Consider the following 144,179-nt stretch of genomic DNA (forward strand, 5'->3'; position numbering starts at 1 on the left):
GTGTTTACATCGTGTGTGTAAGAGGCGGTATACTTTCAATATTTAATGCAAGAACTTAGAGGACAAACTGCCATGTGTGACATGACATTGTACTGTTATTCACGGTCACTGTGAGAGAATTACCTATTTCAACTGACGAGTGACTTTTCTCCCCCAATGACCTTACAGCTAGAATAGATATGTGCAAGGAATCCACCTGATTTTCATTTGCATCAACACCATGCCCATCAGCAAGGAGAAAGGGAGTCAGGAAAATACATGCTGGTGGTGACAGTTCAACACCCTTTCTATAACTCTTAAGGCAATAGGCAGGCAATGAAGATAAGACAATGAGCGTGATGACATCAAGAAACTAGGCATGATAATCACCTTGAACATGATAATCACCTTGAACAGGTTTAGCAAAACAAAACTTGACCCCAGACGACTAATTGATTATTTCCTTAGTAAGTAAAGGGCTTGGGACACTCAAATGGAGTGGAACACAGAAACCAGATTAATTTACTAAACATAAGTGGGGTTAAACAGTAAATATGTGGTATTTTGGAAATGCACGACTCAAAAATGTCAGCAGTCAGCAATCATGTAGTTCATTACAGGTTTACTTTCTATGCCTCATGAAATGACTTCCTGGTGAATTTATAAATATTCTTAGTTATTGTTCACACCTTTCGTCTCATTTCCTCAAATTGCACATTCAAGCGTTTCTTTTAATGTGCCCGCAGAGTGAATATTCCACTATGAGGTCCATTCAATTATCTGCTCTTAGAGTTTCAGCACATTTTAATAATGGCTGATGGCTATAAATTACAGTTCATTTACCATTATCCAAGGAGCAGTAAGAAACATTAGGGGATAATGACTTGGAGAAGGTCATCTTCAGAGCTTAGCTACATAAACAGAGCAAATTAGTTAAATATACTGAACAAAAATATAAATGCAATATGTTAAGTGTTGGTCTCATGTTTCATTAGCTGAAATAAAAGATCCCAGACATTTTCCATATGCACAAAAAGCTTATTTCTCTCAAATTTTGTGCACACATTTCTTTTCATCCCTGTTAGAGAACATTTGTCCTTTGCCAAGACAATCCATCCACCTGACAGGTGCGGCATATCAAGAAGCCGATTAAACAGCATGATCATTACACAGGTGCACCTTATGCTGGGCGACAATAAAAGGTCACTCTAAAAGTGACGTGTAACCACGCCAGCCCAGGACCTTCACAAACGGCTTCTTCACCTGCTGGAACGTCGGTGACCAGCCACCCAGACAACTGATGAAACAGGAGTATTTCTGTCTGTAATTAAGCCTTTTTGTGGGGGAAAAACTCATTTGGTTTGGCTGGGACTGTCTCCCAAGTGGGTGGACCTATGCCCTCCCAGGCCCACCCATGGCTGTGCCCCTGCATTCATGTGAAATCCATAGATTAGGGCCTAATGAATTTATTTCAATTGACTGATTTCCTTGTATGAACTGTAACTCAGTAACATTTTTGAAATTGTTTCATGTTTTGTCTATATTTTTGTTCAGCATACATTTGAAGTGGAGACAGCAATCGCACGCTCTGTTTTTTTTATTTTAAAAAACCCATCAACTGGGACTGTTGCTGTCTCTATGGTGGAGCACTGGCATGCTTAATTATTTCTTAGCTCAACATCCTTATGGAAATGTATCAAATAATGAACAATGACCTAAACACTTCAATTGATTTGTTTTAATAATGGTCAAATGAGTCCTTCATTTACATTAAGTACACATTGACTACAAAATGTTTAAAGAAACAAGGGAGTTTAAATGAAAAATAAAGAAATCACAAACACAGAAAACTCACTAAGGAACTTTTGCATATTTGAGGATGGACTGATCTACTGCTCAGTCAAAGTTGACAACATACAAAATTACAAGTTTAGTGTTAAAGTAAGGGAAACACTTTCAACTAAAGTGACATTACCGTACCCTTGGAATTAGTTCTCTGAGGCGGTTTCCTGGACACAGATAAAGCTTAGTCCTAGAATAAAAAACATGCACAATGAAGACTCTCCATTAAAATAGTTTTTTAGTACAGGACTAGGCTTAATCTACGTCTGGGGAAACTGTCCCCAAATGTCCCCTCTCTGACTGCTCCCTCCCCAAGAAGCCATCACACAAAGTAAACTTGAACAAGTCTTCCTTTTGCTTTGACAGTTTTGTTTGTACAGCTCTGTGTACTAATGCAGACAGCATCAGTACAAACAGAGCACCAAGCATTAATCAATCACTTTAAAACAATTATTTAAATTGTGTTGATGCAGAAAGGACAGTCTTTCACCCAAGAAAAGGAGATAAATAGATACTGATTTGAAAACACAGTAAAGGGCAGATCAATAATGTCCCCTGATAATAATCTTTTGAAGCATTGGTCTATAAATTAAGATTAACGAGATAAATTGTGTAGTCTTAAAGGATTATGAACTGCAAACTCTGAGCATGTCCCCAAAACATACATGCATACAGAGGGGATGTGTGTTACACAGAAGTGTTATCAAAACAGTCAGTTAGTTGCTAGTGTAAACTAATGAGGTGTATACTGTGCTAATAGAGGAAGGATGCACTGTTTTAATATACAGGCTCAGGAAGTCTTTATTGAGCGCTTCACTCTAGTCATGGACAGCCATCTTGGAAGCTCCACAACAGGAGTCCAATATGGAGACACAGATGTCATTGTTGTTTACAGTGATGTTGAAGGCTTGGGACAGAATTGCTCTCTTCAGATGCATGCTGCAGACTAGAGGCTAATGGTCTCTCAGTTCTTCTGGACCAGATCAGCAATACACCAGGGGGCAATGAGTCTCATTCTTTTCCAGTGGTCAGTAAGTTGAGGGCCTTCTGCAGATTTTGCACCGCCGTGCCCACGTCTTCATACTGCAGGGAGCTGCCAGCGTACTTGCAGTACTTCTGAGCCCTGGTGTAGTCCTCTGGCGTGAGGCGCACGTCACCTGCCGAGACAGAGAATTAGGTGTTCCTTTGAGACGAGTAATTATTGAAAATGAAAGATACATTCTATGTGATCACTTATTTAAGAGAGATTGTGTGTTTGAGTAACACACGCCACCCGTTACTCTCTCACTGACGCACCATATTAGGTCATCAACTGTGAGTTAACACCAGCCTGACACAGCTCTCTGATTTATCCTTTAACTCAAAACATATTCCAAATCCAACCTCCCTATTCAATATCACCAGAATTTGAGACGCTGGCCATACGTCCCATGACTATTTTTCAATAGAAGACGCTATTTAGAACTCTTAAAGAACCATGTCGGTCAAGACCAGAGTATGTGAGCGGAGAGTGCCCAATTTGACTGGAGTGCGGAGCACGTTTCCCAAAGGCTGGAGTGTCGGCCTTCTCGCCCGCTCCAATTTAACTCCAGTACTGCTCCAGTAGCGCTCACTTCACCAGCTTAGGGCATTTCTAGCCCAGCATGCATTTGTAGGATACTTGTGTGCTGCTATAGCCCCTTGCTTTAGCTACTGTCAGGAGTTCGCAAAATATTTTCAGAAAGAAACTTAAAATACACAGGTGCAAAATCAAGGTGACTTACAAAGATGAGGAGGACCAAGAGCATGAGAGGGAGTGCGGTGATGTAGTGTCCACAACTAAAGAGTCATTGTGGAATCTTAAAAGACACGTATCCTGAAAGGATGATGGTGTAGTACGTGCACATTACATAAATTAACGAGGTGGGTAGCTAGCTAAGTGAGTCATTGTAGCAAAGTATTTATAAACATACAAATCAGATCTCTTAAAAGGTTTTGTTCATTTTCGTTCTATCATTGATTTTGGCCCAATAGGCCTGACATAATACCTATTTTAAGGAGCTTTCTGTTTTGATAAGGTTATTTTGCCTAAAAACCTTTAGGCCTACCTATAGAAAAGTAAAAATATAAATCCGCATCCCTGCCCAGCCTGGCAAGAGTGGCCCGAAGGGTGTTTAGCATCCCCAGTGGCTCTGCAAGCGTGGAGAGGGTATTTTCTGCTGCTGATCTGCTCTCCGGGCACCATCGCATGAGTCTGAAGCCACAGACTCTGGTCAAACAGGTGTTTCTAAAAGTGAATCCAAAGGCATTAGATGCTATGAGCCTAGTAAGGCTAAGTACACTACTGGTCAAAAGTTTTAGAACACCTACTCATTGAAGGGTTTTTCTTTATTTTTACAATTTTCTACATTGTTGAATAATAGTGAAGACATCAAAAGTATGAAATAACACATAAGGAATCATGAAGTAACCAAAAAAGCATTAAACAAATCTAAATATATTTTATATTTGAGATTTTTCAAATAGCTACCCTTTGACTTGATGACAGCTTTGTACACGCTTGGCATTCTCTTAACCAGCTTCATGAGGTAGTCACCTGGAATGCATTTCAATAAACAAGAGTGCCTTCTTAAAAGTGAATTTGTGGAATTTCTTTCCTTCTTAATGAATTTGTGACGGGGGGGGGGGTATACAGAAGATATCCCTATTTGGTAAAAGACCAAGTCCATATTATGCCAAGAACAGCTCCTTCATGTCCTTTTTAGTGTTTTGATACTGTTTAATATGACATGTAGCATATCAAATCAATGTTTATTTGTCACGTGCGCCGAATACAACAAGTGTAGACCTTCAGAGAGGCTCGGAGAAGAAGTCGCTAACAGTGAAATACTTACTTACAGGCTCTAACCAAGTGCAAAAAAGGTATTAGGTGAACAATAGGTAGGTAAAGAAATAACAACAACAATAAAAGGACAGTGAAAATAACAGTAGCGAGGCTATAAAAGTAACGAGGCTACATACAGACACCGGTTAATTCGGGCTGATTGAGGTAGTATGTACATGTAGATTTGGTTAAAGTGACTATGCATATATGATGAACAGAGTAGCAGTAGCGTAAAAGAGGGGTTGACGGGTGGTGGGTGGCGGGACACAATGCAGATAGCCCGGTTAGCCAATGTGCGAGGAGCACTGGTTGGTCAGGGCCAATTGAGGTAGTATGTACATGAATGTATAGTTAAAGTGAGAGAAAAAAAACGTTGAGAAGCGTTTTTGTCCTAGACTTGGCACTCGGGTACCACTTGCCATGCGGTAGTAGAGAGAACATTCTATGACTGGGGTGGCTGGGGCCTTTGACAATTTTTAGGGCCTTCCTCCTCACCTGGTGTAGAGGTCCTGGATGGCAGGCAGCTTAGCCCCAGCGAATTACTGGGCCGTACGCACTACCCTCCGTAGTGCCTTGCGGTCGGAGCCAGAGCAATTGCCGTACCAGGCAGGGATGCCAAATCATTTCAGTTTCCTGAGGGGGAATAGGCTTTGTCGTGCACTCTTCACAACTGTCTGGTGTGTTTGGACCATTCTAGTTTGTTGGTGACGTGGACACCAAGGAACTTGAAGCTCTCAACCTGCTCCAATACACCTCCGTCGATGAGAATGGGGGCATGCTCGGTCCTCCATTTCCTGTAGTCCACAATCATCTCCTTAGTCTTGGTTACGTTGAGGGATAGGTTGTTATTCTGGCACCACCCGGCCAGGTCTCTGACCTCCTCCCTATAGGCTGTCTCGTCATTGTCGATGATCAGGCCTACCACTGTTGTGTCATCTGCAAACTTAACGATGGTGTTGGAGTTGTGCCTGGCCATGCAGTCATGGGTGAACAGGGAGTACAGCAGGGGACTGAGAACTCACCCCTGGGGGGCTCTAGTGTTAAGGATCAGCGTGGCAGATGTGTTGCTACCTACCCTCACCACCTGGGGGCGGCCCTGGGGGTGTTTAGTCCCAGGATCCTTAGCTTAGTGATGAGCTTTGAGAGTACTATGGTGTTGAAGGCTGAGCTGTAGTCAATGAATAGCATTCTAACATAGGTGTTCCTTTTGTCCAGGTGGGAAAGGTCAGTGTGTAGTGCAATAGAGATTGCATCATCTGTGGATCTGTTTGGGCGGTATGCAAATTGGAGTGGGTCTAGGGTTTCTGGGATAATGGTGTTGATGTGAGCCATTTCCAGCCTTTCAAAGCACTTCATGGCTACATACGTGAGTGCTACAGGTCTGTCGTCACTTAGGCAGGTTGCCTTCGTGTTCTTGGGCACAGGGACTATGGTGGTCTGCTTGAAACATGTTAGTATTACAGACTCAATCAGGGACATGTTGAAAATGTCAGTGAAGACACCTGCCAGTTGGTCAGCACATTCCCGGAGCACACATCTTGGTAATCCATCTGGACCCGCAGTCTTGTGAATGTTGACCTGTTTAAAGGTCTTACTCACGTCGGCTACGGAGAGCGTGATCGTCCAGAACAGCTGATGCTCTCATGCATGCCTCAGTGTTGCTTGCCTCGAAGTGAGCATAGAAGTGATTTAGCTCGTCTGGTAGGCTCGTGTCACTGGGCAGCTCGCGGCTGTGCTTTCCTTTGTAGTCCGTAATAGTTTGCAAGCCCTGCCACATAACATGAGCGTCGGAGCCGGTGTAGTATGATTCAATCTTAGCCCTGTATTGACGCTTTGCCTGTTTGATGGTTCGTCGCAGGGCATAGCAGGATTTCTTATAAGCTTCCGGGTTAGAGTCCCACACCTTGAAAGCGACTGCTCTACCCTTTAGCTCAGTGCGAATGTGCCTGTAATCCATGGCTTCTGGTTGGGGTATGTACGTACAGTCACTGTGGGGACGACGTCCTCGATGCACTTATTGATAAAGCCAGTGACTGATGTGGTGTACTCCTCAATGCCATCGGAAGAATCCAGGAACATGTTCCAGTCTGTGATAGCAAAACAGTCCTGTAGTTTAGCATCTGCTTCCCCGGACCACTTTTTTTATAGACCGAGTCACTGGTGGTTCCTGCTTTAATTTTTGCTTGTAAGCAGGAATCAGTAGGATAGAGTTGGTCAGATTTATCAAATGGAGGGAGAGCTTTGTACCCATCTCTGTGTGTGTAGTACATTTGAAATGATGCGCGATTCTTACAGTAACCTTTTCATGTTGTTTATTAAAATACTTTTAATTCAAATCACATGGTTTGGTTTCAATACTTCAAAATCAAATGGTTGGTCCAGATAGTCACCAAAACAGAAGGATCTTAGTTAAATGGTGATTTTAATGAATGTAGCGGCATTTTTTTTCTTCCTGTGAGCGAGGAAGATTTTTTAGTGGAGCTGCTGGAAAGAACATGTAGCACAGCTCCGTGAGCGATGAGCTCAACTCCGTTCACATTCTCTGGTCTAAACACATACGCAAAGCCTTTATAATATCCTCCAAATTCAAAAAGGTTTAAAAAACATTTGTGGTAAAATGAACTTAACAAAAATTGAATGGTGTAATTCAAAATGAATGTTTTTTGTGTACAGTTGAAGTCGGAAGTTAGGTTGGAGTCAATAAAACTCGTTTTTCAAACACTCAACAAATTTATTGATAACAAACTATAGTTTTGGCAAGTCGGTTAGGACATCTACTTTGTCCATGACAAGTAATTTTTCCAACAATTGTTTACAGACAGATTATTTCACTGTATCACAATTCCAGTGGGTCAGAAGTTTACATGCACTAAGTTGACTGTGCCTTTAAACAGCTTGGAAAATTCCAGAAAATGATGTCATGGCTTTAGAGGCTTCTGATAGGTTAATTGACATCATTTGAGTCAATTGGAGGTGTACCTGTGGATGTATTTCAAGGCCTACCTTCAAACTCAGAGCCTTTTTGCTTGACATCATGGAAAAATCAAAAGAAATCAGCCAAGACCTCAGAAAAAAATGGTAGACCTCAACAAGTCTGGTTCATCCTTGGGAGCAATTTTCAAACCCCTGAAGGTACCACGTTCATCTGTACAAACAATAGTACAAACACCATGGGACCACGCAGCCGTCACACCGCTCAGGAAGGAGACTTCTGTCTCCTAGAGATGAACATATTTTGGTGCGAAAAGTGCAAATCAATCCCAGAACAACAGCAAATTACCTTGTGAAGATGCTGGAGGAAACAGGTACAAAAGTATCTATATCAACAGTAAAACGAGTCCTATACCGACATAACCTGAAAGGCTGCTCAGCAAGGAAGAAGCCACTGCTCCAAAACCGCCATAAAAAAGCCAGACTACGGTTTGCAACTGCACATGGGGACAAAGATCGTACTTTTTGGAGAAATGTCCTCTGGTCTGATGAAACAAAAATAAAACTGTTTGTCCATAATGACCATCATTATATTTGGAGGAAAAGGAAAAGGAGGGAAACTTGCAAGCCGAAGAACATCATCCCAACCGTGAAGAACTGGGGTGGCAGCATCATGTTGTGGGGGTGCTTTGCTGCAGGAGGGACTGGTGCACCTCACAAAATAGATCACATCATGAGAAAGGAAAATTATGTGGATACAGTGGGGCAAAAAAGTATTTAGTCAGCCACCAATTGTGCAAGTTCAGGAAGATAAAGCTTGGTCGCAAATGGGTCTTCCAAATGTACAATGACCCCAAGCATAATTCCAAAGTTGTGGCAAAATGGCGTAAGGACAACACAGTCAAGGTATTGGAGTGGCCATCACAAAGCCCTGACCTCAATCCTATAGAAAATGTGTGGGCAGAACTGAAAAAGCACGTGCGAGCAAGGAGGCCTACAAACCTGACTCAGTTACACCAGCTCTGTCAGGAGGAATGGGCCAAAATTCATCCAACTTATTGTGGGAAACTTGTGGAAGGCTACCTGAAACGTTTGACCCAAGTTAAACAATTTACAGGCAATGCTACCAAATACTAATTGAGTGCATGTAAACTTCTGACCCACTGGGAATGTGATGAAAGAAATAAAAGCTGAAATAAATCATTCCTCTACTATTATTCTGACATTTCACATTCTTAAAATAAAGTGGTGATTCTAACTGACCTAAAACAGGGAATTTTTACTGGGATTAAATGTCAGAAATTGTGAAAAACAGAGTTTAAATGTATTTGGCTAAGGTGTATGTAAACTTCCGACTTCAACTGTATATTCAAATGAATGTTAATGCCCATTTATTAGTGTGGACATTGAACAAAAACATGAGGTTTTGCAGCTGTTTAAAAATAGAGGATAACAAAATCTGTACGAAAATAATTTAACATGATTCATGATAGTCGCTTACCTTTTCACTCCTCAACCACAGTGATTGATACACTGAAATATGGTCATGGACAAAATTTCCAGAATCTAGCATTGTCTACCAGTGACTGCCCCATTTTTTAAAAAGGAGACATTACAGGAAGAATGTACTCATGCATTAGTAGCATGGCAAGCAATGTATTTGTGGCTTGCCACAAGAAGCTCCTATTTACCACCAGCCATTTAAATTATAGGGTAAGACTGAGGTTGATAGATTCTGAACACTTGCATTAAATCATGGCAGATGCTGGTGGGCATTTTGTTCATTTTATAACCTTTGACCTTCAGAATATACCACCACGAAAACGCGGGTTCCATCTGAGAAAAGATTTGCACAGCTCTGAGGGGTGGTTACTGTACTTAATATTTGGGGGCAGAATAAATAGTCTGGTCAAAGACTGTACTCTCAACGTCGCCTCACGCTGTCTCAAATAGAGAAAGAGAATGTCAAAATACAGTACTTAGAAAGTCTTATTTGAGAAGCATCCAGGTTCAGATAATGCGTACTGACGCCGCATGGTCTGGGAACCTCAAAGCGCGTGCATCTCAAATGGTATGTGCGGGCACAACCTGTAGACATTTGTTGGTCTCGTGTATCGCGTGAGTCAGTAGCTTATACCAGGGTGTCAGTGTGCTACGTACATACCAGGCAGCGCACTAAATCTGGTTCAGGGCGTTAGCTAACCACTGTTGCCTGTGCAGCTAAGTATTACGTGCTAGCTAGCTAGTACACACTAGTTTCTAAATCTAAATGTAATTTCACCACCCGTGCTGTTGGTCGAGATAACGCATCTTCCTATCTGGCACTATTCGAGAATTTGGTCTCATCTCGTATGTCTAACAGCGTCTGTGGCGTGAGAAGGTATCTGCTGGAGCCAGACCCTATACTCTTATTTTGCTTGGCTTTGAAAGGTTAGAGTCCTAGCTTAGAACTTGAATCTACAGAAACTCTAACTCACCACTTAAATAGGATTAGATCCATCCAGATTATGGGTGATCTGCTTTTTGTAAATTATATTATACTGGACACTTTTTTTCTATACACTTCAAGTAGAGAAAATGTTTCATTTGCCTCAGTGTTTTTGGTAATGTTCCCCCATACATACGTCCTACAACACTATTAAACTGGACTTTGCTGAGTAAGCCATGTAATTATCACCTCTCATGCCAACCCAATGCTGTGTATTCTGCTCTCTATTCATTACGATTTATTAAAGCCGCATTGCTATGACACTGCAATTGTTCATGTAGTCATTTTCTTTTCATCAGCCACAGACTGATTATTTGGGTTTGTCTGTGGTCATATTTTTCCCACCAGTGCTGGAAACCGAGAGGCCACAGTCTGTTTTCCATAAACAGTTTTATGAGGAGACCTGCCAGTCTCCCTCTCCTTTCCTCACCCCCACTTCGTCTCCTCACAGCCAAGAGGGGAACCATCTCATCCCGGCCACTTCAGATGAGCTGCAGGGGCTTCATGTTGTAAAAACTCAGCAGTCAGGGTTTTCCACAGAGGTCTGTGGGACAGCAGGTGTGGCATGATGGTTTTGGGGTGTGGGTGTGGTGAGCCCCAGGGTGCTTGGGGAAGGGAAGGGGGTACTATGCCGTCCCTGTCCTTACCTTCCTTAGTGGCACTCAGCAGTGAGGGGTCGACCGCCGGAATGCTTCGGGGAACAGGCACTGGTTTAATGGGCTCTCCTGTAAACAACACAGGGTAACAGGGCAGAGTTATTCTAGTCCACCTCTCTCTAGTCCACCCAGATCCTCTTGAGTCCAGGAAAAACCATACAGGGTACTTTCAACTTCTGCTACGCCACAACCAAGAAATGTGTTGGCTAACGCTGTGATATGACTTTATGATGTATAAAGAAGAGAAGTGGTTTGAACGCTGTTAGAGAGCTGCTCAGGCCTCATTACATTCAAATTCCAAAAGAGTTTATGACTCGAGCCAAATGGACGATTTACTGATAAACTATAATGAAAACAAGGTCAGATTTGATGTAATCTGGAGCAATGTAAATTTTGCACCTCAATTTATAGACCCCCCAAAAACCTGCATTGAGAGGTTCCAGATACATAGGTACAAAAAAACAAGGGAGGCCACAGGGGAAATCTGTGCAGCTATTTTCATGTGTTTGTTTTGCAGGTCCTGGAGTCTGCAGTCTGGAGTCTGATTCAATTAGCACCATAGAAACTCAGGGGTCACTGGGTGGAGATGGGTCACTGAGGCTCTGATAGAATGCTTTCCCCCTGAGGCCCAGGGCCTGCCTGTGTCATCTGTGATTAGCCTACTGGCTCCCAGGCACAGAGGACACAGCCAGGCCCTGGGCATCCAGGGAAAAGCAACCTATCTGAGCCTCAGAGTGGACCCTGCTCTCACTGACCCCCTGCCCTCACCCCTGGCTTTGCTTTGGCTTTGATCTTTAAAAGGTGGAGAGAGAGAGGGCAGACAGACAGACCTCTGGTACCACAGCCTGTCAAGCCTGAGTCAATAAGGAATACATCTTGACTGTCCATATTACATCAACAACTACTTTAATGAGCCTGTGACATATTAATAATAACCACTAGAGAATGAATAAACAAACATATCTAGGTGGTCATTATCTGGTAGGGCTGTTATAAATGACAGTGTTGGCTGCTTTGTGTGAGGTAACTGTTTTCTGGGTGATATGTGACAACACCCAAGTCAGCCACAAAGAAAGCAGTCATTAGGGTTCATATACACAATACTGTCCCTCCGCTCACAAAGAGCTGCAAAGGAAAAATGTTTAGGCCCTTTTTCTATGCTTGTCGACCATGCCAAAATATACAAAAACAGGTATAATGGCAAAGTTTATCCCACGGGCTTGAGCTAAGCTGTACTCAAGTTATGCCAGTGGATACAATGTCTTAACTTCAACTCAAGAACACTAGTCTATTATACATCAGGTTTGTGAAAACTTTCCCAATGGTCAGATGAAGAATTAGTCAAATTAAGCTGTTGGTTGCTGATCAGGATTGTAATGACATAGCACGACTGCAGAGAGGAATTGATCAAGAGTCCATATGGGTCCTATAGATTCTGATGGTATTGCATCATTTCCTGAGGCTCTGCTGAGTGATAGGGTGGTGTGTAGAGGTCCCATACTCTACCTGCAGGTGTGTTAGCTGGACAGTGGGCTCCAGGAGGGATGTGGATGTTGTTGTAGTTGGTGGGGGGGTCGGGGGGACCCCCCATGGACCCCGGACCCTGAGGGTAGGGGGGACCCCCCATGGACCCTGGCCCCTGGTCTGGATCCCCAAAGCCGGGCTGGGAATGGGGTGGAGACTGGGGCTGAGCAGGTTGGGAGGACTGGTACGACGGTCCCCCTCCACCCTCAGCACCATACTCCTCATCTTGGGAAACAGGAAGACAAAAAGTGTAGTTTGTAGTCCCTCAGACTTTTGTCAGGGAACTCATATTGTAGATTTACCCTAACATTTTTTCAAGATGACAATACACCGACCCCATACCACGTCAGACATCTGATGAGGCAGAACTTATGCAAGACTGAGTGTTAGCTACATGAGGTATACATCTATAAATCTTTGCAATAAAATCTATTTTCCGCAGATGAACATGCTGGTAGACTACCCACTGAGTTACATCATTGCCGTGCTGTGGCAACAATATCAGAGGCTGACTCAATATGGCTAGGAACTATAACAATGCAAGCTAGGTCATCAGAGTTCCTGCCCATCTTCTGAAAACATCTGAAGCCCAACCTCTTCAAAGAGTATCTTAAATAATCCAAGAGCAAAAAAATAAATAAAATGCAAGAATTGTGAACTAAGCACTCGCACTTTACTTTCCACCCCCCCTTACTAGCTCAGACTTTGCTGATTGCAACTTTATTAAGGAAACATTTACTTACTATGACTGTGATTTGTGGATGTTCAACCTATCTTAAGATGAATGCACTAAGTGTAAATCACTCTGGATAAGAGTATCTGGTAAATGACACAAATGCAAATGTCTAAGTACGTGTTACAATTCTGTCAGGCTCGAAACACTTTTTGTCAAAGCCCATCAGACTGCTACACTTTATCTTAGTAATTCCCTTCCAAACATCACCCACATTATCTTTCAATCATGTGGATGTTACTTCTAATGCTTCAACTCGCAATATGCCTTAATCTAAAATCGGTTTAGTTTAGTTCATTTTTCATTGAGGAGTCAGACCGTCAGTTTAAACTTAAAGCATACAATGTACAGCACCAGGTCCCAGACCGTGCAGCACCAGGTCCCAGACCGTGCAGCACCAGGTCCCAGACCGTGCAGCACCAGGTCCCAGACCGTGCAGCACCAGGTCCCAGACCGTGCAGCACCAGGTCCCAGACCGTGCAGCACCAGGTCCCAGACCGTGCAGCACCAGGTCCCAGACCGTGCAGCACCAAGTCCCAGACCAGCCATCCTCTCCTCATGCAACATGAGGAATGAGTCACCAAGGAGCCACTCTTTTCATTCATGCAACCACTGATGCAAAGGAATGTTACAGGAAACCCTACAGCTATGGAAGTGGATCTGAGCTTCCAACACACTGCGACAGCTTCTTGGCACGGATTGGCTGAGATGAATTAAATGGCCACTTCGGGGCAACGTGCCGAGTGCCGACATACTGCTCAAATGGAACGATGTACATTAGCCTAAGTTTTGTTATGCAAAGATGAAGCCTAAGATTAAAATACAAGTACTTGATTAGTGATGTATAGCAGACTAAACATATTTTACTTTAAAAGTCTATTCAGACAAAAACATGATTTGAATAAGTGTTGTGTGTACTGAATTTAAATCAGCTTGAATTGGAAAAAGTGATCTACTCTGTCTTTGAGCTACGATATGCACCATATGTTTATATAGCACAGTGAGCCAATTCCCAGAAGAAAAAGCTTAAATCCAGTACTGAAGAAAAAAAAAAGAAAGAAGGAAATTCCATTTAAAATGGGTAAGGCACCTATTCTTTAGACTCATTAAAAGTAATATGTTCAAAACATATTTTGGAGTGACCACATTTAATTTAAAGAAAATATTATATTACATCCATACACTATATATACACAAAAGTATGTGGACACCCCTTCAAATTTGTGGATTTGTCTATTTCAGCCACACCCATTGCTGAAAGGTGTATAAAATCGAGGCACACAGCATTGGCAGCAGAACGGCCTTACTGAAGAGCTCAGTGACTTTCAACATGACACTGTCATAGGATGCCACCTTTCAAACAAGTCAGTGTCATATTTCTGCCCTGCTAGAGCTGCCCCATTCAACTGTAAGTGTTGTTACTGTGAAGTGGAAACGTATATGAGCAAGAACGGCTCATACGCAAAGTGGTAGACCACCCAAGCTCACAGAACGGAACCGACTGTAACACTACCGTGTTCCAAACTGCCTATGGAAGCAACGTCAGCACAATAACTGTTCGTCTGGAGTTTCATGAAATCGGTAACCATGGCTGAGCAGCCACACACAAGCCTAGGATAACCATGCGCAATGCCAAGCGTCAGCTGGAGTGGTGCAAAGCTCTCCACCATTGGACTCAGTGGAGCAGTGGAAACACTTTCTCTGGAGGGATGAATCACGCTTCACATTTGTGTCAGTCCAACGGACGAATCTGGGTTTGGTGGATGCCAGGAGAACGCTACCTGCCCCAATGCATAGTGCCAACTGTAAAGTTTGGTGGAGGAGGAATAATGGTACTGGGCTATTTTTCATGGTTTGGGCTAGGCCCCTTAGTTCCTGTAATCTTAACGCTACAGCTTTCAACAATATTCTAGACGATTCTGTGCTTTGTGGCAACTGTTTGGGGAAGTCCCTTTCCTGTTTCAGCATGACAAAGCTCCCATGCACAAAGCGAGGTCCATACAGAAATGGTTTGTCGAGATCAGTGTGGAAGAACTTGACTGGCCTGCAGACAGCCCTGACCTCTACCCCATCAAACACCTTTGGGATGATTTAGAACACCGACAGCGAGCAGGCCTAATCGCCCTACATCAGTGCCTGACTTCACTAATGCTCATGGCTGAATGGAAGCAAGTCCCTGCAGCAATGCTCCAAAAAATAGTGGAATGCTTTCCCAGAAGAGATGAGGGCATTATAGCAGCAAAGGGGGGTCCAACTCCATATTAACGCCCATGATTTTGGAATGAGATGTTCGACTAGCAGTCCACATACATACATACTTACTTATGGTCATGTAGTGTATTTTCAGAGATTAAAAATCAAACATTCTATGTGCTATATTGGACACCACTTAGGACATACTGTAGGAAGTGTGAGATGAATAAAAAACAGACGATAACACATTTTCATATAAAGTTGCAGCAAAACATATCGGCAAGCTGGCACTTTTCTTGAAATTTGAACAACTTTTGTTCCCCACACCTTGTTATTGGATTTTCAACATTGCAGAACCAATTTCATTTAAAAAGGTAGAACAATGTACATGGGAAAAATTATTGGCACCCTGGAGCTAGAATGTGGTTGCACAGCTTTTGGCCAAGATAACTGCCAAAAAATGTTTATTGTAGCCATCAATGAGCTTGCTGCACCCTTCTACTGGCAATTTGTCCCACTCTTTAGAAACAGACTGCTCTAATTCTTCAATGTTTGAGGGGTGCCCTCCACCAACTGCTAATCTCAGCTCTCGTCATAGATATTGGATGTGATTCAGGTCTGGACTCTTCGCTGGACACTGCAGAACAGTCCAGCGTTTCTTCTTGAACTATTCCAGGGTGCTTTTTACGGGTGTTTGGGTTTGGGGTCCTTCTGGAAGATCCACTACCTTCTACACAGACACAGTTTTTGGACACTGGATTGAACATTGCACTCCAAAAGACCTTGATAATCAGCTGATTTCATGATGTCCTAACATAGAAAGGGGTGGTCTTAGTGATTTGGATGCCCCATGCAAGGGATTTACAATAGGTGTAGAGCCTAACTGGCATAGAGTTGAAGTCGGAAGTTTACATACACCTTAGCCAAATACATTTAAACTCAGTTTTTCACAATTCCTGACATTTAATCCTAGTAAAAATTCCCTGTCTTAGGTCAGTTAGGATCACAACTTTATTTTAAGAATGTGAAATGTCAGAATAATAGTAGAGAGGAGGATTTATTTCAGCTTTTATTTCTTTCATCGCATTCCCAGTGGGTCAGAAGTTTACATGCACTCAATTAGTATTTGGTAGCATTGCCTGTAAATTGTTTAACATGGGTCAATCGTTTTGGGTAGCCTTCCTCAAGCTTCCCACAATAAGTTGGGTAAATCTTGGCCCATTCCTCCTGACAGGACTGGTGTAACTGAGTCTGTTTGTAGGCCTCCTTGCTCACACACGCTTTTTCCGTTCTGCCAACAAATTATCTATAGGATTGAGGTCAGGGCTTTGTGATTGCCACTCCAATACCATGACTTTGCTGTCCTTAAGCCATTTTTCCACAACGTTGGAAGTATGCTTGGGGTCATTGTCCATTTGGAAGACCCATTTGCGACCAAGCTTTAACTTCCTGACTGATGTCTTGAGATGTTGCTTCAATATATACACAATTTTTTCCCTCATGAAGCCATCTATTTTGTGAAGTGCACCTGTCCCTCCTGCAGCAAAGCACCCACACAACATGATGCTGCCACCCCAGTGCTTCACGTTTGGGATGGTGTTCTACGGCTTGCAAGTCTCCCCCTTTTACCTCCAAACATAACAATGGTCATTATGGCTAAACAGTTCTATTTTTGTTTCATCAGACCAGAGGACATTTCTCCAAAAAGTACGATCTTTGTCCCCATGACCAGTTGCAAACCTTAGTCTGGCTTTTTAATGGCGGTTTTGGAGCAGTGGCTTCTTCCTTGCTGAGCGGCCTTCCAGGTTATGTCAATATAGGACTCGTTTTACTGTGGATATAGATACTTTATACCCGTTTGCACCAGCATCTTCACAAGGTCATTTGCTGTTGTTCTGGGATTGATTTGCACTTTTCGCACCAAAGTACATTTATCTCTAGGAGACAGAACTCGTCTCCTTCCTGAGCGGTATGACGGCTGTGTGGTCCCATGGTGTTTATACTGGTGTACTATTGTTTGTACAGATGAACATGGTACCTTCAGGCATTTGGAAATTGCTCCCAAGGATGAACTAGACTTGTGGAGATAGACAATTTTTTTCTGAGGTCTTGACTGATTTCTTTTGATTTTCCCATGATGTCTAGCAAAGATGCGCTGAGTTACTTAGTTAAAGTTAGTTAAAATTACTTGTGTGTCATGCACAAGGTAGATGTCCTAACCGACTTGCCAAAACTATAGTTTGTTAACAAGAAATTTGTGGAGTGGTTGAAAAACAAGTATTAATGACCAACATAAGTGTATGTAAACTTCCGACTTCAACTGTACATACGCAGTACACAAGTTTCAAGTTTGGGAAAGATCATTTTCACCTTTATAATAAAAGCATTACATTCATAATCGCATTTGTGGTCACTTTTGAGAGTGGTGTTTTTCAGCAAATGGAACATTCACGCGTATAGCCTACTGCCGTGTTCGCACTGCTGCACTTACAATGTGAAGAAATAGCCTAATGGTTTATCAACATTTTCAGCCAAACATTAACATCTGTTCAGTCAGGCTCACTGCTTAAAACAGATTTTTTTATGCTAGTGGTTGTACTAATGTGGGATCTATCACATCCCACAACTGTCCCAGACTATGTTTGGAATATTTATTTCTCGCACAGAATAGGTCAACTGTTGTACTATGGGGGATAGTAGATTGACAGAGGCTAGTGCTTTTGCTGTTCGTTAGGCCAACTCATCTTGAAGGCTGACGAAAAGTAAATGTGGACAGTTATTCCAATATCTTCAATATGCGCCTCGGAAAAGGACACGCGCAGTTGTGTCCCAGATGTGTCGGTCTTCACTTGTTGCCTGTGAGAAAGACCCGATCACGTGATGGAGTGCTATGCGAGAGGTGCTTTGGCACGCAGCTGGGAGAAGGTGATTATAATTATTATATTCAGCCCAAGGGCACAACGGCCACTCGCTGCAAAGGGAATGGATTTTTTTAGGGGGCATTACGGCCACACAAAGTGTATGCAGCCCATAAATTCAAGGCATTATCAAGTGCTTGTCAATTTGTGAATGAGAGACTGATGAAGTGTGTTCAGCCTGCACAAAAAAACAAATCAGAGTGTATGACTTTCACGAGACTTTAAAAAACTCGTCATTAGAGTCGCATTCTTCATACTATAAAATAATGCCACGGAATTCTAAGCAAAGAAAAGTGCAAGGGTGCCAATTTATTTTTCCACCCACAACTATATGCATCTGTGTCAGTCTTAAAACCAGTTTCTCTGCCAATATGTGTTTTTCTAGCCTATTGTCCCATTTACCCCCAGACTCTAAGTTAAATAATATGGGTGGGATAACTCAAATAAATCGTCTTGGCTTATGTCAGTATGTCTGCATTTGTCATGATTCGAAAAGGCAAGTCTATAGGGAGAACCAGAGTATTGAGGGATAATATGAAGGAGTACGCAAGGGCCCAGATGGGGAGGGGAGGGCTGGTCCCAGAACAGGTCTCTGAGATAGCTCTCCCTATGGAGCTGTGAAACAGGAACTGGATCGTTTCCCTGCAGACACTCTCCCCTAACTCCCCCTGCTTTGCTCCAGTCTGTCACAGGCCAGCCAGCCAGCCCTGCACAGCACAGCCGCCCCCTGCCTGGCCTGCACAGCCTCACACACTAAGCAGCTTTGTATCCTGCTTACTTACAGGGCGGGAACTTCATTGCCCTGAGATAAAACCATAAAATGTCTCCCCCCCCCCCCCCCTCTCTTTGGATCAGAGGAAACTCCCACGATTAGAGCCACGTGAGAGACAGACAGTAAAGATAAAGCCACAGTTAGTCTCACATTATGTCTGAATTGGTTAAAGGAGGCAGAGAGACTGGATCAGTGGTTGAGCGTTTTCGCTTATGGTCCACTTAATCTCGATTTGTGCCAATAACAGATGGGAGTGATGGGCATTTTAAATGGGTGTGAATAGGCTCGGAATGTTGTTTCACATTTGAGTTGCCTGCTGCCATGTGCATAGGACAGACAGTCTCCAAGTTTGAAAAGAAATGCACTGCTGACTATCTAAATTCAGTTCTGAAATCACAGACCATTGATCCACTGCACTGAAACTCTCCTAATATCCAAAGGACTCTCATAAATTATACATTTACGAACCCAATTATAAGATTCAAACAAAGTAGCCTCGAAACATATGTGCTGATTCTTAGAGCTGAGCTGATGACAGTCCTCTGCTTGGCCAAAAGTCACTCTCAAAAATGGCATTGGGGACTCCAGAGGTACTGAGTATTCTGAAAGAGCCATCCAATGATGGACTAGAAAAGAAACTTCAATACATTATTGATACCTTTGCCTATGACAGCGTGAGAATGTTGAATGTTGAGTATTTGCAGCTTTTGAAGTTAAATTGGAGAGAAACTCTCCCGAAATGTCACCCCTTTCCAGGCTTTGCCCTTAACACCTTTGTTATTTGAGATGTGACCATATTTCTTATGAAATGTTAATGAATCCGTCTGTACTAGTTTCCATCTTTTGGTGGCATGGCTACAAAACAAACGTGCCTTCTCCGACTAGACTGGTGGGCAACATGGCATGAAGCTTGCACTTGTTTGTTCTACCCAGATGGAAGCATGGCGCGCTCTCTCTTCCATCGGAACATGTCAGTACCAGGGTTCAGCACCATGGTTGAAGCTCTGGGAAAATATGCTCATCAACAAAGTTGCTTCCTATTGGCTTTCCATCAATTCAACAAGAGTGTTTTCCTCCATCCCTTTCCCATTGCTAATCATCTCCTCCTCGGAAGTGGAAAGTTAAGGAAATATGTATCAGAGACAACAGTTACTGTGGCCTCTAAACAAAGCAAGATTTATTCCCACATGTTTCATTAGGATACCTAGTCAGTTGTATAACTGAATGCCTTCAACTGAAATGTGTCTTCCGCATTTAACCACTTTAAAACAGGTCAAATAAAAGGTGTTAACATAAGAAAATATTATTACTGGTTGTAAGAGTACAAGCAATTAAATGAAGAAAAAAATGCTTCTCAAAACAACCTAATTGAATACAAAAACTCTGAAAGTCTATCCCATATAAAAATACAGTAAAACCAAATCAACCAACTCAAGACTCAAAATCAAAGTCGAAATTACAAAATGACCACCTAAATTACAGTCACTGTTTATCATTGAAACACATCCAATTTTCTTTTCCATTTTCACCCCGCAGCATGTTTTCATATTTTCATTTGACGAGTAGCAGCGGGCCACCCTCTTCCTGAGGTGTTTGGCAGACGTGAAAAACAGGAAGATGCAGTGATAAGATTATGATGCGTGTGGACTGAGTTAGACGCAATACGAGAGAGAGGAGAGAGTATAATATCAGCTTTCTCTTGGCAATGTTACACCTCAGTGGGAATAACCCTGCATGATGTCACCACTTACAGAGGGAGGCCCAGATTCACAACAGGCGGGAGGGGAGGGACGTTGCTCTTCCCTAACAAAAGAGATGAACTACACCAGAAAGTAGGCTATGACTGACAACATGGCTAATAGGCTTTAACTTTGGTGTAAACTAAAGGAGTGTGTTTTGAATTAGTTTTGTTGTATTAATGCTATTTTTGGCCATCAAGGAAAACGCTATGTCTGGCGCAAACCCAACACCTCTCATCACCCCGAGAGGACCATCCCCACAGCAAAGCATGGTGGTGTCAGCATCATGCTGTGGGGATGTTTTTCCCATCAGCAGGGACTGGGAAACTGGTCAGAGTTGAAGGAATGATGGATGCTGCAGGGAAATTCTTGAGGGAAACCTGTTTCAGTCTTCCTGGGATTTGAGACTGGGACGGAGGTTCACCTTTCAGCAGGACAATGACCCTAAGCATACTGCTAAAGCAATACTCGAGTGGTTTAAGGGTAAAGATGTAAATGTCTTGGAATGGCCTAGTCAAAGCCCAGAACGCAATCCAATTCAGAATCTGTGGTATGACTTAAAGATTGGTGTACAGCAACGGAACCCATCCAACTTGAAGGAGCTGGAGCAGTTATGCTTTGAAGAATGGAAAAAATCCCAGAGAGTAGATGTGCCAAGCTTATAGAGACATACCCCAAGAGACTTGCCACTGTAATTGCCCTGGGGGGGGGGGGGGGGGTGAATAGTTATGCATGCTCAAGTTCAGTTTTTTTGTCTTATTTCTTGTTTGTTTCACAATAAGAAATATTTTGTATCTTCAAAGTGGTAGGCATGTTGTGTAAATCAAATGATACAACCCGCCCAAAAAATCTATTTTAATTCCAGGAAGTAAGTCAACAAAACAGGAAAAATGCCAGGGGGAGGTGAACACTTTTGCAAGCCACTATAAGGCGCACAATGACGGCTAACCTTTACTAACTGAAGTACCACGTCACCCAGACGGAGGAAAGCGGGTCTAAAGGCTCCTGAAGGAAAGGCCAGGAGAAGAGGTATTTTCTTAACGGGAGACACTGTTTGTTTGGGTGGCAGTGCTGATATAATATCAGTCCTTACCATACGTTTCCTCCTCATAGCCATCAGGGCCAGCCTGTGGGGTTTCACCACTCTTCAGACAGTTGTGGATATAAGTGGCCTTCCATCTCGCATACTTCCTGTGCTGGATGTTCTGAAAAAGGGAAAGGAACAAGGGAGACAGGGAGGAGAGGGAGTAAATAAAACACAGACATATTCAAGATAAGAGATGTGGAATTAAAAGCAATTAGTTAAACAATGGAGACTGGATGAAAGGCTTAAGGTAGGACTATATTTATTTTCCTTAGGCTTACGGTAAAGGGATGGAAGGGGAGTGGGTGAAGCAATAACTGTGGTCTAACACCCATGTCACCAAATTCATTAGAAGTTCTATGCACCTAATTTAAAAGTTCTCCGCCTGTTAATCTTATCTGTTGATTAATTAAATGGAAATTCATTGAGGAGCTTCCTTTGGAGAAAACAAAACTTCAATGTCCTAAACTACACATTCACTTCAGCCACAAGGGTTCTTCCAAACCAGTACATCCAGGTGGTTTCTTTCAAAATGACTTAGCAAAATTAATACAATGAATACATTTCTTTCTGAAGCAACTAACACACACAATCATAATTCTAATCTAAATTATCCCTGGAGATAACAGCATGCTAGCCCTGAGGGGAAGTTTAGGACTGATGGTAGCTATGATTAGAGCTCACACTTAATAGTCTCAACATACTCCCTCAATCACCATTTTCTAAAAGTTTGGGTCCTCCACTCTCTAGTGATGAAATGTCCTTTTTTTCTGTAAGAAATCCAATCTCCCACAATGCATCGTGACGTGCTTTGTATAAAAAAAGTATATACAGCAATCAGCGAGCAGGGAACTGTGAGACTCCATTGTCTGGGTTAGTGTTACAGAGAAAAAAAACTGAGTTGTAAAGCAGCCTCTCCAATGAGCTATCTGCAGCAGGAAAATGCCTGGCCCTTAGGGAGAGACAAGCCACTCAATGAAACATTGTCTGTTGTCTGCCACAGGCCACTTCCCTCAGTAGAAAAGCCATCTGTAGCCATGGAGAGAGAAGCTTTAATAAGCCCACAGTTGCAGCTGCTGAGATGGGGTCTATGGGTGTTTCTCAAAATGCATACTGCCGTGCTCCGAGCACGCAAATTGGAGCACGGGAGGGTCAGAATCCAAATCAAAGTATACAAAACAGAGCACGGGAGGGCACTTCACAAATGCATACTCCGTTTGTACATATTTTGAAGCATGCATCGATGCAAGTTGCTTTGTGTGTGTGTGTGTGTGTGTGTGTGTCTTGTTTCGTCTCTATTGCCATTGTTGTCCTGGCTGGAAGACAGTTGGAGCTAACTGGCTAGCCATGAAGAATTGGTAGGTACACACGAAAAAGGTACATCTACCTTGCATAACATTAGTTTTAGGTAATTTTTGCCTGTTTAACTAGCTGGATAGCTAGATTATTAAAATTCACAAATCTAGCTGATATTTATGAAGTAAAGCGTTTGCGTTGTGTATATCTTGTTTCGTCCATTGTTGCCATTGTGCTGGCTGAAAGAGGTTCCTGTGAATGAGGGGGCTTGAGGTAATACAGACACAGTAGGGGGAGTGCTAGTGCTTCTCAAATGTATTGTTGTGTGCATTCTCCACACTCTCGTCCTCAGAAGGACGTAGTCAAAAGAACGTGGTCGGAGAATGCACTCGGATCATGAGAGTGTGGAGCACTGTAGTATGCATTCTGAGAAACACCCTGTCTAGTAATGTCTAGTTGTCTACAGTTCTAGACTGGAGAGGCTCTATATGTTACAAGCTGTTTCCAGGAACACACTGTTTTCCAGTCAGTAATCTCACGACTGGAATGAGTAGATCAAATAGAAATTCCTCATATTTTCTCTTCTCTTGGATTTTCTATGTCTTTGAGAGCAGCCGTAGACTGATGGACGGATGGAATTGTGGCTAGTCAGTTCATATTACTTCACACATATTAATTGATATGCTGAAATAAAAAGGTAGATGTAGTTACAGTAGTTTCTAGGCCCTATACAGTAGGATAAGTGTATTCAATATAGTATGCGCTGCAGGTAGCCTAGTGATTAGGAACGTTGGGCCAGTAACTGAAAGCTCACAGGTTTGAATCCCAGGTGAAAAACATGTCAAAAATGCTTTTTTTGTGTGTGTTTTTTTTTTTTTTTTTTTTTTTTAACTTACCTCCTCCGATAACTCGCCGAAAACTGACAGGACATCTAACAAAAGGCTAGATGTATAGAAGGACTTAATCATATTCCTACAAAGAGAGACAAAAAAAAAAGTTAATTAAGGCATACTGAAGTCATTAGACCCAAGTGTTTTAAACCTGCCAACTGTGACAAATGTCTTCTACAAGAACGGATAAGGCTGCGTCACAGAACATGGATAATTCTATAATTATCAAATACACTATATATACACAAAAGTATGTGGACACCCCTTCAAATCAGTGGATTCAGTTTTTTTCAGTCATACCGGTTGCTGACAGGTGTATAAAATCAAGCATATAGTCATGCAATCTCCATGGACAATACAAATAAATAAATAAATATTATTATTATTAAGACAAACGTTGGCAGTAGAATGGCCTTACTGAAGTGACTTTCAACGTGGCATCGTCATAGGATGCCACCTTTTCTTCAAATTTCTCCCCTGCTAGAGCTGCCCCGGTCAACTGTAAGTGCTGTTATTGTAAAGTGGAAACGTCTAGGTGCAACAACGGTTCAGCTGAGAAGTTGCAGGCCACACAAGCTCACAGAATGGGACCACAGAGTGCTGAAGCACGTAAAAATCATCCGTCCTCGGCTGCAACACTCACTAGTGAGTTCCAAACTGCCTATGGAAGCAACGTCGGCACAAGAACTGTTCGTCGGGAGCTTCATGAAATGGGTTTCCATGGCCGAGCAGCCACACACAAGCCTAAGATCACCATGTGCAATGCCAAGCATCGGCTGGAGTGGTGTAAAGCTCGCCGCCATTGGTGGAAATGCGTTCTCTGGAGTGATGAATCACTTCACCATCAGGCAGTCCGACGGATGAATCTGGGTTTGGTGGATGCCAGGAGGACGCTACACCTGCCTGAATGCACAGTACCAACTGTAAAGGTTGGTGGAGGAATAATGGTCTGGGGCTGTTTTTCATGGTTCGGGCTAGGCCCCTTAGTTCCAGTGAAGGGAAATCTTAATGCTACAGCCTTCTAGACGATTCTGTGCTTCCATCTTTGTGGCAACAGTTTGGGGAAGGCCTTTGGCTGTTTCAACATGACAATGCCCCTGTGTACAAAGCAAGATCCATACAGAAATGGTTTGTCGAGATCGGTGTAGAAGAACTTGACTGGCCTGCACAGAGCCCTAACCTCAACCCCATCGAACACCTTTGGGATGAATTGGAACGTGGACTGCGAGCCAGGTGACTTTTGCCAATGTAGTGTATGTGGATTTGTCTCTTATGAATTTGAATGATAATTGGATCCAAGGAACCAAACAGGTCTGTAAATATCAAACTATGACACTAAAAGAGAGGACTGTGGGTCTGGAGTCAGAGTTCAGAGGCGATACCACTTATGGGAATTCAGTGTAGATCACAGGACAGGAAGAAAAATGTCATAAAATCCCACAGCTGGTTCCAGGAAGCATAAAACACAAGGCCGTAAAAACACAGAAACATAGGGGCTTGCTTTCTGGGGGCTTCCAGCGCAGAGGTGTGCCATGTCAATGTAAGGCTTGTCGTGGAGCAGAGCAGAGTGGAAAGTCGACCAATGTATTGAAAAGCTGAAGGAAGTTTCCTATTCAGGATTAGTTCCCATAAACATTCAACTCTGCACCTCCACACATGACAGAACGTAACATTTATAGCTTGTTTATGTAGATCAAATTTCTTGTAAATCAAAGCTTTTTTTGTGCCGAAGTGGAATATTAATATAGCCTACTTCTCGTTATCCCGACTTGAAGACAAGCGTGTTTTATTTGTATTTTCACATTTCTTCAAATGTGGTTGTATGTATTTGTCTACATACCACTGCTGGCACCAGTTTTACCAGACAAACAGAAATGATGTCATCAATACATACTATAGGTATACTATATAACTCTCTCTAGATTGGCCTCAAGTACATTCCTTGTTCAAATATCAATTATTAAACACTGGGTATATTTAATGTTTTCAATCTCCTAAGAAAAATAATTTTGTGAGCCAGAAACCATACGGCGACCTTTCCTCAACACACAGTGCAGAGCAGGCACTCCCTCTCCGTCTGCGGCCAGCATTAATCAAAGGCTGACCACACTTCATCCATTCCTATTTAATGGTCTGCAAAAAACTAGTACTGCAGAGCACCGTGGAAACCATCCTGATGTCTGGGTTGATCACAGTAAATCCTTCCACACCGCTTCACCTGAACCTGAGGTTAACTATGATGGTGTTCACTGGGAGGCGATTCATGGCGGACCGCTACTTCAGCAGACCTTACTGAAGGTTGAGCAATATTTTTGTGGGTTTGTAGCACGTCTCACTGTCGTGTTGTGGAAACAAGATGGTAAGACGAAGAGGAAAACAAAATGCATCTTGAATAACAATACATGGCTGGAAGTAAGACAACTAGCCTACGTTGACAAAAAGAGATCTAGGCCTATTACTGAAAGATTTGGAAGTCCAACTCCGCCCACTTCTCACTTGTACACATCTGATGAACGTCATTGGCATTTGGATTCTCGTGACGCAGGGGGTGGGTCGCGGGGAAGGGGAGGCAAATGTGAAAACAAAGGGATGAAACAGCATGAAGGTTCATTTACAGCACATTCTAGCCTGCATTCTCAACACAACAGTGTGTGCTTTCATGGCTTTTATCTGGCTGGCTCTGCAGAGGTCAGCATATTGGACAGAAATTGGGCCTGCCTCAGGCTATTTACATGCATTATGTCAAATGCTCTGGACAGAGAGCCTCACAAGACCTCAGTGAATGACTTCCACACTTCCAGCTATGATATATTTTATCTGACCCTACTTTCATGCACTATCTTTTTTTAAATTGAAGGATAAATCTTTCACTGGAACGGATGGATTTAAAGCCTCCTGATCAATTTAGAAGTTGAAACCACATTAGATTTGTCAACACTTTGGCACTAACTCGATTTAAGCTTTTGAAAATACAAAGACCATAACCTGCCAACAACATAATAGCTGGATAAAAGTCCAATGCTTATATGATTACCCCTTTATACTCAATGGAATCCCCAAAATATCAACGTTTTACTTGTTGGGAGAAGAATATGAATCATCAGAACTGTTGACTTGACTTCCACTCATCAGTTGGGTAGCGAGTTCAATGGGGCTTCAATGAAACATTGCTCATTGCTTAGAAACAAATTAGCGGATTAGTGAAAACCTGCCATCTTAAAATATAGGCGAAAACATTTTTTATCCCAATTGCTACATTGCACAAGATGAATGGGCACACAGACATATGAAAAATGGATGAAGCCTTTAACTACTAGCTGCAAAACGCAAATGTTATTTCTCTCCCATTTTCAGGACTGTGTCTGGCGCTGTATCTGGAGCCTGGAATCAGCACACAGGAGACAGCATCCTGTCCCTGCCTACAGTACTGGAGACCCTGGCTGGCCTGGCCTGACCTGGCACCCACAGTTCCTGGAAAACTCTGCTCTACTGTCCAGCCTGCTCCTGATGTCAGAGCCCACGACACACTCATTATGGCAGCCAGACCTGTAACACTACACCTGCATGGCCAATAGGAATCATCTTACCCCTGTGGCAATCTATTCACACAGACAGGGCTTTGTTGCTAATTTTAGACTCTGGAAGGGACCCTTCATGTGCAAAAGCAACAGTGTGATTATTTTGTGTCAAGGTTCAGTGAAAATAAATGGTAATCATGAGGGCTTACGTATTGGAATCAGAAAATTGGAAACAGTCCACTGCCATGCTGAGATTCAAGAGGCAAGCAGCTGTCTGCAGCTACAGTACAGTAAGACTTCTTCCCATGCTAAGCAGGTAGTAAGACAGTGAGTGAAGAAGTAGCCTTACTTGTGGAATCGTCCAGATCGATCCTCGTTGTCAGCGTAGAGGAACATTTTTAAGGCATAGTTTTCAATGTGGGCATTGCCGACAACTTCCTGGGAGATTGAGTCATTGTCAGTCAGCTCCTTCTTCATCTGAAAAACACACAACAGCATCAAATCACACAAAAGTAAATTATGTTCTGCAGGTAGGCACATTCAACCTGAAAAACCACAGGCTGTAAGTGGTAAACATTTTACAAAGGGCAATCAATGAATACAGAGTAGTTTCAAAATGTACATTCACTTTGACTTTTCAGCTTATCAATCTTTCATCTGACACAATGTTCCTCCTAGGTTCCTGAACAGCACAGACGTAGTCTATACATAGTGTAGTGTGTACTGTACTGTGCATGAAACGTGTGAGGCGAGGCTTTCCATGGCGTAAATAATTAATTCCTGGGATGCAGCAGAGCGCAGACACTGAATTCACTTCAATAGAGTCTAATATGGTGGAGTGGAGTGTCTCTGGAGATGCACCCACAGATCGTTACATGGACAATAACCAAGGGTGGATTTTACCGCTTTCATTTCAACAGTGCTGGACAATAAATATTGTGCTGAGCAGCACTCACCAAAAGGATATTTAACCAGAAACATCAAAGCCAGTTGCAAAGAACTGGCAGTTTACTTTATCACACCGCTCTTACATGGCAATTAATCATCTATGACAATACCAGTAACACAGACACTAGAAAACTCACTTTCACAATTTTTATTTGTATAACTGTGACTTGTTTGCTTTGTCAAAACTTCATTGTCTGTGTATGGTCAACCACTGCATGCAGCTGACAAATTAAATTATTGCTGTGCCCATATTGTGTCTTAATGGTTTGTTGTGGCCAGCGGCCAAAAATGCAGCCGCAAAGCCCACTCACTGTCACAGAGCCCACTCACTGTCACAGAGCCCACTCACTGTCACAGAGCCAACCTCTCTCTGAGATGTTACAGTCTGCTAGAGAGGCTTCCTTGTAAAATCAGTAAAGCAAATAATACTGGTTACATTTCAACAGGTGCCCTCTGCTCTCCTGAATGGACGTACTGTTCATGCTTTAATGAAATCTCAACCTATGCTAATTCATTTTTTTAAACAAGGTAACACACAGCACAGTACTTGTGTTAGCGAAGGACTTTAAAAACATAACTTAGAAGTGTGCCGACTTTCTAGAAAGTCGAGCCAGCCGTTTCTAATTGAATCAAAGGATTCAGCTTGGATCACAAAACACCACTAAAACTACTCTGGGGTTCTCTAGAAGTCCCTGTTGTACTAGAACAGCTTAGCAAAACACAATAGTCATGTTCAATACGTCAGGACAATATTACCATGAAAGGCTGCATCTTCTTTGATGGTTTGGCTGTCATTGCAAAACAGAATGAGTGAGAAATGTGTTTCTTACCCTTGGGGTAAAGCAGCCCTAACAGACGAGAACTAGGTCTACTGACACTCATCAGGTCTGTATAGGCACTGTAGGACAACAAAAACAAGCAGCTAGTGCATTGAAGTGACTGACAGTGCAATGTTAAAGACGGCCAAAGCGGCAATCAGGAAAAGAAAAACAACTGGCGTTTCCATGAAACAGAGGCCCATCAGTGTATAGCCTAAATACAGACCATCTCTTCCACCACACCTTCGCTCCCCAAGCCCCCCCCCCCCCCCCCGAACGCTAATTTAACGATGGAGAAAACGAGCCAAGTGTGCTGGACAATATGCTGAGGGCCCGGCTGTGAGCAAGCTTTAGTTCATCTTCAATACCAGAACAAAAAAGACAGATTGGCTTAATTATCCATCCTCTGCACAAAATAATAATAATTGGTTGTTTGTTTCCCTAAAAATGTGTAGCTTTAGTGGATGTTAAACTGTCATGAGGTGAAATGATAAAGAACCACATGGTGCGATGTAAGATTTGTTTCTTCAAATCAAACTTTATTTGCAACATGCGCCGAATACAACAAGTGTAGACTTTACCGTGAAATGCTTACTTACAAGCCCTTAACCAACAGTGCAGTTCAAGAAGAAGAAAATATTTACCAAGTAGACTAAAATAAAAAAATAACAATAACGAGGCTATATACAGAGGGCACCGGTACCGAGTTAGTGTGCAGGGGTACAGGCTAGTTGAGGTCATCTGTAAATGTAGGTGGGGGTGAAGTGACTATGCACAGGTAACAAACAAACCGTGAGTAGCAGCAGTGTACAAGAGGGGGAGTGTCAACGTAAATTGTCCGGTGGCGATTTGTATTAATTGTTCAGCAGTCTAATGGCTTGGGGGTAGAAGCTGTTGAGGAGCCTTTTGGTCCTAGACTTTCTCTGCTATCGCTTGCAGTGCAGTAGCAGAGAAAACAGTCTATAAAGTTATAGACTGTTTTCTCTGCTACTGCAGAGAAACTGGAGTCTGTGACAATTTAATGGGCTTTCCTCTGACACCGCCTATTATATAGGTCCTGGATGGCAGGAAGCTTGGCTCCAGTGATGTACTGGCTGTACGGACTACCCTCTGTAGCACCTAACGGTCAGATGCCGAGCAGTTGCCATACCAGGCAGTGATGCGAACCGGTCAGGATGCTCTCGATGGTGCAGCTGTAGAAAGTTGAGGATCTGGGGACCCATGCCAAATTTTTTCAGTCTCCTGAGGGGGAAAAGGTTTTGTCGTGCCCTCTTCACGACTGTCTTGGTATGTTTGGCCCAAGATAGTTCGTTGGTGATGTGGACACCAAGGAGCTTGAAACTCTCAACCTGCTCCACTACAGCCCCGTCGATGTTAATAGGGGCCTGTTCGGCCCGCCTTGTCCTGTAGTCCACGATCAGCTCCTTTGTCTTGCTCACATTGAGGGAGAAGTTGTTGTCCTGGCACCACAAGCCTATCACTGTTGTGTCATCAGCAAACTTAATGATGGTGTTGGAGTCGTGTTTGGCTACGCAGTCGTGGGTGAACAGGGAATACAGGAGGGGACTAAGTACACACCTCTGAGCGACCGCAGTGTTAAGGATCAGCGTGGCAGACGTGTTGTTGCCTACTCTTACCACCTGGGGGCAGCCCATCAGGAAGTCCAGGATCCAGTTGCAAAGGGAGGTGTTTAGTCCCAGAGTCCTTAGCTTAGTGATGAGCTTCGTGGGCAGTATGGTGTTGAATGCTGAGCTGTAGTCGATGAACAGCATTCTCACATAGGTGTTCCTTTTGTCCAGATGAGACAGGGCGGTGTGGAGTGCAATTGAGACTGCGTCATCTGTGGATGTTTTGGGGCAGTATGCGAATTAGAGGGTTTCCAGGAGGGTTTCCAGGAGAATGCTGTTGATGTGAGCCATGACCAGCCTTTCAAAGCACTTCATGGCTACCGACGTGAGTGACATGGTGCGGTAATAATTTAGGCAGGTTACCTTCGCTTCCCTGGGCCCAGGGACTATGGTGGTCTGCTTGAAACATGTAGGTATTACAGACTGTGTCAGGGAGAGGTTGAAAATATCAGTGAAGACTCTTGACAGTTGGTCCGCGCATGCTTTGCGTACACGTCCTGGTAATCTGTCTGGCCCAGCAGGCTTTGTGAATGTTGACCTGTTTAAAGGTTTTGTTCACATCGGCTACCGAGAGAGTTATCACACAGTCATCCAGAACAGCTGGTGCTCTTGTGCATGGCAGCTCGCGTCTGGGTTTCCCTTTGTAGTTCGAAATAGTTTGCAAGCCCTGCCACATTCGACAAGCGTCAGAGTCGGTGTAGTAGGATTCAATCTTAATCCTGTATTGACGCTTTGCTTGTTTGATGGTTCGTCTGAGGGCATAGCGGGATTTCTTATAAGCGTCCGGATTTGTCTCCCGCTCCTTGAAAGCGGCAGCTCTAGCTCGATGCGGATGTTGCCTGTAATTTATGGCTTCTGGTTGGGATATGTACGTACAGTCACTGTGGGGACGACGTCGTCGATGCACTTATTGATGAAGCCGATGACTGAGGTGATGTATTCCTCAATGCCATTAGATGAATCCCTGAACATATTCCAGTCTGTGCTAGCAAAACAGTCCTGTAGTGTAGCATCCGCGTTATCTGCTCACCTCCGCATTGAGCGAGTCACTGGTACTTCCTGCTTTAGTTTTTGCTTGTAAGCAGGAATCAGGAGGATAGAATTGTGGTCAGATTTGCCAAATGGAGGGTGGGGTAGAGCTTTTAATGCATCTCTGTGTGTGGAGTAAAGGTGGTCTAGGATCCCCCCCCCCTGGTTGCACATGTGACATGCTGGTAAAAATTTGGTAAAACTGATTTAAGTTTGCCTGCATTAAAGTCCCCGGCCACTAAGAGCGCTGCTTCTGGGTGAGCATTTTCTTCTTTGTTTATGGCCTTATAGAGAGTTGGTTGAGAGCGGACTTAGTGACAGCTTCGCTTTGTGATGGTAAATAGACAGCTACGAATAATACAGATGAGAACTCTCTTGGTAGACAGTGTGGTCTACAGCTTACCATAAGGTACTCTACCTCAGGCGAGCAATACCTTGAGACTTCTTTAATATTAGACATCGTGCACCAGCTGTTATTGACAAAAAGACACACACCCCCACCCCGTGTCTTACCAGAGGTAGCTTCTCTGTTCTGCCGGTGCATGGAAAATCCTGCTAGCTCTATATTGTCCGTTTCTTCGCTCAGCCACGTCTCAGTGAAACATAAGATGTTACAGTTTTTAAATGTCCCGTTGGTAGGATAATCTTAATAGTAGGTAATCAAATGTTATTTTCCAATGATTGCACGTTAGCAAGAAGAACGGATGGCAATGGGAGTTTACTCGCTCGCCTACAGATTCTCAGAAGGATCCCCGATCTGCTTCCCCTTTTCCGGTGTCTTTTCACGCAAAAGGCGTGGATCTGTGCCTGTTCCAGTGAAAGCAGGATATCCTTCTCGTCGGACTCGTTAAAGGAAAAAGTTTCTTACAGTCCACAATGAGTAATCGCTTTTCTGATGTCCAGAAGTTCTTTTCGGTCATACGAGACGGTAGCAGCAACATTATGTACACAATCATTTAAAAAATAAGTTACACAAAACAAAACAAAAAATTGCACAATTGGTTGGGAGAATGTAAATCTTCAGCCATGTTCTTCGGCACCATCTTCAATTTCATACTGTGCTTTCTCTTCTGGAATGGAATGAAAGTCTCATTAATGTTCCCATGATTAGGGAGGAAAAATAAAACAATGATTTCACATTAACTTCCAGAAATATCATACAAGGCGCAAGACATAAAACAAAAGAAGTTTAACAATCTGTCCCGAGTCCACATTGACATAATCTGTGACAGGTCAAAGCTGTATTTCATAGAAGTTTCTTCACCACCTTCTTCAAGCCCTTTAAAACTGGATGCACCCACCAGGTATGGGCTCTCGCTGGCTGAGACACTAGCTCTATAAAAATCCCTGAGTAAACAGCATCCAGAGGTTGTTTCCCGCTCCTCTTTCAGAGGAAGACCATACACCCAGTCTTTTGAACTCTTGATGAGAATACAGTGCTCTTACATTTTCTCAAAGGAAACAATTAACAGATAGGATAGTTAAGAAATTACAATTTTTTCATAATATGATATAACCGTTCTCTTTCACATAAGAATGTATTGGTTATTAAAGTTGCTTCTTTTCCATGACATCTAACAAACATTCCTTACCGAAGGATGTGCAAATGTGACGTATCAAGAGTTGGCTACAGTGTGAGAGAGAACACCCATGTTGCATTAAAACCTTAAGAAAATCTCAAGGACAATACAGCGCATTTTTAAAGAATTCAGACCCCTTGACTTTTTCCACGTTACAGTCTTATTCTAAAATGTATTAAATAACAAATGTCTCATTAATCTACACACATTACCCCATAATGACAAAGCAAAAACAGGTTCAGATTTGTTTGCAAATGTATTAAAAATAAAAACAGAAATACCTCATTTTCATAAGTATTCAGATCCTTTGCTATGAGACTCGAAATTGAGCTCAGGTGCATCCTGTTTCCGTTAATCATACTTGAAATGTTTCTACAACTTGATTGGACATGATTTGGAAAGGTACACACTAGTCTATATAAAGGTCCCACAGTTGACAGTGCATGTCAGGGCAAAAACTAAGCCATGAGGTCGAAGGAATTGTCCGTAGAGCTCCGAGACAGAATTGTGTCGAGGCACAGATCTGGGGAAGGGTACCCAAAGATTTCTGCAGCATTGAAGGTCCCCAAGAACACAGTGGCCTCCATCATTCTTAAGTGGAAGAAGTTTGGAACCACCAAAACTCATCCTAGAGCTGGCTGCTAGGCCAAACTTAGCAATCAGGGGAGAAGGGTCTTGGTCAGGGAGGTGACCAAAAACTCGATGGTCACTCTGACAGAGCTCCAGAGTTCCTCTGTGGAGATGGGAGAACCTTCCAGAAGGAGAACCATCTCTTTACGGTAGAGTGGCCAGACGGAAGCCACTCCTCAGTAAAAGGCACATGACAGCCGCTTGGAGTTTGCCAAAAGGCACCTGAAGGACTCTCATACCATGAGAAACAAGACTCTCTGATCTGTTGAATGCCAAGTGTCAGGTCTGGAGGAAACCTGGCACCATCCTTACAGTGAAGCATTGTGGTGGCAGGATCATGCTGTGGGGATGTTTTTCAGCTGCAGGGACTGGGAGACTAGCCAGGATGATGACAAGATGAACGAAACAAAGTAGAAAGATCCTTGATGAAAACCTGCTCCAGAGCGCTCAGAAACTCAGACTGGGGGCGAAGGTTCACCTTCCAACAGGACAACAAACCTAAGCACACAGCCAAGAAAATGCAGGAGTGGCTTCTGGACAAGTCTCTGAATGTTCTTGAGAGGCCCAGCCAGAGCCCGGACTTGAACCCGATCTAACATCTCTGGGGAGACCTGAAAATAGCTGTGCAGCAATGCTCCCCATCCAACTTGACACAGCTTGAGAGCATCTAAAGAGAAGAATGAGAGAAACTCCCTAAATACAGGAGTGCCAAACGTGTAGCGTCATACCCAAGAAGACTTGAGGCTGTAATCGCTGCCAAACGTGTTTCAACAAAGTACTGAGTCAAGGGTCTGAAAACTTGTGTAAATGTGATATTTCAGTTTTTAACACATAGTTTTTGCTTTGTCATTATGGGGTATTGTGTGTAGATTTATGATGGGGGGGAAACGATTTAATCCACTTTAGAATAAGGCTGTAACGTAACAAGATGTAGAAAAAGTCAAGGTGTCTGAATACTTTCCTAACACACTGTATATGCCGATCAGGTCTTACATTAAACACAGAGCTTAAAACTCAAAGCAGATGTTTTTTTTTATTGCATGTCTCGCATTTCCACTCAAGAAATATCGGAAGTACATTTCTGAAGGAATCCATTATTCAAAAGGCAAGCATTCCGTAACTAATGGTGGTTCAGATTGCAGTCTTACCGAAGCTTTGACTAAATGTGTGATCCAACTATCTCAAAGATTCCAATTTCTCCTTGGAAATCTTTAAAAGTAGACCTAATCGAATCTAGGGGCTACATTATTATCGATTAGAGATATGAATATCTGATGGACAAGGTAAAGAATAACTGCTAGACCCTCAAAACAAGCAGAAATTACATTTGGCATTCACCTTTTGAGAAATTTGAAAACGTAAATCAAAAAATTCCTCCTATATTTAGATCATTCAGCAATTACATTACAGATGTTTGGAATCAAAGAGTATTTCACTCTTTTAATTGAAAATGATGAGGTGCAGACATATCAATCGTGTTCGCAGAACTCAATCAAGGGAGGCTGCCGCTTTGTTGTTAATGTCCTTTTTGAGAGGCAGTGCCAAAATCCACTTCTGAAGGGAAACTGAATCCACTGAAAGGCCTGTTCCTGACTAGCTTTGAAAATAGTCAAATGTCAAGACTCCTAAAGTGCACTTAACGGCCAATGGCTTTGAAGATATTCATTACTAAACTGCCCTCAGACATTCACGGCGTGATAAGCTTCATTTAGTGGATATTGGTACAGAATAGAGGAAATAGATAGAATTAACAAGGAATATAAAGTAGTACATTATGATAACTACATTATGATATCTTACCCAAAAATCAACAAATCATTATGTGAAGACAATTAGGAAATAGTAGATGAATGTGTCATTGTGTGCAAACTTGTTTAAACGTTCCAAAGGCTGTATCCAACCTTTAGTGTAGCTGACTAAGTATCTCACCGTTTCTAACTGATCCATCAGTTGCACAAGAAACTTCCGACATTCTGGGGTTTTGCTGTCCAGTTTCATTCCTGTCTGCATGGCATAAAGCCGACCTGAAAGAGAAGGAAAAAGGTATCACTGTTTTATCTCAGAGCAATGGGTCAGGGGTGATGATGACACTTCATGTTTCCCAGAAATACACTGAGTGCCCTCAGAACAGCCTCAATTCGTCGGGGCATGGACTACAAGGTGTCGAAAGCGTTCCACAGGGATGCCAGTCTATATTTACTCCAATGCTTCACACAGTTGTGTCAAGTTGTATGTCCTTTGAGTGTTGGACAATTCTTGATACACACAGGAAACTGTTGAGTGTGAAAAACTCAGCAGCGTTGCAGTTCTTGACACACACAAACCTGTGCGCCTGCCACCTACTACCATACCCCGGTTAAAAGGCACTTATTTATATTAATATTTTGTCTTGCCCATTCACCCTCTGAAAATGGAACACATACACAATCCATGTCTCAATTGTCTCAAGGATTTAACCTGCCCCCCCCCCCTCCTAATCTACACTGATTAAAGTGGATTTAACAAGTGACATCAATATGGGATCATAGCTTTACCTGGATTCACCTGTTCAGTCTATGTCATGGAACGAGCAGGTGTTCCTAATGTTTTGTACACTGTGTTCAAACAAAAAGTTAGAGTAAAGTCTCTTTATTATCCCCGAACAGCAATTCTTATGGTAAAATCAAATGTGGCTTGGGTACATAGTTCTGTTACATGGTCAAACATTTTTGGGGTTCAGGGTGAGGTCTTTCAAATGAAAGTAGGCTACCCTAAATCACCCAAAGTGTCCATTTGTCCAGCATGTTGGGGCGGCAGGTAGCCTAGTGGTTAGAGCGTTGGACTAGTAACCGAAAGGTTGCAAGATTGTTTTCACGTTCTTCTCTGAGTTATGACGCTCACTTTGAGTGAAATGATTCAACCTCCCAACAGTGCAAGTCCGTGAAAGAGGCGGTGTAAATATTAGCATTATTGTTATTATATCCTTAGCATTGTTTCACTTAGCACATAGCAGCGAAGAGGGAATCTTGGCTCATGTTTTCAACACAAGCTGTCCATCCACCCTCTCCTCCATGTTGACAGATCCTTGCATCCTTTGAGTTTATGCATCCAGGCTCAGGCGCTCTTCTCTCAGTTTTCAGAGATTGAAAACATGTGCACACCCAGACATCTGAAGGACTGAAGGACTGTCCCATGAGCCTTAAAGTCTTCCCTGTGTGCAACTTTGACACACACTCAATGTTTGAGAGGCCAAATCCAACAATTCTGGGTTTACAGCTGTTTCGAGTGCTGCAGTTTCCAACCAACAAAGAACTCTAAAGCGCCATACCTAATTGACAGACCTTCTATTGACGTGATAGATGAATGAAGATGTGGGAAATTATATATGACCAGGCAACTAGATTCAGCCGTGAAGTGGAGTGGATGGTTGGTCTGTCAATATACCTTCTATATTTTTTTTTACACTTGAAATTGACCACAAGTAAGCCCTAATGAGATTGGATTGGAAAATAATCATTTTATCCCCCCCAGATCTATATTTTTTATTTTGACAAAAAACCTTTAGGGGGCCAAAAATGTATAATCACTTGGGTGAGTTGTGGCCCGTGGGCCACCTGGTGCCGACCCCTGGACTGACTAGGCTATAGACATAACACAAAACACTACCTGGAAGAAGCCACTCAGAATAAGAGCAATGCCGTGAAGAGGCAGAACAAAAAAGCAACAAACTGATGCTTTGAACGTGTAGTCTACAGCCTGAAGTGTGAGCCTCTGAAGGACTGCAGTCAGAGCCGGTCTCCAACCTGGACAGAACAACAATCATCGATCCAGTGAGTTCAAAGTCATTAGCTACACAAAGTAAGACAGGCAGGTGAAATCTTTTCCGGACCAGCACCCAAGTAGGTGTCCACCTCTAAAATTAAGATCATACCTTCCACACGTTGGCGATTTAAATAATAACAGCATGAAGGATGCTGCTGTCCCTTAGGAAATTAAAAGATGAGTCACTAGATCAGCTTGTAGTGTAGAGCCTGTCTAGCCAAAAAACATGGCATAATTGTTTGCCATTCTTCAAAGAGTGCTTTAAAAGAACAGGAAAAGCTATACACTAGTAGGGAGGGGCATTTGAAATTTTCTGACTGTTCAAGTACTCGCATGATTTTATTTCCTCCAGAAAACTAAAATATTTTTTAGAACATAAGGCCCGCACTGTAAAGAAATGTGTGCATTTATCTATAGGCCTATGCCAAGTGTTGCGACAATGCCTCATTTATCATAACCATTAGAGATAATAAATCCTAATTGCTAAATTGACCCATATATATTCATTCAATAAAAAAGCATGAGCAATTTAATTTAATGAAACCGTAATATCAACTATATCGTGAAACACAATCTTCAAATAGGCAGTAACCTCAGCAGTGGCGACTGCTTGTAGAAGCCTATGGCTATGCAATGGCATAGCCTTATATTGTTCATTTAGCAGACAAGAAGCTCTTATTTCCCCAGCCCTTATCATAATCAAGACACCTATTTTATAGTAAAAAAAAAGTAATAACTGATTATTTTTCCAAATGAAAAAAAGTTGCAACTGCAAAGTGAGGCGCATCTCGCGTCTAAAACAGTTTTTTTATTTTTTAAAACGGGGCTCAATTTGGCAAGTTAAAATAATTTTTCAGGGTTACAAAATCTGTCTTTTCGCTATGCAGATATTAGTTTATTCTGCCAGTTGTTTTGAATTTTCGGAATGGATGAACAACTCCACATTGAACACTGCATGGGGATGAATTACGGCCTATACATCTGTGTGGTGAGTAGCCCTATGCTTAATGATTCTGGTGAAAACATGCTCTGTCTTTATCAAACTATTATTTGGTGCGTATTTTCAGTGTGGAACCTGTCTATGTTTAGGGGGTTATAGCCTAGGATAACCAATTCTAAAATGGCACTAGCAGTTCGCAATGTAGCCAAAACGGAAAATAGATGGGAATATTATTCCAAAACTGCAGCTCGTTTTTGGAATACATGTTTTCCTACTTCAGTCATCCAGTCCATTTTGAATGTGTGATAAAATTGTCGTCATTTGGCAAGGAATGTAGCTTGTGTATCCCATCAGTTAGATACGTTTTTATAGGCATTTATTTATGTAGGCCTAACGGGAGCTTGTGTGCGCACTCAGCACGTGTATGTATGGAGCAGTCAGAACGCAATTTAGGGAATTAGACACGGAACTGTGTGATGCATGGCTTGGATTATTTTTTGTTGTGTCCAGCAAATGCACATGCACAAATGGAACACCAGAGTCTAAGCAAATCAACGTTGTCTTCAAAACAATTTCCAATGGCCCGTTCAGGTAGCCACAAAGCACATTCCAACAAATAGTTTTACAGTATTTGATTATTATTATTTGTTATCTCTGGTTAAAGACAGAGCTTTGACGTCCGTTCAGTAGTCGATTACGCATGTCCATCCCTAGTAGCGCCGATGCAATAATTTATTCACCAACATTTCGACAGCAAGCTGTCTTCATAGAATAGGCTACACCAAACCATGAGCAAGCACAACATTTCAGCAAATTTGGTCTAATTGTTATCAAGAGGACAATGCAAAGTACTGTATTTTATTGAGATCTTCAGAGAGACCAGTGATGCACTTGTCATTCTGACCTATACATTTTGACAACTGCCTGGGCAGCCCTCTTTGCCTTGAATGCAACAGGTTTCCATAGACCTGCCTGTGAACTGAGAAAGTAGGCAAGCCAACATCAGCTTCCAAGTCAGCAGCACATCAATAGGGCATTTTAGTAATACGAATATAAAGTTATACTAAATCAGCAAATTTAGTCACATTTCCAAGGTGGGACAGGGTATCATACAGTGCATGTTATGACAAAGGTTGAGTTTTAAATCACTCATCTAACTCTAATTTCACAGTCATTACATTGTAAAACAGGGTGGACTGGCAATTACTACTTCCCAGCGGAAAATAAAAAGCAAATATACCCAGCTGGGAGTTCTCGAAGTATGGCAAAAACACTGATCGTTCATTTTAATGAAGGGGTCTGTGTCTTTGATACAGGGCTGCTCTAAGTATGAAGCCTATGAGTGGGCAAAAGTCAATGTTTAATTGTACATTTCAATGTTTACAGATGGATCTGGACAAGAACTGTTACCAAATTCCATGTGTGATAGGCATGTGTCAGTGAGTCAGTTATAATTGTAACAACATGGCCTTAAGATATCTAGCTAGGCTAAATTCTGCATTCAAGGCACAGATATTGTTGTACGGCCTCATATAGTGAGCAAAATTCGATTTTTGTTGTTGTTTTCAACACCTGGGATGCCATCCTAGTGTATGGCAGGTTGAATGCTGCTGCATTAAAAATGAACAAGAAAAAGCCTGGGGCTTGAAACCAATAGTGGGCCTGTTACATGGTTATCTCCATCTCTCCTACAATAACACTGACTCAATTCAAATTACAACTGAACATAAAACCCCGGAAAGACACGTTAAGGTGACCAATTTACAAGACATAAGGAAAACAGAATACAGTCACTACTTTTGGTTGGCTGAAGCAGTTTAGATTTGATTCTAGTAGGTTCAGCTTAGATAGAGGCACAATATTCATTGTGCTCACCATTAGCTTTTGAGAAGAGAATTACATGGCTTTTAAAATGGCTTCACCATTTATCATATTTCAAAACAAAGCATGTCAGAAATCAGAAGAATATAACATTTTAGAAAACACTTTTCAAAAGTTTGAGCCAAGGTACAGCTGTGTAAGGCACTGCATCGCAGTACTTGAGGCGTCACTACAGACCCGGGTTCGATCCCGAGCTATGTCGCAGCCGGCCATGACCGGGAGACCCATGAGGCGGTGGACAATTGGCCCAGCTTCGGCCAGGTTAGGGGAGGGTTTGTCTGGCTGGGATGTTGTTGTTCCATTATGCTCTAGGGACTCCTTGTGGCGGGCCGGGCGCCTGCATACTGACTTCGGTCGCCAGTTGTACGGTGTTTCCTCCAACACATTGGTGCGGCTGGCTTCCAGGTTAAGCGAGCAGTGTGTCAAGAAGCAGTGCGGCTTGACAGGGTCGTGTTTCAGACGAAGCACGGCCCTCGATCTACGCCTCTCCCGAGTCCGTACGGGAGTTGCAGCGATGGGACAAGACTGTAACTACTAATTGGATACCACGAAATTGGGGAGAAAATTAAAACTATGCCAAAGGCCACCTGTTGATATTTCCTAAACAGTTAGCCATAACGAAAGCAAATGGGGATCATTTTGCTCAGATATGATGATGGTCACTGCACATCACAATGGGCACTCACAATGTCATCCTTTGTCAAGCAATTACGCCCATACAGCTTAACATCCAATTCTCCTCTTCTGAAACAATGCAACACTGAGACCATTCACGACAGACGCAAGGCCATGAGAATAAAATCCATAATCCACTGTACTTCAGAGGGGGAAATGATTTTGCCATGGGCAGAACTTTGTGTGTGAGTGTGGAAGGGGGTTGGTGAGTAAGGGAACTTCATGGATGGCCAGGGGGGTTACAGTATTCTCTCCACCAGACAGATATGTAGGAGAATGACAAACTACAGTGTCCAATGACACAAAAAGAGACAGTCAGCAGCATTCATTCCTCTGCAAGGCTCCACAGATGGTAGTGTGTGCAGCCCAGTACATCACTGGGGCCGAGCTCCCTGCCATCCAGGACCTATATCACAGGCGGTGTCAGAGGAAGGTCCCAAAAATTTGAGGACTCCAGCCACCCAAGTCGTGGACTGTTCTCTCTGCTACCGAACGGCGGCGATGCCGATGCACCATGTCTAGAGCCAACAAGACCCTGAACAGCTTCTACCCCCAAGCCATTCCTGATAGAAAGTTAAATAGGTAGCCAAATTGCTACCTGGACTATCTGCATTGACCCTTTTTGCACTAACTTTGACTCATCACATACGCTGCTGCTGCTGCTACGGTTAAATATCAGTCACTTTATTCCTAGTTATATGTACATATCTACCTCAATTACCTCTTACCCCTGCACATCTACTCAGTACCCTGTGTATATAGCAAAGTTAATGTTACATATTTTCTATTTATTATTATTAATTTTACTTTTCTATTATTTCTCTATTTTCTTTCTCTCTGTATTGTTGGGAAGGACCAGTAAGTAAGGATTTCACTGTTAGTCTATACCTGTTGTTTAAGCACCAGCTGTCAGAGCAGCTCACAGATTACTGCACCTGTACATAGCCCATCTATAATTTAGCCCAAACATCTACCACTCCCCCTACTGTATTTATTTATTTTGCTCTTTTGCACCCCATTATTTATATCTCTACTTTGCACATTTTTCCACTGCAAATCTACCATTCTAGTGTTTTACTTGCTATATTGTATTTATCTCCCTTATCTCACCTCATTTGCTCACATTGCATATAGACTTATTTTTCTACTGTATTATTGACTGTATGTTTGTTTTACTCCATGTGTAACTCTGTGTTGTTGTATGTGTCGAACTACTTTGCTTTATCTTGGCCAGGTCGCAATTGTAAATGAGAACTTGTTCTCAACTTGCCTACCTGGTTAAATAAAGGTTAAATAAATAAAACATTTTAAAAAAAATAGTCTATACCTGTTGTTTACGAAGCACGTGACGAATAAAATTGTATTTACTTTAATTTCAGAAATGTGGAATACAGCTAAAGGGGATGGTTGACTGTCCAATGTAGCTTGATTCACAGGGATTAGTGTCGTTCATTTAATACACTGAATGTTAAGAAAAGGTGAGTCAACTTTTCCCCCTGCAGATGTTCTTCCACAGAAATAGACAGTGTGTTAGTTGAACCTCCACTACGTAGGCCTAATCCATGACATCCCTGTTAATGTATGTTGAAGTAACAAATCGGCCTATAACTTTCAGTCAATCTTTCGGGTTTCAGATATGGTAGAATTTGACTAAAATCCTTGTCAAATGGAAAAAAATGGGAGGAATACATGCCTGTCCTGGCATGCATCCCAACGCAAGCTTGACATTAGTCATAAAAAGAGTGTGAGCTGAGTCCTCAGTCTGGGCGTGACCAAGTCTTCACTGACATTTGCAATGAGAACAGAATTGTGTATTCTGGGATGCTAGCCCGCGCACTCAGCTCTCCTCACTACAAGGATGTTATTATGTACTATAGCTGCAGCTCAATCGGAAGACTAGATCAAGTCCCGGAAGCGGGAGGGAAAACAACTCAGAGAGCCTTTTCCATAGGTTAATACTATAGCACAATGCCAGGGCGCAGGGGCCTACACTAGGAGGCAGAATACAGGCCCATGGTGCTGCGGTCGAACCGGAGGTTCAGCAATTTTTACTTCTGTGCTTCAAGTTGGCCACATTTTATACAATATAAAGCAGCAGGAGAACACAATGTTCTATTTGAAATGAAAGCCTCTGTGTTGGTTAGGGTTACTATGTGCTGCTGAGGCGGGATATTAAATCACTGTGGTATCCTTCTGCTAGCTTGGACATTCATATTAGGGAAAATGCAATCCATTAAGTGGAAGTTCGTTTGTAGTCATTGTTTGGCCTGGGGGTGCTTGGGTTCAATAATGGCGGGTAATTATAGGGAAACAAATCAGTGCTTTTGTTTAAACCATGAATTTCCCTAGTTATATGGAATGGATCAAGTAAGCTATAGCCTAAATGATGAACATTGACCAAAATACGCCAAGCCTATTTGTGCAATGTAATATAATGGCTCGCCGATAAAGAAAAATAATGATTGTTGCACCACTCTTTTGTAAAGCCTGCTTCCACTAAATCAATACACTAACCTATAGGTCTTGAGTCCTCTAACCATTGTCATGTGCTGAATGCTTGACAAAAGAGGAAGCTCATTTGCTATTCAGATGGGTTCATCCAGACCATCAAAATGTCAGGCTAATAACTGTGAGAAAATCCTCATTACATTAGGTAGACTAGTCAAGTTGATCCTATTCAGTCTCATTCAAATAATGGTAGCCATTTTCCTCTTGCGAGTCTGATTTATATTGGACCTTTGAAGCTAGAATAGCCTGGGATATAGGATACTTTGCAATCAAGTAGAGGTACTACATCGTTTTGATTCTTGACAATTAGATTTGGAGCAATGAAGGTTCTCTTAACCATAACCTTTCAAAACAAAGGCAAAATCAGTTTGAGAGAAAAGCCTGAGTCCCTATGGCCGTCAGCTCTACAACCTTCTTCCAAAGACAATGGGGTTGAGTCATTCAGAGATATGTCGATGCTGACCTCCAGTGGCATGTTGAATTACTGGTCCACTCTGATGCTCATGGGCCGTGAAACAAGGAACTTGCGCTGAAAAACCTTCAACCATCTCTGCTTCAGTCCAAACCCCAAACCAGCCTAAATAAAAATCAGACACAATTGGAGAACTCAAGAAACACCAAAGCTACCAGACTTTCTGTCTAAGCCCATCAACTGACAATCCCCAGCCATAATTATATACACAAGAAGAATATCAATAGGGCTTATCCAATAAGGCACACAAAAACAGAACAGACTTCATCCAAAGGACACTAATATCCCTACTCATGTCCTTTCAATTCTACAAACACACCCGCCAAAAGATCCAGGCGGGCAGTGAAACTGCGCAGTGATGCCAAACTGGAAAAACATGTTCCTCAGCATATTTGGCTAATCCACCTCACAGCATGTTCTGCACATCCCATTCAGGCAAAAGCAACCATTGTCAGTCAGTATCTTGTAATGAGCCATGGTAAATATATTTAAATTCAATCACTTTTGACAACAGCTGTTTTGATTTGAATGAAACCTTCTATACATATTTGCCCATTGTAGAAGTGCTCAGAAGGTGACTTTTTGGACCTCAATGCCAAAACATTCAAGAGATAAAAGGTGCTCAGAGTTGATCCATGTCTTCGTCACTGGAAAAGATAAACGATTGAGAATTATATAATTTAAAAGCTTACAAACAGGGTTGTCAAACTATTTTATAATTTCTGGATTTTAAAAAATGTATTGTGTAACATTTTTAAAAACTAACCTCAATTATCTAAAAACACAAACTCCCATTGGTTTCATATTCGCATATGTTGTAGCTTAGTAGTGCTAAGCAATAAACCAACATTTGTTATTTTACGTTTTTTAAACAACCATTTGACCTGTTTCAATTATTTGAATTCCATTTCATTTGTTTCTGTTGCTCAATGCACATTGAGCAGTTTCTCTAGAGAAAAATCAGATCAAACCCGAACTGTGTGATGTAGTAGGGAGTTGTTGTTTCCAACAAGCCAATATTCTACAATTTAGTGCAGAAAACATGGTAATTAACTACAATGACCATAATCCTTTGCGCGCCTACTTGTCCGGCCTTTAGCCGTGGTATATTGGCCATATACCACAAACCTCTGAGATGCCTTATTGCTATCATAAACTGGTTACCAATGTAATTAGAGCAATACAAATGTATGTTTTGTCATATCCGTGGTATATGGGCTGAGCTGTCAGCCAATCAGCATCAGCACCCAGTTTATAATCTTTAATAAAACTTTTTTCTCAACCTTACAGTACATGAATACAAATGTTTTTCAAACACTTGTTTTGAAACATTCCATCTAAGAGTCTAACAACTCTTAAGCCTTATATTACAGAAGTCTCCAGAGTACGTTGTAGAATAACCAAATACGATCAATGAGAATGGCAGGAAAGATTGCCCCTATTACAAAAGGATTCTAGTGATAACATTTCATTGGATGGCAGCTAGCCTTATGTGTTAGACACTGCAGAGGTACTGCAGCCTAGTAGTTCACTAAACTATATTGTTTTCATGATTTTGTCAGAGAGTTTAGGACTCCTGTCAGCTCCCAGAGCTAGCCTAAAACAAGGTTTAAACTCAGTAGGCTAAAAACAAGGCTTAAGCTCAGTAGGCTAACAAAGTCTTAAATCACCCAGATGACAGTACAGTTCCCTGTCGGTCACACTATTGTGAAAGAAAACGTCCTTTGTGTAAAATAACTAGCTTGCTAACGTTAGCTAGGCACAATCAACCAGAAAGCAATTAGGCTGCGCTTGATAACAACATAGCCTAGTCATAGACCATGTAGTGGCACTGAATAAAACGTGCTTGCTAAGAAAGGGTCAAGTAAAGTAAGTCATTTGTAGACTTGAGAAAATATACCTATTTTTATTTTCCTGTCTGGCAAGCTAGATATCAAGCCAGGCTCTGGGGCCAGACACTGGTCACATGAACTGTGTCCCTACCATAGGCAGCTGGCAACGCCTTACAACATTTTTTCACCTTTATTTTTACAAATGAGTCATGCCATACCACAAAGCTTACCATATAGTTAACTGGCATAGCCTTTTTCACAGAATGTGACATAGTTAGATAGAGTACTCTTATAGTACTGTTTGCAATACACTAACTAGCCAGCAATTAGTTAGTTATGAATACTATGAACCTAGACTACTTTCGATAAAGCCGACTGAGAAGTCAGCAAAGTTAAGAAGTAAACATTTGTTAAGTAACCACTAACATTAGTAAGACTGGCAGCAAAAAAAAAAGTGTCGAAGTTGTAGCTAGCAAGCGTTCATTCGTTAGCATCTGACGTTAGCTACTGTACAGCTGGTGTTATTGTTGTTATGATTCCATAGTTATAGTTAGCTATAGTTAGATAAATGACATGGCTGGCTAGCTATCGACCTCATACGTTATATTCACAGAACAGTTAGCTAACTAGCGATTTGCCGGTTCATGTCCCCTTAATGGAGTTGACAGCTGAACATAAACGGACAATAATGGCAAGCTATCCGAGTTGGCTAGCAAGTACAAACTCACAGTAGTAAGCCACGACAGGATCCCTCTTCTCATGTTCCTGTGCGGTTCTTAGATAGTGTTGAATGGCTTTTAGCTGTGGTGGGAGCGCCATCTCTAATAATGTAAATACACTAGCTAACTATGGCAGATTAGTCAACATTAATGGAAATGTGACTTGCTAACTAGCTGGGTCTCAACAACAATGCTCCTCCTTGCGCAGAATTCTTCCGCTTTCTTGTTCAATACGTTTAGCGCCATCTGCAGGAAAGGAGGACTGTCAAAGCAAAACGGCATCATATTGACATTGACAACATTTTGATTACTGTGTGATGTGATTAAGTGTGAGCGTTCCATGGTCATCTTACGGGTTGTGAGGAGCCAACAATCTTATTATGATATGAATGGAGTGCGATTCAACGAGAATTCTGGCATATCTGTAGTAAATTGTCATCAAGGATCTGCATGTAGCTTATAGATGGGTAGGTAAGTTTTTCAACACCACAATGATCCACTGTGATTAAACTGCATATAGATTTTTCCCTAGACTATGCGGAGTCGCCAGAAAACGCTAACTTCTGTTTTTCAGGGATACATTATTTTCAACCTAACTTTCGTTCCCCTTAATATTCAAAGTGGGACCTCTGCTCAAGCGTCGTTCTAAGCCTACTACATTAGGACAACTTTTCCCCAAGCAAATGCATGGGGCTATCATGAACATAGGGTATAGAAAAAAAACTGAAACAGGGCATGCAGCTGTAACAGTATAGCTTCCGTCCCTCTCCTCACCCCTACCTGGGCTCGAACCAGGGACCCTCTGCACACATCAACAACAGCCACCCTCGAAGCATCGTGCCACAAAAGCCACGGCCAAGGGGAACAACTACTTCAGGTCTCAGAGCGAGTGACGTCACCAATTGAAACACTATTAGCGCGCACCACCGCCAACTAGCGAGCCATTTCACATCGGTTACACTCACCCCCCTTTTGTCCTCCTCCTTTTCCGCAGCAACCAGTGATCCGGGTCAGGGCACCAATGTAACAGTATAGCTTCCGTCCCTCTACTCGCCCCTACCTGGGCTCAAACCAGGGACCCTCTGCACACATCAACAACAGCCACCCTCGAAGCATCGTTACCCATCGCTCCACAAAAGCCTTGGCCCTTGCAGAGCAAGGGGAACAACTACTTCAGGTTTCAGAGCGAGTGACGTCACCGATTGAAACACTATTAACGGGCACCACCTCTAACTAACTAGCCATTTCACATCGGTTACACAGCATACCTCTTATTGTAGGATTGCTTTGTCAATACAGCTTTTCAATACAAAAAAGTAGCAGCATAGCACCACCTCTAATAAAATAAAAAATCTATCATCTCACTGATACTTTTTAGATGTAAGAAAGTGTTCGAGCTTTACCTAAAAAGCAGCACAGACAGATTTTTCAGAAACAGCACATTGCAGAACAATATTGTCTGAACATAAGAGGGTCATAAAATGTGCCCCTTTTATTAAACAAATGTGAAAAGTTGTATGCATTTTTATGAAGTACATATCGGAAAGTCAAAACAGACAAACTAGATGTAATTAAATGCATTTCAATTACCCTAAGAAAACTAAACAATGCAACTAAACATTAGTTAAATCAAAAACATACAAAACAAATAATATGTCCTTGTGGTGTATTTCATGATGTAGGATTAATTACTTTGTCAGCTAGATATTCATAGTTGTATTGAAACCTGGAGTTTCTGATTAATAAAGATGAACCTGAAATTAGCTCAAATCAAGTTAACATCTTTTTTAAGCATACAATCTGCAGAATTTCAGACTGAGTGTATATCGGAATTAGCTTGCTAACTAATTGATCCCACTTCCCAAAAATACTCCTCAGATTTACTGACAACCAAATGAATGACATTGCTTCTTTTAACAGTTACCTCAGCTTATTGTACAAAATGTAAGAGGCAAACATTAAAACCATCCATCTGTCACAAATACCAGAAATCAGTGTGCCATATTGTACCTGAGATGATACATTTAGCTGAAAATAATAACAAAAGTTGGATGGATGCCTGATAATAACATACAGATACAAAACAAAAGAGGTAATCATTTTCAGTACGGCTACAACACAGGGTTAAATCAAAAGCATTATACTACATGCTATGAAAAGTGTCTTAAATCAGTCAAATATGGGTTCTCCATACACACTGTGACCAGCGCACTTATCAGCAATTACACTTAAACCTACAATGGTTTGTAGAACTGCATGATAAATCTGGGAGAATGGAAAACCTTTTTTTTTTTACTGTTAATGATATCATTCCTATTTACAGTATTTCAAAACCTTAATTTAGTAATCATCAAAGGAGATGTTCCAAAATCTTTCAAATTCAAACTAACTTGAGCACCTTTATATACTCCGGTTCTTCAATGAATACACATTTTCTATTAATGGAATACTTCAGGATTTTGACAATTAGGACCTTTATCCACTTCCCCAGAATCCATTGAACTCGTGGATACAATTTGCATGTCTTTGAGGCCAGTATGACAGAGGTTAGGGTAGTTTTGTGAGTCAGTGCTAACTAGTGTTAGTGCAATGACTGGAAGTCTGCTAGCATGCTAGTAGATACCCATAGACTTCCAGTTACTGAGCTGACGCTAGTTAGCAATGGCTCGCAAAACGACCTCTAACTTCCTTCATACTGGACACAGAGACATAAAAATGGTATCTACAAGTTCATCTGGCTCTGGGGATCTACATAAAGAGCCTCATTGTCAAAATCCAAAAGTATCCCTTTAATAATTTATTATGACCTGAACATATTAAAGACCAACTATTATAATCAAATCTAAGCTTCATTAGGATACATTTTTGCCTTCCTTTTTTCATCTGTAGGCCTAGTTCAATGCCTTAAAATGAATCCATTTTTGCTTGTGTCGTAGGGTATTAAGATGTTAACCTTGATGACATGACATTGGCCATATGTTAAACTGGACAATTAGACAACATTATATGTCTATAGGCCCCTAAGAAGACTACAACAATGCTATAATACTTTTCACTGGGTACAAGTACTATAATCTTTCATAACAGGTTTCTTTCTTACTTGGGCCAATGATTGAAAGCTGCATACGATACAACTATATCCTTAGCCTACTGACAAAAGTAGATTTAAATCTGTGTTACTTAATTTTAACAATGGGATTATGGAAAGAAGTGTCTTTGCTTGTCAACTCCCAACAAAAAAAGCAGAGGTATGTCGTTTTCGGCCTTTGTGTCCATGTCAGACCTGGATAAGACAAACAGAAATTTGAAATATGACCTAGAACTCTGTAGCAAATAACACACAGGTCATTGATTGGTCAAATAACCTAATCTCCTACAGAGTATCTCAAATATCTCAGCAACACACAGCAGCAACGTGATCACAGTGAAAGTGTACATTGCACTTAAAAATATGGTCTTTTCAAAGTGTTCCGGCACCATGCATTTGGTGATGTTGAACGTCTTTTCTAGGGCACTGGCATCACACATGTAGAGTGGGTGAACCTGGAAACCAAAGAGATGGCTCTGTAGCCAAAAAGCGATGACTTCCAGAATAATTCTTAGTAGGACAGAGATTATGTAGAAGACAGTGTATATAGGTCTCTGAAGGATTTCCTCCTGGTCAATGTTTTTACAGGCAGCATAGAGATGAAATACAGCTCCAGGGACTAAAACAGTTACCAGCTGCAATGCCCAGAATACCTGCAAGCAGAAGAACATTATGGTTATGGTCAGATTAGTGGTAAAACAACCTATTCACAAGTTCACATTCAATAACAGCTAATCTTTGAGTCCTGTCTGTTCATTACTTTGTTATTCACATTGAATAAAAGCACATCTTCGAGTCTGTCTTTTCATGACAGGAATAAGATGTTTTGTCATTTGACTGGATGATGTGAAAAGTGCACGAAAATCCTTTGTTCCCATATCACCATGGCATAGTGTGCAAATGGGTGATCTCTGATTCTTTACCGGTACCATTTATGGGATTAGCTCTCAAGCACTGTTTGCTGATTCTGACAGATTATAAAAGGTTTCTGAATAGTTGGAAGAGATGGACTTTCTCATGTGAAATCATTTAATGCAGGAAGCACTCTTACCTGAGGTGTTATAGGCCTAAATTGGTTGTAACAGTATAGGTTTAACTCCCTCCTGTCTGGATCACAGCTGAAATGGAGAGCTTCATTGCCATAGACTGCAAAGCCCAAGACGCCCAGAAAGAACATCCGAACAGAGCCAAAGAACAGGGTGTGGAACTGGCCTATCACCGTCGGAGGCCTGAGCTAAAACACAAACAACACACAAACACAGAAAAAGGCTTTAAAACAGCATTTGCTTGTAAAAAAAAATGTTAAAAAATCAATGTGTGAAAACTGATTGAGGAAGCATGAGTATGATTGTAATTTAATGAATTACACAAACTATCAAAACAGCTTGGAAAGGGAGTAATGAACAGATGAAACGTTTGGAATGCATCCTCAATGACAATAGCAGATGGACCAAATATTATCAGATTTAAATGGAACAACTACAAACATGCTTATAACTCAGTAATGCATGGAGAATGGCAGTAATAGGGTTATATTTCAACAACACACATATATTCAGAGAGTAGGACATTTACTATATTTACACTCTTATGTAATTCTGAAACAAATACAAGTCTATCCACTTTATTATGCTACAGTCAGAGAGATAAATAATTCAGAGAACTCACTGGGCTCAAAGTGACCACGACCATCGTCCAATATTCTATATATTCTTGGTATCACCATACTTACACATCCTTCGTAAAAGTTCTTAATGTAGTTTAAAGACATGACTTTGCTGCTATTCTCCCAGTTAAATTATATTGTAAACCGTGGCCCTCATTGCCAATATGCTGGCATCAGGCAAAGCCCACTATAATTCTGAAGCTCCTAATGACCTTTTGCCGCTGAAAGCCCTTGTCAATGCATATTTGTCTTTTATCCGCGGTGCCTTCATCAATTTACTCACTCGGTAGAAAAAAAACACAACAGGAAAGGGAAAACAAAGGCACGGGGCATGTGGTCGGCTCAAAACCCCCATTGAACTAAGTCAGCGAAAAAACTTTTGTAAAACACAATGGGGGAGAGAAAACAAAATAGTACAATACAATAGTGGCACCTGAGGGCACGTTATTTTGAGCGTCCAAATGAACAATTTGAGATGAAAATGGTGTTCGAAAGTTAGTTTTAGCACTACATCTAAAGAATTGTAATGTCAATTTCCACATAATTTCATGGATGACATTTGAAATGACAATTGTAAAGAAGTGATTTAGGACCTAGTAAACAACTTCTGACAAAATAAGAGTCAAAAACGAAATATTTAAGCTAATGTTATGTCATTGTTATCATCTTGAAATCAGAATACTGTGACATATTTTATCTGACTTGAGGCACACGGAAAAGTTATGAAAATAACTTTACGCAATTTCTCCCTGTTGCAACATCGCGGTACACACCCTGCACTGTAAGTACTTCTGGAAGATCATTCACCAAATTGTCCCAGCCTCGGCGAACTAGAGCAAAGACACAGCAGACAAAAAACGACATAATAAACAAATCAGGTAATGAAATAAAGTCCACACACCAACCATAATCCAGGCGGAGTGCTGTTCATTCCCCCTCTCAATCAGAGTTTGGGTCCTAAACTCATGCCACTCTTGCGCTCCCTGGGAGATACCTGCTGGAAGAGTACCATGATGGATGCGTTTTTTTAACTTAAAGTGTTCTTGTGTCAGAGATCAAACAACAAACCAAAAAACAAAGCATCAGTGAGATCAGGCTTTGTGGCAGTTAATAGAGAGCACAACGGACAGAGGCACTAATTACCTAAATAAAGCTAACACTGTCTCGCAAACATCCAGTCAGAGGGCAAGTGGTCCACACGACGACGCAAGCGCATAGCTGTCGCTGTCCTCTTCCGTCAGCGTAAAGCCACACAGCCTACCGGAGGGATATACCCCAAACAAGCACGCTATGGAGTTTATCATATGGGATAATAAAACGATACGATTTCATAATAGACTCGTTTTTAGTCAATTCAAACATAAGGACCAAGCACATATGCTATAACTAGAATAGCCTACAACTACATTAACTAGATGAGTGGTTTGAATTTGAATCGGTTGTACGCACAAACTGAGAATAACAGTAGCCTAGACCACATTGATTATGGACATTCTCAATGGCACATTGGCATTTAAGGCAGTTTTTTCTGTGATAGGATAACACCTACGGGATTTCTAGTCCTTGCCATGTCATTAAAACACTTTGAAATGCAACTCACAGCCATACCCATTTCCATTGGCACTGTAGACTGCTCTGTATAGATGGACAGTGACGGATAGATAGAGTTAGCATTGAATGACTTCATTCATATTAATCAGTCATGGCAAAGTACTGTGAATATTTCATAATTACAAATGAGATTTTTCGATTGTATTAACTTGGAAATACTCAACGTGCCTCTGTCTCTCTCGCTCTCTCTATCTATCTCTGTCTTATCACTTCAAATTGACATTCAGCATTGACATTCGCCTTTCTTTCGGGCTTTTATTTAACCGCTGTGTGGGGAACAGGTTCGTTTATGTTCTGATTTATGTCACTCGCCCCAATAGCCTCTTCTGGTCTGTGTAACTTTCCCACTCTCACTGCTTTCCTGATTACGTATTTATTTGATTTATCCCTCCCTCCACTCACTTCCCCTGGTGGCTGGTGACTCAAATAACGACATCATACAGCTCCTATAGATAAGGGCTGGCTGACAATGAAATACCTGTGCAGGAGATCAAAATCCCGCTCAGTTTGCGTTTCGAAAAATGGCATTGGATTTTCCTTAGTAGACTCAAAGAACAGCTCATCCTACTTCACAAATGTTTACAAGCACAGCTTTCTGATCCTGAACGTGAAATGGGTATTTGGTGCTTGTTTACTGAAATCCAGTATAGCCTATTAGTTTATTCCGTTTATAGTCAATCAAATTACCACTATGAAATAGTATGTAAGTAGCCTTGACAATGGTACACATCATATGCAAAACTGGTGTCAATTATATTCCGTCATCGGTGCTGTATGCGTGTTGAAAAGTGCCTCCTTCTTTTGCGCGCCAGTCAGTGTGGCTTCAGTCATGCGTTTTAGCACCCCGGCCGTTTCAGCACTTTGTTGGAGGGACAGCTCCCGCGCCTCAGACCTGCTTTGGCAGATGGTCAACATCTTCCGTGCCATTTCAGCAAAGTGATCATTGTACAAATCCCCGAGTAGCAATGGACGACATTTTAGATAACTTATCTTTTACTGGACATTCTGTCTTTTATAACTTTACTAATGATTGGATACCTGATGGAAGGGAAACTATTGATTTTATTATACGATGTGTCATACCGACTGTGTATATTCTGATCATAACGATTGGGTTGTTGGGGAACATTACCTTGGTTAAGATTTTTATCACCAACAGTGCAATGAGGAGTGTCCCCAACATATTTATTTCGAGTTTGGCAGCTGGGGATGTTTTGCTTTTGGTGACTTGTGTTCCAGTGGACGCGTTCAGATACTTCTTTGAGGAGTGGATCTTCGGTGTTGTGGCTTGTAAACTAATACCGGTCATTCAACTCACCTCAGTCGGAGTCTCAGTGTTCACTCTCACGGCTCTCAGCGCTGACAGGTAAGATCAAGAGTAGATGAATGGGAAGTATTCTTATTGCCAATATTTTTTTATGTATACCTAATTGCAAATGTTAAGAATAATTAACATATGTAATTCATGATGATTCATCAATTGTTATGGTTATTTTTATCGACAACACAAGTTTTATCATAATTCAATGCTGTGTAAATGTCACTGACAAATCTGTGGATATTTTGATTGACAAATCAAGTGTGGCCTCAGAAATGTTTAAAAGGAATCAAATAGTGTACACCTGCTGGTTGTATTGACTTCAATAAGCCTGATTTGGGTTATATTGTTTTATTCTGGAGAGACACGGTTAGAACGGCAATTTATCTTCCCTGGAAGTAGCATGAATGCTGAGATTAGAAAAAAATGGCACTGTACATTTGTCAAATCACAAGAATAAGAGTATTTTGAGTTTATTTCCAAAACACTATATCCACTGTAACGGCGGTCCTCCTCCTCTTCGACCGAAAAGGAGGAGTATTGAGGGAACCAAGGCGCAGCGAAGTTTGAACACATATTTATTTAACGAAAAAACACGAACTTGTATAAACTAACAAAACAACAAAACGTTGAAGACAGACCTATACGACGAACTTACATAAAACAATAAGAACGCACGAATAGGACAATAGACTACACAAACCGAACAAACCGTAACAGTCCCGTATGGTGCAAACAATTACACAGACACGGAAGACAATCACCCACAACGAACACTGTGACAACGCCTACCTAAATATGACTCTTAATTAGAGGAACGCCAAACACCTGCCTCTAATTAAGAGCCATACCAAGCAACCCAAAACCAACACAGAAACAGAAAACATAGAATGCCCACCCAACCTCACGTCCTGACCAACTAACACACATAACAAACTAACAGAAATAGGTCAGGAACGTGACATCCACACATTTTTCACTGTTGTGTTTTTTCAACAGAAATGATTCCTTATGAGTACCTTCATGTGTGTGCAAAATATTACTTCATAGATTTTAGGTGTGTATTAAAATGTTTTTTTTTCTTCTAACAAACGCTATATTTTAGCTGGAATGAATGTTAATATGCTGAATATGTATCTGTGATATGTGGTTGTCTCAACTAGCTATCTTAAGATGAATGCACTAACTCTAAGTCATTCTGTGTCTGCTAAATTACTAAAATGTCAAATGTTAATGTTTTACATACATGTCTCATATTACTGTATTTATGATTTTTTATATATTTTATATATATGAAAACACACAAATCTCTTTCAGAAGTTCTTTAAACATTTCAGAAAATGTACACTACCGGTCAAAAGTTTTAGAACACCAACTCATTCAAGTTTTTTTTTTTTTTAACTATTTTCTACATTGTAGAATAAGAGTGATACATCAAAACTATGAAATAACACATATCTAATCATGTAGTACCAAAAAAGTGTTAAACAAATCAAAATCTATTTTATATTTGACATTCTTCAAATAGCCACCCTTTGACTTGATGACAGCTTTGCACATTTTTGGAATTCTCTCAACCAGCTTCATGAGGTAGTCACCTGGAATGCATTTCAATTAACATGTGTGCCTTCTTAAAAGTTAATTTGTGAAATTCCTTTCCTTCTTAATGTATTTGAGCTAATCAGTTGTGTTGTGACAAGGTAGAGGGGGTATACAAAAGATAGCCCTAATACCAAGTCCATATTATGGCAAGAACAGCTCAAATAAGCAAAGAGAAACGACAGTCCATCATTACTTTAAGACATAAAGATCAGTCAATATGGAACATTTCAAGAACTTTTTAAGTTTCTTCAAGAGCAGTCGCAAAAACCATCAAACGCTATGATGAAACTGGCTCTCATGAGGCCTGCCACAGGAATGGAAGACCCAAAGTTACCTCTGCTGCAGAGGATACGTTAATTAGAGTTACCAGCCTCAGAAATTGCAGTCCAAATAAATGCTTCACAGAGTTCAAGTAACAGACACACCTCAACATCAACTGTTCAGAGGAGACTGTGTGAATCAGGCCTTCATGGTCGAATTGCTGCAAAGAAACCACTACTAAAGGACACCAATAATAAGAAGAGGCTTGTTTGGTCCAAGAAACACGAGCAATGGACATTAGGCGGTGGACATTTGTCCTGTGGTCTGGAGTCCAAATTGGAGATTTTTGGTTCCAACCGCCGTGTCTTTGTGAGATGCGGTGTGGGTGAACGGATGATCTCTGCATGTGTCTTTCCCACCGTAATGCATGGAGGAGGAGGTGTTATGGTGTGTTTTGCTGGTGACACTTTTTGGGATTTATTTAGAATTCAAGGCACACTTAACCAGTATGGCTACCACAGCATTCTGCAGCGATATGCCATCCCATCTGGTTTGGGCTTAGTGGGACTATAATTTGTTTTCAATAGGACAATGACCCAACACACCTCCACGATGTGTACGGGCTATTTTACCAAGAAGGAGTTTGATGGAGTGCTGCATCAGATGACCTGGCCTCCACAATCCCCTGACGTCAAACAAATTGAGATGTTTTGGGATGAGTCGGACCGCAGAGTGAAGGAAAAGCAGCCAACAAGTGCTCAGCATATATGGGAACTCCTTCAAGACTGTTGGAAAAGCATTCCAGGTGAAGCTGGTTGAGAGAATGCCAAGAGTGTGCAAAGCTTTCATCAAGGCAAAGGGTGACTATTTGAAGAATCTCAAATATAAAATATACAGTATTTTGATTTGTTGAACACTTTTTTTGGGTTACTACATGATTCCATATGTGTAATTTCATAGTTTTGATGTCGTCAATGTAGAAAATAGTAAAAATAAAGAAAAACCCTTGCATGTGTAGGTGTTTTAAAACCTTTGACTGGTAGTGTTTATATAGTGTTTTGAAAATAAGCTCTTCATGTTGTATTCCATAAAGAATGAGGGTGGCAAGCCCAGTTCAGTTGTATTCAGTTATCATCAGGCATTCAGGAGGAGTCATACAGAATAATATGCACAGTGCATAATTTACTGTCTCAGTGTGTATGATTAAAAGGGCAACCATGCCTGAATCTTTGTTTGGGACTTTAATTTGACCTAGCAGACCATTTCCTCCCCCCCACATACCCTCACCAAGACCACTGATGCTTGGACACAGTGACCTTCTCAAGTTACCATTCTATATGAAAATACCTGGTCTGACTCTGGTCTGGACATCAATATGAAAGTATAAATGTTTTATTATCATATTAAAGTCCATGGGATTCTCTCATATAAATAATACCCATTGTGCATGCCATTATAGCAGTCCAAAAATGGTACAGTGCTTTGTAATGACCCTTTCTATGACACAGAACGTAATATTTAGCTCTATCAGTTGGTGGAAAAGTTTGGCTATGTCTATCATCACTGGAGATGACCATGACTTTTGGCCATCCCTGTCACTAGGGGCCATATGGTGAGATTGCAGTCTACAGTTGTTCTCTCTATGTTTTCCCTAGTCCAATTCAGCATGTCATTTTGTGGTGAAGAGCAATGAAAATATTTGTATGCTTACTCGATGTGAGGGCTTTAAATCATTTTATCTTATTAGCACTCACCTGGGCAGTGCTCCCAAGCATGATAACACAATAAAGTGGGATTACAGTGGTTTGTTCATGTAAATTCAGACAATAAACCCATCCTTGTTTCTCTCTGGTGCGGTATCAATGTGTCCATTTTCTGTGCTTGTCTGTTACTGCCTGAGGCAGCGTGGTCTATGACTATGGGGGATTTCTACACGGGCAGAGGGCATCGGAGGCTGCTGGAACAGCACAGTCAAGGGCAGTGTACAAACCTCCAACTGCCAATCGAGATTCTCCTCCAGACCAAACATTTCAACAGCAGAAATATCGTTAGAAAACAGTCAGGATGTGGAAAATCTTCTATCATTGGAACAACAAATCTCTTTATGCCCAATGGAGCGAACATCCTCTGTTGCACCCGCCTTTCCTATATTTTTCCCCATTGTTTGACTTAGCAGAACTTCTGCTATCCTCTACACATAACACTGAGTGTTGATTTACACGGGAGATCAGGCCAAAGTCTATTGATCAGCTTGTAAACATTTAGGTTTATATCAATATTAAGATGCACTTTGGAAGCGCTGCAGAAACACATTCTTGTTTCAGTTAAATCTTTATAATTTAATTTACTGGCAATTTTTGGAACCCTTGATCTCAATTCAAGGATATCATTATTTTGGGTGTTACGGTCAGGACATTCATTCGTTAGCTAGTGCAATCATCATGCACTCCATAGATCTTTCATGTGTATGTAAAATATCCCCTCTAACACTCCATAAAGCTTCTATTCGGTACTCATGGACTCAGAAATGCCTTGTCTTTGTCAAAGCCTCCTAACGTTAATTAGATTAATTAAATATGATCACATAATTGACATTTTATTTTAGACAAGGAAATTAGAACAGTAAGGACAGCTGGCCATTTAATCCCATTTGCATGGAAAAGACTGCTTTGAATCTAATTTCGTTATTAATATGAAAATGTCAGTAAAGGCTTCCCATTAACGTTAATTTGTTCTATCTACAATAATGCTTCACTGAGGTTGAAAAAGGTTTGGAGAGTCTGAAAAAGGTTTTGTGAGTCTATTATGTGTGAGTTGCAGCAAACCATCAAATAATTAATGATCACAGGTTCAATCATATCTGTCTATCACTGCCTCTGAGTGTCATGTCTGTCCTGATCCTGGAGTTTTGCTGTAGCCTTTGACACCAAGATGAAGCAGCATTCCATTTTTTGGTCTTGTGTTGTTGTGGTTTCAGGTACAAAGCCATAGTGAATCCTATGGACATCCAGACATCCAGTGCTGTGTTCTGGACCTGTCTGAAAGCCGTGTCCATCTGGGTGATCTCTGTCCTGCTGGCGGTGCCCGAGGCCATCTTCTCCCAGGTAGTACACATCCAGGACAAGAACGTGACCTTCACCGCCTGTGTGCCCTATCCCCTCTCCAACGAGATGCATCCCAAGATCCACTCTGTCCTCATATTCCTGGTGTACTTCCTGATTCCCCTGTGGATCATCTCTGTGTACTACTACCACATCGCCAGGACGCTGGTCAAGAGTGCTCACGACATGCCTGGGGAGATCAGTGAGCACACGAAGAGACAGGTAGGTAACAACAACAACATCCTGTTACTGCCTGTACATCAAACAAGTCACGAATGAGGTTTGACTGATACAGTTGTGGTTATTAGGAATGGCATATTAAGAACATTAGGTAACTTGATGGATCCATTTGAATTGGAAATTTGGAATATCTCATTCCATGCTTTTAGGGTACAACACATCTGTTGTTTGATAATACGGGTGTAGGGAGCATACAGTGCATTCGGAAAGGATTCAGACCCCTTGACTTTTTCCACATTTTATTACTTTACAGGCTTATTCTAAGATTGATTAAGTAATTTGTCCCCCTCATCAATCTAAACACAATAGCCCATAATAACAAAGTGAAAACAGGTTTTTAGACATTTTTGCAAATGTATTAAAAAAATTAAATAAAAATACCTTATTTACATAAGTATTCAGACCCTTTGCTATGAGACTCGAAATTGAGCTCAGGTGCATTCTGTTTCCATTGATCATCCCTGAGATGTTTCTACAACTTGAGTCTAGTCTACCTGTGCTAAATTCAATTGATTGGACAAAAACCAAGCCATGAGGTCGAAGGAATTGTCCGTAGAGCTCTGAGACAGGATTGTGTCGAGGCACAGATCTGGGGAAGGGTACCAAAGAATTTCTGCAGCATTGAAGGTCCCAAAGAACGCAGTGGCCTTCTATCAGTCTTAAATGGAAGAGGTTTGGAACCACCAACACTCTTCCTATAGCTGGCTGTCTGGCCAAACTGATCAATCAGGGGAGAAGGGCCTTGGTCAGGGAGGTGACCAAGAACCCGATGGTCACTCCAGAGTTCTTCTGGGAAGATGGGAAAACCTTCCATAAGGACAACCATCTCTACAGCACTCCACCAATCTGGCTTTTTTGGTAGGGTAGGCAGACGGGTCTGAACACTTTCCGAAGGCACTGTATGTAGGTCACATGAACCTTGGGGCTTGTTACATGAAATCCAGTAACCAGGTTTCCTGAAAAAGACCAAAACATTATTGCATGTTATAGTGCATATTAAGCTAGAGTGCACGTTGAGCTATAGTGCACATTTGAATTCAACGAAACTGAACAGCATCACACGTTTTCTCGCTATACATGATTTGTTTTATTTTTGACATAACCCCGGAAACCTAGTTACAGGTTTTAATGTGAAGAGGCTCTGGGTTTTAATGCAGACATTTCCATTTGTAGTAAAATACTGTAACGGATTTCCTCAGGGATTCGCAGGGATTCGACCAAAACGCAGCGTTGTGAAATGACATTATATTTATTTAAACAAGACAAAAAAACGAACTATACTTGATACTAAACAAAATAACAAAACGAATGTAGACTGACCTGAACGTAAGACCTTACATGCAACGAAGAACGCACAAACAGGAAAAACAGACTACACAAAAGAACGAACGTACAAACGAACCGAGACAGTCCCGTGTGGCGCAACAAACACAGACACAGGAGACAACCACCCACCACAATCAATGTGAAAACACCTACCTTAATATGGCTCTCAATCAGAGGAAATGAAAACCACCTGCCTCTAATTGAGAACCATATCAGGTCACCCTTTACCAACATAGAAACACATAACATAGACTGCCCACCCAAACTCACGCCCTGACCGACTAACACATACAAAATAACAGAAAACCGGTCAGGAACATGACAAATACACCAAGTGAATATTTTAATGTTGTAAAGGGCAAGTGGAGGAGCATGTCAAGATGTATCACTGATCGTTGCATTGATGCCTGATCTTTACTGTCTACAGAGATAAAAAATTATAGATCAGGGGAAAGAGGAAGTAAATTCTAAATGTAAGCAATGATCTGGTCAGGTACATTCATTTGGGCGTCCATTGACCAAAGAACATTAAACCAGACGCTGCTTTGCTTTAATATTTCATACAAGGTTAAGAACTTCTAACTAATCTTCAGACAAATGGGCTCAAATCCAGGTCAGTACCCAACCAAGAGCATGAGTAAGTCCAAAACCAAAACCCATACCTGTTACATCCGTTGTTCGAAGGAGACCAAGGTGCAGCGTGGTAGGCGTACATACATTTTACTTTATTTTTAAAATGACACCAAAAAACAACAAAACACAAAACGAACAAAAAGTTCTGCAGGGCTAGACAGCTACTGTGCAAAAACAAGATCCCACAAACTAGGGTGGAAAACAGGCTGCCTAAGTATGCTTCCCAATCAGAGACAACGATAGACAGCTGCCTCTGATTGGGAACCATACCCGGTCAACAAAGAAATAGAAAACTAGAATGCCCACCCAAATCACACCCTGACCTAACCAAATAGAGAAATAAAAAGGCTCTCTAAGGTCAGGGTGTGACAGTACCACCCCCCCCCCCCCCCCCCCCAAAACCTGACTCTATAGAGGATGGGTACCCATCCTCGGTGGCGGCTCTGGTTCGGGACGTAGCCCCGCTCCGCATGCTGTTCCCTCCGCTTCCGTGGATCCGGACCGTGGATCGTCGCCGGAGACCCCGGACAGTGGATCGTTGCCGGAGGAACCGGACCGTGGATCATCGCCGGAGGCTCTGGACTGGGAACCCCCGCCGGAGGCTCTGGACTGGGAACCCCCGCCGGGGGCTCTGGACTGCAGACCGCCGCTGGAGGCTCTGGACTGCAGACCGCCGCTGGAGGCTCTGGACTGCAGACCGCCGCTGGAGGCTCTGGACTGCAGACCGCCGCTGGAGGCTCTGGACTGCAGACCGCCGCTGGAGGCTCTGGACTGCAGACCGCCGCTGGAGGCTCTGGACTGCAGACCGCCGCTGGAGGCTCTGGACTGCAGACCGCCGCTGGAGGCTCTGGACTGCAGACCGTCGCTGGAGGCTCTGGACTGCAGACTGTCGCTGGAGACTCTGGACTGCAGACCGTCGCTAGAGACTCTGGAATGCAGACCGTCTCAGGAGGTTCCGGACTGTTGACCGTCTCAGGAGGTTCCGGACTGTGGACCGTCACTGCAGGCTTCGTGCCTTGGATCATCACTGGTGGCTTCGGGCCATGGATCATCACTGGAGGCTTCGGGCCATGGATCATCACTGGAGGCTTCGGGTCATGGATCATCACTGGAGGCTTCGTGCGTGGAGCAGGCACAGGGCGTCTAGGCTTGAGACACACACTGGAGGCTGGGTGCATGGAGCTGGCACATGATATACTGGGCTGTGCAGGCGCACTGGAGATACCCTGCGTAGAGCTGGCGCAGGATATACTGGGCCGTGGAGGCGCACTGGAGGTCTGGAGCGTAGAGCTGGCACAACCCGTCCTGGCTGGATGCTCACTTTAGCCCGGCAAGTGCGGGGTGCTGGCACAGGACGCACTGGGCTGTGAAGGCGCACTGGCGACACAGTGCGTAGAGCCGGCGCAGGATATCCTGGACTGAGGAGGCGTACTGGAGACCAGGAGCATTGAGCCGGCACAACCTGTCCTGGCTAGATGCTCACTTTAGCCCGACACGTGCGGAAAGCAGGCACAGAACGCACAGGGCTAAGGGTGGGCACTGTAGCACGGTGTGCAGAACCGGAAAACATGGTATCTGAACCGTGACCAAATCCTCATCATAATTACAGGGAGTTGGTTCTTGTTCCCACCTTTGCTTCGCTCACCACCCCGTGTGACTCCCCCAATTTTTTTTTTGAGGCTGCCTCTCGGGCTTCCGTCGTCTCCTTGATTCCTGGTTTCGTCGCCATTCCTCTCTCGCTGCCTCCGCCTGCTTCCATGGCAGGGTCTTGTCCCCTGCCATAACCTCCTCCCATGTCCATGATGTCCTCCACTCACTTTTCTCCCGGGCCCAGGATCCCTGCTCCTCCTGGCCACGCTGCTTGGTCCTTTGGTGGTGGGATCTTCTGTTACGTCCGTTGTTCGAAGGAGACCAAGGTGCAGCGTGGTAGGTGTACATTTTACTTTATTTTTAAAATGACACCAAAAAACAACAAAACACAAAACGAACGAAAAGTTCTGCAGGGCTAGACAGCTACTGTGCAAAAACAAGATCCCACAAACTAGGGTGGAAAACAGGCTGCCAAAGTATGATTCTCAATCAGAGACAACGATAGACAGCTGCCTCTGATTGGGAACCATACCCGGCCAACAAAGAAATAGAAAACTAGAATGCCCACCCAAATCACACCCTGACCTAACCAAATAGAGAAATAAAAAGGCTCTCTAAGGTCAGGGCGTGACAATACCCATCTTCCAATCAATGAGAAACTGACTCAGACCTGACCTGAATCTAAGTCATAATATATTCAAGTAGGTGGTTGTTGACACTGGCCAATGTGAGGCTGTTATCAACAATGAGCAATGCATAGTAAACAGTATTGATGAGTGGTGCTGGAAGGCCTCCATGTGTTGTTTTATTTACAGCTGTGAGGCAATAAGAGACCCAAGACCCAGCTATCCTCTACAGTAGATACCCAGTGAATCTGGTATAAATCTGTGCGACACATACGAGAAGCCTGGAGGATGACCAAATCATTGAACCTTCAAATGCACATTAGCTTTTACTGTCTCCGCCTCAAAGTAATCTGCGGCACTATATCCCCACTAATCAAAGTTATTGTCTCCAGATTTGTTTCTGTGCATTTGTATTTCAAATCAAATTAAAGGACTTAATCATTTGGGTGAACCCTTAAAATAGAAGAACAACACTGACTATTGATGGTGTGGTTGTGTACATCTCCTATTAGACAGGTCCAGGGGGATTGGGCTGCAGAGGCTCAAGTCTCATTTAGAGGAAAACTCTGATAGCATCTGCCTCTACTGAAAGGCATTTAAAGGTATTTAACACTAATTATATGACAAGTTGCATTAGCCTGATGAAAGACGGGATAGAGAGAGAGAGAGAGAGACAGAGATTTGCAGACCCAAACCCCATGATTCTGGTAATTGTTTGAGACATAATGAAACATTATTGGTTGAATCTCTATCTATCATGTCTAACAGACATGCACTTCGGAAAGACAGTTTCTATTCATGACTTTATGAAAAGCTATAGTAACAGTGGTCTTAAAGGGAAACTTCACAATATTTCAACTTCCTATTCATCATCTCCAGCACCACCCCAACATCAACATATGTGAAAATTGTGCGTTTCTATGTTTTGTAGAAGAAAGATACAGGAAAATACGTGTTTCCAATGACGTCATTGGTGTGAATCGTGTGATTTTGACCAATCGTGAGTATGCATTGCCTACTCATTGTCTACTAATTGCTTGACGATGTCATTGGAAACAGTTACCTTTCTTTAAATGTTTTACTACAAAACATAGAAACGCGACATTTTCACATATGTTGATGTTGGGGTGGTGCTGGAGATGATGAACTGCTGTACGGTACATTTTCAATAAAGTCTGTAGAAAATAGGCTTTCCGATAATCATCTAATCTTTATTTATTTTAAATCACTTTGGAATAGAGGATGGTCCCTACAATAGTTTTTGCAGATTTACAATTTAATATGAACAATGACACTGTCCAGGCAGACACTGCTAGTGAATATGATTTCAGACATGATATGTATGAATGTAAACATACAGTCCAACCATCTCCCTATGCCAGGGGTGTTATTGTGCTGTTATGATATGCAACAATCGCTCTGGAAGAATTCATTTGGCAGGCTTTCTACCCAAAAGTAGGCTAACACAGAAAACACTGTGACAGCATAATCAAGACAATATTAGTTAAGCCTCCTGTATTTAGAACTATGGCCTTGGCTACAGTCTGTTAACTTTCCCTGGCACACAGTTCCATAAATAAAACTCTCCTTGTCGGGTGTAGAAGTTAATAATAGGAATAGTTTATAATTCATACCCCAAACTTCTTGCAGAGACCAGCAAATACAACAGTGAATAACTTATTGTGACATGATAACAACAATGTAGAGAATTACATGTTTGGCTATGAAAGATTGTTGATACTGCCGAATCATAAGCAATGTTATTTAATTTTGACATCCATATCAATGTAGACCATCTTTACTGTCTAACTAACCAGATATAACAGCTTGCTATTGACTAGGATTCTAACACATTTCTGAATAATGTCTGAAGTCCAGTTCAATACAAGATATAGAGTGCTGATAAGAAGAAAAGTTGCTGACAAGTTAGTGGATTGTTCAGGTTTTTGTTGAAGAACATAAAAGGATTGTGGGCAAAGTGTCAGCATCACGTCTTGACAGCTGGCTGCCATTGAATGGCAAGCTAAATCATGACAATTACCCAGGATATAAAACCAACCCAGACTTGCATTTCAGAGCTCAATCTCCTGCTCACTTCACTGATGGTTCAAATAGGATGACAGCAGTACTCAGAAGCTGTTATCTGTGCTGTTTGTCAGACACTCTATGGGATGACATGTTGATTGGACTAGACCTTCTTGTTTGACATTTCTGCTCATATGATAAAAGGTTAGACAGTACAGACATCTCTGACCCTTCTGAAGAGTGCTGACTGCAGGGCACTTAAAGTACTGGTGGCTCTTGTTTGTTTTCCATACTTGATTGGTGTCTGGTACATACTGTATTGATACTAAAGGACAATAGCCATACAACTTGTAGCCTGTAGTCTGTAGCCTGTGCACTATTATTCAAAATACAGAAGAGAGTGATTTGGACACCTTTTATTATTTATTATTTATTTGGACACACTGTATTCTGTGATCCTTCTGGATTTTCTATTCTGTAATCCTTCTAGAGGGAAGCCTTCAGTATTTTATATTCTCTAGTCGTTCTGAGGGGGAGCTTCTGTATTTTGTATTCTGTAATCCTTCTGGAGGGAGGCCTTCTGTATTTTGTATTCTCTAGTCGTTCTGGAGGGAGACCTTCTGTATTTTGTATTCTGTAATCCTTCTTGAGGGAGGCTTTCTGTATTTTGTATTCTGTAATCCTTCTGGAAGATTGACATGGCTTTATGTTATATACTATGTATTTTCATACACTACATGTCTTTGTTTTCTTTTCCAAGATGGAGACGAGAAAACGGCTTGCCAAAATTGTTCTGGTTTTCGTGGGCCTCTTCGCTCTCTGTTGGTTCCCCAACCACGTCTTGTACATGTACCGCTCCTTCAACTACCGTCAGATCGACTCCTCCCTGACCCACCTCATCATCACCCTGCTAGCCCGGGTGTTAAGTTTCTCCAGCTCCTGTGTCAACCCATTTGCTCTCTACCTGCTGAGTGAAAGCTTCCGCAGGCACTTCAACAGCTCACTGCACTGCAAGAAGAAGCCCCATTACGAGCGCAACACCAGCTACCAGCAGAGCACCTCAGCCATAAGAATGACCTCTATCAAGAAGACCACCCCTACTGTCATCAATGGACATGGCAACAGGCAGGAGGTCTCTCTGTAGGTTTAGGAGTGGTAGGAGTGGCACCAAAAAAAAGAAAACGTGCAAAACTTTACAAGGTGGACTATTCTGAAAAGGACATGCATGTGTGCTCAACAGAAAATGCTTGGCTTGAAGCCGCCTTGTCTATACATGTCCCACAATGCTACATATGGCTGCAGATGAGATGGTCACATATGAACTGAAAGTATTGAACTGAACATGTTTGTCAACAAATCTGTCGTAAATACTGGTATCCACAATGTTCCACTTGTCATGTTTTTTGGTCAATCTGATGCATGTATCATTTCACAGAGTTTGTATAGATATACTGTATGCTGTCTGTGACACATACTACCCAAACTCCAAACCTAAAGAGCAGGCAATTTCTTTTACGACACGAAATCTGTCCATGCACTTAAAAACAGCATTATAATGGCTCCCAAGGGGGCACAGGAGTTAAGGGTAATTTCAACAAAAATCATAATGTCCCTTTAAGTAATTATTTCCCTCAAACATCTGCCTGAAAGTGGATAGAAGTGCCAAAGCAGACAGAGGGGACCACAGGAAATGTATGCTGGAAATGAAACCAACATTTACCAAGTGTTGATGGGAACCTGCATGCCACTATTGCAGAACAGTGAGATGATAAACACCATACACATTTGTTCATGAGATATATATTTACTTTGATAATGCCATTTCCTGTGCTATGTTTGAATGTTAATCTTCAGATGCTCAATGTTTGCTGTTTTGTTAAGTAAAACGTGTCCCAGTACGTTGAACTGCCAATGCTGCAACAGTGCTGTAGATTTTTTGTATAATATTGTGTTGTTCTTTTGCAAACTTTGACCATTCCATGCACAGCATAGCTTCATTGAACATGTAAAGGAATAAGCTCTAAGAATAGTGTGCTCTCTGAACATGATTAATCATGCTCAATTACAGTCAATTACATTTCAAGACACGCTTCTATACTTTGGCAACTAGTAAGTTTTTTTTAAACCTTTGGGCTGGATGTGTCAATGTGTAGTTCATTCATACATAATCTATGAGCAGAATTACTGTCTGACCTCAATAAGCCACGAAATCCCTAGTTTGAAAGCGACTGTTTTCTGTAGGCTGTAGGCTCCATTTTCCTCCATTTACCCCCACGTGGGCAAGCTCCGTAGCAATTTGAGTTCAGTCAATGAGTTTCAGCCCTTTGCCATTTGAGTGACAGTTAGCAACACGCACACACAGTAGAGGAAGAGATAGAGAGCAATGACGTGGGGCACATATCTGTACATGTGTGACGGAGTACGCAATATTCGGGGGACCACTTTTTGCTCCTGGGTGCTACTTTCAGAACTACTGGCTAAGAAGTATACAAAAGTACCAGAGAATATCTTTAATTACACTTATCACTCAGGAGATCATGATTACTGGATTAAACCAACTAACACGTTACACATTAACGTCATCAATCAAATCCTATTTCTTCCCCTTAAACAGAAAAACTGTCATTTCTTTACCAAATCAATCAGTTTAATAGGCTGCAAATGAGTCTTTTGCTCAATTACTGGCAAAGGAGCTGATCTGATGTGGAAAAAAGTGGAAAAAGATTAGAATTGGGCTGCCTAAATGCAGCCTTAGTGACATGTCCTGATACACTGATCTCAAGTGATAAGTCAACAGGTCCCTCACTGGAAAAGAGATCTGTGTCCGTAACAACAGAGAAAAGTAAATGGCTGAGTCTACAGCTATTTTCTATCTTCTGACCCCTTTTCAGTGCCGTGGAAATATATCTGTGTTATTCTACCATACTTCTCGATTCCTTAATCTTTTGTGATACCTTGAAACACTATGTACAATGTACAATGAAACATGAATTTGTGTTTGAAATGCTTCATCATATAAAGGACCTCGTCGCTATCAACGCAATGTGATACTACGCCCACCTCCTAATTTCTGTGGATTTACAATGTTTGTTGAATTGGAACGGGATCCTCCAAGGCTCCTGCTGTTTGTCTGTGATAATATATCCACAGCATGCAATACCGTCACAACAAATGTGAAAGTATGTCATGTTAAATGTGCCAGGTGAAATTGTCTGTGAACAATTGTAATGTTATGATATGTATGCTTTCATTCAAATTTGTTCTGCTTATGAATCACATATTATTTATGGAATATTGATATTTGACATGCAAATATATACTTTGTGTTGCTATTACATTATTACATATAATATAAATGTGATACAATTAATAAATTCTACTCACAAGATTTAGCCTGTTGGGTCTGTGGTATGCACCTACATGTGGTATGTCCAGAGATGTTTGTCTGTATGCATATTTCACATTCCTCCCCAACATGCATTAGTCTTATTTATTCAGGACCATACCAATGATAAGGTGAGCAACCTGTCTTTATTCATTTCAGAGAGCGCATGCAGTCAGACAAGAGAGACACAGCAGAGATAATGGATATGTTGTAAATAAAACACTCTTGTTAAAGGGGGCTTTATCTCCATCTACCTGGCCTGATTTGGTTTGAAATCGCAGTGGTTCATCTTGTTTTCATTTCCTTCATCATTTTCTGAATAGGGTGATTCCAAGTGCAAACACGGTGGGCTTAAAGCCATGGGAGGAGGGAGGTTGATGTCCTGATACATGAATATACTGTATGTATGCACTGATAGAAGTAGAGGGAAATGTATAGAAACCTGTAGTCTCGCGTTGCCATACCTCCAATATCACGTCGTTGTCACGCATCCCTTGGAGGTCTGGAGAAATTTGTACTGCAAAAACGTTTTGATTGGATGTTACATTTCAAGAACCCTCCCCCCATTAGCTTTTAGCTTATGATACGATTTATGAACCAGCACACCATTGTGCATCTATCATATGAAATACTACTGGGTTGGAAATACACTGAATTTTACTTCCTTATTCAAGTTTCAAGTTTTAATGTCACATGCACAAGTACTGTGAAATTCCTTTCTTGCAAGCTCTAAACCCAACAATGCAGTAATCGACAACTAAATAATAATAAGTAATACTAAAAATAACATAAGGTAGAACAAAAACATATATACTACTATATACAAGGTCAGTCAGTTCCAGTACCATACTTACAATGTTCAGGGATACTGGAGTGATAGAGGTAGATATGTATAGGGGTAAGGTGACTAGGCAACAGGGTATAAGATAAACAGAGTAGCAGCAGCTTGTGTGTGTGTGTGTGTGCGTGCGTGCGTGCGTGCGTGTTGGAGTGACAGTGTGCGTGAGTGTGCATAGAGATCAAATAAAATACAGTACAAGGAGAAATATGTATACAGTCTACTTTACAATCATTATTGTGCCACAACTAGGTGTTTGATGTAACATACACTCATTAATGTAAAGGTAACGCAATATGTGCATAATTTGGTCTCAAGTGTTCTTACTCTTAACATTTGATAAAACAGACCATTTCAAGCATTCATTTGCCACATGCATGAGAAGACAAGGGTGCATTAAGTAGCCACAAACAAAGACATATCCTCAAAGGTAGAACCTGTGAAAACATGTACTTGAATGATGGATCCAAAACACTTTCAGCATATGTGTCAAAAACAGGTCTGAAGTATGTTGATTTCTCTGGAAGAACCAAAGTCTGATTTGGTATGATACCACTGGTGAACATTAACTTTGCTATCAGCTTCATGGCCAGACAACATGGTGTGGAATTACTCCTGGCCCTATTCATAACTGATGAAAAACACAAAACATAAGTCACATCAAATTCAAATCAGTTATCCTACATGAGAACAGCATACTTTTTGCTAACGTAACTGACTTTTTAAAATATTTAGAACAAGCCATATATTCAATCCAGATATTCAAATGTTCATAACTATAGTAGCTATTGAGGCATGTCATTCCCGTTTGAACGTTACATGACCAGAATAATCTAATCAAAGCTTGTCGGTTAAATTGACATCAGTTGCCATTGAGGACATTATAATTCAACACATTAATATTGATGAAATAATTATATAAACTATGCATGACTTCATTTGATGCGTCTACATAGCAATGATGTTTTAAAAAGACCCATTCAAGTAAAGAACCAGAGTGCAGAGAACCTTGGCGTGACACTGGACGACACCCTGCCGTTCTCTGTAAACATCAAAGTGGTGCAGGTTCATGGTCTACAACATCCATAGAGTACGACCCTACCTCACACAGGAAGTGTCGCAGGCCCTAATCCAGGCACTTGTCCTTTCCTGTCTGGACTACTGCAACTCATTGTTGGCTGGGCTCTCCACTTTTGCCATCAAACCCCTGCAACTTATCCAGAATGCTGTAACCCACATAGTGTTCAACCTTCCCAAGTTCTCCCATGTCACCCCGCTCCTCTGCACACTCCACTGGCTTCCAGACGAAGCTCGCATCCACTACAAGACCATGGTACTTGCCTACAGAGCAGCAAGAGTAGCTCCCACTTCCTACCTTCAGGCTCTGCTCAAACCCCACACCTCAACCTGAATACTCCGTTCTGCCACCTCTGGTCTCTTGGCCCTCCCACCCCAATGGAAGGGCAGTTCCCTCTCAGTCTAGTCCAAGCTCTTCTCTGTCCTGGCACCCCAATGGTGGAACCAGCTTACCCTGGAAGCTGTGTCAGCAGAATCCCTGCCCATCTTCCGAAAACATCTGAAACTCTACCTCTTCAAAGAGGATCTCAAGCACTTCCCATCAAACCAACTCCTTGAATGCCCAACTCCTTGAATGCCCAACTCCTTGAATGCCCAACTCCTTGAATGCCCCACTCCTTGAAGTTTGCAGTTGTGTCTAAAAAACTATTTTGCGTAAAACATTTTTCTTTTTACCCTTTAGTGTGTGTACTTTACTGTATTTATACTTGGGATATCGCTTTTCAACAGTAAAAGTAAAAAAAACATAGCTGGAGGATTAATTAATTAATTTCCTTTGAATGACAAAGTGGCAGAAACACATAGGGTGCATTTGGATTGTTTCTGAGATGTAACTAAACTGAAATATGAAGCATGATTTATTAATCCATATTTATTGAAGAAACTCACAATAAGTTAGTGGCATTTAATAATTTTCACCAAATGTTTCAGAGAATGTCCCTAGATTATTTTAAACTGTCAAACCGCACCATTATTAAAATGTTTTGTCATTTAGCAGATGTTCTTATCCAGAGCGATTTACAGGAGCAATTAGGATTAAGTGCCTTGCTAAAGGGCACATCAGGGGAAAAATCCACCTAGCCAGCTCAGGGATTTGAACCAGCAACTTTTTGGTTACGGGCCCAGCACTCCTAACTGCTAGGCTACCTGCTGCCACTCTTTAGGAGTTTTGTCGACATTTGTCAAAAAGGATTCTGCAAAGGTTGCTCTTGTGCATTCTTTGGTAAAAGGAAGTAGGTAGCACTAATGTAGTGTCCTTCCTTTGTTCACTCAACAAATACAAACGCTCTTTTCCTTGCTGCCCATCAAAAACTTCCATTTAATCAAAGCATTAGGAACTTTCCTTTGTCTCAAAATACTATTTGAATTCAGCCGTATACTCGAAAGAACCATTCCACTATACAGATAATGTGAGCCTAGGGCTCTGTGTTATTATTAAACATGATTGTACAACACAACACAAAACACAAGTTGTGTTAACCTTTTAACCTATATTATGCCCTCTGATTAGCACACATATCATGTAATTAGTGTACAAACCATCCCATTTGCTTATTTGTTGGTATCTCGTCTGTAAATTCCAGGTCGGCCTTTCGAGGACATTATTAATTGGATTTAATTGTGAAAGGTTGTCATCAGAGACCAGAGGCTTGCCAGGGGAGCTGCTCTATGCCATCCACCCCATGTGGTGTTAGTGTGAGGAGGTGATGTGTGGTTCCTACTTTAGCTCCCTTTCTCTCCATCTGCCTCAAGCAAGCCATCTCTGTCTTGTCAGGCAGTTTCCACTTATTAGATCTCTCATTAGAAATGACTGGGAGCCACTCCTGAAGTGGCTTATCCCACTTATAGACAGGCAGGCAGTGTACAAACATCTCCAGCACAGCAGCAGAAACAAACACCATCAAAATCAAATCAAGTTTTTTGAACCTATGCACAGATTTGCAGATGTTATCGCAGCTGTTAGCAAAATGCTTGTGCTTCTAGCTCCAACAGTGCAGTAATACCTAGCAATAGTACAACCAATGTATACACACATAATCCAGAAAAAATGATTATGACTACAATACAGTATATACATTTGGAGTCGGAAGTTTACATACACTTAGGTTGGAGTCATTAAAACTTGTTTTTCAACCACTCCACAAATGTCTTGTTAACAAACTAGAGTTGTGGCAAGTCGGTTAAGGCATGACACAAGTCATTCTTCCAACAATTGTTTACAGACAGATTATTTCACTTGTAATTCACTCTATCACAATTCCAGCGGCTCAGAAGTTTACATACACTAAGTTGACTGTGCCTTTAAACAACTTGGAAAACAGCTTGACTGTGCCTTTAATCAGCCAAGACCTCAGAAAAAAAATTGTAGACCTCCACAAGTCTGGTTCATCCTTGGGAGCAATTTCCAAATGCCTGAAGGTACCACGTTCATCTGTACAAACAATAGTACGCAAGTATAAACACCATGGGACCACGCAGCCGTCATACCTCTCAGGAAGGAGACGCGTTCTGTCTCCTAGAGATGAACTATCTTTGGTGTGAAAGTGCACATCAATCCCAGAACAACAGCAAAGGATCTTGTGAAGATGCCGGAGGAAACAGGTATAAAAGTATCTATATCCACAGTAAAACAAGTTAAATGTAGACATACATAACCTCAAAGGCTGCTCAGCAAGGAAGAAGCCACTGCTCCAAAACCGCCATAAAAAAGCCAGACTACGGTTTGCAACTGGATATGGGGGCAAAGATAGTACTTTTTAGAGAAATGTCCTCCAGTCTGATGAAACAAAAATAGAACTGTTTGGCCATAATGACCATCGTTATGTTTGGAGGAAAAAGGGGGATGCTTGCAAGCCGAAGAACAACCGTGAAGCACGGGGGTGGCAGCATGGTGTGGAGGTGCTTTGCTGCAGGAGGGACTTCGTGCATTTCACAAAATAGATGGCATCATGAGGGAGGAAAATTATGTGGATATATTGAAGCAACATCTCAAGACATCAGTCAGGAAGTTAAAGTTTGGTCTCAAATGGGTCTTACAAATGAACATGACCCCAAGCATACTTCCAAAGTATGTTGCTTAAGTACAACAAAGTCAAGGTATTGGAGAGGCCATCACAAAGCCCTGACCTCAATCCTATAGAAAATTTGTTGGCAGAACTGAAAAAGCATGTGCGAGCAAAGAGGCCTACAAACCTAACTCAGTTACATCAGCTCTGTCAGGAGGAATGGGCCAAAATTTACCAAACTTATTGTGGGAAGCTTGTGGAAGGCTACCCGAAACGTTTGACCCAAGTTAAAAAATTTAAAGGCAAGCTACCAAATACTAATTGAGTGTATGTAAACTTCTGACCCACTGGGAATGTGATGAAATAAATAAAAGCTGAAATAAATCACTCTCTCTACTATTATTCTGACATTTCACATTCTTAAAATAAAGTGGTGATCCTAACTGACTTAAGACAGGGAATTTTTACTAGGATTAAATGTCAGGAATTGTGAAAAACTGAGTTTAAATGTACTTGGCTAAGGTGTATGTAAACTTCCGACTTCAACTGTACTGTACATATAAAGTGGGGTGAAACCGTATGTAAACATTATTAAAGTGACTTTGTTCATCTACTCTATGTACATAGGGCACCAGACTCTACGGCACAGGGTAGAATGCAAACTACTGGTCAGAGGCCAGCTAGTGGTGACTGTTTAACAGTCTGATGGCCTGGAGAGAAGCTGTTTCTCAGTCTCTCTGTCCCAGCTTTGATGCACATGTACTGTCTCCGTCTTCTAAATGGTAGTGGGGTAGAGAGGCCGTGGCTTGGGTGGCTGAGGTCCTTGATGATCTTCTTGGCCTTCCTGTGACACCAGGTGCTGTAGATGTCCTAGAGGGCAGGCAGTGTGCACCCTGAAGAGCCATGTGGATGCGGACGGTGCAATTGCCTTAGCAGGTGGTGATACAGCCCGACATGATGCTCTCTATGGTACATCTATAGAAGTTGGTGAGGGTTTAACGGGCCAACCAAGCCAAATTTCTTCAGCCGCCTGAGGCACTGTTGCCAGAGATGGGCAAAAATTAACAAATACAATTACAAAATAAAATGACATAATTTGATGAAGATGAATGTATCAAAATAAACTATGTATTTAATTAAAATACATGTATTTTGTATTTTAAAATACAAAAACACATTTAGTTGAATTCACTGACTGTAAGACACTCTGGATAAGAGTGTCTGCTAAATGACCAAAATGTAAATGTACTGTATATGAACATACCCAAATGAACTGCAAAGAACACTGTGTATTAGTTTTGGACTTGTTTAGGAGCGGGGGTCATTAGAATAATACTCAGCATGCTTTGTAATTGTTCATTTGATTTTGAGTTGATTTAGCAGACTCTCCTATCACACCATAGTGCCATCAGACTTCTGATACTAACGCAGGGTGAATGGGGGCCACAAAATGGTGAACTGCTTACAAAAGTATTTTGTATTTTGAAAATACAAATTACAGCTCTCAAAAGTATCTTGTTACAAAATACATTGGAGTGTAGTTCAGCCTAGTGTAATACAAATTACATATCACTCAGAAGTAATTTAAATACAATTTTCAGAAATATAACAGAAATACTGCCCAGGGAACTTGAAGCTTTTGACCCTCTCCACTGTGGTCCCATAAATATGGATAGGGGCATGCTTTCTCTGCTGTCTTCTGTAGTCCACCATCAGCTCCACGTCCCCAACAGATCTCTGTGGACCAATGCACTTCACAATCAATTGATTGGTCTGTTGGAGAGATGATTGCTGTTGTTTGTGCACTTTCCATGACAATTCTTTATCTTCAACGCTATTGCAGCCATGGGAGGTCATCAATGAATGAGGAGAGGAGGGTCCTATGAGGAAAGCTTCAACAGGCTAAATGGAGTCTTGTCACCTTGTCACCAGTGCCTATAGGGAAAGTATTTCCAGCTGTGTACAGTAATTACGAATGTGTTCAACAGCACCTAAATGACATGTTGTGTGAACTTTATTATTATGCATTGAGAAAACTGATATTGTCATCATTGAATAGGGATTACAGACTTGGCAGTTCTGCTATTATTGCTGGAAATAATTCAAAGTGGATAAGTAGGGGAAAAATCAAAGACAGTCACACTTACATAAAAAGCTTCATAATCCAAAACAAAGATTGAGAAGCATTGTCATGCAGTACTTACTTTTGTATTACTGTAAGGTTCTGTATTTATTTTATTAGTCAACCTTATGTTCAGTTTCGTTGTGTTTTTGAACGTAGACCGTTTTTTTTTGTGTTCTTGAACGTAGCCCTGTCTTTCATTTTTGTTCATTAATTTCACCTGTGTTAGTCACTCACTCGGTCTCATCAGCTCCTTATTTAGTTCAGTTAATTCTGTTTGTGCCTTTGTGAGGTATTGTTCATTTTGACTCTACTAGGTCTTTTCCTAGCTCATTTGTGAGAACCAGTTAGCCTTCAGTCCTAGTTTTGTTTCACCTGCCTGTTTGCCTACCTGTGTATGACCATTGCTTGCCTGTGACCACGATTCCTGCCTTCTGTGAAGGTGAAATAAACACCTGCCGCGCTCTGTGTGTGAATCTACACCTTTTTCTCCCTGAGTATTCATTACAATTACATTGCATAACCATGTCTATACTATTTTGCCTAGAGAGCAACTGTTCTTAGTGCATGAGATTTCCTCCTTGACCCATATCTACATTACTAACCTGTGACTTGGCAGTCATAATCAATTAAAATGCAATTACTGAAGGATGATTAAAAGAAAACGAAGGCTGAGAAAGTAGCAGAGAATGAGAAAAGGAGCAAAAAAGGAAACAAGGAAACAAATACCAAAAAAGGAACCCTAAACTCAATCAACAAAGGCAGAGTGGAGGACAAGGGGAATCAAAGATGGTGCAACTCATTAGGAAGTGGAGAAGAGGATAATCAATCTTCACTTCTTTCCTACATCCAATCAGCAATCAAGAAAGTGGCCTAGAGTACCAAGATCACCGGGCTCAACATCGGAGTCTGGAATAATGAAACCTGATAAGAAGAGCGGTAAAAACACAGAAACTTCCCCTGGATCAGCCTCCTAGCCAAGAAAGGGATGTCCAGCTCTCAACCAAAATAGATTGCAAAACTATCAATCAGAGAGAGAGAGAGCAGATAGCCGGTAATGACAAAACATAAGAATACTACATGATTTGATAAATGTCTTAAATGGAGAAAATGTATATAACTTTCTAGTCTCCTAAGTGACTGAAAAAAACCTAGTGTATTGTTGTATGACTAACACATTTTGAATGTCCAAGAGGGGAGAACATAGTCTTGCAGGCATTGTTATATAAAAACAGAGGAAGCTTTAACTTTCCTAACGGTCAATCATGCTAAAGTGGCCTGAGATCCCTGAGTAATATCAAAAGGCATATTTGGAGGACATCTGAATATATGAAGTTAGGTCCCAAAGTATGACGAGATTAGATCATTTCTTACTGGGTCGAATCTAGATTTTTTTTGATGCCTTAAAGAAACCTGGCTTCGTAGTAATATTTGACATGATTGCTAATTGATGTTCCTGGATACAAATGTTTTAGAAGAAATAGAACCACTGTACGTGTTGATGTACAGTACCAGTCAAAAGTTCAGACACACCTACTCATTCAAGGGTTTCTCTTTATTTGTACTCTTTTATACACTGTAGAATAATAGTGAAGACATCAAAACTATGAAATAACACATATGGAATCATGTAGTAACTGGAAAAGTGTAAAACAAATCAAAATATATTTTATATTTGAGATTCTTCAAAGTACTCTTTGCCTTGATGACAGCTTTGCATCAAGGCAAAAACAGTACATGGAGTACAGGACTCGATTAAGTGCAAAGAAGTGAAACATCTATAGAATCTCTAGGTGTAAGTGTGTCTCTGTCATCACAAATGAATTGTAATATTCTAGTTGTGTATAATCCCCCTGCATGTGATATTATGTAAAATTAGAAGAACTACTTAAATATTTTAAATCCAAGTCCGAATGGCTGATTTTTGGTGACTTTCCATATCAACATAATGGAAAAACCGGGCAAAAGCAGTCATGACAAAGCTAGATTTCTGTCAAATGCTTCATGGGCCCACCAGAATAACCAGAAACAGTCAGACAGTATCCTGGCCTCAAAGCATTCGAGGTAAAATGTTTCTAACAAAGCACTAAGATGGTTTGAATCATATCTCAAGAACATGGAACAAAATGTAGTGATCAATAGCATCAGGTCGACAGCTGGGTGTTCCACAATGATCGGTTGTAGGTCCAATATTTTTGGTTTATACATAAATGATCTTCCTGAGGTATGTCCAGGGGCTACTATTCAGATGTATGCTGATGACACTGTAGTTCGGCGGTTCCCAAACTAAGGGTCTGATATGAAAATAGGGTCACGGGAAAAAGTCCAAAATCCTGATTTAATTAAAAAACATATATACAAAAAATATATATCTTCTTAGTATCTCAAATTCATTGTAATGTGGTTAACCTTAAAAATCTAAAAGAAAATTATTCTAATTTAAAATATAAAATTCAACCAGAGAGTGCCCTTAGATCATGGCAAGATTCTGACCGTTGCACTTGAATCATTCCTACAGTGAATGGCTTACTATGCTATGAAACCACACACTATTGCAGAGACTTTGATATTACCGGCCACAATTGATATGGTGAAAACACTGTGTGGGGAGGCAGAGGCACAGAAACTCACATCAATACTTTTGTCAAATAACACTGTTAAACAAATCATTTATGCTATTGCTAACAATCAAGAGGAAACCGACTGAACAACTCAAAAACTCCCCAGCTTATGGTCTCCTGAGAGGGCGGAGATGCCCATGTACTGACTTTTGTTTGCTATACATATCGGGGGATGCTATTCACGAGGACATATTGTTCTATCTCACGATTCCTGAGAAAGAAAGGGCACAGGGGATGTGCAGTGTGCTGTGTGGCTATAGTGACGCAAAACAGATTCAATGGGGTCGAGTAGTAGGCTTTTGCACAGATGGGGCTCCATCTATGGCATGATGGTGGGCAGGCCTCTGCACTCTAGTTATTAATGTGTCTCCCTCTGCCATATGGATGCCTTTTATGATACACCGAGAGCAAATGGCGTCAAAAGAGCTGAGCACAACACTTGGAGATACAGTATATTGCAGCTGGTAACTTCAATTGTAAACTACATCAAACCACATCCACTGTGTGCACGCTTGTTAGCAAAACTATGCGGAGATATGGGATCAGAGCATGACCATGTTCTATTTCATACCGATGGTGGTTATTGAGGGGGAATGTTGGAAATATTGAGAGAGGAACTGTTGTCATTTACAATGGATGTTGTAACGGTCCTGACCTGTTTTATGTTGTTTTTGTATGTGTTTATGGTCAGGGCGTGTGTTTTGGGTGGGCAGTCTATGTTTTCTGTTTCTATGTTGGTTTTGGGTTGCCTGGTATGGCTCTTAATTAGAGGCAGGTGGTTTGCGTTTTCCTCTAATTAAGAGTCATATTTAGGTAGGGTGTTCTCACTGTTTGTTTGTGGGTGATTGTCTTCCGTATCTGTGTTATGTCTTGCACCACTGTTCGGTTGTTCGTTTCGTTTCGATGTAGTCTGTTCCTGTCCGTGAGTTTTACGTTTTAGTTAAGTAAGTTCATGTTCAGGTTTTTTCGTCTACGTCGTTTTCTTGTTTTGTAATTTTGAAAGTGTTTTGTTTTTCGTGTTGCCATCGTCGTATCAAATAAAAGATGGCTTATTTCCCGAATGCTGCATTTTGGTCTGATGATCCTTCTCTCCTCTCCTCGTCCGAGGATGAGGAGAACGCCAGCCCTTACAGAATCACCCACCACGCTAGGACCAAGCGGCAAGGGAAAACTCAACGGAGTAAGGGACAGGAAAACAAGGACTCCTGGACTTGGGACGAAATATTGGACGGGAGAGGTCCATGGGCACAGCCGGGAGAATATCGCCGTCCCAAAGCTGAGCTGGAGGCACTGAGGAGAGTAGAGGCTACCGGAGAGAGGAACCGGAGTTATGAGGGAACGCGTCTGGCACGGAAGCCCAAAAAGCCCGTAAGTAACACCCAAATATTTCTTGGGGGGGGGCTAAGAGGTAGTGGGCCAAGGGAAAGTAGGAGACCTGCGCCCACTTCCCAGGCTTACCGTGGAGAGCGGGAGTACGGGCAGGCGCCGTGTTACGCAGTAGAGCGCACGGTGTCTCCTGTACGAGTGCATAGCCCAGTGCGGGTTATTCCACCTCCCCGCACTGGCAGGGCTAGATTGGGTATTGAGCCAGGTGTCATGAGGCCGGCTCAACGCGTCTGGTCTCCAGTGCGTCTCCTCGGGCCGGCATACATGGCACCTGCCTTACGCATGGTTTCCCCGGTTCGCCTACATAGGCCGGTGCGGGTTATTCCACCTCCCCGCACTGGTCTGGCGACCGGGAGCATTCAACCAGGTAAGGTTGGGCAGGCTCAATGCTCAAGAGTGCCAGTACGCCTCCACGGTCCGGTATTTCCGGCGCCACCTCCCCGCCCCAGCCTAGTACCTACAGTGCCTACACTACGCACTAGGCTACCAGTGCGTCTCCTGAGCCCAGTTCCTCCTCCACGCACTCTCTCTGTAGTGCGTGTATCCAGTTCGGTGCCTCCAGTTCCGGCACCACGCACTAAGCCTCCTGTGCGTCTCCAGAGCCCTGTACACACTGTATCTTCTCCCCCTACTAATCCTGATGTGCTTGTCCTCAGCCCGGTGTCACCAGTGCCGGAACCTCGCATCAGTTATAGAGTGGGCTTTGAGAGTACAGTGTGCCCTGTCCCTGCTCCCCGCACTAGTAGGAAGGTGCTTATCCTTAGCCCGGTGCCTCCAGTTCCGGCACCACGCACCAGGTCTACAGTGCGCCGTATCCGGCCAGAGCCATCCGTCTCCCCAGCGCCATCTGAGCCATCCGTCTCCCCAGCGCCATCTGAGCCATCCGTCTCCCCAGCGCCGTCTGAGCCATCCGTCTGCAATGAGCCTGCAAAGCCGCCCGTCTGCCATGAGCCTGCTAAGCCGCCCGTCTGCCATGAGCCTACAGAGCCGTCCGCCAGACAGGAGCCGCTAGAGCCGCACGCCAGACAGGAGCCGCTAGAGCCGCCCGCCAGACAGGATCTGCCAGAGCCGCCAACCAGACAGGATCTGCCAGAGTCGCCAACCAGACAGGATCTGCCAGAGCCGCCAACCAGACAGGATCTGCCAGAGCCGCCAACCAGACAGGATCTGCCAGAGCCGCCAGCGAGCCATGAGCAGCCAGAGCCGCCAGCGAGCCATGAGCGTCGAGAGCCGTCAGTCTGCCATGAGCGTCGAGAGCCGTCAGCCTGCCATGAGCGTCGAGAGCCGTCAGCCTGCCATGAGCGTCGAGAGCCGTCAGCCTGCCATGAGCGTCGAGAGCCGTCAGCCTGCCATGAGCGTCGAGAGCCGTCAGCCAGCCATGAGCGTCGAGAGCCGTCAGCCAGCCATGAGCGTCGAGAGCCGTCAGCCAGCCATGAGCGTCGAGAGCCGTTCAGTCAGGATCTGCCTGAGTATATCAGCCGGGACCTGCCCCTTGTCCCGGTGCTGCCCCTTATCCCGGTGCTGCCCCTTATCCCGGTGCTGGTCCTTATCCCGGTGCTGCCCCTTATCCTGGTGCTGCCCCTTATCCTGGTGCTGCCCCTTGTCCCGGTGCTGCCCCTTGTCCCGGTGCTACCCCTTGTCCCGGTGCTGCCCCTTGTCCCGGTGCTGCCCTTTCTCCCGGTGCTGGCCGTTCATTTAGGGGATGTTAGTTTTAGGGTGGTCATTGGGAGGGGAAGACAGAAGCGGGGAGTGACTATGGTGGTGTGGGGACAGCGTCCAGAGCCTGAGCCACCACCGTGGTCAACTGCCCACCCAGACCCTCCCCTGGACTTTGTGCTGGTGCGCCCGGCGTTCGCACCTTGAGGGGGGAGTTCTGTAACGGTCCTGACCTGTTTTATGTTGTTTTTGTATGTGTTTATGGTCAGGGCGTGTGTTTTGGGTGGGCAGTCTATGTTTTCTGTTTCTATGTTGGTTTTGGGTTGCCTGGTATGGCTCTTAATTAGAGGCAGGTGGTTTGCGTTTTCCTCTAATTAAGAGTCATATTTAGGTAGGGTGTTCTCACTGTTTGTTTGTGGGTGATTGTCTTCCGTATCTGTGTTATGTCTTGCACCATACGGGACTGTTCGGTTGTTCGTTTCGTTTCGATGTAGTCTGTTCCTGTCCGTGAGTTTTATGTTTTAGTTAAGTAAGTTCATGTTCAGGTTTTTTCGTCTACGTCGTTTTCTTGTTTTGTAATTTTGAAAGTGTTTTGTTTTTCGTGTTGCCATCGTCGTATCAAATAAAAGATGGCTTATTTCCCGAATGCTGCATTTTGGTCTGATGATCCTTCTCTCCTCTCCTCGTCCGAGGATGAGGAGAACGACAGCCCTTACAGATGTAAAAAAGAAAAACAGACTTGGTTGACTTTCTGTGTGATGAAAATAATGTCTCTCCTTGCCTATGTAACAGGCATATTTTGGAAACTGAATGAGCTGAACGCAAGCATGCAGGGAAAATACAAAAACATTCTACAGATGAGTGACCAAATTAGTGGATTCAGCGGAAATAATTATTATTGGAGAGAGTCTTTCAAAAGCGAAACATGCCCACTTTACTCGGCTGTGTATGTTTCTAACAGAAAACAGCATCAGTAAGTGTCCCACACGAGGGATGACTGCTCACCTCCAACGCTTGGAAGAGCACTTTGGGACTTACTTCCCAATCCATTTGACTATGATCCTGGCTCAGTTGACATGCCAGTAAGTGAAATGGAACAGTTGATTGAGCTGTCATGTGACCGAATCCATTCACGGGTCACTACGGAGGAGTTTTGGTTCCTGACTCAAAGACCCTGCCGTGTTAAAAGCACTGAACTCGAAACTGGGAACTTGGAAATCTCAAACTTCTGACTTCAGTGCGTTCAAGACAACTGAAGACAAAACTAGCTCCGACTGGGAAAAATTGTTTGGAATGGTCATCTAACTCGGAATTCCAACTCGGGGACTCGGGCCTCTTTCTAGAGCTCCGACTTTCTGACTTTACAACCTGAAGACCACTGACATCACGATTTGACCTGGTAGTTTTAAGCTCCTAGCTGTCTTGAACGCACCATTAAACTCCTGGTACCCTTCGTCAGCTCATATCTGTCTAAAGCTGGATTCAGTGCTCTCGTCTGCATTAAAACCAAACATCCATCCAGGTTGGATGTGACAGCAGAGATGAGATGCGCACTGTCGACCACGCCCCCTGACTTTGATAAGCTCTGACACGACATGCATCAATCACACCCATCTCATTAGTGGTGGAGCGATAAGATACATTACGTCAGACTAATTTGCAATTGACTGTCAAAGTAGCCCCACATTAAAAGTATGCGATGGTGAGTTGAGAAGACAATCAGAAATACTGTTAGAATGTATTTCAATTGACTGCCATAGCCCCAAATAAAAAAGTTAACATTGGCTGTTAATTGCATAATTTTTTGCACATGGTTGGGGTCGCAAGAATTTACAAATATCAAAATGGGGTCATGGGCCAAATCTTTTGGGAAACCCTTGCTGTAGTTTATGTGGCAGGAAAAACATGTCTTGCGGTTATTGATCTGTTGACACAACATATGGTTTCAAGTGTAGAATGGCTTAATAACTCATGCTTGACATTGAATATCAAGAAGACTTTTGTGATTTGCATTTGCTCCAGAAAACAGCAAATGGTAGAATCCCTCAACATTATGATCAAAGGAGAGCGAATCAGGCAGATTTCTAATATTAAATATCACAGAATCATTTTAGACTCTCGGCTTAAGTTTGATAAACATGCAAAGAAAATCAGTAGAACAGTGAAAACAAGTCTCAACTGCTTTAGGTGATTCATTTGATACTGCACGTTTGTTTCTACACACAATGATGATTTCACAAATATCCTACTTCAAATTGGGTCTAACATATGATCACTTATAGACCTCTTATTAATAGGGTTTCTGGACACAGATAATGCCATGTTCTGGACTGGAGGGCAAAGGCTATTATCCATCGGGCTTGGTCATTTAGTTGTGGGCTTGGTCTGGGGCTGTGTTTTTGTAACTGTATGTTTAGTTTTTGTTTGTTATTGTTTACATGTATATGTACAGTATTGTGTGCATGTACAGTACCAGTCAAAAGTTTGGACACACCTACTCATTCAAGGGTTTGTCTTTATTTTCTACTATTTTCTACATTGTAGGATAATAGTGAAGATATCAAAACTATGAAATAACACATATGGAATCATGTAGTAAGCAACATTTTTTTAAACAAATCAAAAAATATTTTAAATTTGAGATTCTTCAAAGTAGCCACCATTTGCTTTGATGACAGCTTTGCACACTCTTGGCATTCTCTCAACCAGCTTCATGAGGCAGTCACCTGGAATGCATTTCAATTAACAGGTGTGCCTTGTTAAAAGTTATTTTGTGGAATTTCTTTCCTTCTTAATGCGTTTGAGCCAATCAATTGTGTTGTGAAAAGGTAGGGGGGTATACAAAATATAGCCCTATTTGGTAAAAGACCAAGTCCATATTATGGCAAGAACAGCTCAAAAAAACAAAGAGAAACGACAGTCCGTCATTACTTTAAGACATGAAGGTCAGTCAATCCGGGGGAAAAATGTTTCTTCAAGTGCAGTCGCAAAAACCACCAAGCGATATGATGAAACTGGCTCTCATGAGGACCGCCACAGGAAAAGAAGACCCAGAGTTACTTCTGCTGCAGAGGATAAATTCAGTAGAGGTAACTGCACCTCAGATTGCAGCCCAAATAAATGCTTCACAGAGTTCAATTAACAGACACATCTCAACATCAACTCTTCAAAGGAGACTGCGTGAATAAGGACTTCATGGTCAAATTTCTGCAAAGAAACCGCTACTAAAGGACACCAATAATAATAAGAGACTTGCTTGGGCCAAGAAACACGAGCAATGAACATTAGACCGGTGGAAATCTGTCCTTTGGTCTGATGAGTTCAAATTTGAGATTTTTGGCTTCAACTTCTGTCTCTTTGTGAGACGCAGAGTAGGTATACAGACGATTTCCGCATGTGTGATTCCCACCGTGAAGCACGGAGGAGGAACTATGATGGTGTGAGGGTGCTTTGCTGGTGACACTGTTGCTGATTTATTTAGAATTCAAGGCGCACTTAACCAGCATGGCTACCACAGCAATCTGCAGCGATACGCCATCCCATCTGGTTTGCTCTTGGTGGGACTATTTGTTTTTCAACAGGACAATGACCCAACACACCTCCAGGCTGTGTAAAGGCTATTTGACCAAGAAGGAGAGTGATGGAGTGCTGTATCAGATTACACTGGCCTCCACAATCACCCAACCTCAACCCAATTGAGATGGTTTGGGATGAGTTGGACCGCAGAGTGAAGGAAAAGCAGCCAACAAGTTCTCAGCATATGTGGGAACTCCTGAAAAGCATTCCAGGTGAAGCTGGTTGAGAGAATGCCAAGTGAGTGCAAAGCTGTCATCAAGGCAAAGGCTGGCAACACTTTTTTTGGTTACTATATGATTCCACATGTGTTATTTCATAGTTTTGTAGAATGTATAAAATGGTCAAATTAACTTTTGACTGGTATTGTATCTGTATCTGTAGGTATGTGTATTTATTATTATAGGTATGTGTATGTGTAGGTATGTGTATTATTTTTTTAATTTAATTTTGTTTAGTTTCTTTTCTGGATTTTCTTGTCATTTTAATGTTTATCTACGGCCGGGCACGACAAATTACCTCAAGCTAATGTGTTATGGTACAATGCATCTTACTGTTGTAAATGTCAATGTGCCAATGTTATTGCATCTGTGCCTACTCAAATAAACTTTTATAATAATAAACAAAAGTTCAATATTATCTGCCCCTTTGGAACAAAATGGCCATTACTGTTGCCCTATTAACAGTGCAGAGAACATTAGGCCAATGTTTCAAACAGACAGAGAGAATAATCTTAACTTAATTTGAACTTTAAAGTTAATTCTCTAGAATTGTTCTTAACTTGTGAATTCAATCTATTATTTTTGAATGTTATTTTCATTGCCAGATCTGTGAAACAATATATTATCCAATGAAAATGAATGTTGAAGGGTGACACTCTGTCTTCTATTAAATTGAATTTCCTCTGAGGATGGTAACTGTAGTTGGAAACAATCTCTTCATTTGATATCAATTTGATTGAATTATAATTTTCCTTGTTTTGTTGGACACCATTATAAAATGTATGGCTGAGGAAGAGCTGAATTGCACAGCACAAAGAATCGAAGAAAGGTGATAATGAACCGTATTGTGTTACCCTCAGTATGAGCTCATCTTCTTCAGGGTAAGAAAATATAGACAAAACATTAAGTGCCAAGTCAAGGTCAAAGTTGTCACAGTGAATGCATTTACCCAGCAGAGTGGAAGTACTGAGATGAGGCGCCTGCGATTATTTATGAGTTAGTGGATCCTCCTATCCTGAGGCAGGGAGTTGGTTGAGGAAAGCAATAAGTGTGTCTGTATACGTGTGAGCATGGAGACATACACACACACAACAGATGGAATCTAGTCAGCATCACATTATTTTGGAAAAACTTGTTTTTCTAGACAAATGAAGTGTTTTTTAACAGGCCTGTTTTCTTGGTGATCCAATAAGTGCTGTTTGGTCCTGCTAGGTAGCAGACTGTGATCTGATTGCTGTTGATAGCATTAGCCTGTGGCTAGCAAGTCTCAAAATGTCACTTTGAGAAATCTGTGAGTTATACTGCTTTACTGCAATTTCCCTGCAATGCTGTTTAAGAAGAAAAGACGCAACACACTAACGAGGCTTTACCAATTTTTGTGACATAGAGTTGAAGTCGGAAGTTTACATACACCTTAGCCAAATACATTTAAACTTAGTTTCACAATTCCTGGCATTTAATCCTAGTAAAAATTCCCTGTCTTAGGTCAGTTAGGATCACCACTTTATTTTAAGAATGTGAAATGTCAGAATAATAGTAGAGAGAGTGATTTATTTCAGCTTTTATTTCTTTCATCACATTCCCAGTGGGTCAGAAGTTTACATACACTCAATTATTATTGGGTAGCATTGCCTTTAAATTGTTTAACTTGGGTCAAATGTTTCGGGGAGCCTTCCACAAGCTTCCCACAATAAGTTGGGTAAATTTTGGCCCATTCCTCCTGACAGAGCTGATGTAACTGAGTTAGGTTTGTAGGCCTCTTTGCTCGCACATGCTTTTTCAGTTCTGCCAACAAATTTTCTATAGGATTGAGGTCAGGGCTTTGAGGTCAGGCCTCTCCAATACCTTGACTTTGTTGTCCTTAAACCATTTTGCCACAACTTTGGAAGTATGCTTGGGGTCATTGTCCATTTGGAAGACCCATTTGAGACCAAGCTTTAACTTCCTGACTGATGTCTTGAGATGTTGCTTCAATATATCCACATAATTTCCCATCATGATGCCATCTATTTTGTGAAGTGCACCAGTCCCTCCTGCAGCAAAGCACCTCCACAACATGATGCTGCCCACCCCCGTGCTTCACGGTTGGGATGGTGTTCTTCGGCTTGCAAGCCTCCCCTTTTTTCCTCCAAACATAATGATGGTCATTATGGCCAAACAGTTCTATTTTTGTTTCATCAGACCAGAGGACATTTCTCCAAAAACTACAATCTTTGTCCCCATGTGCAGTTGCAAACCGTAGTCTGGCTATTTACTTGCGGTTTTGGAGCAGTGGCTTCGTTCTTGCTAGGGGCCTTTGAGGTTATGTCGATATAGGACTCGTTTTACTGTGGATATAGATACTTTTGTACCTGTTTCCTCCAGCATCTTCACAGGGTCCTTTGCTGTTGTTCTGGGATTGATTTGCACTTTTCGCACCAAAGTACATTCATCTCTAGGAGACAGAACACATCTCCTTCCTGAATGATAAGTGAAATAATCTGTCTGTAAACAATTGTTGGAAAAATGACTTGAGTCATTAAATGACTCCAACCTAAGTGTATGTAAACTTCCGACTTCAACTGTATCTTTCAAGCCACTCACTATCTTTACTAGTGCCCAGCGTTTGTGCTTATACACATATTTAAAGTGACAAAGGCTAACAAAACCCAATAAAATCAATGCTCTGATTCACTACCAAACCGTGCTACTTCATCACAGAGAATGAGAGAGGGAGCAAAAGAGAGAAGAGAGAGATGGGGCAGAGAAGGAAGCAAGGATGAAGAGAGTCAGGAAGATGCTGTGCAGTTTTTCAGAATGTAAGTCATGAAATCAATGCTGGAAGTATTACTAAAAAGGAATACATTGGTTGGTAGGTAGTAAAATAAAGGCTAGATTTCGTATTTGTTTAATTTGACAAGAAACACATCCATAATTTAGATGTGATGTCAATATGAGAATTCAACCAGTGATGGCCTATCTTTTTATAATGTTTATAAGGGTTCATTAGAGTACATAATTAAAAAAAGGCATTACACTGTTTCTGTTTGAGTGCACATTATGTTCTCAGCAGCTCCTTCAGTCCAGACAGCTGTAGAACAAAAGGAATGTATGCATCAGAGTGTATAGTAGCAGACTGAGAGGTATTGCTTATGGAAGATGGCCCTTGCTTATCTCCTCACACCAAGTCATAAGCTGAAGATGCATTATACAGCTCTGGCCATTACAATGTTGCAGGTACTGTGAAGCAAATGGTGTCACTCTCTGCGTCACAATGGGATTTGATTAGCTCTTAGCGTCCGTTGCTAGGGCCGTTGCTAGAACTTGACAAATTCTGGCTACGTAATGAACATAAAAAAATCTATAACATTCGTTGCTATGCTGGTTTCTATGTTCTGATTGCATTGATTAGAAGAGGCGTGCGGAGAGGCACTTGCAGTCAAAATACAGGGTAAAATGGCATAAAGTGAATGGAAATTTTTGCAGAGATCAACTTTGTTTACGTAGCAGGGATAAAGAGAACACCCATTTATTTGACTGTAGTGATCTCCAAAATGTTTATTGACATATCAACGGACACTAAGAGCTAATCGAATCCCATTGTGACGCAGAGGGGGACAGTATTTGGCATGACAGGCCACTTCAGTATGGTGCATACTGTATGTGAGGAGAGGTCTGTGGAGACTAGAGGTCTATGGTCTAGGATTTAAAGCTTATTAACTTGATTTCAAGCCTGTGTATTGACCCCTGTCTGGCTGAATCAACCTGCTGTGTGCACCAGAGCCTGGCAGTCCTCTTATCAAGAGTAAGCCCTTCTCTTTGTTCACCGGCCACAGGGCGGGATGCCTCCAGAGTCTATGTCAGACTTCAAATGGAGTAAGGCTTTATCTTCAACTTTTCGGCTCCCGGTCCTAGACCACTATGATCTTTTACTTCAAAATAAACGTTCTCTGTCCATTGGCCTGGGATAACCATAACACTTTTTGAGATTGATTACTCAGTCAGTCAGTCAGTCAGTCAGTCAGTCAGTCAGTCAGTCAGTCAGTCAGTCTTCAATCCACTAGCCCCTCATTCTCCGTTACAGAATACAACTAATACACTGTGTTATGATACCCTGCTAGATAATCTGCTTAAAGTCATTAAAGGTCCAACGTATTCGTTTTTATCTCAATGTCAAATCATTTCTGGGTAACGATTAAGTACCTTACTGTCATTGTTTTCAATTAAAATGGTAAAAGAGAAACAAAAATAGCTTCTTAGCACTGAGCAATTTCTCAAGCAAGAATTTTGCTATGACTTTCCAGGAGTGGTTTGAGTTGGGAGGGGAAAACAGAAAACTAGCTGTTATTGGCAGAGAGATTTGGAACTATCTTTCTTATTGGTGTATTAATTAATTGATCACCAGGTGATGTCAGCAGACAGGCCAAAACTCGATCCCACTAAAACAGCCTGACATTTCAGACAGTATTTTTAAACAGCTCTTACACTAAAAGGGAATTGTCATAATTTTCACAAATTCACAATATTATTCCAACCTCATAGTGTGGAAAACACAGAGAAATCACGTATTTGACTGCACTGGGCCTTTAAAAAAATGCACAAGAATGTGGATCGTATGAAATTCTACATCATGAAAAGTAGTATTTTCCCAAAGCTTTGTGATAACATAATCTCAGCCAGCACACAATTTCATGTCAGGTTTCAGCAGTATATGCTGCATTCAGGGTCTGCAGATCACAAACTCATGACTCACTGTGATTTTCTTCATCTTCCTTTCAGAGGCGTAACTAATCAGAGGACATTGTGTCCCAGTCAGAATGCCCCGGCAATGATGTGGACGCTGTATTTGATTACCAATTTAGCCGTATCACATCAGAAGATGAGACACCACTATGCTAGCATCTTAATAATAGCTATAAATATTCCATATCCAAGACAGGGAGTCGGGGACGTCATTGAGGGGCAGGGGGATGTTGGAGTTCATATCGGTTGCTCCGCTGTATTTTGATTTAAGTTGCATTCAATGAAATAATTATGTGACACATGTCTATTCTCCCGCAGCAAAGAGCCATAATATGATTAAGGTATAGTCACTGTGTGCACTGTATGGCTCTGCTACATCCAAATTGGCATTGAATGGGGAAACATAAGAGAGGGTAGTTTATCCACAAACTGTCTGTAATAGCTTTCTGTTGCTCAATTGGTATAGCAGAGAAGGTGGAAGAGGTGGCTTTTAAGGCCATCATAGCTGTAGTGTTATTGTTGTGCTCAAATATAAATTTCAACTATTTCAAATACCATAGTTTGGAGATTTGATCTTTGCGAACTTTCTAAAGTAAAGGGTAGCGCTGCATGGAGTGTCCACTGCCTTAAAAGACCATGTGTATTGTGTGTGGATATCTCGTTCAACCAGAAAGTCTCAGCTCAGTGAGATAACAGACCCCATTATTTGTTATGTTTATTGATTAGCAATGGAAGGAAAGGCTGTGAGTCTTTAATTGGAGTAAATTGTATTTTTAATGGCATAGACAATTAATTGATTGATAGCTATTGATTTTGGCCCCAGATGAATCCACATTTGTGTAGTTGTCAAGGTTTGATCTGGTCTGTCAATATTTAGACATGTCCATGCGCATGCAGATAGCATGGGTCAGGTCTAACTGATGACATCATCATTAGCATCTACTGGCAACCATCTTCATATTAATCTCCCAGGCTCCTGGCCAGCCAGATAGAATAAACTTACGTTAACCATGGCCACACCATCCAACTGCTGACGTCAAATGTAGCTGATCTGCGTGTAGCTCAAGCGGGACTTGATACTGCAACCTTGCTTCAGTCCATCATCTAAGCAATTATCCCAAATGGGATGAAACTATGGATGGAACAGCTGGTGTTTAGGATGCATCATAGTATGTTTACTCCATCTTGTGTACCATGTCTTACATTTATTTTGATGGGATCGATTCTGAAAATAAGCCTCTGTAAATTCCAGAAGATATATTGCTGCTATTTGAATGAGAAGAAAAAGCCTTCTGGGCATTTTGCCCTTTGCTTGATTGCTTGATGTTCTCACTGTTAAATCAAAATGGAAATATTGATGTGAGAAGAGGAGCAATTTGCTTAATGTGAAGTCCAATATGAATGATCTAATCTATTTAGATGCCTGACTGATATTCAGAGAACTCCTTAATTCATATTTATTGATGCAATGAACAAACATTAAAGTGGCAATCAGCAGATGAAACAATAAAAAAAGCATCTCCCTACCCCTCTTTCTTTAAAAAGCTGAGGGAGGGACTGGAGAAATGTAACCAATCTCAAATTCATAGACAGAGCTATGGATACAAGGACCTGGGGGAGAAGAAAAATCTGTTGGAAATAGAAACTAAGTAATAAATAAACGTAAATAAAAATTGTAAAATTAAAAAAAAAAATACAATTAAATTTACATTTACATTACATTTAAGTCATTTAGCAGACACTCTTATCCAGAGCGACTTACAAATTGGTGCATTCACCTTATGACATCCAGTGGAAGAGCCACTTTACAATAGTGCATCTAAATATTTTAAGGGGGGGGGGATGACTCAAACAACATCCATTACTACAGGTTTACAATTAGAATAGAAACTTTAGTGATATTTTTTTTTTTTTTAACTGTGTCAGCTAATTGATGCCTGGTTAGCAATGTCATGTTTTATGGGATAGAGTGAAACATATTTTGTTGCTATATCAGTTTCAACCTGTCAGTGCCACAGGCTAGTTAGCTAGTGGTTAGTGCTTAGCTAGCTAGCTAACGTTATCGATCATATTTTTGCACAATTAATGTGATAACTAGCTAGCTAACTAATGATTTGCCCTATATTTTAAACACATATTTTTAGGTGAAGAAGTTGTTGTCTTTTAATACCAATATGCATGGAAATATGCTAGCATCACTGTTCAGTAGCTAGCACAACAGCTAAGGTAGCTAACATTAGCAACAATATGAGTATCCTCTTTTAGTGATTACTTTACCTGTTGTCCGCCGATTTTTGTCCCTATGTCAGAGATAATCCGAGATAAAATATTTATAGGGAAATGCTATTGTTTTTTTGCACGAGACAAACACTTGCACAATATGGCCGAGCCTTGGCTGAATTACCAGCCTTACTGTATATTATAGCGATAAAAGACTAATCAACTGTTTCAGAGAAAAGCATGGCCGCCTGTTTTCAAATGAATTGTTCCTTTCTTCTTCAAAGTTTTTGTTTTTATAATTATATCATTTTATAATGATAAAAGCAACTGTAGCCTACAGTTTGTCAAATATTATGACACATTTTCCCTTGAAGGTGTTCATTTTCATTTTAGCTTAAATTATTTACATTGGGGTGGAGCTCATTGCATTGTTACGGTTTCACTTTTCATAATGTGTGATGTATACATGAGGTATTGATGTTGGCTTTCACAGTTGTTTGCTTAGTTTTGTCAACACAAGACAGTTCACTTTGCAGTAATAGACTTTCAGTTAAAGTTACTGTTGAGCAAATGTATACCGTACCATAAGTGGCAATAAGAGACTTCAGGGTTCAACTACGGTATCATAGCTTGTATTCTGCACACTGAGACAACATTCGGATACCCACTGTTTCAACAATGGCCAGCAGAGGTATCCCTACTGCATCTTTTCTGATATTGTTCTGAACTTTCTGAAAGCATGAATAAAACATTCAGTATCACGAATGTGAAAAACTAGTTTCTACCAAAGGAGAGCACAATTCTGTACAGTTATACTGTATATGTTTGTCTGCTTCCTATGTACAACTTTTATATTATTCAGTTCATCAGGTATAGTAACGGCTGCCATTTATTCTAACCTCATGTGAAACATGGGAAGCTTTTGACAGGTATACCACCTAAACTAAAAAAGGTAATGAATCCCCTTGTGAGTGTCTCTGAACACAAAACATAATTGCTGATGTCCCAGTTTTTTAACCTTTATTTAACCAGGCAAGTCAGTTAAGAACAAATTCTTGTTTACAATGACGGCCTACCCCGGCCAAACCCTCCCCTAATCTGGACGACGCTGGGCCAATTGTGAGCCGCCCATTGGGACTCCCGATCATGGCCGGTTGTGATACAGCCCAGAATCGAACCAGGGTTTGTAGTGTTGCCTCTAGCACTGCTGTGCCACTCGGGAGAAGTCCACCAACAGGTAGTGGAAATAGAACACTATGACAAATCTGGGAAACCAGGCTTGGTATTCATAGCTGACCATGAGAAGGCTTTTGATAAAGTACGACTGGAATTGATATATACAGTACCAGTCAAAAGTTTGGACACACCTACTCATTCAATGGTCTTTCTTTATTTTTATTATTTTCTGATAAAAGTCCAACAGTCTGCTAATGGACAGACCTATTGTCAATCTGCCTGTAGGTAGACATTGTCTTAATGGGTAAAAGACAGTCTTGTCTCATCCCATCCCTGCTCTACAGTATTCACGATCAGAAGCATTGTAACGTGTTGTAATGCTCTGTATTGCAAGGTGACAGGCTTTGCAACACTGCCTGTCTAAAGCCTCATCTGCACCATAGCAGTGGGAAGTGGCATCCTTAGAGTGTGAATAAAATATAATATCACAAGCCTGACCAAGACACTTTATCTGTCAATCTCTGGCCTTTGTTTGGTCTTGGTGGTATTATAAATTAGATTGAACTGTGACTCCTGTCAGACAGCCAGAGAGGAAGTTATTCTCTCTCACACCTGAGCTCTGTATTGGAAATAATACTGCTAGTCTACCTAGGCGTCTCAAATGGTATTGTCCTTCCATATTCAGTCCTCTCCTTTAAGCCAGAGCCCTATGTTTTAGGCAACTTGTCAATACAGCTGTACAGTTAGTTATTCACTGCTACAGTCTTAATTATTTTTACCCATTAACTATAGGTCAATCATCCCAGACTGAAGTAATGTATATAGACAACTAAAACCTAATGACACTATTGTTTAGCGCAATAAATTAATAAATGTTGTTGACTGTCAGCTGAACTGAAAGAGCTTTAATCTTGAGGAGATCTGTTTAAGGCAAATATTGAGACGTGCGCTTATGTCAGAGTTCTCAATGAAACTGAGGGATATATTGTGTTTTCCTCAGTGCTCTGTAGTAGTAGAGACTTTTGATGACAACAGCTACATCCACTTCTCTAAACTGATTTAATTCCAAGTCCAAATTCCAAAAATTATCCTGAGATGTTGTCTTTGTTGTGTATAAAGATTTGTAGAGTTTTTTTGAGCAGTTGAGTTGAGGATCAATGTGCCTTGTCAAACTATGGCATGCACATGTTTGTATTTAGGCAGAAGACTAAATAACTTTGGATTGGTCAATCCAAAAGCAGATTTACCATAACAATAGCCTTTCTGACACGGTGGAAAATCTGTGGATGAATTCATAGAGAATTGTATTTTATCGTGAACCACACTTCAGACCCAAACAGTTTACAAGATCAAGTGTAATATATTATGAAAATAAAGCAAACTGGATGGAATATGGATAGAATATAAGACAATATCTTCAACATAGAAATGCTACCAAAAATGATTTATTGCAACTTATTACAAATAACGGAGTCCCCAATGATTCACCAAACGATATTTTGAAAGAAGAAGCAAAGTATTTTAAGCAAATGTTTTTGTTTCAGACTCCTCCATCTCCACTAACTGAAGTTAATTGTAGGGATTCTTTTCTCTGTTAATAATATAAAATTAACAGCTGTACAGAAAGACTCAAGTGAAGGACCAAATTACAGAGGAGGAACTTGCTGATGCAATTAAAGCCTATAAGCCTGGGAAAACTCCAGGGCTGGATGGCATACCAGTGGCTGTATACCATACCTTTTTTGATATACTCAGAGGAGCATGTTCTAACCACTCCTATAAAAAAGGAAGATTATCAGATATTCAATAAGAAGGTCTGATTTCATTATTACTGAAACAGTATGCAAGTGGTAAATATAAAGATCCAGTCCATTTAAAAAATTGGAGGCCACTTACACTTACACTGTTTACATTTTACGTCATTTAGCAGACGCTCTTATCCAGAGCGACTTACAAATTGGAAAGTTCATACATATTCATCCTGGTCCCCCCGTGGGGAATGAACCCACAACCCTGACGTTGCAAGCGCCATGCTCTACCAACTGAGCCACACGGGACCACCACTGTTATGATGTGAAAATTCTAGCAAAATGCATAGCGCATGGAATTAAAAAGGTATTGTCAGATATTATCCATCCTAATCAGTTTTTTTACATGGATGATACATTGGAGGTAATTTAAGACTGTACTGGAAATCTGTTTTATTTCATCATTTTGATGTCTTCACTATTATTCTACAATGTAGAAAATAGTAAAAATAATGAAAAACCCTTGAATGAGTAGGTGTGTCCAAACTTTTGACTGGTAGGTTATGTTTATGTACATGTGCTGTATATTTACAAAAAAATATATGGGGAGGTTGGAAATGATGCAGACAATTACATTGATGGAAGCTACAATCTATCTGCAATATTAAAGATGATCTACACCCCCCCCCCCCAAAAAAAAATACAAAAATACAAATCAAATTGGTGACTGATACTGTACATTGCTTTGTTGATTTGTTTTAAAGATTATTCCACAGAAAAGAAAGCTTTATCTTCATAATAGGCCAGCAACCAGGCATATTCCTGCAGATAAATGAGAAGTAGATTCTAGCGGGTGTTCTCTTCTTTGTTAAAATTAATTTTCACTCCTGAGCATGCAGGACTATGAGTCCCTCCACACTCAATATTGAAATGGAGGGTCTCGTGGTGGTGTTGGTTGTCCTAAAACTGTGAGGTGGGGATTAGTTGACTCATTCATGCACATTAAAATGGATCACAACTGACATCTTGTAAGGTCATTTCAAGTGTGTTGTGAAAAAGGACTACTGGCTTGATACATTAAACATGGTGGCTGAGGAGACATCCAGTGCACAGTGGCTGCAACACCAGACAGATGCTAGAAATGCAGATGCCAAAGCCAGAGGGTGTCTTGCATCGCAGGATGAATCGAATATATTTTAATGAATATACCTCTACACTCCATATCAACTGAAAACATGTTTTGAAGCAGTTTATTTGGGTGCCCTGAAAAACAGGCAAATCCTTGACAAGTTCTTATAGACACCCAATTACAAATAGAGAGGGTCAAAGTGTAAACAGACTCACTTTAATCCTTCAAACAACAAGACTAGACAGTTTCCTCTTGATACAACAGACAAAAGACACTTTATAAAAGCACTTAATAACCTTACCACAACCCTTCACAAAATCATTCATCTGCAGAAGTATCCACTGATTATGACAGCATCGCCAGAATAGATAGAGGGACATTAGCGTTGGCAGATAACCTGCATTTTGGTTCCGATATCACCTCTATAATTGCTCCCAAAAGTGGATTCTTGATTGTCTGCCCTCTTTCAGTCATTCACTTATTTCAAATACCTGAGTCAGCGGGATTATCAGAAGTCACGGAAGCTATTGGGTCGTTCCATTTGATTTAAATCCCTTTTTGACTGCACCCCTTTTGATTTGAATGAAACGTACCATACATATTTGCCCATGTTAGAAATTGTCAGAAAGGGACTTTTTGGACCTGAATGCCAAAAAATTCAGGAGATAGAAGTGGTCAAAGTTGATTCATTTTTCACACCCATCATAACCATGAGACATCCATGTCTTCATCACTGGAAAATATTAACTGTTGAGTTTGCTATAATTTAAAAGCTTAACAGGGTTGTCAAAATATTGAATAATTTCTTTAAAATTGTTTTTTTTTATAAAAGTAGTTTAAAAAAAACTTTTACATAAATTTTCTAAAACCGCATAAACTCAGATATTATATGTTGTTGTTGCTTATGTTGTTATAAAGTGACTTTCTGACCACTTATACCATATGCAAATATGTATGGAACGTTTTGTTTAAATTAAAAGGGGGCGGTCAAAAAGTGATTGAAATCAAATGGGACAAACATATTGTCTTTTTTAGCATCAACGACTGCTGTAAGAGAGGCTGGTAATATCCTCTGCCGGTTTGACAGACTTACACCTAACTCCTCCAGACCCATCTCTGGCAGATCCTTATTTTATCCCCTCTCAAATTCAGCACACATTTTTCACTGTGACAATGTTGTTGATCACCGGGAGACAAACCCCCAGCCCTAGCTGCGATGCCATCATTCATAGATACAGATCTGGGAAGCTGTAGGTGAAACATGTTCATGTATTTCATAGTGACATTCATCTTGCCAACAGAGCACCTTATCAGAACTATCAGTGCCATATTTACTGGCTCCCTGACAGGGCCTCCCTGTACGTAGAAAATGGAGAATCAATTCTAGTCTCCCCAAAAAATTCTGCCTTCTGCTTTATTCTGTCCCTTTTGGCCTGCTGTACCACTTTCATATCCAAGCTGAAGCTCTCATAACCAAGATAAAGCTCTCTTAACCAAGATGATGTTATAACCAAACGGAAGATCTCATTACAAAGCTGACGTTATAACCTAGCTGATGTTATAACCAAGCTGATGTTATAACAAAGCTGATATTTTAGCCAAGGTGAAGCTCTCAATTGACATCAGGGTTGAATAACCTTGTAAGGTTAAATTGACGAATTCATTGCCAGACTAAAAAATATTGTTATTGTTAACTGTTGACTGATTTAAAGCTTAAGAAATTAAAGAATATGGCTTATGCAATAAATCACAGAAAAAATCTCTTCAATTGGTGTTTTCTCTGTAATGAAAAGGTATTGCCGCATTCTCATCAACAGGCAAATTCCAATTGAAAGACATATCCATAGCAGCAAAAGGCAAAATCTAGATTCAAGTCTTAACTTTTTGGACAACTGCCTTTCGCATTATTGAGTAACTGTCCAAAAACAGAACATTTACAGTGGCTTGTGAAAGTATTCACGACCCTCGGCATTTTTCCTATTCTGTTGCCTTACAACCTGGAATTAAAATATATATATTTTTTTTGGGGGGGGGTTGTATCATTTGATTTACACAACATGCATACTACTTTGAAAAAGCAAAATATTTTCTCTTGTGAAAAAACAAGAAATAAGAGAAAAAAACTGAAATCTTGAGTGTGCATAACTATTCACCCCCCAAAGTCAATAGAGCCACCTTTTGCAACAATTACAGCTACAATTACACCTTCAAGTTGGATGGGTTCCGTTAGTGTACAGCAATCTTGAAGTCATACCACAGATTCTGAATTGGATTGAGTTCTGGGCTTTGACTAGGCCATTCCAAGTCATTTAAATCTTTCCCCTTAAACCACTCGAGTGTTGCTTTAGCAGTATGCTTAGGGTTATTGTCCTGCTGAAAGGTGAACCTCCGTCCCAGTCTCAAATCCATGGAAGACTTTTTTCCAGATTTCCCTCAAGAATTTCCCTGTGTTTCGCAGCATCCATCATTCCCTCAATTTTGACCAGTTTCCCAGTTCCTGCCGATGAAAAACATTCCCACAGCGAAGGATGGTGGTGTCAGGATGGTGTTCGCGGGGTGATGAGAGGTGTTGGGTTTGCGCCAGACATGTTTTCCTTGAAAGCCAAAAAGCTTGATCTGACCAGAGTACCTTATTCCATATGTTTGGGGAGTCTCCCACATGCCTTTTGGGGAACACCAAAAGGGTTTGCTTATTTTTTTCTTTAAGCAATGGCTTTTTTTCTGGCCACTCTTCCGTAAAGCCCAGCTCTGTGGAGTGTACGGCTTAAAGTGGTCCTATGGACAGATACTCCAATCACCTCTGTGGAGCTTTGCAGCTCCTTCAGGGTTAACTTTGGTCTCTTTGTTGCCTCTCTGATTAATGCCCTCCTTGCCTTGTCCGTGAGTTTTGGTGGGCGGCCCTCTCTTGGCAGGTTTGTTGTGGTGCCATATTCTTTCCATTTTTAATAATGGATTTAATGGTGCTCCCTGGGATGTTCAAAGTTTCAGATATTTTTCTATAACCCAACCCTGATCTGTACTTCTCCATAACTTTGTCCCTGACCTGTTTGGAGAGCTCCTTGTTCTTCATGGTGCCGCTTGCTTGGTGGTTCCCCTTGCTTAGTGGTGCCTCTTGCTTAGTGGTGTTGCAGACTCTGGGGCCTTTCAGAACAGGTGTATATATATATATATATATATATATATATATATATATATATATATATATATATATATATATATATATATATATATATATATATATACTGAGATCATGTGACATATCATGTGATACTTAGATTGCACACAGGTGGACTTTATTTAACTAATTCTGTGACTTATGAAGGTAACTGGTTCCACCAGATCTTACTTAGGGGCTTCATAGCAAAGGGGGTGAATAAATATCCATGCACCACTTTCAGTTTTTTATTCTTTATAATTTTTTGAAACAGGTTTTTTTTTTTTTCACTTCACCAATTTTGTATTATTTTGTGTATGTCCATTGCATGAAATCCAAATAAAAATCTATTTAAATCATAGATTGTAATGCAACAAAATAGGAGAGCCGCCAAGGGGGATGAATACTTTCGCAAGGCACTGTAAGCGAAAGCGAAAGTTTGTCGCTGTATACAACGCCTTCAGAAATTATTCACACCCCTCGACATTTTCCACATTTTGTTGTGTTACTGCCTGAATTTAAAATGGATTCAATTGAGATTTTGTGTCACTTGCGTACACACAATAAACCATAATGGAAGTGGAATCATGTTTTCTGAATTTTCTACAAATTATTTAAAAATAAAAGCTAAAATGTCTTGAGTCAATAAGTATACAACTCCTTTGCTTTGGCAAGCCTAAATAAGTTCAGGAGTAAAGATTTGCTTAACACGTTACAACAAATACCGATGTGTGTGCAACTATGGGGAAAAACAGATTGTTTTTGGCTTAAATTGTTGACATCATATATTTATCTCCAAATGTTTATTGAAAGCATAAATACTTTTGCAAAATGAACACTTGTTGTCTTTCAAATACATTGTTACAGTTGTTGGTTAGATAGCGAATTTGAGCAATATTAGCATTGACATGAAAGCAATCAAAACACCTCAAAACAAGACATGGTATAAAGAAATGTTGTGAAGTTGTCAGCCAACCCGTCTATAGGCCCTCCATTTGGATTCCATTATGTGTATGTCCTTCCCTGTTAGTATTTATAGCTGTTATTAAGTTATCAGCTGAATACAATAAAATAGAATTTCCTACACAAACTATATATTCACAGGGCAGAGAGAATACCTCTAACGAGCAATCCCTGCACAAGCAATTAAATGAGTGCTCCACCAGATCATCGCTGTTCGGCATTCAGCCTGATTTATCTGCCCATGGTAGGGACACAGTCCAGAGGACATCAGGGGATAGATGCAACTAGTACGTGGTTAGAATCACAGTTCTGACATTAAAAGTCGCCGGTGGTGAAAAGAAGCTGCGAACTAAGTTTTAATGACTTGAACAGCAGCAAGTACCTGGACAGAGGAAGAAGAGATTGAGACTGACTCACATTGTGCCATCTGTATTGGATTTTGCCCAAATAACTGGGTATATTAATGTGCTATTTCAAAGTGCTTTACCAGGTAAAGCTACAAAAGAAAATGACTGTTAGGTAAAAGGAATGAGATACATTTGAATTTAGACTACAATTGAGAGATTAAACTGTAGAGCATAGCCTCCTCTCCACAGGGGATATTGGAAGTGCACTGGAATACTACAGAAACACCACCTTTATTTGTACCTTTTGTGTTTTCACACAGTATAAGTGTACAGGAAGACTGGAGCAGGGCCTCTTCACACGGACACCAGGTGGTGTGTGGGCAATGTGTGAGAGTGCATAAGAAATGGCGGCTAATGATTTCACTTTCTTCCCAATTAAATGGTTACATTTGAAGATGATGAAAAGTACATTTGTGCGTATGAATAAGCCAACTGATGGCATAGGTTGAACAGAGGCCCAATCTCCCTCTCTGTGAAGATGTGTTAATGACTTCCTTGTAAATAATCTAAATAGAAAAACGAATTATGTTTAGTGCATGTCAGACGACCCATGACATCCCATGAGTGTCAAAACTTTTTCTTAATGTTGATTGGGAGTACTCATAGATTCCCACATCACTTGTTGAGAAGTAATCAAATATTTGAATGGTGTGAAAATGACAGTCTGAGTTCTTCATCTAACCAGCCCTTCTACTGGCTTGATGAGGCTGCCGTGTAAGTGCTGAGAAAATCAGAGAGGTAATAAAGTACTGTGCCAAGACTGTAATCAGGTTCCGGTGAGAAGTCATGAAAGTGGATATCATTAGCAGTATGTAAAGGAAAAGCAAAGGTCACATCACTTCACTTCCTTAGACAAGTACAAGGAAGTATTTTTTTTTACATCTGCCCTCAATCTGCCGCCCTTCACAGGAGAATGACTTTTATCTCTTTTGGAGATGTTTTATTCACCACTTATAAAGTTACCTTCAAATCAAAAAGACAATTTCTTGACCATACTTTAACTAACTGACTGAAGAAAGAAAAAATATAATTATCAAAGACCAAAATAACTTATTTATTCAAGTCCATATAGGCTAATCTGTTTTACTGATAAACACACAGTCTTACTGACTGACTGACTAGTTCTAAGTAGTAAGTACTGCTCCTACATTCCATTTAAGTGTATACAAACACTGTTACACAGTTAAAGGTGTACACTTCTGTCACTAAAATTCTCTCTCACACACTGCAGTTTTGACGACTTGGATTAAAGCCGTTAGCCATCAGTAGTTGTCAGATTTGACATTTGGCTGTTGAGCCGCTGAGATGCAGCTGTCCAGATATGAGAAGTGTTGTCCTACAGGGATCTAGCCTGGTGTTAACCAGTGACAATGTGACACACAACCTTTTCAGATCTCTGTCCTTTGCCATTATTCACCCTCAGGGTCATGAATAAGGTTGGGCTCTGTTTGGATTTGAACTCTACTCCAAATCTTAGCAATACTTTTACATGACAAAATGTGACACTGGAGTAACTAGGTTGACACAGGGGTGTTGGTACGCCACTGACAGAATGGTCAGTGTGCAAATATAGTGCCTTCAGAAAGTATTCACACCCCTTCAGTTTTTCCACAATTTGTTGTCTTACAGCCTGAATTTAAAATGTATTAAATTGAGATGATTTGTCACTGGCTTACACACAATACCCTATAATGTCAAAGTGGAATGATGTTTTGAGATTTTTTTTTAACAAATTCATAAAAAAAGAAAAGCTGAAATGTCTTGAATCAATAAGTATTCAACCCCTTTGTAATGGCAAATAAAAATGTGCTTAACAAGTCACATAATAAGTTACATTGACTCACACTGTGTGCAATAATATTGTGTAACTTGAATGACTACCTACAAAAAGCAGACATTGAATATCCATTTGCACATGGTGAAGTTATTATTACACTGTGTAAGTTGTATTAATACACCCAGTCACTACAAATGTACAGGTTTGTGTCATGACATTGGCCTGATGGGGGAGGTTTATAAATACCTTTCCCCCTTTTCCTCTCTGTACTCTACTGATGTGACTATTGAAAATCCCTTTGTTAACATGGAGAGTCTGGTAACATCAAAAGGTGGGAAACTGAACCATATTTCGGTAATCCAACCAGTTGAAAATATGCGTTGGTACTTAATGAATATGATGTCAGATCAGTTGGCGTATGAGACATTATTACTGATGATAGGACGACATAAACTGTATCTTGGAAAGTCTACACATTCTAGTTATCAGATTCACATGGAATTGTTGTGCAATTTAAATGTTTAAATATGGAACTATTTGTGAAAAGATTAAATGTAATTTTATCTCCTAAATTAAAGAATTGGTTTTCATGAGTGAACTATGCTCAACTCAGTGGCCCCACCCATGTGAACAGACACTGGTTGTAAACTATGAAACACGGCCCTCTCTCCCAACCCTATACAAGCCCCTTTACGAAAATGTAACTTCCTGTTCCAAGGACGTGCGGACTTGAGGTCCCCACGTTGAAAGGACAAAGACTACCTACAGAACTAAGCCAACCTCAGCAAGAACCTACCGAAATTAGCATCGAATCTCAATGTGAAGGTGGCGACCTACACTCCGGAAGGATGAATTTCGCTATACCAGCCAGAATATTGCATGAGCTTAAAGTATGGCAACTTGGTATGAACTTTGAACTCTTATTCACTAAAGAAGTGATACCTCCTAGCCGTTGCGTTAGCGCAGCAACTGTAGACGTGGGCTAGGAGAGGACGGATAGAGTATCTATTCTACCACACGATGACGGTACTACCAAGTACTTGTTCTACCACCAGACATTATTCAAAGTACAACCCGGCCTACTACCTACGACCAATCTACCGAAGTGCAGCTCAGAGTAAATATTTATTGCATTTTCCTTTTTCAAATGGGCAGTAATTTAGAATGCATAAGATACTGTATTTACGATAGCATAGCTTCTCCCATTGTTTTTCAGTCTTCCCGCTCTTTCATTCAAAACCCAACCCCCTTTCTTTGTGTAACCAGCCGTCATATCTGTTCCGTCCGCTAGGGACATTTTCCTTTATGACATAATTTGTAATCAATGTATGATCCATTCTGTGTAGATGTAATTCTGTGTGATTATTTAGGTATTTAGTAAATAAATAATTAAACCAAATTTTGTATTGCTGATTCAACTTGTTAGCCAGGGTTCGTGAAGATTTTTGAAGAATTTACAACTTTCAGATGAGACTAAATAAGGTGACGATTAAATATTGACTGCTATTGATGTTAAAGAGTGCTAGGTTTTTAAGAGTTTATTCGGAAGATAACAGCTCTATAAACATTATTTTGTGGTGCCCCGACTTTCTAGTTAATTACATTTACCTGATTAGCTTAATCAGGTCATATTAATTACAGAGAAATTATTTTATTGAATAACATGTCATATCACTTAATCCGGCATAGCCAAAGACATGACTCAGTTGCCGAGAGAAAGGAAAACGCTCAGGATTTTCACTCTGAGGCCAATGGTGACTTTAAAACAGTTATAGAATTTAATGGCTGTGATAGGAGAAAACTGAGGTTGGATCAACAACATTGTAGTTACACCACAATACTAACCTATTGTAATTGACAGAGTAAAAAGAAGGAAACCTGTACAGAATACAAATATTCCAAACCGTGTATCATGTTTGCAACAAGGCACAACCCAAGCTCTCCATTCCGCCACCTCTGGTCTCTTGGCCCTCCCACCCCTATGGGAGGGCAGCTCGCACTTCTCTGTCTTGGCACCTCAATGGTGGAACCAGCTTCCCCCTGATGCTAGGACAGAGTCCCTGCCCATCTTCTGAAAGCACCTGAAACCTTACCTCTCCAAAGAGTATCTGAAATAATCCCCCTCCTTATCTCGACCCACCCCAAATAAAAAAACTATACAAATAAAAATAAAAATCGTTCCTGAACCAACACTTGCACTTGACTTATCTCCCCCCCCCTTCGCGCTGGGACTTTACTGATAGCTACTTTATTAAGGAAAAGTGTATTTACTATGCCTGTGATATGTGGTTGTCCCACCTAGCTATCTTAAGATGAGTGTACTAACTGTAAGTCACTCTGGATAAATTGTCTGCTAAATGACTCAAATGTAAACTGTAAAAAATGTATCAAAGCAATTAACTTTTTGTCTAAATACAAAGTGTTATGTTTTGGGCAAATCCATTACAACCCATTACTGAGTACTACTCTCTATATTTTCAAGAACAGTGGTGGCTGCATCATGTTATGGGTATGCTTGTAATCGTTAAGGACTGGGGAGTTTTTCAGGATAAAACAACAACTAATGGAGCTAAGCACAGGCAAAATCCTAGAGGGAAACGTGGTTCAGTCTGTTTTCCACCAGAAACTGGGAGATTATTTCACCTTTCAGCAGGACAATAACCTAAAAGACAAGGCCAAATCCTTTCCAAACACATTGAGATGTTTCTACAACTTGATTGGATTCCACCTGTGTTAAATTCAATTAATTGGACATGATTTGGAAAGGCACACACCAGTCTATATAAGGTCCCACAGTTGATAGTGAATGTCAGAGCAAAAACAAAAGCCATGAGGTCGAAGGAATTGTCCGTAGAGCTCCGAGACAGGATTGTGTTGGGGCACAAATCTGGGGAAGGGTACCAGAAGATTTCTGCAGCATTGAAGGTCCCAAAGAACACAGTGGCCTCCATCATTCTTAAATGGAAGAAGTTTGGAACCACCAAGACTCTTCCTAGACCTGGCCTCATGGCCAATTGGGGGAGAAGGGCCTTGGTCAGGGAGGTGAGCAAGAACCCGATGGTCACTCTGACAGAGCTCCAGAGTTCCTCTGTGGAGATGGGAGAACCTTCCAGAAGAATAACCATCTCTGCAGCACTCCACCAATCAGGCCTTTATGGTAGAGTGGCCAGACGGAAGCCACTCCTCAGTAAAAGGCTCATGATAGCCCACCTGGAGTTTGTGAAAAAGCACCTAAAGGACTCTCAGACTATGAGAAACAAGATTCTCTGGTTTGATGGAACCAAGATTGAGCCCTTTGGCCTGAATGCCAAGTGTCACGTCTGGAGGAAACCCTACAGTGAAGCATGGTGGTGGCAGTAATGCGCTGTGGGGATGTTTTTCAGCGGCAGGGAATGGGAGACTAGTCAGGATCGAGGGAAAGATGAACGTAGAAAAGTACAGAGAGATCCTTGATGAAAACCTGCTCCAGAGTGCTCAGGACCTCAGACTGGGGCAAAGGTTCACCTTCCAACAGGAAAACGACCCTAAGCACACAGCCAAGACAATGCAGGAGTGGGTTCGGGACAAGTCTCTGAATGGCCCAGCCAGAGCCCGGACTTGAATCTGATATAACATCTCTGGAGATACCTGAAAATATAGCTTGAGAGGATCTGCAGAGAATAATGGGAGAAACTCCCCAAATACAGGTGTGCCAAGCTTGTAGCGTCAAACCCAAGAAGACACAAGGCTGTAATCGCTGCCAAAGGTGCTTCAACAAAGTACTGAGTAAAGAGTCTGAATACTTACGTAACTGTGATATGTCAATGTTTTTTTTTTAAGTTGTTGCTTTGACATTATGGGGTATTGTATCTAGATTGTTGTTCAGGTTAAATTAGATCTGTGAACCCATACTTTTTAAATAGCTAGCTCTGAATATAAGCTTTCCGAAAGTTGTTTATATATTATAGAGATCAGTCCTTTTGGGAGCCCATTGCCCAGTTTTCCCGATAGCGATGAAATTTAGGCTTACAAGTGTTTTAATGATTCATATTTCCTACAACGGCCGAAAATACAACACAGAGAGAATGGTAGCTAAGTGCGTAGTTGGAGCATGTGTTGATACTGATAGTATCGAAAGGGATCGCTGCTCTCGGATTAGCTTTTTTCATTCAAATCTTACCTCAACATTACAATTATTTCACAATACTGACGACGGATCATCTCCTTTTACCACCTACGGTTGAGGCGGCTTATTCTAATTGTTACCCAATAAAAATGCACAGTCACCAATTTGGCACATGTTAGCATCTGTTTATACGTCACTTGTTTGTATCAATTGCAAGATATTGGCAGCTTTTTATTTGTAGTCAACTTTGTTCTAACGGATAAATGATGTGATTCTATGTTTAGCGGAGATCTTCTGTGTATAAAGTGGGAGGGCAAAAAAAGCGTCTAACAACGCACATAGCTGTTCTACAAGCGGTCTGTGGCAGGTGTTAGATTTCCAGCGTTTCAAGTGCAACGTTAATAATGATGGTTTTGGGAAACAGCTCAGAGATTAACCTTTGTGAACAGCTGTGTTAATCATTTCGCGCAATAGTGTACCTAATTGATTCCAACATTTTAAAGACCTCAGAAGGAATACTGTACAATCAAGGTAATTTGCCTTTATTCATGCTATCCAATGCCCTTTTGAGTTTATTGAGGGATATTTGGTGTCTTAGGGAGGTGGCTTCGTCTGTTGAGAAAAAACAAGTAATTCATTATTTTAGAAAGGAATTAGTCTAGCTCGGTGTGGATTTACAATCAGAGGTGTACAGCGCCAGGGAGGGGGAGCGGGAGAAGGCGTGACAGTACCCCCCCTCTAGGGACACCACCCGGCGTCCCACCTGGGTGAGCCTGACGGGCCGGCCGAGGCCTGGGCGCTGGACCAGCCGGTTAGGCGTAGGAGCCCGGTGAACCGGCTGAGGAGTGGGAGCCTGGCGAGCTGGCTGAGGCGTGGGAGCCTGACGATCCGGTTGAGGAGTGACAGCCTGACGATCCCGCTGGGACGTGGGAGCCTGGTGAGCCAGCTGAGGCGTAAAAACCTGACATGGCATGGAAAATGTGTGTGTTGTATTCTGGAAGGTCAAGATAGGTTTTGCCAGGTGGATGAAGCCGCATCTCAGGTTTAGCTGGCGTAGCTGGGATATCACCTCGTTGTAGGTCATCCTCTGTTTCAGAAGTTCGGCACTCAGATCTGGGTAGATGATGATCCTCTTCTCGGCAAACGTCAGAGCCCCCTATTCTGCTGCAAGGTGTACAATTTGGCTTTTCACTTCAAAACTGTGGATTTGTACAATCATATACGAGATCTGTTGTGGAGAGGAATCGTGCGGTGCGCAATACTTATCAGTGGCAGGGGACCCAGCTTCTCCTGCCCAAACAGTTCATAGAAAAGATTGATCATGAAGGAAGTTGGGCTGCCTGCTTCCACACCAGTTTCAAGTCCTGTGACCTGCACATTGAATTTACGGGAATGATTTTCAAGTGAGTATATAAAATTTTTTAGGAGATTGATTGGCAACAATTCCTTTTAAGGGGCCCTTATTACAGTGTAATTACATCAGTAAATACACTAACAAGTATTGTAGTTAATTGTAATAACTCATAGTTACACTGTAATAACAACAATATGAACTGTAACGGGTGGTAATTGCAGTCTGTAATTACAAAGGTGTATCTAGGTTTGTGGCAGTCATGACATTTTGTCAGACGGTGATTGTCAAGCAAATAACTGCCAGTCCTGGTAATTGACCATTAATTAACATAAACATGTTTACCATCTCCTGGCTTCCACACAATCTCCTGGCCAACAAGCCACTGATGCAGACCTTTGGAACATTTACATTTTAAAAAGTCTAATAAATCCATGAAATATATCCTACACCATCACAATAAATCCAATGCAATGACGCTGATGCAACAGATCAGAACGCTTAGCTTAAAATGTTGAAAACACCGTTCTCAAAAGTGACCAAATGCTAGCAGTTTCATATGAGTTTGGCTACATTTTTTTGTCTGGACATGACAGGCTGTAGCCAGTATGCATAGGCTATCACCTACACTTCACCTACACTCTGACATGTAGGCTAATTAGTTATGTACATTTACATACACTTATGATTTTCGAATAGCTATGTTTTTCAGTTTTCAAATAAATTTAATTGGCAATTTTGGTTAATGGCCTTGGTGTCCTACCAGTTGGCCTTGGTGCCCTGGCAGATTGGGCACCTCTTGAAGGCCAAATGGCCTTGCCCCTAAAAGCACAAAATTCCAGGACTGATTTTCAACCATCATTCTTAATTTAATCTGATCTTTACATATAGCCTACTAATATATGTATGGAATTATTTTTTATTACAATGGCCTACAAAAAAATGGCATTCGTAGCCTGCAAAGAAGGAAGACACGGACCTGATATATGTGCTATGTGCTCAGCCATGCATTGAGCAGTCTTTTTTTGCAAACAGTGATTTAGTTATATTATTAGCCTAAATTATGACTATCCAATCTACTCATCACATCATGAATAGTAGGCTATCTTACATAAGTCTGCAAATGTGATTATATGTAATGCTTTATGCTTTAAAGGGGAAATTTTATGATGAAAATGATGTTTCCCCAAACTTAAAACTCACAACCTGCCTATACTGTACGCCCGTTAAGCTCTACCTAATTTTATTTGGCCACTTTAGTTGTGATAAAAACCTTATCAAAACATATATTTCAATGGGCTAGGCTACATGAGTTGTGAGACAATGATTTGAAAAAGTCTAGAAAAAAAGGAAGGTGATGTTTCTTGCTTCACTGCACACACTGGGCATCATTCACAAGTGATAGTATTGTCACCCATCAGACTATTCTTAATTTATTATTGTCTTTACATATAGACTACTAAATAATATATATGTCTGAAATTAGTTTTGACTTAGAATGGACCATTATCCTGCACCTGTCGGAACAGGGGCAAGGAAAAAAAATACATGTCATCTATGCACTTAAATAGTGAATGGAAGACGCTTTTCCAGTGGTTCATTCTCATGCCAGACAGGTTGGATATACACCTGTTGTAAAGCGAAGCAATGTGCTTAATATTAGGAGCGTTGAGAAATCAATATAGTAGGCCTAGCCTATAGAAAACTGATGGGATCCTCCTCTTTTTAATATAGGCATTCAAAACTCTGTTTTCTCATGCAATTTTATAGCCCATGAGCTCATGTTGTGCAACATGAGCTCATGGGCTCTCATGAAGTGTTTGATTTGATTTCCAAATACATTTGCAGTGTTGTTGGAGTGATTAGAGAGGCAATAGAGTTCTGAGTACCAGACCATTAGCGACTGGCAGTTAGCAAGTTTGGTAGGCTACTAATGACCATCAGCAGCATCAGAGCACAGTTTTGGGGAAGCCTAATTAGCATTTGGAATTTGACTGCTGTCATGACTCGTGACTGCCAGTGTGGCGGTAATATGGTCACTGTAACAGCCTTAGGTGTAAGAACAAATGCTTGTTACCATGCTTGTTAAAATGGGAAGATTTACACTAAATTCACCAATTTAGTGTTTAGTTTCTTCTCAGCTGCATCTGATTCAGCAATAACTGTTACATGGTTGTAATCTCTTGTGGACAGATGCGTTGGGTGTCCAAGATTACAAAGGTTGGAGGATCAATGGGCTCTATTTACCTACCCGTGAATACGCACTCTTCAAAATCTGTACTCAATGTGGTTGCTAGCGCTTTCCCCAAAAAAGTGTACCATCTGGGTTAACCTGGTTGAGTTTACAAAAACAGATCAGATATAGGTCAATCTCACCGACTGGGGTCAACCATACGGGTGTCATCCCAGATTAGATATTTTTTTAAACATAATTCATTTGTACATTACCCATTATGACAACCGGATCCTCCTTGCCATCCAAGTGAGAGGATAAACCCACAAGTATACCACAGAGCACATGTAATATCTGCATAAGTACAATGTAATCATTAGGTTTTACACAGGATTTAGCTAGTTAAAAGGAAGCGTATCTTGATGTGTACTTACTTGTAATTAATGTGTACTTATATAGTACATTACCCATCCTGAAAACTTGGCTCTTATTTTAAGTCTTCTGGAAGCACCATCCAAGTGAGAAAAAAAACCCCAGTATACAACAGAGAACATGTAATACCTTCATAAGTCAAATGTAATTCATAGGATTTAGTTAGTTAAAATTAAATGTGTTTCTATGTAATGACATTAACAAGTGAAAATACCTACAAACAAAATATGAACTTCTACTTTAGTCAACTTTATTGCAACATAAAAATACCTTACATTTCTTACAAAATAATACGGATTTGGACTGTTAATACATTGATTAATTAGAGTAAATAAAGATATAAGCCTACTCAATAACATAAATCTGTAGCCTACAGTATGGTGAGTAGCCTAGATCATTGTTTCCCAGCTGGAGTACCACTAACGATACACATGTTTGTTGTAGCCATGGACAAACACACGTGATTCAACTCAGAGGGCTTGATGAATCATGTGTGTTTGTCCAGGGCTTAAATAAAATTGTGTACAGTTGGGGGTACTAAATGACTGGAGGTGGGAAACACTGGCCTAGATGCTGTAGCTAATTTAGAAGAAAAAAACACATAGACACTATTACCCCTAGTTATCATCATCATGATTTCTATAGTTTACGCATATAGCTAGGCCTACCTAGCTAGATGTTGTGTTATCCAGCTAGCAATAATTGTGCTTGCTAACACTAATAAGTTAGCTAGTGTATAGCTCGATTGAAAAGGAACTAGCTTTACTCATAGTGTGTTGACACAAGTAGCTAGCTAGCTAACATTAACATGCTCGGTGTGTCTCACGTAAAACCCTTACATTTAAGTCATTTAGCAGACGCTCTTATCCAGAGCGACTTACAAGTACATACATTCATATATATATATATATATATATATATATATATATATATATATATATATATATATATATATATATATATATATATATATATATATATATATATATTTTGTACTCCATACCCTTGGGGTATGGATAACAAGGTTCGAGGAAAATGAGACCATCACACCGAGCTAACGTGAGCTAGCTAGTTAGCTAGCGAGTAGCGACCATAGCATAATTGCCAGCTTTAGTTAGCTAGCTAGCTAGCCAGCCTAGTAGGTAGCAAAAACAAACAAAAAAAGCAAAAAAGCAAAAACACAAGCTAACATTTGCTAGCTAGCTACAGCCAACATCAGTCAAGTTAGCTAGCAATTGCTGTACTTTGCGCACCGTCACATGATGTCAGTATCAACACATCTGGGCACGTTCGAGGTCGTTCTTATTTCGAGCGTGTTGCGCATATTGGTAGATCTTGACATGATGCCTAATTCCTAGGATATATAAATAATTGCACCATGCATCCCATTCAAAAGTGAGAATGTTCCTAAACAGTGAAACCCTTGCAAGGTTACATGGTGGAATAAAAGTTTGTCTTATGATCATTTTAAGTGCATTTATAAATCATTATTCAACCAAGCATAATAGGTTTACAATTTGGCAAGCACGAATGACTATCTCACAATTTTTTACCATAACTGTTTATTAATGTGTCATTTTTTTATTTGATGGTTAAAGTAATTGTCCCATTGCCAAATGCACCGTTAAATGATTTAACAATTTAAAGTATTTTTTTAATGTAAACCATTTGTGAACCCGTTTTTCCCGTTGGGCCTGGGAAATAGACTCAAGAGCCCTTTAATGCAGAGTTATGTCAATGAGGTGGTCAGTTTTCATTTGGACTGTGGTTTGTGCAGGCTGAAATATGATGTGGTCCCATCTGGGACATTCAAGTTCATCCTATCCTATTCTAACCCAATTCTAAAACAGTACTTTTTAGATCACTTGCAATGTGTAGCTCAGAGTATGCATCCCTGTTTAGATCTTTTTTCCAGAGCAAAACAAAATGCAGATTGATTGACATTTATATTCCGGTCAGTAAAAAAATGGGTCAAGGTGAGATTGAATCTTTAAGCATCATACATACTGTTTATTGTATCTCTATCAACCCAAGCCACAAAAGCAATCGTCAAAAAGTGCCTAGGTTGACCAGCCTAGATTGAAGTTGTTTTGTATAATAACAATGGAATAAGATACTCCATATGAAAAAATGCATGATAAAAAAAAATATAGAAAGAAATCTAGGTTGATGGATGGTGATTGAATCTAAAATGATGCTGAAGTATAGTTGCTATTACAGTACAAGCAATCTTAAAGTACGGCAGTCTTGCTAAGAGCCATGTCACATTCTGTGAGAGTGAAATGACTGGTGACACTTGAAGCGGGTTGCTACTGTATCACAGGGACTTGGTGGGTGTGATTAGCGTGACAGGCCTGAACTAGCCGGTTGGCTGTCACTGTTATTGCCCGCTGTCCTCCAGGCAAGAAAGCCTAGCAAAGTTGCCTTTTGTAATTAGCTCACTGAATTCTATTTGATCCTGATTTGTTACTGCTGTGACATGTGGTGCTTGAAGTGTTACTTTGCATTTTGAGATTTGCAACAGACTGTAAAAGCAATGTATGCTAATTAATTCACCCACGTGTATAAAGACTGCCGCAAATGCATTTGATGTTTTGACATCAATCCATTTGTCACGAGAGTCACTTTAAAATTCCATATAATTGCCAATTGTTTATCAGACTTCAGACTGACAGTATGAAATAGATGGAATATAATGGAAATTGTCTGGCCACATGGCCTGTGAGAAATCTGACCTTTATTGAGATGTTAACAGCATTTTAAGATGGCTCTTTACAAAGGATCAGCGTAATGGGGAAAGGTGAGAGGGTGAGTCATAGCTCTGAGCATATACCGGCACTCTCCTTTCCTCTCTCGCTCTCATTCCTGCAACAGCTATGCTACGTAGACAGACAATCAGAACAGCACAAAGCCCGAGCAGCAGTCTGCTTTCATCTCCATTCATTGTGCCCACTATATACTGTTCATACCATTGTCTGACAAGGTAAACTGTAATTTGTATCAAGTGGCAAGGCTTACAGTACCACAATTGCTGGATTTCACTGGACCGGACTGGCTAGAGGGTTAATTAACAGTACATTGGTATGCAATGTGTTGGGGGATGGATGGGGCAATACTCTCCCATATACAAATTACGCGGTTTCAGATATTCTCTAACGGCTGGAGAATATAGTCAGTTAGTAATATAGTAGGTGGCAGTCGGTACTGTTTAAGATTAGGGAGGACCATTTTTGCGAGCCTTGTAGTAATTTATATTACATTCACCCAGCTCAATGTAACATCAATATGTTTAGGCTACTACATGATACTCAAATTTTCCCTATAGACATCCTGAGGTTGCTACAACCTAGCCTATGAATGAAAGTTTATAACATTGACAGCCTCCAGTATTTATGCTGCAATAGTTTATGTGTCGGGGGGCTAGGGTCAGTTGGTTATACCTGGAGTACTTCTCCTGTCTTATCCAGTGTCCTGTGTGAATTTAATTATGCTCTCTCTAATTCTCTCGGTCTCTCTTTCTTTCTCTCTCTCTGAGAACCTGAGCCCTAGGACCATACGTCAGGACTACCGGGCATGATGACTCCTTGCTGTCCCCAGTCCGCCTGGCCTTGCTGCTATTCCAGTTTCAACTGTTCTGCCTGCAGTTACGGAACCCCTACCTGTCCCAGACCTGCTGTTTTCAACTCTTAATGATCGGCTATGAAAAGCCAACTGACATATATTCCTGATTATTATTTGACCATGCTTGTCATTTATGAACATTTGAAAATCTTGGCTCTCTCTAATTCTCTCCTTCTCTCTTTCTTTCTCTCGGAGGACCTGAGCCCTGGGACCATACGTCGGGACTGCCGGGCGTGGTGGCTCCTTGCTGTCCCCAGTCCACCTGGCCTTGCTGCTATTCCAGTTTCAACTGTTCTGCCTGCGGTTATGGAACCGCCACCTGTCCCAGACCTGCTGTTTTCAACTCTTAATGACCGGCTATGAAAAGCCAACTGAAAATTATTCATGATTATTATTTGACCATGCTTGTCACTTATGAACATTTTGAACATCTTGGCATAGTTCTGTTATAATCTCCACCCGGCACAGCCAGAAGAGGACTGGCCACCCCTCATAGCCTGGTTCCTCTCTAGGTTTCTTCCTAGGTTTTGGCCTTTCTAGGGAGTTTTTCCTAGCCACCGTGCTTCTACACCTGCATTGCTTGCTGTTTGGGGTTTTAGGCTGGGTTTCTGTACAGCACTTCGAGATATTAGCTGATGTACGAAGGGCTATATAAAATAAACTTGATTGATTGACGAGAGACAAATTGGAGTTATCAATGTGACAGACAGTGTCACATTCAATACCGCCTTGCACACTCTTGCCTACATGCAGCTGAGCAATAAAAAGTCCAAACAGTTGCAAACAAGAGTTTCTAACATAGTTGCTAGAACTAACGCGCTAGTAAACCCCCTACAATCAAACAGTACGGTGTACAGCAAGCAGTTTAGCAGTTACACCAGCAGACCCTGGTGGCAATACATTTATAAACCCAAAAGCTAGCTCACATAAGTAGCATTCCTCTTTGTTTGAGCTGGATTTTCTACTTCCGGGCGCCGAGCGAGATGGCTGCCTCGCTTCGCGTTCCTTGGAAAATATGCAGTATTCTGTTTTTTTATGTGTTATTTCTTACATTGGTACCCCAGGTGATCTTAGATGTCATTACATACAGTCGGGAGGAACTACTGAATATACGATTAACGTCAACTAACCACCGTTCCTACCAGGAATATGACTTTCCCGAAACGGATCCAGTGTTTTGCCTTCCACCCAATACAATGGACCTGATCCCAGCCGGCGAAGCTACACGACGCCGTAAAAGGGGAAAACGTAGCGGTCTCCTGGTCAGGCTTCGGAGACGGGCACATCGCGCTCCACTCCCTAGCATACTACTCGCCAATGTCCAGTCTCTTGACAATAAGGTCGATGAAATCCGAGCACGGGTAACTTTCCAGAGAGACATCAGGGATTGCAACGTGCTCTGCTTCACGGAAACATGGCTAACTCAAAAGACGCTAACGGAGTCGGTGCAGCCAGCTGGTTTCTTCACGCATCGCGCAGACAGAAACAAACATCTTTCTGGTAAGAAGAGGGGCGGGGGGGTATGCCTCATGATTAACGAGACGTGGTGTGACCATCATAACAACACTCAGGAACTCAAGTCATTCTGTTCACCTGATCTAGAACTCCTCACAATCAAATGTCGACCGCATTATCTACCAAGGGAATTCTCTTCGGTCATAATCACAGCCGTATATATTCCCCCCCAAGCAGACACATCGATGGCCCTGAACGAACTCTATCTGACTCTCTGTAAACTGGAAACCACACACCCTGAGGCTGCATTCATCGTAGCTGGGGATTTTAACAAGGCTAATCTAAAAACAAAACTCCCTAAATTCCATCAGCACATCGATTGTCCTACCAGGGCTGGCAAAACTCTGGACCATTGTTATACTAACTTCCGCGACGCATATAAGGCCCTCCCCCGCCCTCCTTTCGGAAAAGCTGACCACGACTCCATTTTGTTGATTCCAGCCTACAAACAGAAATTAAAACTACAAGCTCCCGCGCTCAGGTCTGTTCAACGCTGGTCCGACCAATCTGATTTCACGCTTCAAGACTGCTTCGATCACGCGGATTGGAATATGTTCCGCACCGCGTCCAACAACAACATTGAAGAATATGCTGATTCGGTGAGCGAGTTCATTAGGAAGTGCATTGACGATGTCGTACCCACAGCAACGATTAAAACATTCCCAAACCAGAAACCGTGGATTGACGGCAGCATTCGCGAAGCTATCAAACAGGCTAAGTCCCAGTACAGAGACAAAATTGAATCGCAATTCAACAGCTCATACACAAGAGGTATGTGGCAGGGTCTACAGTCTATCACGGATTATAAAAAGAAAACCAGCCCCGTCTCGGACCAGGATGTCTTGCTCCCAGACAGGCTAAATACCTTTTTTGCCCGCTTTGAGGACAATACAGTGCCACTGACACGGCCCGCTACCAAAACCTGCGGGCTCTCCTTCACTGCAGCCGAGGTGAGTAAAACATTTAAACGTGTTAACCCTCGCAAGGCTGCAGGCCCAGACGGCATTCCCAGCCGCGTCCTCAGAGCATGCGCAGACCAGCTGGCTGGTGTGTTTACGGACATATTCAATCAATCCTTATCCCAGTCTGCTGTTCCCACATGCTTCAAGAGGGCCACCATTGTTCCTGTTCCCAAGAAAGCTAAGGTAACTGAGCTAAACGACTACCGCCCCGTAGCACTCACTTCCGTCATCATGAAGTGCTTTGAGAGACTAGTCAAGGACCATATCACCTCCACCCTACCGGACACCCTAGACCCACTCCAATTTGCTTACCGACCCAATAGGTCCACAGACGACGCAATCGCAACCACACTGCACACTGCCCTAACCCATCTGGACAAGAGGAATACCTATGTGAGAATGCTGTTCATCGACTACAGCTCAGCATTTAACACCATAGTACCCTCCAAACTCGTCATCCAGCTCGAGACCCTGGGTCTCGACCCCGCCCTGTGCAACTGGGTCCTGGACTTCCTGACGGGCCGCCCCCAGGTGGTGAGGGTAGGTAACAACATCTCCACCCCGCTGATCCTCAACACTGGGGCCCCACAAGGGTGCGTTCTGAGCCCTCTCCTGTACTCCTTGTTCACGCACGACTGCGTGGCCATGCACGCCTCCAACTCAATCATCAAGTTTGCGGACGACACTACAGTGGTAGGCTTGATTACCAACAACGACGAGACGGCCTACAGGGAGGAGGTGAGGGCCCTCGGAGTGTGGTGTCAGGAAAATAACCTCACACTCAAAGTCAACAAAACAAAGGAGATGATTGTGGACTTCAGGAAACAGCAGAGGGAGCACCCCCCTATCCACATCGACCGGTCAGTAGTGGAGAAGGTGGAAAGTTTTAAGTTCCTCGGTGTACACATCACGGACAAACTGAATTGGTCCACCCACACAGACAGCGTTGTGAAGAAGGCGCAGCAGCGCCTCTTCAACCTCAGGAGGCTGAAGAAATTCGGCTTGTCACCAAAAGCACTCACAAACTTCTACAGATGCACAATCGAGAGCATCCTGTCGGGCTGTATCACCGCCTGGTACGGCAACTGCTCCGCACACAACCGTAAGGCTCTCCAGAGGGTAGTGAGGTCGGCAGAACGCATCACCCGGGGCAAACTACCTGCCCTCCAGGACACCTACACCACCCGATGTCACAGGAAGGCCATAAAGATCATCAAGGACAACAACCACCCAAGCCACTGCCTGTTCACCCCGCTATCATCCAGAAGGCGAGGTCAGTACAGGTGCATCCAAGCAGGGACCGAGAGACTGAAAAACAGCTTCTATCTCAAGGCCATCAGACTGTTAAACAGCCACCACTAACATTTAGCGGCCGCTGCCAACATACTGACTCAACTCCAGCCACTTTAAAAATGGGAATTGATGGAAAATTATGTAAAAATGTACCACCAGCCACTTTAAACAATGCCACCTAATATAATGTTTACATACCCTACATTACACATCTCTTATGTATATGTATATACTGTACTCTATATCATCTACTGCATCTTGCCATCTTATGTAATACATGGACCACTAGCCACTTTAAACTATGCCACTTTATGTTTACATACCCTACAGTACTCATCTCATAGGTATATACCGTACTCTATACCATGTACTGCACCATTGCCTATGCCGTTCTGTACCATCACTCATTCATATATCTTTATGTACATATTCTTTATCCCTTTACACTTGCGTGTATAAGGTAGTAGTTGCGGAATTGTTAGGTTAGATTACTTGTTGTTATTACTGCATTGTCGGAACTAGAAGCACAAGCATTTCGCTACACTCGCATTAACATCTGCTAACCATGTGTATGTGACTAATAAAATTTGATTTGATTTGATTTGATGTTTGAGTAGGCTAAATTAGCTATTTGCATTAGCTAGCTAATTAACTGAAAGTGAATGAGAAAAATACAATGAAATATAGCTAGCTCTCTCTCATTCTGCTGCTTCTCCTAATTAAAAAAAAGTATTTGTTAAAAACTGATCAACTATTTTTCAACTACTCACCACATTTTATGCACTGCAGCTAGCTTATGCTTTCACTATTAGATTAATTCTCTGATCCTTTGATTGGGTGGACAACATGTCAGTTCATGCTGCAAGAGCTCTGATAGGTTGGAGGACGTCCTCCGGAAGTTGTCATAATTACTGTGTAAGTTTATGGAAGGGGGTGAGAACCATGAGCCTCCTAGGTCTTGTATTGAAGTCAATGTACCCAGAGGAGGAAGGAAAATAGCTATCTGTCGACTACACCATGGTGCTACCCCAGGGAGTGATGTTGAGGCTACTGTAGACCTTCATTGCAAAGCAATGTGTTTTAATCTGTTATTTGGTGACGTTTAGTATTATTTAGTATTGTTTTATCTCTTTTAACACACAAAAAAAAAATGAAATTCACTGACTAGGCTGGTCCTTCCCTTCCTCCATTTAGGAACCCATACCTCTTATCACCTCTCCAGTGCTATTTCTTTCTTCTTTTTTTGTGACTAAACTTTTTATTGTTGTAATTTTTTATATATGCACTTATCATATTTGCATTTCATACTCGAAAGAAAAAAATATATATCTGAGAAATGCATACAAAGATAAAGAAGACTATCAACAGTTTGTACTATTTTGTATGCAAGGAAAATAAACAAAAAAGGCTCCCCCTCCCCAACCCATTCCCCACTTCAGTCCCCATCCACCCGCCCACCTCCTCCCTCCCTGCCCAGAAATCCTCCACCTCCCAGACCCGAAGAAAGCATGCCTCCCATCCCTTGTCATCAGTCCCCCTCCCACCGATCCATCCCGAGTCTCCCCTTGCATTATTATCTATATTTTAATGCTACGTTTAACGAAGTGCACATCAAACTAGCTAAGTTTATAAACTTGAATCTCTGAAAACCCCCCCCCCCCAGCCCCAACCGCGCACTCATCTAAATACTAATAGGCTACCTTTGAGTTGGATCTGTCATGTGTGTCTCTCACTGTGAGGGTCCGAGAAGGGGGCAATTTGACTGCTTGTTTGTAAGAGGCAGATGTCAGCAGCAGCAGAACAAACTAAAATCAAGTAAAAACGAAACAGGATAGCTAACTAGTAAAAGTCTTTAAATAGGAAAACTATAGTTGTTCCGTTGGGGGTAATTATATGGATGACTGCCATGCTGTTATGCAGATGATTGATGATTGACTAGCTCTTGAAGCTAGGGGGCAGAATTTTTATGTTTGGAAAAATAACGTTCCCATTGTAAGCTGCCTATTTCTCAGGTCCGGATGCTAGAATATGCATATCATTGACAGAGTAGGATAGAAAACACTCTAAAGTTTCCAAAACTGTCAAAATATTGTCTGTGAGTATAACATAACTGATTTTGAAAACCTGAGGAAATCCAACTTGGAAGTGCCTTTTATTTGGAAAAATCCCTGTTTCATTGCCTGCCTAATCTCCATTTAAAGGGGTATCAACCAGATTCCTTTTCCAATGGCTTCCTCAGGCTGTGTACAGGCTTTAGACATAGTTTCAAGCTTTTGTTTTGAAAAATGAGCAAGATTTATCAAAACGCGTCGAGTGTCCTTTGATTAGTTCCTGCACGCGAGAAACGTAGCTCGACATTTTCTTTCTCTGTAGTATTGAATAGGTTACCGTCCGGTTGAAATATTAGTGATTATGTATGTTAAAAACAACCTGAGGATTGATTATAAAAAAACGTTTGACATGTTTCTACGAACATTACGGATACCTTTTGGAATTTTCGTCTGCCCTTCACGACCGGAACGAGCCTGTGGTTTTCTGAACATAACGCGCAAACCAAATGGAGGTTTTTGGTTATAAAAATAATCTTTATCGAACAAAAATAACATTTATTGTGTAACTGGGAGTCTCGTGAGTGCAAACATTCGAAGATCATCAAAGGTAAGCCATTAATTTTATTGCTTTTCTGGCTTTCGTGACCAATCTACATGGCTGCTAGGTGTTCTTACTGTTTTGTCTAGTGATCAATAAACTCACAAACGCTTGGATTGCTTTCGCTGTAAAGCATATTTTCAAAATCTGACACGATAGGTGGATTAACAACAAGCTAAGCTGTGTTTTGGTATATTTCACTTGTGACTTCATGAAAATAAATATTTTTAGTATTATTTTTGAATTTGGCGCTCTGCAATTCAGCGGTTGTTTACGAAAATTATCCCGCAAAAGGGATCAAGAGGTTTTTAATGCACTGGGCAGAGTTGTTTTTTTTCACAAGAGAGTTTTCCACAATATTTTTTAAGTGCAGTTTTGTAGCTTGTATGGGCTATTTAACCCTGAAATACAGGACAACATGACTCACATTAATTCTCACAACAGACAAATAATATGTGAATGGAACTGTAAACAGGTTGACCTAATGTCCTACTGTAGCAGCAGAGATCGGCCAGCATACGAATCTCTACCACACAACAAACATATGGATGAGAGTACACAGAGTGAGCCTTATACTTCCTATGTGACCAAAGTAGTCCCATGTAGCTCAGTTGGTAGAGCATGGTGCTGCAGCGCCAGGGTTGTGGGTTTGTTGCCCACGGTGGACCGGTACAGTCATTCCGGATAAGTGTCTGTTAAAATGCAAAGGTCAACAAAACAACCCTATGCGTGCGATGACGTTGAAGAATACCTTGATGACCATATTGGTGAGAGCCCCTAAAAGTAAACATATTTTCTGGTTTCACATTTAATGGATTTCATTCATGGAAAGGACAGTACAGACTTCAAAATCACAGGACAGAATGTTAAGTTTCACTAAAATGTTTTAGGTGTTAAAAATGTATCAATGCAGGTTTGTGTTTTACATTTTAGACATGCAATTGACATTGCAGGTCTATCATTTTATTATCATGTTGTATTTATTGACATTGCACGCTTGTCTTGTGAAAAAAATGAAAAAAAGTCAGGCTGCAATTCCTCTGTATCATTCAACTATAAATTGTTTTGTTATTATGCTCTTCATAAGCACTTTATACATATTTGAGTAAATTGAAATTATCTTTGTGAAATGTCCAACATTTGTTCTGATCAAGCCAAGACAAATGTAATGGTATACTGGAGAGTACAATAAATTATAACTGATGACAATTACCTGGGATCGACAAAAATTATGTAAACCCAAAATAATATGTAGAGAGAACTCGTATAGTTAAAGTACTTTACTGCTATTACTTCTGAAGTCAATTCAATTACACTTGAGTTAATCCTTATTAGGGAGGGGGTCCGTTCAATCTGAACCCTGAATGCCTGTTATCCAGCCTTTGTGTTGATAGTGCAATGTTGAGCCCTGTTGGAGGGAAATGTTATAAAGCCCAAGGCTCTGAGAAAGTAAATTGGGACTGTAGCATCAGGACTGTGTTTCCATCAGTACACTGCTGCAGCTCTGTGACTCACCTTAAACAGCTCCAGCAGGTCCAGAAATATATTATTAATCACCGTCCAATTGATATGACAGTAAAGAATATTTATCTTAGCAATAGTATAGGTTGGACACATAGTTCATCCACAGGGAAGATTCCCCCCACCCATTGAAAAATTGATGTGTATTTTTTTGTGGTGTCCTGTGACTGCATGGTAAATGGATATTGGGGATAGGCCTAGCACTTCATCTCACAGGCTTGTCTCTAGCTGAGTGTGGCACCTAAGGGATTGACGTTCCCCCACCAAAGGTCCCTCTTTCTTTTTGGGGCCAATCCTCATATGAACTTAAGTCATCCATGTTTCTTTTTTTCTTCTCTGAGAATCAATGAATGATGTGGAGTTATACTGATTTAACCATGCTCAAGGGATTTTCCTGTCAAAAAATATAACGTCTTACTTTTTGCTATCAATCAGCTACTTGGAGGAGTGTCTGTGATACCAGAGATATATACGGTCACCCTGAAAGCTGAATTTTATGAGCTCTAATGATAGACAATATGGGAGGCAAACATTACTGTTTCAGAGATCTGTCAAAAGCTTTATTTTGAGCTGGTATAGTAATATAGTAGTGGATTAGCACTACTAAGAGTGCCTGTACAGGACATTGTGCCCCATTATGGTGCTTTGGGCTACCATTGCATTTCCATTACTGTCTGATTGAGCTTAGTTTGGACTTATTGCTTTCCTACCCTTGATACCTCTAAAAAGAAACAATTTCCTCGGAGTGAGATTGTAAAACTCCTAAAGCCTTGGAGGGATTGCTTTTAACATAAAGTTGTTTGAACATACAGTATTGTCACGCCCTGATCTGTTTCACCTGTCCTTGTGCTTGTCTCCACCCCCTCCAGGTGTCACCCATCTTCCCCACTTATCCTCTGGGTATTTATATTACTGAACTCTGCCTGTCCCTGACCCTAAGCCTGCCTGCAGTCCTGTACCTTTGCTCCTTATCTGGATTATCGACCCTTGCCTGCCTTGACCTGTCGTTTGCCTGCCCTTGTTGTTACAATAAACATTGTTACTTCACAGTCTGCACTTGGATCTTACCTTGATACCTGATACAATATATGCTCATTGTAAGGAATACAATAAATCATACTTTCCTTACATAAATAGTGCCAGTTTTGGACTTCCTTACTGGCTGACCTTGACAAAGGTGAACAATCCCTGACTGGTCAAAGTCCATGTGAACACACATTGGTCAAAAAGGTAATGGGTACACTATACATGGTTCTCATTGTACAACCATCCAAGCTCACGAGAAAGTAAGTAAGCTATATATACAGGGTCAGTATTGGCACTGACCCTGTATATAGCTTAGTTACTTTCTCCCGTTCTTCTTCTATTTCTCCTGTCCTTCTATTTCTAGTGGGTTTTTCTTCTACTGTCGTTATTTATAGTATTACTGATATAGATTACTGCATTGTTGGGAATTTGCTTGCAAGGCATTTCACTGTACTTGTGCATGTGACAATAAAACTGGAAAATTGAAACCTTAATTCAATCTAGACTCTCTAGACCTATGTGACTTCTGCAACCTTTTGCTTAGTTTACAAAAACGTTCCATTTCAAATGTAAACTTTCATCATTATAGCTAGAGGTAGATGTGAATTGTGCTGACATGCATAGCAAATGAACAGGTTGACACTGGGACATTTCTCCCGAGGTCGTGTTTCCCCTCTGTGACAGATTATGTATCTTAAATACATTTAAAAACATAATTTACATAGTTAAACTAGGGGTTATATTCACTGAAGCTTTCTCCTTGGAATAAATTGCAACTCACATTTCTATGCATGTTATCTCATAACCACAGACATGGGTTAAAAGTTAAATTAAGCAATACATTTTAATGAGGAAATTGAGCTAGTAAGTGAATACACTGACAGAATTGTTGTAGCGACAGAAGGAGACTATTATGTAAGTAGTTATTAATTTGAATGAACGTCTCTCAAAAAGGTTGATTTTCACGAATTCATCTGTATTGACTTCATTTACTTATTCTACGCTTTGAGTCCCTATTTGCACTCAGTTGTGTCATCAACATCAATAAGAAACTCTAAGAACAACTACCTGTAAAGGTTATACAGGTGAGGAAAGTAAATGAAACCTTGAAATAATATCTCTATATAAATAAACAGAGCAGAAAGCAAAACTGAAGTAGCAGCTAGAAAGATATTGAAGAACATAGCTAGAACGGTAAAGTGAAGAGACCTTGGACCTTGGACTAATAAGAAGCCAATGTGATGCCAATTTCATGACTTTGAACATTATATCACAAGACTTATCCATATTTAGATACAGAAAGGCAAATTAAGCTACACTGTAAAATATATATTTTTCTGGTCTAATCCTTGAAGCAGAGTTCTCTGTATTTAGAGTAAGATGTGTGGATTTAGTTATCTCTGTGGTTTTAGAGATTGTAGTCATTTGCGAGTTTGAAAGGCACTTTAAGATGAGGATTTCACACAGCTTATTCCACACCTATCAAACCGATTGCTTAAAAAAACCCATGAAGAGAACCAGTGACTGGGGAAACGGTTTGAACATTGTCAGACTATGTCCGTGTACGAAATGGTGCACATGTAAATGTTTGAAATGTTTAAACATTCTGGAATGGAGTTCTCACTATTTTTGTTTTAGCTGGATGGCATAGTTTATCAGAAACCCGGGGCAGTGCCAACATTGTCATTATGCAGTGCATGTACAGTATAATATGAGAGGTAACATATAATAGATGAACTGCTCATTTCTATTTTGCTGACTGGATTACACAACCAACATACCACCTCATTATTCTGCTTTAAAAATATATATCTATATTTACCCTTGAGCATGCCCTTTTATGCATTCAAGTCTTTTCCCACCAAGGACCTTAACAATTAAATGTGAAACAGTTTTCAATATAAAGGATTGTGTAATAATACTTCTCCAAATGGCTGATGTATGATATGGTTTTGTATTGTGTTAAAATAATGGCTTTATTCAGAAGAACATAATTGGACATTCTGCTATGTGTCTGTGAAATAGATTATTTTGGTGTTATTTAATTTTTTTACATTAAATGCACTGCATCATATGGGTGGAATGAATAATTAATAAAAGTCCCATGATGGTAGTGACTTCCCATGACTGATTATCACTTATTAACCATAATTTATTCATATTTCCTTACGAAAATATTTCAGTTGTTGTGTATATTACAGTTGTTTCATTTTATGACTTCCATATTTAATTTCAAGTCATCATCTCATCTCTATAGAGCTGCTGATACCAAATTTGAGATGTTTGGTTCCAAGCACCATGTCTTTGTGAGATGCAGAGTAGGTGAACGGATGATCTCCGCATGTGTGGTTCCCACCATGAAGCATGGAGGAGGAAGTGTGATGTGTGGGGGTGCTTTGCTGGTGACACTGTCTGATTTATTTAGAATATAAGGCACACTTAACCAGCATGGCTACCACAGCATTCCACAGCGATACACCATCCCATCTGGTTGGCATTTGATTTTCAACAGGACAATGAACCAAAACAAACCTTCAGGCTATGTAAGTGCTATTTGAACAAGGAGAGTGATGGAGTGCTGCATCAGATGACCTGGCCTCCACCATCACCTAACCTCAACCCAATTGAGATGGCTTGGGATGAGTTGGACTGCAGAGTGAAGGAAAATCAGCCAACAAGTGCTCAGCATATGTGGGAACTCCTTCAAGACTTTTGGAAAAGCATTCCTCATGAAGCTGGTTGAGGGAATGCCAAGAGTGTGCAAAGCTGTCATCAAGGCAAAGGGTGGCTTTGAAGAATCAAAAATACATTTAGATTTGTTTAACACTTTTTTGGTAAATTTTGGAAAAGTAGGTGTGTCCAAACTTTTGACTGGTACTATATAAACCTTGCGAACTACCCACACAGACCGAACAATGGTTTATGGTCATTGTTGTTAACTTCTTGCAACTATAGGGGGTGCTGTTTCAAATTAGCATAATTGTCTCTACAGATTAAACTGCCTAGTACTCAATTCTTGCTCGTACAATATGCATATTATTGTTATTATTGGATAGAAAACACTCTCTAGTTTCTATAGCCGTTTGAATTATGTCTCTGAGTGAAACAGAACTCATTCTACAGCACTTTTCCTCCCAGTGTGTGAGATTTAGACATCTTGGCCTCTGGTTCCAGATCAGTTTTAAAAGTCTCTGTTAATCCTATGAGATACAAACACTGCCCACGCCTTCCTCTAGATGTCAGTAAGTGGTGACAATTTGAATGGAGTCGATTGCGCAATCATTGGCTCTATAAATGACAAAATACCGGAAGTAGCCTTCCTTTGGACACTGCGCTCAACGCAAGAAGGATATCTGACTGGCCTTTTTCCAAGCATTGGTTTAGCCAGTAACATAGCGTCGGTCATCTTTTTACTTGTTATATGTGTTAGAAACATCATAATGTAGTTAATTTAAACCGTTTTATAGCAATTTATATCCGTTTAGTGCGATTTTGAGGCATTGCTTTGTAATAGACTTTGAAGCTCCGGGCACGTTTCGGGGTCCCGGTCGTACGTTAGTGGGCATTTCGACGGACAAGTGGACATCTTTCGACCAAAAGAAGATTAGACCCAAGAAAGGATTCATTGTCCAAGATTCTGATGGGAGAACAGCTCATAGTAAGAACAATTTATGATGATAAATCGTGTTTCTGTCGATAAATGTTAAACGTTTATGCCGCCATCTTGTTTGCTATAGCTTCACTTGGCGCAACCTGTATTGAAAAGTAAGGATAATTTAAAAAATGTAATTCCGCGATTCTATTAAGAATTAAATTGTCTTTCAATCGCTGTCCACCCTGTATTTTTTTGTCAAGTTTATGAGTATTTATGTATAAGACTAGATCACTGTCTAATATGGTGCAGGACATTTTCTGACCAGCTGAGCTACTTTTGTCATTGTCTAACCATGATTTTGGTGGCTAAATATGCACATTTTCGAACAAACTCTCTATGTGTGTTGTAATATGATGTTACAGGAGTGTCATCTGAAGAATTCTGAGAAGGTTAGTGAAAAAATTAATATATTTTGGCGATGATTACGTTATCGCTCTCTTTGGCTAGAATCAATGCTCTGGTAATGTTTGCACATGTGGTATGCTAATATAACGATTTATTGTGTTTTCGCTGTAAGACACTTAGAAAATCTGAAATATTGTCTGTATTCACAGGATCTGTGTCTTTCGATTAGTGTATGCTGTGTATTTTTACGAAATGTTTGATGATTAGTAATTAGGTAATACACGTTGCTCTATGTATTTATTCTAGTCTAGTTGTGACGGTGGGTGCAATTGTAAACTATGATTTCTACCTGAAATATGCACATTTTTCTAACAAAACCTATCCTATACCATAAATATGTTATCAGACTGTCATCTGATGAGGTTTTTTCTTGGTTAGTGGCTATCAATATCTTAGTTTAGCCGAATTGGTGATAGCTACTGGTGTTGAGAGAAAATGGTGGACAAAGAAAAATGGTGATTTTTGCTAACGTGTTTAGCTAATAGATTTACATATTGTGTCTTCCCTGTAAAACATTTTAAAAATCTGAAATGGTGGCTTTATTCACAGGATCTGTATCTTTCATTAGGTGTCTTGGACTTGTGATTTAATGATATTTAGATGCTACTATTTAATCGTGACGCTATGCTAGCGATGCTAATCAGTGTGTTGGGGGGGTGGGGAGCTGGGGGGGTGCTCCCGGACCCGGGGTAGAGGCTCGTGAAAGGTTAACCTCGGGTCCGATTTTTTATTTCTTTTAAATAACGTTCCCAAGGTAAACTGACTATTTCTCAGGTCTAGATCGTAGAATATGCATATGATTTACAGATTAGGATAGAAAACACCCCAAAGTTTCCAAAACTTTCAATATATTGTCTGTGAGTATACAAAACTGATTCTGCAGGCGAAAACCTGAGAAAATCTAACCCGGAAGTGATATTTGTTTAAAAAAATCTGTGTTTCCTGGCCCGTCTTTCTTCCATTTAAAGGGGTATCAACCAGATTCCTTTTCCAGGCTGTGACCAGGCTTTAGACATAGTTTCAGGCATATATTTAGAAAAATTAGCGAGATTTTTCAAAAGTAGTCAGTTGTCCTCAGATTAGTTCCTGCTCACGAGAGGGTAGCGCTCCATTTTCTTTTTCTCTCTTATTGAGTAGGTTACGGTCCGGTTGAAATATTATCGATTATGTTTGTTAAAAACTACCTGATTATAAAAAACATTTGACATGTTTCTACGACCATTACGGATACTTTTTGGAATTGTTGTCGAACGGAACGAGGCTTTGGTTTTCTGAACATAACGCGCAACCCAAATGGCGTTTTTTTTGTTATAAAAGTAATATTTATCGAACAAAATAACATTTGTTGTGTAACTAGGAGTCTCGTGAGTGCAAACATCTGAAGATTATCAAAGGTAAGCGATTAATTTTATTGCTTTTCTGACTTTCGTGACCAAGCTAACTAAGCTAATATAAGGCTAGCTGTTCTAGCATTGATACACTCACAAAAGCTTAGATTGCTTTCGTTGTAAAGCATATTTTCAAAATCTGACACGATAGGTGGATTAACAACAAGCTAAGCTGTGTTTTGGTATATTTCACTTGTGATTGCATGATTCTAAATATTTTTTGTAATATTTTTGAATCTGATACGTTTGGGAATTTTCTTCTGGCTTTCAGGACCAGAACGAGGCTGTAGTTTTCTGAACATAACGCGCAACCCAAATGGCGTTTTTTTGTTATAAAAGTAATATTTATCGAAAAAAAAAAACATTTATTGTGTAACTGGGAGTCTCGTGAGTGCAAACATCCGAAGATTATCAAAGGCAAGCGATTCATTTTATTGCTTTTCTGACTTTCGTGACCATGCTAATTTGGGGCTAGCTGTTCTAGCATTGATTGATACACTCACACAAGCTTGGATTTCTTTCTCTGTAAAGCATATTTTCAAAATCTGAGTAATGATGAGTAATTAGCTAATACACGATGGTCTCTGTAGTTATTCTAGTCGCTTTGGTGAGAGGTGTGATGGTGGCTGCAATGGTAAACTCTGATTTATACCTGAAATATGCACATTTTTCTAACAAAACATATGCTATACAATAAATATGTTATCAGACCGTCATCTGATGAAGTTGTTTCTTGGTTAGTGGCTATTTATATCTTTATTTGGTCGAATTTGTGATAGCTACTGATGGAGTAAAAAATGGTGGAGAAAAAAAAGTTGTGTCTTTTGCTATCGTGGTTAGCTAATAGATTTACATATTGTGTCTTCCCTGTAAAACATTTTAAAAATCAGAAATGATGGCTGGATTCACAAGATGTGTATCTTTCATTTGGTGTCTTGGACTTGTGATTTCATGAACATTTTATTATATGATATCCCTGTGGCTTTAGGCTAGGCTATGCTAGTCAGCTTTTTTGATGGGGGGGTCCCGGATCCGGGTTTGTGACTCGTTAGAGGATATCTAAACAATGACAGGTAAGATTAGTCAATTATCCTTATGTCTGACATTATCTTGTAGGATCTCCCCTTTCATTTTCCACATGTCCAATTCTTCCTGGGGCGTTCGTTCATGGCTATCCTGTAACAATTCTCTGTCAAGTGTCTTATCTTCTTTAAGATTTATCTGTGCTGCTTTGTATGGTTTTAAATGCCTATGTGCTTGTCTGTGTAAATAGTAACCTTTCTCTCCATTCTTATTTTGCAGGCACTAGTCAATGCTACTATTTCGGCCTGTTGTACAGAATAATTTCTAGGCAATGGTTCAGTGTCTAACACCTTAGTCCCTGAAACCAACTAAGCTTTCATTCCCCTTTTGTCTCCACCTAGTAACTGTTATCTACCCATTCTGTGTCACTTCTATCTTCTCTCCTCATGCTACTCCCCAACCATCAAGGTCTCAGCAGTGCGGGGAGGGCTTCTCCGTCTGCCCTTCCTTCTATCTGTCTGTCGCTCTTTCTTATAACAGTCAGTATCAAATATGGGTTGTTTCCAAATATTGACTAAATGTCTCACTGTCTCCCTGTCTGAACTCATGGATTTTAGAAAAATCACATGTCTATGGTAGTAATCTCTAAGTGTCAAATTTCTTACACCGCATACAACAACAGCTGACTCCCTAAAGGAAAATAAAACTTTGCTAGATTTCTAAACATTACTTAAGCCACCTTAAAATCAGTATTACAAAGTACCTTAAATTCATTATCCAAATGGCCCTCCCATGAGGCTGATCAGACCACAAAGGAAAGCCATGATAGAGGTCAAAAGTCATACCACCCTTTCACAGTAATGTTTCTTACTATATTAGACAAATTAAAGAAAAAACATCAAACATTTTCTACATGTTGTATCCCAGGTTCCCAGAACATTCCTTTATCAAAAGAATTCCCATGTTTAATTAAAACTCAGAAAATAAAACCTCTAAAATTCCATATGTGTGTGTACTCCTTTAAGATTCGTTCCCTTCAAGATTACAGCCCCCAGAATACATTTCCGAAGAGAGACAATGAAGCACTCCTTTTCCCAGAAAAAAAAACACTTGGTCAGCATTCATTATACTACCCCGATTCAGAAACCCAAACGTTGACTACAAACTTAACCTAATAATAATGATAATTCCATTGCACTTCCTCCAATCATTAGTTTTAAATTTCCTCAATGGTTATATGTACTTCATCGAAAATGCGCTACGCTTGGATACAATGCTGTACTTTAAATCTATGAAATTCCCATACTTTAACATACTACTTGCCTAGATTGGCCCAAGCTTGCCTTGCAACATTAAAACTCATTCAGTCTGTCTGCAAACAGTCTCTCAAAGTGCTTGATAGGAATACCCAGCCATTAGACACACACAACTGTGATTAATGTGCACTGTCCCTGTAAAATAAAATTAACTCAACCTGCTATCCACTTTACTGACCTGCCATTGTTCCACGTAATGGAAACAGATTATAATGTTAGAATACATTAACTTTCTGTTCCAATTCACTGGTGTTACCTAAACAATCAAACGAAGAATCAATAACCAGAAACTATCACAAAACCTTTATCCGACATCAGTCAATCCATAAGAATAAAAACACATTTCGATGGGTACAACTCTATCGCAATTATCTCTCCGCTATTACTTAGAATTCATTAGATTTAGGTAACTGTCTCTTCTCTTCTATTCAGTCATTTAAATACGATTCCATTCTCAATACGTTATTCCCGCAGACCATTTAGGCAAGACAACGTATTACATCGAAATCGTCTCGCTATCATTTAGAATGAATTAGTCTCTCAATTTAACCTAAACAAGCTATTAAAAAGTTCAGTTTATATCTTATACAAACACTAGCAACCGTATCTTTCCAGGCAAAACATATCAATACTGACGGAGACGCAAATAACCCTCTTATTATAATTGTCTGTAGTCGTAAACTCGGGCACGTACTACCGAGACAATTCCCAGAAAATAGCCCTAATTGAACCTTTCTAGGACACACGTTCCGCTAGCGGAACCCCCCCACAACATTCCGCTGAAAAGGCAGCGTGGGAAATTCAAAAATATTTTTTTGAAATATGTAACTTTCACACATTAACAAGTCCAATACAGCAAATGAAAGAAAAACATCTTGTTAATCTACCCATCGTGTCCGATTTAAAAAATGCTTTACAGCGAAAACACAACATATGATTATGTTAGATCACCACCAAGATAAAAAACACACAGCCATTTTCCCAGCCAAAGATGGGAGTCACAACAACAGAAATAGAGACAAAATGAATCACTAACCTTTGATGATCTTCATCAAATGACACTCATAGGACATCATTATATTTATATTTATCATATTTTTTGTTCGATAATGTGCATTGATAAATTGCAGAGCCACGTCAAATAACAGAAATACTCATCATACACTTTGATGAAAGATACATGTTTTACATATAATTAAAGATACACTTGTTCTTAACTTCTTGCCGACTTGACACATTGCACTCTCTTTAGCGGGATCATTTTCGTAAACAACCGCTGAATTGCAGAGCGCCAAATTCAAAAATAATACAAAAAATATGTATAATCATGAAATCACAAGTGAAATATACCAAAACACAGCTTAGCTTGTTGTTAATCCACCTATCGTGTCAGATTTTGAAAATATGCTTTACAGCGAAAGCAATCCAAGCGTTTGTGAGTTTATCAATCACTAGACAAAACAGTAAGAACAGCTAGCCCCAAATTAGCTTGGTCACGAAAGTCAGAAAAGCAATAAAATGAATGGCTTACCTTTGATAATCTTCGGATGTTTGCACTCACGAGACTCCCAGTTACACAATAAATGTTATTTTTGTTCGATAAAGATTAGTTTTATAACCAAAAACCGCCATTTGGTTTGCGCGTTATGTTCAGAAAACCACAGGCTCGTTCCAGTCCTGAAAGGCAGACGAAAATTCCAAAAAGTATCCGTAATGTTCGTAGAAACATGTCAAACGTTTTTATAATCAATCCTCAGGTAGTTTTTAACATACATAATCGATCATATTTCAACCGGACGGTAACCTATTCAATACTACAGAGAAAGAAAATGTTGAGCTACATCTCTCCCGCGCAGGAACTAATCAAAGTCGGCCAGATCTATTAAGCTATCTTTATTTATGGTAGCGCACCTTACCTCAGGTCATTTCGGACCTGCACAATTAGTTAACTATCGACGTACACAAAGTAACGCTTGGTGAATCTGTTTAGAATGATTAAGCTTCTATTGTTGCTAAATTCTAAATATTTTAGAACATCAAATCAAAGATATCTTAAATCATTCCCCCCCAATTCGTGAATAAAGATTACTGACCTTCGTCTTGAAGACTGGGAAAAGGAATGTGGGTTAGATTCCGTCACTGTCTCTGCCGACCTTAGATATATACCGGCCTGTTATAGAACCCCAATGTCAGGGGACAGGTCTTTAATTTACGGGTCAATGACCCGCACGTGCACGGTTTTCGGCGTGGTACCTTCGGACGGCAGGGACAGGTATTGGAATCCGACTCTCGAAGGACCAAATGTCACGAGAATTATGTTCTCAGTGTTCATAACCCAATTCAATTAAACTACTCAGTCTGCAAACCAGAATCTGTAAGATACTGGTTGAATGAAACAGGCGGAGGCCCAGCTACGATAGTCAGGAAGTTTATTTACGAGAGCGCTAGTTCGTTGTACAAAACCATTCATTTAATACTAGCTCCTTACGCACATACTTTTGCACACAAACAGAATTCATACGCACATACATTTGCACACAAACAGTAGCTATCCTCCGCACATACTGTATCAATACCCAGCCGACAAAGATTATGGACCGTGTGAAGCACTCCCTGTCCTCCCTCAAATCTCTGTGGCCCCTAGCCAAGGTCGGCACTGAATCTTGCTCAGACAGTCTGTGTTTAAGATATTGTATATTGTACAGATATATTGTTTTACCCTAATTCTGACTAAAACTACACACATCATTTTTTATAATTTTACTGACTAAGACTAAACACATCATTAAAAATAATTTGATGATTCTAATCAATTACATACAATTAAATAGTTTCAGGTTGGAATTTTCCAATCATTCATTTAAACATATAAATTCCTTTCACATTTATTTAACTAGGCAGTCAGTTAAGAACAAATTCTTATTTACAATGACGGTCTACCCCGGCCAAACCCTAACGGCGCTGGGCCAATTGTGCGCTGCCCAATGTGACTCCCAATCACAGCCGGTTGTGAAACAACCTGGAATCGAACCAGGGTCTGTAGTGACGCCTCTAGCACTGGGACCAATGCGCCACTCGGGAAAATCCTGGTAAAGAACATCTTGCCACTCAAGAGCACCCTTACCTGCCTATCTATAAATCATGTCTCCGTAATCTAGCATGGGTAGGATGGTCATCTGAATCAGGCTTAGTTTGGCAGCTGGGGTGAAAGAAGAGCATTTACTAAAATGGAAACCAAGTATAGCTTTGGATATGTGTTGAGAGAAGGACAGCCATACTCCCAGTACTTGTATGAGATGACTACGTCAAGCCCTAAACCCTCCGAGGTGGGACATTCTTCTTACCGAACCATATTACCTTTGTTTTGGAGTTGTTCAGAACAAGGTTAAGGGCAGAGAAAGCTTGCTGGACACTAAGAAAGCTTTGTTGTGGAGCGTTCAACGCAAAATCCAGGCAGCTGAGTAAAAGACTATCATCTGCATATAAATGGAAGAGAGCTTCCTACTGCCTGAGCTACTGTATGCTGTTGATGTAAATTGAGAAAAGGTGGGGCCAAGGCTTGAGCATTGGGGTACTCCCTTGGTGACAGGCAGGGGCTGAGGTAACAGATGTTCAGACTTGACACATTGCACTCTTTGCAAGAGGAAGTTAGCAAACCAGGCCAAAAGCCCCTCAGAGACACCAGTACTCCTTAGCTGACCCACAAGAATGGAATGGTCTACCGTATCAAAATCTTTGGCCAAGTCAGTAAAGATAGCAGTACAACATTGCTTTGAGTCAAAGGCAGTGGTGACATCATTTAGGACCTTTAAGGTTACAGTGACACATCCATAACCAGAGTGGAAACCAGATTGCATACCAGACAAAGAATACTATAGACATCAACAAAGCCAGTCAGTTGATTATTAACAAGTTTATCCAACACTTTTGATAAACAGGGCAAGATAGAAATTGGTAGATATCAATTAGGATCCCCCTTTAAAACTTCTTGTCAATAGGGGGAGCTGTTAGCACTTTGTAATAATGACGTTCCCAAATTAAACTGCCTCGTACTCAATTCTTGCTCGTACAATATGCATATTATTATTACTATTGGATAGAAAACACTCTCTAGTTTCTAAAACCGTTTGAATTATATCTGTGAGTGAAACAGAACTGGACTTGACTGGACAGAACAGAACTGCAATTTTCCTATGTGTATGTGAGAATGTCAAATTTTCCAAGCTGCTCTGAGACCTGTGTATAAATCTGCCTGCCTTCTATTGGTTGAGATGCACTGCATACGCCTTCCCCTGGATGTTAGCGAATAGGGAGACTTCAAATGGAGTCTCTACGTAGATCTCAAAGGTTATAAATCACTTGGCAAAGACGTGTCTGGTCTTTTCCCTCTTCGCTCTGACGCACTGAGGACCTTGGCATATTGTACTAGAACCATCGGTTATAGATCTTAGACATTTCCGTCTGTGTTTTTATTCGATATAGGCTTTAAAGACATCATAATCTTGTTATTTTAAACCGAATTATATCAGTTTATGTCAGTATATTGCGATTTTCGGGTATTTCATTTCCTGGCGTTCTAGGGGGTTGGGTATGTCTCTCTCTCAGGCTAATGTTTACTGCTAATTGCAACGTTGAAGAGGACGTTATACAACCTAGCAACGATTATTTTGGACAAAGGACACCTTTCCCAAGATTCTGATGAGAGTTCATCAAAAAGTAAGAACTATTTATGCTGATAATTCGTTGTTCTGTTGAAAAATGTCAAATGCATAATCCGCCATTAATTGCAGTGCAGCCTCGCTTTATCGCACGCTGTATTTTGAAGTAACGTTAATTTTAAAAATGTAACCCAGCGATTGCATTAAGAACTAATTTGTCTTTCAATTGCTGTCCAACCTGTATTTTTTAGTCAAGTTTTGGAATAGTTACTGATTAGAATAGGTGCCTCTTCAAAGATTTCTCCTGACATTTTCTGGGCAGCTTTGCTACTTTTCTCATTGTATAACCACGATTTGTGGCGCTAAATATGCACATTTTTGAACAAACTCTATATGCATTGTGTAATTTGATGTTATAGGACTGTCATCTGAAGAATTCTGAGAAGGTTAGTGAAAAAATTAATATATTTTGGTGGTTTATACGTTATCGCTATTTTGGCTTGAATCAATGATGTTGTGATGTTTGCTATTGTGGTAAGCTAATATAACGCTATATTGTGTTTTCGCTGTAAAACACTTAGAAAATCTGAAATATTGGCTGGATTCACAAGATCTGTGTCTTTCATTTGATGTACGCTGTGTATTTTTCAGAAATGTTTTATGATGAGTAATTAGCTAATACACAATGGTCTCTGTAGTTATTCTAGTTGCTTTGGTGAGAGTTGTGATGGTGGCTCCAATGGTAAACTATGATTTATACCTGAAATATGCACATTTTTCTAACAAAACATATGTATTGTATAGCATATGTTATCAGACTGTCATCTGATGAAAGTGTTTCTTGGTTAGTGGCTATTTATATCTTTATTTGGTCGAATTTGTGATAGCTACGGATGCAGTAAGAAAAGGGTGGAGTAAAAAAAGTGGTGTCTTTTGCTAACGTGGTTAGCTAATAGATTTACATATTGTGTCTTCCCTGTAAAACATTTTAAAAATCAGAAATGATGGCTGGATTCACAAGATGTGTATCTTTCATCTAGTGTCTTGGACTTGTGATTTAATGATATTTAGATGCTACTATTTACTTGTGACGCTATGCTAGCCTATGCTAGTCAGCCTTTTTTACTGATGGGGGTGCTCCCGGACCCGGGTAAGTGAGGAAGTAGAGGTTAAATGAAAGGATGCTTTCCAAGCACTGTGGACCTCCCCAGAGAGGAGAGACGGGTTCAAAAGGTGAGAGATAGAGGCTGCAACATTAAAGTATAAAGGATTTAAGCCATCTGAACCATGTGTTTTGTTAGGGTCAAGTTTAAGGAGCTCCTTTTGTGACAGGGTGAGGTTGGACCCAAGTGCAGAAAAGAGATCTGACGAGGAATCAGCAGTTAAGGATAAACATAACACTTTACTGAGAAACCGTAAGAGAAATATCCCAGTAACACTGGGAAAACAACAAAACACTAAGTCTCGAAAACTCACTCAGGTGACAAATGCACACAGAACATAATTCAAGCTTCAGCAAAGGACAACAGAAAACACACCTCTTTTTAACAGGGAAATCATAATGAATAAATAGTACACACCTGAGAGTCGTTAATGTCTCTAGGAGGGTCTCTGCCGCCCTCTGGTGACAGGAGGAACCATGACAACATTAGCGCCTCAGACTCAAAAACCGCCTGCAGGGAGAAGCTGTGTGGCAGGGAAAAAGAGGGAGGAGCATCAGGACTAGTCACATTAGAAGGGCTGGGAGATGAGTAAGTGTTGGACGGGCAAGGAGGCATGGCTAAGTCAAATAGGAATCCTGACTCAATGAAGTGGTGATTAAAGAGCAGCCATAACCTCTTTTTCAGTAACAACCCCATCATCAACGTTAAGGGACATGCACAGCTGTGAGGAGGAGGGTTTATTCTCAAGGTCTTTCACCATTTTCCAGAACTTCTTGGGGTTAGACTCACAGAGAGTGAACTGCTCCTTACTGAGTGCAGTTATTTCTCATTTGCCTGAACGACAGCCAGTCAGCCTGAGTATTTGTGTGCCGAGCCTTTCGCCAAATGGTGTTCTTGAGGTGTAGTAACTCTGCCAGATCACAGTCGAACCAGGGGCTGAACCTGTTTTCAATTCAACTGTTCAATTCAAAGTTTCTTGTTAACAATACCACTGAAATAATTTTTTTAAAGAATGTGACAAATCAATGACAAATCAGGACAGGTCGTTTAACTGAGCAGCCATTATGAGCACAGGGCATAAAACAGTGATCACTTCGGTGATTTCAGAAAACAACAGACTGATACCTATTAGGATTATACCTCATGGGATTGGTAATTATCTGAGACATTTAGGGAGTCCAATTGTTTTAAGACTTAGTGAGTTGGTTTAAGCATGTACCAGTTTAATTCACCTAGCAAGAAAAATTCAGACTTAGTGTACAGGGCCAGAGAGCTTATGGCAACTGACAACCTGAATTGGTCCATCCACACAGACAGTGGGGTTATATCCTGCCTGGTCAGCCTTGTCCAGTTGGCCCTGTCTGGGGGTATCGTCGGACGGGGCCACAGTGTCCCCGGACCCTCCCTGTCTCAGGCTCCAGTGTCTATACTGCAATAGTCCATGTGCCGGGAAGCTAGGGTCAGTCTGTCCTATCTGGTGAAATTCTCCTGTCATATCTGGTGTCCTGTGTGAACTTTAGTGTGCTCCCATATTTCTCTCTCTCTCTCTCTCTCTGAGGAAGAGGGAGGAGGACTTGAGCCCAAGGACCATGCCTCAGGACTACCTGGCCTGATGACTCCTAGCAGTCCCCAGTCCACCTGGTCATGCTGCTGATCCAACTTCTGCTGTTTTGACTGGGGCGATGGAACCCTGACCTGTTCACCAGACGTTCTACCTTGGCCCGGACCCTCTCTCTCTCTCCCTCCCACTCTCTCTTTTTCTAGCCACCGTGCTTATACATCTGCATTGCTTACTGTTTTGGGTTTTAGGCTGGGTTTCTGTATAAGCACTTTGAGACTTCTGCTGATGTAAAAAGGGCTTTATAAATACATTTGATTTGGTCTCTTTAATTATTGTTTACATACTGTTTTACACACTTCATAAGTATTTACTGTATTCTAGTCAAGGCATCCTGTATACACTACCGGTCAAAAAATTTAGAACACTTACTAATTCAAGGATTTTTCTTTATTTTTACTATTTTCTACATTGTAGAATAATAGTAAAGACACCAAAACTATGAAGTCATTTTATTTATTTTTAAACAAATCAAAACATATTTTATATTTTACATTCTTCAAATAACCACCCTTTGCCTTGATGACAGCTTTGCACACTTTTGGCATTCTCTCAACCAGCTTCATGAGGTAGTCACCTGGAGTGCATTTCAATTAACAGGTGTGCTTTCTTAAAAGTACATTTGTGGAATTTCTTTCCTGCTTAATGCGTTTGAGCCAACCAGTTGTGTTGTGAAAGGTAGGGGGGTATACAGAAGATAGCCCTGTTTGGTAACAGACCAAGTCCATATTATGGCAAGAACAGCTCAAATAAGCTAAGAGAAATGACAGTCCATCATTACTTTAGGACATGAAGGTCAGTCAATATGGAACATTTCAAGAAGTTTCTTCAAGTGCAGTCGCAAAAACCATCAAGCGCTATGATGACACTGATTCTCATGAGGACCGCCATTGACCCAGAGTTACCTCTGGTGCAGAGGATACGTTCATTAGAGTTACCAGCCTCAGAAATTGCAGCCCAAATAAATGCTTCACAGAGTTTAAGTAACAGACACATCTCAACATCAACTGTTCAGAGGAGACTGTGTGAATCAGGCCCTCATGATTTAATTGCTGAAAATAAACCACTACTAAAGGACACCAATAAGAAGAAGAGCCTTGCTTGGGCCAAGAAACATGAGCAATGGACATTAGACTGGTGGAAATTTGTCCTTTGGTCTGGATCCAAATTGGAGATTTTTAATTCCAACCACCGTGTCTTTGTGAGACGTGGTGTGGGTGAACGGATGATCTCTGCATGTGTATTTCGCACCGTAAAGCATGGAGGAGGAGGTATGATGGTGTGGGGATGCTTTGCTGGTGACACTGTATATGATTTATTTCATATTCAAGGCACACTTAACCAGCATGGCTACCACAGCATTCCGCAGCGATATGCCATCCCATCTGGTTTGGACTTAGTGGGACTATCATTTGTTTTTCAACAGGACAATGACCCAACACACCTCCAGGCTGTGTAAGGGCTATTTTACCAAGAAGGAGAGTGATGGAGTGCTGCATCAGATGACCTGGCATCCACAGTCCCCCAACCTCAACTCAATTGAGATGGTTTGGGATGAGTAGGACTGCAGAGTGAAGGAAAAGCAGCCAACAAGTGCTCAGCGTATGTGGGAACTCCTTCAAGACATTTGGAAAAGCATTCCAGGTGAAGCTGGTTGAGAGAATGCCAAGAGTGTGCAAAGCTGTCATCAAAGGGTAGTGCAAAGGGTAGTGGATATTTGAAGAATCTCAAATACAACACTTTTTTGGTTCCTACATGATTCCAAATGTGTTATTTCAGAGTGTTGATGTCTTCACTATTATTCTACAATGTAGAAAATAGTAAAAATAAAGAAAAACCCTTGAATGAGTAGGTGTTCTAAAACTTTTGACCGGTAGTGTAACTACTGCTGTACACACCTTTTCTATTCAGAAATTAGTCCATAATGTCTATACACACCATCATATACATATACAGTATATTTATATTCCAGACTCTGATATTGTTCCTTCTAATACTTATATATTTCTCAATTCCTTTCTTTACATTTTTGGGGATTTACAGGTTTTTGTTTTGTATTGTTAGGTATTACTGACTGCACTGCTAGGAGCATAAGCATTTCGCTACACCCACGATAACATCTGCAAAATACGTGTACGCGACAAATAACATTTTATTTGACCAACACATCTGGATTGAAGCTGTGAACCCACACTTTCAATTGATGCATTTTAGGTAATAAGCTCCTAGTGTTAATGTGCTAAAACCCCAGGCTTTTACGAGAGAAGAAATCAGTGAAGCAGAAATCATCAGAGCACAAGTCAGAATTGGAGCTAGCAACAGCAGATGGGCCAGGGTGTACATGCACATTTCCACATATAATCAGCAGTAATACAATCAGGGCACAGCAGAGGACGGGGAGAGCTTCGCATTGTTGATTTTTATGACATTTGAACGTGCATCAGATGGCAACAAGATGTTGTATAGCAATTTCATCAGGTAACATGAATACAAAGCCGGCGAGAGAGGGAAAGAATAGGATGGGAAGCCAAGAGTCTGTGTAACCAATAAAGAGTTAGAGTCGTGAACGTGGGAACAAGTGCGAAGGAGTCATTGAGAAAATAGCACAAAGTACAATAACAAATGTGAATGGCTTGGAGCTAGCCATTGCCAGTTTAAAGAGTTACTCGCCCTGTCACGCCCTGGCCTTAGTATTCTTTGTTTTCTTTATTATTTTAGTTAGGTCAGGGTGTGACATGGGGAATGTTTGTGTTTTGTCGGTTTTGGGTGATTATATGGTAAAGGGGGTGTTGGGTGTAGTGTATGGGTTTGTGTTGAGTGCATGTGTCTAGCTGTGTCTATGTTGGTTTAGTTTTCTAGGAGAGTCTATGGTTGCCTGAATGAGTTCCCAATTAGAGACAGCTGATTTCTGTTGTCTCTGATTGGGAGCCATATTTAGGGTAGCCATAGGCTTTCATTTGATGTGGGTAATTGTCTATGTTATACGTTTGTAGCCTGTGTGTGCACTATGTTTGATTAGCTTCACGATCGTTTATTGTTTTGTTTAGTGTGTAAGTGTTTTTGTTTCGTTTTGCCTTCGTCATCATTAAAAGAGATGGCGTATTTTCCAAATGCTGCGTTTTGGTCCGTCAATCCTCCACACGATCGTGACAGAATTACCCACCAATACAGGACCAAGCGGCATGTAAAGCGGCAACAGGACCCACCTACACAGGATTCTTGGACATGGGAGGAGATACTGGATGGTAAGGGGCCGTGGGCACAACCGGGAGAATATCGCCTTCCTCGTGAAGAGCTGGAGGCAGCTAAAGCCGAGAGGAGGCGATATGAGGAGGCAGCACGGAGACAAGGCTGGAAGCCCGTGAGTACAACCCAAAAATTTCTTGGGGGGGGCCTTAAAGGGAGTGTGGCGAAGTCAGGTAGGAAACCTGCGCCTACTCCCTGTACTTACCGTGGAGAGCGAGAGTACGGGCAGACACCGTGTTACGCAGTAGAGCGCACGGTGTCTCCTGTACGCGTGCATAGCCCGGTTCGGTACATTTCAGCTCCACGTATCGGCCGGGCTAGACTGAGCGTTGAGCAGTATGTCATGAAGCCGGCCCAACGCATCTGGTCACCAGTGCGTCTCCTCGGGCCGGCGTACATGGCACCAGCCTTACGCATGGTGTCCCCGGTTCGCCTACATAGGCCGGTGCGGGCTATTCCACCTCCCCGCACTGGTCAGGCGACGGGGAGCATACAACCAGGTAAGGTTGGGCAGGCTCGGCGCTCAAGGGAGCCAGTACGCATGCACGGTCCGGTATTTCCGGCGCCACCTCCCCGCCCCTACCCAGTACCACCAGTGCCTCCTCTACGCACTAGCCCTATGGTGCGTGTCTCCAGCCCTTTACCACAAGTGCATAAACCACGCACCAAGCCTCCTGTGTGTCCCCAGGGTCCTGTGCGTCCTGTTGCTGCTCCCCGCACTAGCCCTGAGATGCGTGTCCCCAGTCCGGTACCACCAGTTCCGGCACCACGCACTAGGCCTATTGTGCGCTCCCAGGGTTCAGTATGCCCTGTTCCTGCTCCCCGCACTAGCCCTGAGATGCGTGTCCCCAGCCCGGTACCACCAGTTCCGGCACCACGCACCAGGCCTACAGTGCGCCTCAGCCGGCAAGAGTCTGTCATCTGCACAGCGATGCCTGAACTGCCCGTCTGCCAAGCGCCATCTGAGCCATCCGTCTACCCAGCGCCATCTGAGCCATCCGTCTACCCAGCGCCATCTGAGCCATCCGTCTACCCAGCGCCATCTGAGCCATCCGTCTACCCAGCGCCATCTGAGCCATCCGTCTACCCAGCGCCATCTGAGCCATCCGTCTACCCAGCGCCATCTGAGCCATCCGTCTGCCCCGAGCCATTAGAGCCGCCCGTCTGTCCCGAGCCGTCAGAGCCGTTCGTCAGTCAGGAGCCGCTAGAGCCGTTCGTCAGTCAGGAGCCGCTAGAGCCGTTCGTCAGTCAGGAGCCGCTAGAGCCATTCGTCAGTCAGGAGCCGCTAGAGCCATTCGTCAGACAGGATCTGCCAGAGCCGCCAACCAGACAGGATCTGCCAGAGCCGCCAACCAGACAGGATCTGCCAGAGCCGCCAACCAGACAGGATCTACCAGATCCGCCAGCCAGCCATGAGCAGCCAGATCCGTCAGCCAGCCATGAGCAGCCAGATCCGTCAGCCAGCCATGAGCAGCCAGATCCGTCAGCCAGCCATGAGCAGCCAGATCCGTCAGCCAGCCATGAGCAGCCAGATCCGTCAGCCAGCCATGAGCAGCCAGATCCGTCAGCCAGCCATGAGCAGCCAGATCCGTCAGCCAGCCATGAGCAGCCAGATCCGTCAGCCAGCCATGAGCAGCCAGATCCGTCAGCCAGCCATGAGCAACCAGATCCGTCAGCCAGCCATGAGCAGCCAGATCCGTCAGCCAGCCATGAGCAGCCAGATCCGTCAGCCAGCCATGAGCAGCCAGATCCGTCAGCCAGCCATGAGCAGCCAGATCCGTCAGCTAGCCATGAGCAGCCAGATCCGTCAGCCAGCCATGAGCAGCCAGATCCGTCAGCCAGCCATGAGCAGCCAGATCCGTCAGCCAGCCATGAGCAGCCAGATCCGTCAGCCAGCCATGAGCA

General features: G+C 41.3%; 3 protein-coding genes across 3 annotated transcripts; 1 reads left to right on the top strand and 2 right to left on the bottom strand.

Annotated features, from left to right (window-relative positions):
- Positions 1–1,702: 1,702 nt before the first annotated feature.
- LOC129817459 (vacuolar protein sorting-associated protein VTA1 homolog) lies at positions 1,703–47,110 on the bottom strand. Its single transcript, XM_055872730.1, has 8 exons — positions 46,897–47,110; positions 35,989–36,083; positions 27,776–27,903; positions 23,915–23,990; positions 21,732–21,843; positions 12,266–12,508; positions 10,751–10,828; positions 1,703–2,978 (listed from the first exon to the last, which is right to left on the bottom strand). The coding sequence occupies exons 1-8, from the start codon at positions 46,985–46,987 to the stop codon at positions 2,833–2,835; spliced, it is 969 nt and encodes a 322-aa protein (XP_055728705.1). The 5' UTR covers positions 46,988–47,110; the 3' UTR covers positions 1,703–2,832.
- Positions 47,111–48,382: 1,272 nt separating this feature from the next.
- Positions 48,383–51,667, bottom strand: LOC129817113 (gap junction epsilon-1 protein-like). The gene is made up of 3 exons (XM_055872058.1): positions 51,644–51,667; positions 51,027–51,209; positions 48,383–50,628 (listed from the first exon to the last, which is right to left on the bottom strand). Exons 1-3 carry the CDS (start codon positions 51,665–51,667, stop codon positions 50,233–50,235), a joined length of 603 nt encoding a protein of 200 aa, XP_055728033.1. The 3' UTR covers positions 48,383–50,232.
- Positions 51,668–53,749: 2,082 nt separating this feature from the next.
- Positions 53,750–69,362, top strand: nmbr (neuromedin B receptor). The gene is made up of 3 exons (XM_055872729.1): positions 53,750–54,618; positions 59,411–59,756; positions 66,735–69,362. Exons 1-3 carry the CDS (start codon positions 54,218–54,220, stop codon positions 67,116–67,118), a joined length of 1,131 nt encoding a protein of 376 aa, XP_055728704.1. The 5' UTR covers positions 53,750–54,217; the 3' UTR covers positions 67,119–69,362.
- Positions 69,363–144,179: the final 74,817 nt, after the last annotated feature.

Source organism: Salvelinus fontinalis, chromosome 20 (genome assembly GCF_029448725.1).
Source record: "Salvelinus fontinalis isolate EN_2023a chromosome 20, ASM2944872v1, whole genome shotgun sequence".
NCBI lineage: Eukaryota > Metazoa > Chordata > Actinopteri > Salmoniformes > Salmonidae > Salvelinus > Salvelinus fontinalis.

Coding starts and splice junctions, on each gene's coding strand:
- LOC129817459 (XM_055872730.1), bottom strand. CDS start 46,987: ATGGCGCTCCCACCACAGCTAAAAGCCATTCAACACTATCTAAGAACC. Junction 27,904..35,988: donor TGATGGATCAGTTAGAAACG/GTGAGATACTTA, acceptor TGTGTTTTTCAG/ATGAAGAAGGAGCTGACTGA. Junction 2,979..10,750: donor GCTGAGTGCCACTAAGGAAG/GTAAGGACAGGG, acceptor CTGTCTCGGCAG/GTGACGTGCGCCTCACGCCA.
- LOC129817113 (XM_055872058.1), bottom strand. CDS start 51,667: ATGGTCGTGGTCACTTTGAGCCCA. Junction 51,210..51,643: donor TCGTGGTCACTTTGAGCCCA/GTGAGTTCTCTG, acceptor TTTGTGTTTTAG/CTCAGGCCTCCGACGGTGAT. Junction 50,629..51,026: donor TTAGGCCTATAACACCTCAG/GTAAGAGTGCTT, acceptor TTCTGCTTGCAG/GTATTCTGGGCATTGCAGCT.
- nmbr (XM_055872729.1), top strand. CDS start 54,218: ATGGACGACATTTTAGATAACTTATCTTTTACTGGACATTCTGTCTTT. Junction 54,619..59,410: donor ACGGCTCTCAGCGCTGACAG/GTAAGATCAAGA, acceptor TTGTGGTTTCAG/GTACAAAGCCATAGTGAATC. Junction 59,757..66,734: donor GTGAGCACACGAAGAGACAG/GTAGGTAACAAC, acceptor TTCTTTTCCAAG/ATGGAGACGAGAAAACGGCT.